This window comes from Geotrypetes seraphini, chromosome 8, assembly GCF_902459505.1.
Source record: "Geotrypetes seraphini chromosome 8, aGeoSer1.1, whole genome shotgun sequence".
In the NCBI taxonomy this organism is placed as follows: domain Eukaryota; kingdom Metazoa; phylum Chordata; class Amphibia; order Gymnophiona; family Dermophiidae; genus Geotrypetes; species Geotrypetes seraphini.
Window position 1 is genome coordinate 128,455,617 of NC_047091.1, and position 108,688 is coordinate 128,564,304.

General features: G+C 45.6%; 1 protein-coding gene across 1 annotated transcript; it reads right to left on the reverse strand.

The window, feature by feature from the left end:
- Positions 1-42,094: 42,094 nt before the first annotated feature.
- SRSF9 (serine and arginine rich splicing factor 9) lies at positions 42,095-94,020 on the reverse strand. Its single transcript, XM_033955432.1, has 4 exons — positions 93,757-94,020; positions 68,028-68,194; positions 55,631-55,803; positions 42,095-42,711 (listed from the first exon to the last, which is right to left on the reverse strand). The coding sequence occupies exons 1-4, from the start codon at positions 93,942-93,944 to the stop codon at positions 42,568-42,570; spliced, it is 672 nt and encodes a 223-aa protein (XP_033811323.1). The 5' UTR covers positions 93,945-94,020; the 3' UTR covers positions 42,095-42,567.
- Positions 94,021-108,688: the final 14,668 nt, after the last annotated feature.

The window sequence follows — 108,688 nt, forward strand, 5'->3', positions numbered from 1 at the left end:
GCTGCCTGCCTTCTGCCACCCTGCTCTCTGCCCTGTCAGCCCCGAATCCCTCCTTTAGCCCCGAACACACCTGCTTCCAGCCCCGAACTCAAACACCCTGCCTTCCCTGCACTGCAAACCCGTGGTTTTAACCCGCGGGTTAAAACCAAGGGCTCCAAAAAGATCCTTGATCAACTATTAAAATATATCTATTAGGCAAAGCGCGTTTCTACAGTTTTATTTACAGCTAAAGCGCAAGACATGAAGAAGAAGGAAAAAAAAAAACAGCAACACAGACGGCCCGGAGGTCCAGCGCATGCTCAGACCATCTACAGATGGTCTGCGCATGCTTGGGGATCGCTATAGAGCGATCCGTGCCTGCAGATAGAGGCGTTTCTCCGATCGCCCTCATCTGCATATTGGGGTTTGCTGAATTCGGCCCTATGTACAGTATTCCCCGCAATTTTCACAACTTTGATTAAAAATAGTTCCTTGGTTATATTAACAAAAAAATTGAAACTTGGCAATCTTATACAACGTTTTACAATTACGATCTATTCAATGGAACCAATGTGTATTTTCATAATTTTGAAAAAGACACATATAAAGCCTCAAAGTGGGCCACAACATGTGCTAAAAAAATTAGGCTTCTGTGGTTCCTTTAATAGAGCTATCCTCATAAAATTATGTCTTATTTTGTGACATGACTTTGTTCTCAAGTTTACAATTTAAACTTACAATTTCACAATTAAAAAAAAGTCAAAAATCAAGTATTTTTAACAAGCTATTACAAGAGTCTAGAAAATTTTTTATACCAACTTATTAGAAAGAGCAGGTTTCAAACCCCATGAAAAAGATGGTTTTGTTTTTTAACACCAGCAAATAATGCCACAAAATAAGGGCCAAAGTTTAACAAGCCACTGTAAGAGTAGAGTGTATCTTTCAACGTATATAAATATAGAATGCTATATATATTTGCTATATTATGTTTGATACAACAGCTAACACAATTTTATAAATTTAGCAAGCAGTGCACAAGTTTAGCTTGTGGCCCCTAGCATCCATGGCTCCATCCCCCGCCATGAGATCAGACATACTTGTGGGCCTCCCAAGGAAGCAGCAGTGGCAGCCAGCTGGCTGAGGCAACACTATGAACAGGCTACTTGCGGCCAGCCCTGTCAGGGCCTTTCCTCTGTCACATCATCTACATACAGGAAGTGATGCAAAAGAGGGAAGGCCCTGGTGGGGCTAGCTGCAAACAGTCTATTTACAGTGCTGCCTCTGGCAGTCGGCTGCTGCCATTGCCGCTTCCTTGGGAAGCCCACAGGAAGGGGGAGACCAGACCCCTGCAGGAGATGAGACACAAGGGAAGAACAGAAGGTTTGCGCATTTTGCACAGCATGTACAAAACTGTGCACAAATTCCTATGCTGCGCAGTTGCACAAATTCTCCCAGGAGTAAACTGAATTGGGTGGCGACAGTGGTTCTTCACTAGCAGCATACATCATTGGAAGAAAAACAAATTTAAGTGTCAAGGCTTATTTTATTGCAAATAAGTTGGGCTCGAATTGATACTCCAATCAGATGACAAATCACTACTTCTTCAGCAGTCGGAAATTAATCTGTTAGATAATCAAATCTGCGCTTGTATCACAAAGCAATGTACTTAAAAAAATATGAGATGATGCAAAAGAAATGGTGTAATCCATTTGGGAAAGCAAAACCATCTTGTTAAAATTTTGAAGGTTGATCTTGAAATAGTCGATAAATTGAATCAATTGACAAAAAGAAACATTAAAACAAGTCAGAAATTTGCCCTAACTGTAAAACTTAATTGCTTCACGGTAGAAACTGCAGTTGCATGGTCTTTATCTTCCAATGACTTTGAAATGGACACTTCTGCCATGATTAACCAAAGCTTATCTGCAATGGGCAAAATCTCCTTTGAAATTTCCAAAAGTGAGAAGTAGAAATAGAGGGTTATACAAAATGAATAATTGAATGGAGTACAAAATGCGATAACACACATACTAACTTCCGCTTCTGGACTAGCAGCTCAGGATATTAGGCAATCTAATCAAACCACATAAATGTGTCTTATGTCAAGACAACACTGACAGGATTGAAAAAGTTAAGAAAAAATTGAACATCTGATAAAAAAAAAATCTAATATTGACTTTGATCCCAAGAAGTTGGTCAATAAAAACCTACAGCATTAGAGTTTAGAGTTTTAGAATATATGGTAAAGATGGTCCAGAAGATCAAGGAAAAACAGTGACTTGTGCCTTGCCTGACCCGAAAGTTGGTAAGCAATTGCCAAAGTCATCGTCAACAGAATATGACAATTTTACGATGACAAATTCAGCAGAATGAGTCCCGGCAAGAAAGATTGCATTTCTGTTCAAGTCGATAGAGTCAAAGTAGAAAAACAAAAGCAGCTGGTGTTGAGCAATATAAAAGATATATGGGGAATATTGGGACAAAATATGAAGCTGAAATCCAATTCTTAAAATGTTGTGAGCTTAGACCAAAGTGGTGTATAACTAAACAAAACCTTGAATTTATAGACTGGGTCATCTTCATATAATAAAGAACTCGGTTTACAGCAAATTAAAAAAAGTTAAAGAAATAAACAGAACTTATAATTTTGAAAATAGCCAGGTTTTTAAGTTTTTTTGCGAAAGGATTGGAGTGAACCCGATTCTCTTAAGCTTAGGGGAATATTGTTCCATATTTCTGTTAGTTTAAATCAGTGTTTCTCAACTCAGTCCTGGAGTACCCCCTTGTCAGACAGGTTTTCAAGATATCCACAATGAATATGCATGAAAGACATTTGCATATAATGGAGGCAGTGTATGCAAATCAAATTTATTCAGATTCAATATGGATATCCTAAAAACCTGACTGGCAAGGGGGTACTCCAGGACCAAGTTGAGAAACACTGGTTTAAATGAAGAGGATTTCCCTAGTTTACCAATAGAAACAGTTCCTAAGGAAAGGAAAAGACAATTTAAGTTTTTGCATAGTCTTGACCAGACCCAGCCTTTGAGAGTTCCAGGACAGAGGTACAAGTAAAGAGCATATGCCAAATAGAATCTTAAAGATTAAACAGGCACATTTAAAGGGTGGCAAGTCAAATGCACGCAAGACATATGCGCGAGGACAAATGCGCGAAGACAAGTGAGCGCAAGACATGTAAGCACAAGACAAGTGAGCATAATATAATTGCGCCAAGGCATAAGCGCGCGGACAAATGGGAGCAGACAAGTTAGCGCAAGACAAGTGAGCGCCAAGACATCTGAGCGCAAGACAATTCAGCGCGAATGATTTCTAGTAAAAAGCATGAGCATGACATTTGAGCGCCAGACATCTGAGCGTTGACAAGTGAGTGCCGGCCACGCCATGCAAATGAAGAAATTTGGAAGTAGTGTCGCTCTCACCAAAGGCGAGTGAAATCCGAATTTGGATGTAGTTTTGCTCTCACCAAAGGCGAGTGAAATCCGTGCAAGATAAATACCTGTTTTAGAGCAAGTTCTAGACCAGACCTATAATGGACACAGTCAGGCAGCGAAAGGAAGGTGGACTGTTCTGAGCAAGTATAAAAGGAGCAAACGTAACCAATCACAAAGATGCTAGCAAAGGGAGGGCAGGCTGTTCTGAGCACGTAAAAAAGGAACATACATAATGAATCACAAAGAGGCTATCGAAATGAAGGTGGGCTGTTCTGAGCACGAGTCTTTGCGCTCATTTGTCTGCTCCCATTCGACTTTGCGCTCACTTGTCTTTGCACTAATTTGCTCCCATTTGCACACTTATGTCTTGGCGCAGTTATCTTGCGCTCACTTGTCTTTGCGCTTAGATGTCTTTCACTCATTTGTCTTGGTGCTCACATGCCTGCGCTTGTTTGTCCGCACGCATTTGACTATGAACCCATTTAAAGTGTATCCTGGAAAATATCAGAAGCCAATGAAGTTTGGCCAGTAACAGAGATACATGCTCAAATTTACCTTTGCTAAAAATTAGCCTAGCCGTGGTGTTCTGAATTAACTGGAGCCTCTGCAGACTATTCTTGGCTAAACTTAGGTAAATTGAGTTACAATAGTCTAACCAAGAAAGGATAGATTGAACAAGGGCATAAAAATGCTGATGATGATAACAGGACCCAACTCTCAACATGTGAAGGCTGAAAGAAAACATTTTTTTTACTAGAGGAGTTAATTTGTTCTTTGAATGAGAGGGATGAATCTACGATGACACCCAAGATCTTAGAGAACTCAATCTGTAGGGATGCTGACAGCAAGGAAACAATAGAAGGGAAATTATACAGTTTTGGGCCAAACTAAAAGTTTAGTTTTGGCTTCATTTAATTTAATTTGAACAAACTTGTAATTTCATTATACACTGAATTATGTTCGCAGAAAGATTAGCGTCCTCCTTGAGGAGGATGAAAATATCATCTGCATAAATGTAAAGGGATTCAAAGGTTGATGTTTTGAGATATTTCAAAGTGGTTATATAAATATTGAAAAGGATAGGAGACAATGGCGATCCCTATAGTACCCCACACAGCGGCTTCCAAGGGGAAGACATTCTGTCTGCTTTTGTATTATACTTCAGAACATTAAGTTCATGTTGAAGGTGCAAATATCAAAGACAACTACAAAGTGCTTATGTAAAAAAACCCTGCAATTTGAACTCCAAAGACTGCATGCTACAAAAATGTCAACACTGACCCAGTGACGAAGAACTGACAATTTGGAAAACACAAAGATTAGGATCAGCAATACTGATCACGAAACACTAGAAGCAAGCAAACATTGGATGATTTTATCAGCAAATTTGGAAGCTGACAAGTCACCACTTCATTTCAAAAGCATAAAAGTGAATACTTGAAATCCTTGAAAGCCAATTTAGAAGAAAGTGAATTTATCATTCTGATGGATTTTGCTGAAAATGACTTTGTTGTATACAATACAGCACAGGGCTTTCCATTGGGAAAATTCACAAGCTACATTACATCCTGTTGTTGCTTATTACAATTGACAAAGCTCATAACTATATTAAATCAAACATCCATTCATGTATTTGAGATTTTGAAGACAAAAACAAAAGTTAACAGAATCAACTATTTTAGTGATGGCTTGGCTGCTCAATACAAGAACTACAAAAATGTCCACCTGTGAAATCATTAAAGTAATTTTCATATTGAAGCGCAATGGAATTTTTGGTACAAGCCATGGAAAATCACCTTGTGATGGAATTGGTAGAATAACGAAAAGATTAGCAGCTAGAGCTAGCCTTCAAAGACCATCAAATTACTAAATATTGGAGACAAGATGGCGACTAGAGTGGACGTGTGAGTCCAAGCTCCCGCTCTAGCAGCGATAACTTTACCTTCGGCAGCGTTTTACTTCTTGTTTCTGATGCCTAAGAGAAGGGGACGGCAGAGGAATATCCCTCTATCTCTTGCCACGACTTCGACTCCGCGTCAAGCTGTAATTACATCATTTACAGTCCCGCTGGCGTTGGGCGGATCCGCAGCTGAGCTCCAGGAAGAGCTCAGCTTGGACGGCGACACATCACTGAACCCTCTGGGACCGGACCCTCCTCCTCCTCCGAGTGGGGCAACGGATTTTGGCCTTCCTGTGGAGGGAGCTCGGCAATGGCTGAATCAGGAGGAAATGCCGTTGCAGGCTACCCCGGAGAGAAGAACAGAAGGAGGAGGAGCACTGCAGGCAAGCGGTGGTGAGTGTGGGGGAGGTGAAACCCGGGAAGGAGAACGGGAACCCGGGTTACCTCAACTCAAGCCGCTTGTGAAACCAGCAGTGGTTACACTGGATTCACTGTGGGGAGCAATTGAAAACCTTCAAACAGTATGTACTGGATTTATTTCTTTAATGGCTGATGTCTCTACTAAAGTTAACAAATTGGAAACTGTTTGTCATGACCAGATGAAACAAGTGGGAGATATTGAAAAAAACTTTAACTGACATTAAATCTTTAAATAATCAGCATACAAAGGATAAAGTTTTCCTTCTTCGTAAAATTGAAAATTTGGAAAATCAAAATAGGAGTTTAAATTTGAGGATTTTAAATTTTCCTATGTCTAAGTTTAAAACTCCCAGGGAATTATTTAAGGATTTCTTGGTTTCTATATTAAATATTACGGAAATAAATATACCACCTTTGCAGAAGATTTATTATCTAAAAAGGACAATAAAAGAGACTGAGACAACCACTGAACAAGATTTAACAACTTTATTGGAATCGTCTAATCTTGAATTGCCTGGACGAGCTACCTTGATAGTATCCCTGGTATTTCATCAGGATAAAGAAATGATTTTGAAATTGTATTATGGTCTAAAACAGGTTTCTTTTTTGGGAGAAAGAAAATATATATACCCGGATGTTTCAAAATGGACTCAGACCAGAAGGAAAGAATTTCTTACATATAGGGAAAAAGTTGTATCATTAGGAGCCTCTTTTCAGTTAAGATTTCCTTGTAAATGTTTTGTTGTATTTCAAAACAATAGATATATTTTTTATGACTCGCATCAATTATGTTTCTTTTTAGAAGGAAAAGGAGTTTCTTTTGCACCATAGTGATTTTCGGTATAACTCAAGTCCATTATTATAGCCATTGGTTTTCACTTAATTTCCTTTTAAATTCTTAATATGTGATCTTTCCTGGAAGAATTTCTTTCTTTGTCTCCTCCTATATTGAGGACTATGTTTAAAAAAAGTATGGGTTTCTTCTTTTTTGTTATATTATTGATCCAATAGGAAAATGGATTTTCTCTGTATTATTTTTTTGATTTATTAAGATTATCACTGATAGAATATATTGGATGTATTCATATCGTATGTTGCCTGTTAAGCACAATTGTTGTTTATTTTAAAAATCTAAATAAAGAATTAAAAAAAAAAAAAATTACTAAATATTGACACCAAAAAACCTATTCAATTTCTGTGCAAAAACATACAAGGAATTAAATACATATTTGTATTGAAGAAATTGATGAAAACAAGACAATTCAAAGAAAGATGGCAAGAAAACAGCACAATAGCTGGAACTAGAGAGAATGACATGGGGGGAAAATTTGTCCCACTAAACACTACACCTAGGGACCAGTGTCAGTATACTCCAATAATTCAACTCAAATCAGAACCTTACACGGAAAAAGATACAGACTCTGCAACACTAAAAGGCCTTAATTGCATACATTCATCATCCACACAACATAGCATACACCAGCAAGAAGAAAAAAAGAAGTGGAGAAAAAGGCCTCAGTTCGGCTTCATCTGGCCAAAAAAACTCCACTCCTTCAAAGACACCACTCCTGCATATAAACCAAAAAATGTATGAAAGAAAGCACTGTGATAGCCTGCAGAGTAATATCAAACAGCACGCCGGGGCACTCACACCCCATATGGTGATATCAGTGGGCTAGTGAGAGCTGTAGCACTACGGTCCAGGATATAGCATAAGACGCAGTTAAACAGGAAAAAAACCACTTAGCTGCTACTGGCATCCAGACAATTCACACTTCAAAACTTCTCCTCCAAAGCCAGGCAGCCAATAAACCCAACGGGGAACCCTCCGTTTCGCTTCGTATCTCTGCATCAGGGGTGTAAACTCCATTGCTGCACATGCATATTTTTCAGACCCACCATGCTTCTCAGGCTCTCATAGCACTTCACCGATCAATACTGGCGCAAGGAGACGCCGCAGCAATGCGCTGAAAAAACTCACAAGCTACAAAAATGTTAATATTAATGCGTGCCACCCCTCTTTGAAATTTGAGATGGTTTCGCCAGACGAAGATTGCCTTTCTAGATGTTACTGTGGAGTTGGTGGATGGTTCTTTGCATACTACAGTGCACACCAAGGAGACTGATCGTAATTCTCTTTTACAGTTTAACAGTAGGCACCCTTATGCGATGAAGACTAGCATTCCTTTTGCCCAATTTTTACACTATAGGCACATCTGCAGTACCAATTTGGAGTTCCGTCAACAATCTGCCATATTACAGGAGAAGTTCATTGATGGGGGATATCCAGTCCCCGTTGTTGCACGGACTAGGAAAAGGGCCTTGTATAATCATAGGGAGGCTTTACTTGAATACCGCAATGATCAAACTACACAGGACATGGTAAAATTTGTTTCCACCTTTAATCAGATGTCTAGAAGTTTGCAGCGGGTTATCCGCCGGCACTTGAATATTTTACAGATATATCCAAGTCTAGAACATCAAGTCTAGAAAAGCAAATCTAATCAAAGACTGGATAATTAAAGAACAACTAAACTGTCTCTTCCTAGCCGAAACCTGGCTAACATCCAACACGGACCCATGCATAACCGAATTCTGCCCCATAGGTTACAAAGTGGAAATGGTATGTCGAGAAAACAAACGAGGGGGTGGCCTAGCGATTCTAGTAAAAAACAATCTCAACATAAAAGTGCTACACAAACAATCGACCCCTCACTTAGACCTCCTTGCATGCCAACTATCCGACAACACACTCACAGGCACCTTGAACTGTCTACTATGCTACATCACTCCAGGAAAATGGAACACCTCAAAACATGATCTTGAAGAATTCATATTCCAGAACTCTCTATCCTCCTCATACAACTTGCTCCTAGGAGACATTAATCTCCACCTCGAAGACCACACATCCAAACAAGCAAACGAAATACTCTCATACCTCGACGCCCTATCCTTCCAGGTCCTCAATCAGGAACCCACGCACAATAAAGGCCACCAACTTGACATTGCAGCATTCACACCTCATAACCTACACTCCCCAAATATTCACATCACCAATGGTACATGGCATCCCTCTCTTTGGTCAGACCACCACAAATACACCTTCACTATCAACTGGCTTCAAAACAACATAAAATCTATGCCCCAAAAAACAACCTTCAAATCTAGACAGAAAATTGAACCAGCCACATTCTGGGACAAAGTGGACCCTGCATTTGACACCATAGACCCTTCAGACTTCACAAAACACTGGCGCACCCTAAGTGAAACAACCTTGAATGAGCTAGCCCCAGAAAAAACCAAACACAGAACCTGCAGACCATCAGACAAGTGGTTCGACTCAGAACTCCACCTACTAAAAAGGCATTACAGACAACTTGAAAGATCTTGGAGAAAAAAGAGAAATGACCAAACCAAATCCGCTTGGAGAACCCAAATCAAACTATATAACAACAAACTTAAGGAAAAGCACAAAACATACTACACTAAACTAATTGGCACAAACAACCCCGATACAAAAACACTCTTCAACTTAGTAAAAAAACTTACAGACACAAACCCATACCTTGCCACTCAAGGCAACAAAACTCCAACAGCTTCCCAACTAGCTGACCATTTCAAACTCAAGATCATCAAAATCAGAACTACCTTCAACAATTCAACCACCATACTCAACGAGTTAATAACTACCCCCACAACAGAAGAAGCCATAACAGCAGACAGAACATGGGCCACCTTCCCAACTCTACAATGGCCTGAACTGAACCGACTATATAAAAAATACAGCCACACCTCATGCGACTTGAACTACTGCCCATCGTATCTACTCACAAATGCCTCCCCTAAATTCAAAACCAGCCTCATGCAGTGGATACAAAGCACTCTCATAGAAGGCCAATTCCCACAAGATCTAGGAGAGATCATAATCACACCCATACTGAAAGACCAAAAAGGTCCAGTAGACACACCTACCAACTATAGACCGATCGCTTCGATCCCACTCTATGTCAAGCTGATTGAAGGACTTGTGGCTCAATACCTCTCTAACTACTTAGCTGACCACAATATACTTCACTCATCCCAATCAGGATTTAGATCTTACCACAGCACGGAAACACTACTAGCAACACTACTGGACATAGCCCGACAACACCTCAGTAAAGGTCACAGGATCCTAATTATCCAACTAGATCTCTCCGCAGCCTTTGATCTAGTTGATCATACCATACTACTCTAGATACTTGATGCAATAGGGATCTCAGGGGTGGTGTACAACTGGTTCCAAGGATACCTTAAAACAAGAACTTACAGAGTTAAGATAAACAATACGAAATCCAACAAATGGTCTAATCCATGTGGAGTCCCTCAGGGATCTCCACTTTCACCCATTCTATTCAACCTCTACATCTCTTCCCTTGGTACCACTCTAGACAACCTAAATGTAACATCCTTCAGTTATGCAGACGACATAACTATCCTCCTCCCCATCGAAACCCAAGACAACTCCGCAACTGGACACTTGGAAACAATACTGGACGAAGTAGAAAAATGGATGACAAACCACAAATTAAAACTAAACTCGGACAAAACCAAATTCTTAATGCTTGAAACGGACAAAATCCCATCCATAACAGACCTGGAAATTAAAACTATCAAATACCCAATCCAGACCTCCCTCAAAATCCTGGGAGTGCTGATAGATAGATGCTGCACTATGCAGACTCAAATCAACAAAACTACCCAAAAAGCATTCTTCACAATGCGCAACTTAAGAAAAATAAGAAAATTCTTCGACAAAGAACACTACAGGATCATTGTTCAATCCCTGGTACTAGGACTTGTGGACTACTGCAATATCCTATATCTACCATGTCCTACAAAAATGATCAAAAAACTACAGACCATTCAGAACACAGCTCTCAGACTAATCTATTCCCTCGAAAAATATGACCACATAACTAACGCCTACCTAGACTCACATTGGCTACCGATTAGAGCCAGAATCCAATTCAAACTATACTGTCTAATCTTCAAAGTACTCAACGGTACAGCACCTGCCTATCTAATCGATCGTCTAAACCGTAACCTTCCACCCAGAATAAGAAGAACACTGACACCATTCTCATACCCACCACTCAACGGCACTCATCGCAAAAAGCTTTATGATAACCTCATAGCAACACATGCAGCAAAACTCGAACCCTCCATAACCAGATTGTTAACCTCAACATCTGACTTCAAAGCATTCTGTAAAGAAATCAAAACACTACTTTTCAAAAAGCATATTCAAAACACCTAATCACTCTCCTCTTCCACGTACACCGACCAGGTTTACCCACTCCCTGGCACCATACCCTCAACCGACCAAAAAAAAAAAAAAAATCATATTACCTACCAACGCCTGGAAAAGATTTGATATGTAATGTAATATAACTACTTTCATCCAATGTTACTAAGACTATACTCATTCTGTTACTATGTCTTACCCTAAATGTCATGTACCCTCCTGGAAATGTCCAGCTTCTTCTTATGTAATCCGCTTTGAACCGCAAGGTACAAGCGGAATAGAAATCACTAATGTAATGTAATGTAATGTAACATCTGAAGATTCTATTCTCATATGGGTGGAATCGGAATCTGAGTGATTTTTTAAGCCCTAATGTTTTGAGATCAGCCTTACCTGATTTGGATTCAGGGACAGTACCTGGCCATCGGAGCTGTGGTCATTGTTCTGTGTGTTCCCTAATGATTGACTTGGGTGAGTTTGTACATCCTAAGATGGGTCATGTATACAAGCTACGGTGTTCCATTTCATGTTCAACAGAAGGGGTGATATATATCATTATGTGCCCCTGTTTAAAAATCTATGTGGGACATACATATCGTCAGTTTAAGACCAGGTTGATTGAACATAGATCTTGTTGGAATACTCGACATCTTGAGGAGCCTTTGGTTTTGCATTGTTTGGAGGCTCATCATGAATTTGGGGCATTGCGATGTATTGTGATCGAGCATGTGGCCTTTCCTATTCGACGTGGGGATTGGAGACGTCTTCTCTGGCAGAAGGAGCAAAGATGGATTTATTTGCTACAATCCGTTCAACCTGATGGATTAAATGCCCGGATTGAATGGGCGGCCTTCTTTGGCTCTTGAGAGACTCCCATTGGTGGATTTCACTAGGGGACGGAGCTTGTTAGTTTTTTCAGCGCTTTGCTGCAGCGTCTCCTTGCGCCAGTATTGATCGGTGAAATGGTATGAGAGCCTGAGAAGCATGGTGGGTCTGGAAAATATGCATGTGCAGCAGTGGAGCCTACACCCCTGATGCAGCGATACGAAGCGAAACAGAGGGTTCCCTGTTGGGTTTATTGGCTGCCTGGCTTTAGAGGAGAAGTTTTGAAGTGTGAAGTGAACTGTCTGGATGCCAGTAGCAGCTAAGTGTTTTTTTTCCTGTATAACTGCCTCTTATGCTATATCCTGGACTGTAGTGCTACAGCTCTCACTAGCCCACTGATATCACCATATGGGACGTGAGTGGGGCTTGCTAGACAATGGGAAGCATATATAGAAAGAGATAAGGCTCTTACCTTGCTAATATCTTTTCTAGTAGATAGGTGTCATTCTGGACAGGTAGGTAATATCCCCATGCTTGTGAGCCTTGCAGAAGGAATCTACTTCAACTTCTGAAGTCCTCCTCCTTCACTAGAGAGCTCTGCTGCCCTCTTCAGTTTGTACCAAAGCAGGCAATTGCCCCATATAGAAACTGAGGACGAATCAGAGGAGAATCAGGAATAAGACCTGCATGAAAATGTAGGCGGAAGATGACGCAAGCATAAGACCTGCATATATTGTAGGAGAAGACACCTGTAAAACTCCAAATAGTTATATTTCTAAGAGACATTGTGCATATGAATTCAACTTCTAAGCAGTCATTTTCCTCTCTGTCAGCAAAAGAGAGAGATTCACCTTTGCTCCAGAAACCAGCAGTCAGATCTCCTGACTTGGCATCCTTGTTTTGGGACATGATATGATGTCCTAAGAAGCACTAGCAAGGACAGTGTAACTCAGGAAGGTGGGGGGGGGGTCTGTTCTTCAGAGTTATTAGCCTTAGTATTGGAAATGCAGGGAAATATTGTTTTGGCACCACGTGACATCACGTTTCAGTATGGCTCCATGATAACTGTATAGACCATAAAGATGACATATATGACAACCAATGAGGTACTCTAGTATACTGATATAATGTATATAAGGGACATGTCGGATGGCATAAGGGGAGGAAGGAGAAGCGAGAGGAGTCAAACCCAAAAGAACATCAGATTGCTATTTCATAGGTATGCTATCCTTTGTAGCCAATATGCTGTACTTTGATATCTTATGCTAGTTGCCTTATGCTTATTACTAATAAACCTATCTCATTGTAATTGTCACGAGATCTTTTATTATGGGCTAATGATAAGATCTCGCAGCCAATCTTATCAAAACATATGTGAAGGAGGGGTTGAGAAACTCTCCGAACTACAATTCTCTTTTGTTCTGAAATCATGTTAAACATTGCCATTGAACAATCAAATCAGCAAAACAAACATGCCAAACAAACCTTTATTGAGCTCAAATACCCCAATGCATTATAGCAGTGTCTCTCAAAACTGTGTGCCATGGCACAGTGGTGTGCTTCAAACAGATTCTGGGTGTGCCGGGTCAGATAGCTCAGCAGAAAGTTCCAGCGGTGGTGCTTAAGGTGCCTAAGACTTCCAAGTCGAAGCACATTTCCATCTCCCTCACCTTCGCGGCAGGGAATTTCTCTAAATGTGCTTCTTTACCAGCAGCCGGAGCATTGAAATCACGTGTGGCTGCCGTAAAGGTCATCTCTGCCGCAACCAGAAGTTGTATCAGAGACGACCTATCCTGCAGCCACACGAGATTTCAACGCTCCAGCTGCTGGTAAAGAAGCACATTTAGAGAAATTCCCTGCTGCGAAGGTAAGGGGCAGGGAGGGAAATGGGGAAGAGAGAGTGGGGAGAAGATGCTGGAAGGGAAGAAGACAGATGCCAGTCTATGGGGAAGTGGAGGGAAGAAGATGGGTGCCAGACCAATTGGGGGGGGGGGGGGAGTGAAGGGAGAGGCACAGTAACAAAGCAAATGGAAGGCGCAGAGAGAAGAGACAGTGAATGGAAGGAATTGAATGAGATGAGGAAAGCAGTAACCAAAGGTAGGAAAAAAAAAATTATATTTCTTTTCTTTTTTGTTTTTGCTTTAGGATAAAGTAGTCTATTAGTTGTGTTGATAAAAATGTATGAACAAAGCCCTGCCAGCTGAACATCTCTTTCTCCAGTTCAGCAGCCAGAACTTTGATTTATAAGGAAGGAATAAGCTAAATATTGCAGTACTGAGGTTTGTATGGATGCTGCGGGGACGGGGATGTGAAGGGGACAGTGGGGACGGCGGGGCAGAGACGAAGTGGTGAAGGGGATGGCGGGGACAGTGGTCCGGTGACAGGGGCAGATTTTTTCCCCATGCCATTCTCTAGTAGAAATCTGGAACGCTCTTCCAGAGGCTGTTATAGGGGAAAGCACCCTCCAGGAATTCAAGAAAGGGTTAGATAAGTTCCTGCTGAACCAGAATATACGCAGGTGAGGCTATACTCAAATAGGACACTAGTCTTTGACCTAAGGGCCACTGCGTGAGCATACTGTTGGGCACAATGGACCACTGGTCTGACCCAGCAGCGGCAATTCTTATATTCATTGCTGTGCCTTGAATTTGCAAATAAAAAAAGAAGAAATTAGGTTATTACCTGCTAATTTTAGTCCCTCCAGACCGGCACAGAAACTGATGGGTAATAGCTCACCACAACCAGCAGGTGGAGACAGACACACAAACTTTTGTCTGTAGTATAAGTGGGCTTTGCAGTCCAAAGTAGAGAATGACACGGTGGCGGTTACCCGCGGCTAGCCGCGTTTAGCTGAGGGTAACCCGCCGGAACGGGGAAAGAAAAATAGCAGTCGCTGCGGGGACGGGGACAAGGCCATTCACCGCCCCGTGGAGCAGTGAATGGTCTTGTCTCTGCAGTGAGGCATCAAGGATCACGCGGTCCCCGCAGCCACCGCCCGTCTGTAGCCAGCTCCCTCCCTCCACCTCACCTTATATTCCGAGTTTGCCAGCTTCCTTTTTCCTGAGCCGCACGCGTTCATAAAGCCATGCACGCGCGGCGAGTCAATCAATCTTCTCCTCTGACGCAACCGGAAACAGGAAGTTGCAGGAGAGGAGAAGTTTGATTGACTCATGCAGCCGTGCGTGCACCGCTTTTTGAATGCGTGCAGCTCGGGAAAAAGACAGCCGGCAAACTTGGAATATAAGGTGAGGTGGAGGGAGGGTGGGGGCTGCTAGTCCTTTCATAGATCTGTAATACATACTGTTTCATTGTGGGTATTCTCCCCTCTTTAGCAGAACTGGTTTATCATTTTAAAATCATGAATCATGTGTGGCACCAATGGCAAGAAAATATAATGATAAAATAGCAACTAATTTTGCCTATTTTTATATATTAAAAAAAGTACTACATTTGAAATGTATATCACCCAGTCCATAAGGTGAATGTCCATATTGCTGTCTGTTGTTCTGCTGAGCACTGGCATTGAAACAGCAAAATGCATTTATTGCATACTTGTCCTCTGTCGGAAACATTATGGTGGTATATTAGTTGTGTTAATAAAAATTTATAAACAAAGCCCTGCCAGCTGAACATCTCTTTCTCTAGTTCAGCAGCAGGAACTTTGATTTATAAGAATGGAATAAGCTAAATATTAGAGTACTAAGACTTGTTATTCAATATCTTTCTGTCTCCTCTTCTTACGCTAGCACATTCTATTGGATTCACGATCTTCGCCTATGCAGATGACATACAACTACTTCACCCAGTCAACACCTCAAACATTTCAGATATAAAAGACATAAACAATAAACTGGACGCTATAAAAGACTGGCTCTACACAAATAAACTTTCTCTCAATATTGATAAATCTTGTGGCCTTTTACTCCCACTCAAAAACAGCGAGTCTCTATCATGAAAAATTTATATCAAATCCACTCCTATACAAATGGAAACAAAAATAAAACTATTAGGAGTCATTATCGATAAAGATCTTACTTTCCATGATCACATTAGTTCGGTTGTAAAAATCTGTTTCTTTAAACTTCGCCTTATTCGTTCACTAACTTCGATTCTAGGGACTGATGCAATCAAAATTCTGGTTCATTCTTTAGTCATTTCCCATCTAGACTACTGTAACTCTCTTTACAATGGTCTTCCCCAAAAAGAAATCCGACGCCTACAATTAATACAAAATACAGCAATAAAACTCATTTACAAAACAGGCAAATACGATCATGTTACCCCGCTCCTGAAAGAGGCACATTGGCTCCCTATCACACATCGTATCACCTACAAAATCATCCTGCTGACCTTCAAAATAAAACTCTTTCACCAGCCTTCATATCTTGATAAACTTCTCATTCCTCAATGTTCTTCACATACTCTGAGGTCAACAGATCAAAAACTCTTGCTAATTCCTTCCATAAAAGATTTCTTTTACACCCGGAAAATAAATTTTGCAGTAGTCGCCCCAACGTTGTGGAATGCTTTGCCACAACAACTCCGAGATGAACAACATCTAGATAAATTCAAGATAAGCCTGAAGACCTTTTTATTTTGTGACGCCTTCACTTGTGCTTAGAATTATCTTCTCTTTTTTTTTTACCTTCTTTTTTCTCTTCTTCTCTTTTCTGTTCCTCTCTTATTCAACCAACCGCTTTAATAAAGCGACCCCACCCAAAATGTTTTACCCCACTCCCACTTTCTCCTTCTCTTCTCAAAATATGTAACTTTTCCCCTCCTATCCCTTTTACCCTCACTTTCAAGTCTGTCCAGTTAATGTCTTTGATGTTCACTCTTATCATTTTTAAATATCTATTTTTTTTTTTTCTCTCTTTTTAAAATTTTACTGTTAACCGGCCAGATACTTGTTGATGGTCGATATATTAAAAAGTTAATAAACTTGAAACTTGCTTATATGGATGCTGCGGGGACGGTGACTGGGATGGCGGTGGCGGTGACGGGGCGGTGACGGGAATGGTGGTGACGGGGCGGTGCAGAGGATGGTAGGCCTGGGACGGGGCGGTGACGGGACAGATTTTTTCCCCGTATCATTCTCTAGTCCCAAGTACAATCAGTCTGACGAATAGCCAAGCAGAACTAAGAAACTAAGAACTGAACTACAACAGCAATAACACTTCCAGGAGAATAGTAACTAAGAGAGAAATACTGTTGGATACTGAATAGAATAAGAACCTTCAAAATCATCCCCACAGTTTGCCAGTTATGACAGATGAACCAAACGCCACTGTTCTTTTAATCTCCCCTAACACATCAAAACAAAGACACCGCAGGAAAAATACTCCGCGCAAAACTCAGAATAAAAAATGACAGAGCAAATTATAGTCAAATTGAAAGTTTTATTAGAAAAGTGGTTCTTAAAGAATTAAGTTATTGTCCAGCAATTGGATTTAGGGAAGGCTATGATAAACGAGAGTGGCAGAGGAAGCATTACTAGATTATATAATGCACAACTGGAGCATCTTCACCCCCCTTTGAAATATAGACGTCTTTGGGAAAAGATTATAGGTAAAACCTATATAGACAAGGAATGGCTTAAAACATTGCATTCTCTTTTATATGGTACTATAGCTAGCAATACGATAGAGAATGGATACAAGATGTTTTATCGTTGGTACTATACACCAGTACGATTGCGAGCCATGTATGGGAATGGATCAGATAAATCCTGGAGAGGATGTATAGAAGTAGGTACTTTTGAACATATTTGGTGGTATTGCACTAAAGCACAAACTTATTGGGATAAAGTGGTATCCTTTATTGAGGCAGTATTAGGTATTACGATCCCTAAGACTATGAAATGCTGTCTTTTGAATAAGGGGCCAGTTGCTCTGCCTTTGAAGCATCAGACATGGATACATTTGATGATGACAGCAGGTCGACTTGTCCTGGCGTCTGTTTGGAAACAATCAGATGTACCAGGGATATGAGTATTATTGGCTAAAGTTCAATATATACAACAGATGTCTAAACTAACTGTTCTTCAGAGAAATCAGATACATAATTATAATGCTATATGGAGTGCATATGAAAATTGGCTTAACTCCCAAAATGATAATTTTATAGAATCCTGATACATAACTTCTGTCTCACATTTTATGAATTTCGTGCACATATCCTACCACCAGGGTTGGGGGGAGGAGAGGATACTGGGTTAGGAAGGGTGAGATACATTTAATATTATAGATAATCTGGAAATTTTCAGTATTTATTATGTAAATCAGATATATAATGAATTAACGTATTGTTTTGTATACGATTTATAAATCAGATGTTTAATTGCATTAATTTTCAATAAAAACAAAAAACAACAGGGCGGGGTCTCTGCCAGCCTGGAGGGACTAAAAGAAAGAAAATTAGCAGGTAAGAACCTAATTTCTCCTTATTGTCCCTCCAGACCGGCACAGAAACTGATAGGATGTACCAAAGCAGAACCCATCGTGGGTGGGACCCTGAAGGGCCGCCACAAGAACACGCTCCCTGAACACTGCGGCCCAATGCGCCTGAATGTCAACACAGTAGTGTTGCACAAAAGAATGGAGAGAAGAACAAACCGCTGCTTTACAGATATCCAGTGGAGGTACAAGAGAAGGCTCCACTCAAGAAGCTGCCTGACCCCGAGTGGAATGAGAAATTCCGAACAGGCTTCTTCTGGAGAAGATACAGAGGCAACAGCATACTTGATCCATCGTGCAATGGTAGCCTTAGAAGCACCATCCCCCTTACGAGGATCCACTAAGAGGACAAAAAAGATTTCTGAAACTCCTGGGGTCACTGAACATAAGAGTGAAGGCTCTGACTGACAACTGACTTGCGTAACTGTCTCTGCTCCAAAGAGCCCTCCAAACTACCCAAGACTGGGAGACCATGAACTGGATGACATGAAAAAGGCGAGACCACCTTCAGCAGAAAAGAAGGAACCAGTTGCAGCACGACCCACTCTCTAGAGAACTCCAGGAAGGGAGGCCTATATGAGAAAGCCTACAACTCGGAAATGCATCTCACAGAAGTAATGGCCACCAAGAAGACTGCCTTAAGAGTAAGGTTCTTCAAAGTGTAAGAGCCCAGAGGCTCAAAAGGAGAGCACACTAGCATGGAAAGTACCAGGTTGAGATCCCAGGCTGCAACTGAAGGCCGCACCAGAGGATGAAGCAATTTAGCCGCCCGCAAAAATGAATCACATCTGGAGAAGAGGCCAAACGCTGACCCTGCAACAAAATGTGATAGGTAGACAAAGCCGCAAGCTGTATCCAGAGGGAGGACCAGTTGTTCAGGCCATCCTGCAAGAACTCCCAAGATGTGAGGCAAACAGGCGCGAAAGGGAACCACGCCACGTGTGGAACACTACTCCTCAAAGATACACCAAACTCGCACATAAGCCCTAGAGGTGGAAAGTCTCCGGGAACCCAAGAGGATGGAGATCACCTTATCTGAATAACCTCTTACTTAGACGTTCCCTTTCAAGAGCCAAGTTTTAAGACAAAAGGGACCCGGATCGAACATTGGAATGTAAGATCAGGTGAGAGGGGCAGCGGAAGAGGATCTGCCACAAGAAGACATACCAGATCTGCATACTGCCTGGGCCAGTCTGGAGCCACCAGGATTATGCGGCTGAGGTGATGAGCAATGCGAAGACTCCGCCCACCAGCCATGGGGAAAAATATATAGGACGTCCATCATCAAAGGCCGCACCAGAGCATCCAGCCCCTTAGCCTGAAAAATCTTTGTGCCAACTGAAGAACTGTGGTGCTTTGGAGTTGACTTGTGGCCATCAGGTCCATGATTGGCTGGCCCCAAGCCTGCATAATCAACTTGAAGGCTGTGGGACAGAAACACCACTCGCTGGGATCCAGCATGTGATGACTGTGGAAGTCCACATGGACATTCTCCACTCCCGTAATGTGGGAAGCCGAGATGTCCAGAAGATGAGACAAGCCATGAATAGAGAAGCCTCCTGCACTACCAGACTACTCTTGGTTCCCCTTCTGATGACTGATGTAAACCACTGCCGTGACATTGTCTGAGAGAACCCGAACCGACTTGCCCGTCAGCAACGTTTGGGACACTAGTAACACAAACTAAATGGCTCTGGTCTGCAGAACGTTGATAGACCATGACGCCTCCTCCTGAGTACAGCTGCTTGAGACACTGCACGCTCCCCAACTGAGAAGACTGGTGTCCGTGGGAAACACTGTCCACAGAGGGTGAGCCAGACTCACTTCCTGCACCAGATTGGAAGACTATATCCACCAGCGGAGGCTGCAAAGAACTAACCCCTGAAGAAGAATGGGAGAGTCCAGATCGTGGATCTGAGGTGACCACCACCAGAGAAGAGCATACTGAAAGGCGCACATGTGAGCTCGAGTCTACCTGACCAGTTCCAGGGAGGCCACCATCGACCAAGACCTGAAGAAAATCCTGCACCCGTGGACACCGACAATTCATTAGAAAGTGAATCTGGGACTGCAACTTGCACACTTGGGCCTCTGGGAGGAATACTCTCCCCAAGCTGGTGTCAACAAGAACCCTGAGGTACTCCAGGCGCTCAGACGAAGTCAACCGGCTTTTGGACAAGTTGATCACCCATCCCAGCAACTGCAGAACTCCACAACCCGAGCCATAATCCGGGAGCTCTCCTGACAGGACTTTGCTCGAATCAACTGATAGTGCTTTCCCAAAATCACAAAGTGAAGAAAACGTTGGTGGGAGGCCCAAATCGGAATATGCAGGTAGGCCTCTATCAAATCAAGAGAAGTCAGAAATTCCCCAGGCTGGACCGCCAGATCTCAGGTTCTCCATGCAAAAATACGAAACCTGGAGCGCCCTGTTGACACCTTTCAGATCCAAAATGGGCCGAAAAGACCCCTCTTGGGCACCACAGAGTAAATGGAATACCTGCTGGGGAGGGGGCACTGGAACCAACGCTTTGAGGTTGAGCAACCTTTGCAGTATCTGACAAAAAGCTCGCTTCTTCCAAGTTGCCTGATAAAGAGAAGAGAGGAAACAATCTGGTAAGGGGCAGGAAAACTCCAGAGCATATCCATCCTGAATCACCTCCAAGAACCACTGATCCATTGTGATCTTGGCCCACCCCTAGTAGAACTCCCGCAACCTGGTGCCCACCAGCACCAGGGAAAGGGCCCCTGGAGGAGTCACAACCCACCTGGTGGGCACCCTAAAGGGACTGCATGTGCTGAAAGAAATGGCCACTGGAAGAAAAGAAACCCCCCCCCAACCAGGGCAAATCTCATGCAAACATCCCCAGGCAACTCCACCCCGCAAAAGCAGGCAAGAACTGTCCTCGGGAAGACAGGGCACCTTGAGAGTCAGTCAAAGCTTGAACCAACTTGTCCAAATCCTCACCAAACAAGAAAAAACCCCGAAAGAGAAATTTAATAAGCTTAACCTTAGATGTTGCAACTGCCAATCAACCCAGGAGCCACAGGGGTAAGCAGTCATTACTAGAGCCATGAACTTGGACGAAGCCTGCAGCAGATCATATATGGCATCTAAGAGACAAGAAGCACCCAGCTCAATCTTTAGCCACCTCCTGATCCACCAAGGACCAGTCATCTGACTCCTGGTCAAAGCCACGCTTGGACCACCGCAAACAAGCCCGGGCCACTAGACCACCACACATTACTGCCTGGACCACCAGGGCAGCCATGTTAAAATTCTGCTTATGAAGGGACTCTAGCCGACGATCCTCAGAGTCCCGCTAGACCAAGCCCCCCCCATAACTGGTACTGTATGCTGACACACTATGGTCGAGACCACTGCATCAACCACAGGAGACTTCAAGGTATCCCTATCCCCATTAGGAATGGGATACAGCGCTAAACTAAAAGGCGTGTCTGGCGCCTTCCATTGTGCAAGCACTATGTCTCAAATATCCTGATGCATAGGAAAAGAACGGGAGGCTGAATGGATCCCCCAAAGCAGGGGGGTCTATCACATGCGTCTGCCTCAAAACGCAAAACCAAAGAAATCTGAAGAATAAGTTCTTGGAGCTCTTCCTGCTGGAAAATGTGCACCACTGACATCCTCGCCAGCCAGCTGATCCGAAAAACATACACCAGCAGCATCTGTCCCCCCAAGAGGATACTGGGGGTCCAACAAGGGGTCCCAGTCCTCATCAGAAGAAAAGGCTTCCCCAAAGAAAAAATCCTTGTTCTACGAGACAGGATAGAGACAGGGGGATGAGTACAGAAGGCAACAGCCCCCTGAAAAACCAGAGACCCCTGGGGAAGAAACAGGACCCCTGGCAGCCTGCATATAAGCTTTGCACAAGGCTAAAACAAATTCTGAGGGAAACCTCCCTGGTGGCAAAGCAGGACTCACAGCAGAAACCTACTCCTGTCTAAGACAGGGGGAAGGGTCACCTGAGACAGGGGAAGGAAACCCCAGACTGCACAAAAGATAGCGGAACTTCCCTCCAAAATTGGCAAAAAAAAAAAAAACCACTGAAAGATTCCCCCGAGGCTTGCAGCAGAAAAGAGGCCTGAACAGACCCAGCTGCTAAAGCAGGCAAACCGATAGCAGCGAAAAGGGAGTCCACTCTTCAGCACTATTGGCTGTAAGGGAAACCTTATTTCCCTAACTGTTGGCAGCTGGGGAAATCCCTGTGTGGGTAGTAGGGGAAGCCCAGGCTTGCCTGCTGCCGGACTCACGGTGCACATGTGAAGGGGAACCCTACTTGCTAGCACCCGAAGCCGGTGAGGATTCCCCTTCATGACGACCGGTGCACTTTGTGCACACATAAGCCACATCAACCTCACATCTGGAGCACAATGAGCACTTTTTCCCCTTTAAAAGTGCTCATTGCGAAAACTGCTACAGGGAAAAAGAAAAGTTCCGGTTAGCAATTAACCTCAATTGAAGGCTTCCTTTCAGACCAGCACTACCTCAGGACTTTTTTTTTTTTTAACAACTTTAATTTATAATTGAACAGACCTCACTGACTCTCAAAGCTATATTCCTTGCTGGTAGCGGTGGCAAGGCTTACAGCTAAGGCATCTCTAAAGATAAAAATTTGGGAAATTGGGATGAGGAACTCAACTAGTCAAGTGGCACCCCTGATGTTGGACAGACCCCAAAAGTGTACCCCAAGCTCAATCTGGCACTACAAACAGGGACAAGATGATCAATTTAAAACAAAATCCAACAGCCCTGCACTAAACCAGGGAAAGACTGCACAGGCCACTTATACTACAGCCAACATTTGTGTCTCAGTCTCCACCTGCTGGTCGTGGTGAGCTATTACTCATCAGTTTCTGTGCCAGTCTGGAAGTATGATTAAAAAAAAAAAAAGCGTTAACACAAAACAGTATTCTTTTAATGCAGTAGAAACAAGGTTAAAAATTTATTGAACCCTACTTGGAGATAAAGCCACATTAGCATTTGTCTAATATATCACTCCCGATACTGCTTCCTGAGGTATACAAAGACTTGATGTCAAAAGTAACCAGATAAGCCCCCTTAGAGATATCATGACATTCCTTAAGAAACTTTATCACACTCATATTGTCTTTCATAAACGAATGGTCCTTAGAAACCTCTTGTTTGAGATGAAAATCAACAAACTCTGAGACTCCAAAACTGAAGTTATACCATACACGATATGGCAGTCCTGGCAGGATCTCAGGTACAAAATAAATGACAGGTATGGTAGGATACTTGCGGTATAGAAACTTGAATTTCTCTTCTGTGATAATTGCAAAGGCAAGTTATGGATGCCCTTGTCAACCATTGGATATAAATTAAAATATGTAGTAACTGATTACCATTTTACATTGGCCACAAATTTGGACTTGGAGGTTGAAATGTACAGCGTCAGCATCTATGAGACAAACGTGGTTATTTTTACTACATAAGACTTTTTAGACCCCCAGTTCGCTTGCAAAAAATAGATAGTTCTAATTCTAATAGATGCTGGCATTGTCATGTTGATATAGGGACTTTAGATCATCTGTTATTTTTTTTGTCCACTGATGCATGGTTTTTGGAAGTCAATTTGGAGACAAATAAATCTTGTTCTAGAATCAGATATTCCCTTAACATATGAAGCCATAATTTGTGGTACTATGTTACACATTAAGCCTTCCCTAGATAAATATAAAAGCCACCTTTTTCTGGTCATGACGGGAATAGCCATTCAACTGATAACACAAAATTGGAAGAGCCATGATAGAATCAACTATAAACTAAACGAAACCTTAAGTTTATATACCGCATCATCTCCACGGATGTTGTGGAGCTCGGCACGATTTACAATAACTTAAAATATAGGACTATACATTTTGGTGGACAAACGTATGTACCACATACAAATACAAAAGAATGAATGTAGAATGTTTGGGATCCAGTGATTCATTTAACAAAGTATGGAGTCCATTGACTTTATTTGCTACCTCGCATTAGTGGTTATATATATTTCTTTTCTACATTTTTCCTTACACATCCAGGGTGGGGGGAGGGAATGGTATTTTGAAAAATTGATATTACTTCTTTATAACAATGTAATCATTAAATGTGTTTATTAGATTAATAGAGAGGGTGGGTGGGTGAAACTGATGTTAGTCTATATGGTTTGTATAAAGATAGTGCGATCTCTGTAGTATTTTATGTTAAATCAAATGTACTGCACTGTTTTAGTATGAAAAAACAATAAAATTTTATTAAAAAAAAGATTTACCATTTTAGAGGTTTTGCAGACAAAGCATGGAGGTGATTTTACTCTACATCTGTGGCATAAAAAAACAATGTTGGATTTATTGTCTCAACATGGTCAACCCGAAGGGGGGCGCTTAATACAGAAATTGAGTAGTAGGCATTTTTGAAATAATTTTCTAAAAATAGTCTTTGTAAATAATTTTATGACTATCATCAAGGATCCATTAAGGGCAGAGGCTCTTCCTCCACCAGCTCAAGCCCTTGCAACCTGATATGACAGTTGTGTGTCACAAAGGAAGCTGCTGTAGCTGTTTTGATTCCCAAGGCCAGTGCTTCGAATTGTCTTAAGAATCATATCATTGCTGTAATCCTACATATCCTTTAATACCATGCCTCACTCACTTGGTAGGGACATGAGTTTGATTACCTGCGCTACTAAAAAAATTTACCTTGGGCTGAGCAAACAGCTGCCTGCCAACACTCCTGTGCCATTGAATACAGTCGAGTCATTGTCTTGGCTTCTTTAAGAGACCTTTCAGAAGTATCCCAGTTCAGTATCTAATACACTGATATCAGGATGCCAGGGAAATGAAGACTGGACTCTCACTCCATTCATTATAGAGCAGAGAGGACCTGCTGGAGTCCATCCAAGCTTAACTCCTGCAGAATTCAGAGATAAGCTCTAACAGAGATGAGGGTCTGAATAGATGATGGACCATGGGGGTCATCCCCTTGATCGAGGGCCACAGTGTATCCTGCGCACTCACACCTGCCTATGACCCTGCCTCTTCTGCCAGGGAGAGCTCTGTGCGACAGTAAAGGCATACAATAAACTTATCATCCTCAGAGTCTCCCTCAGAAAGTTCCACCAGATGCTGGCCAGCCTCCAACACTGAGGCAGATATGTCCTGGGAGCCCCAGCCTCCTGGTGCACTGCCAGATGTCCCTTGGTATCTCTGCCATCCAGATAAGCTCTCCACATCAGATTTATAAATTCTGGACTCCAGCTTGCATCTCTTGGGCTCTGCGGCCTCCATGCCCCTGTGTTCAGGATGACCACAATTCTGGGTTCTGGAAGGGATTTACTCCCAACTGATGGATTCCCCTAACCCAGGTGTAGGCAATTCCGGTCCTTGAGAACCAGAACAAGGGCAGGTTTTTAGGATATCCACAATAAATATGCACGAACTAGATTTGCATCTCAAGGAGGCAGTGCATGCAAATCCATCTCACACAAATTCATTGTGGATATCCTCAAAACCTGACCTGGCTCTGGCTCTCAAGGACCAGAATTGCCTACCCCTGCCATAACCATTCTTCAGCAATAGAAAGCAAAAAGGGAGGCTAAGCCGATTGCACCTGCTCCCCCTTCACATGCTATGTGCTGGTTTGAATTAGGCATAAAGGAGTCTGAGGATTCCATCTCTGTTAGTTTTGAGGCAAAACAAGGTGATTTGAAGGTTCTGTGAAAACTTAAGAGGGCGAAATCCAAGATGGCAACAGTAGCACCATTTCGGCATCAAAAAATAGTGCCAAAACAAAACCCAGCAATTTTGTGATTTTTGAAGAGGGGAAACTTAAGGGAAGGGACAGAAACCTGAAAAAATGGTTTTAAAGACAAACACTCCCCTTCCCCCGATTTTCCTCATAGGCTTTAACAGCCTTACTCACTGACCTGTGCTGGAAAATGTGCTGCAGCCTGCCTCAGCTCCTCATATAACTGGATATGGGAGAAGAAATCACTGCTTCAAATGTACCACTTCTCCAACGCGGAATCCCCATGGACCCAAAAGGGAGGGAAACAAAACACAACAGGCACCCTGAAGAGCCTCCTATAGATACTCGACTGCCTCCACTCAAGCCCCTGTGACACAGTAGGTGAACAATGCTACAAGGGGAACAGATCCCCAAGCTCCAAAAAGGTTTCTGCAGGTTGGCCAACAGGTACCACAGAAAGATTGGCCTCTCAGCTGCAGAACTCAGTCTGCTTCTCTATGCAGGCAGAGCTGAACCCTCGACAAGGGAAGCTCTGAGCACCAAAGGTTGTCAAAAAATTATGTAAAAAAACAAAAAAAAAAGACAAAAAAAGTAAAAGGAATAAACAGAACAGATCAGAAAGACTTCTTCCGATTTGCGTGCAGAAGGAAAAACTTAAGGGACAGCAGAGCCCTCTAGTGAAGGAGGAGGGATTCAAAAGCTAGAGTTGATTCCTTCTGCATGGCTTGCAAGCATGGGGATATTACCCATCTTGTCATTAAGCAGTTTTGGCTATTAAGAAAAAAACAGTAGAATCTCAGTTATCTGGCATCCACGGTTAATTGAGAGTGTGTGTTAGAAACCTTGCACACACTTGGTTCCCTCCCCCACAACTTGAAGTACCAGCACAGCAGCAATCCTGAGTCAAAGCCCCAAAGTGGCAGAAGCAGGCAGCAGTCTGAAGCTGCAAATTCCCTCGCTCCTTCCTTCTCTCTTCCTTACCTGAGCGAAGTCGGTCAGCAGGAGGCAGCCATCCATGGAAGGCCTTTCCTCCGACGCATCACTTCCGATGCATCAGAGGAAAGGCCTTGCCAGGGCTGGCCGTGAGCAGCCTGTATTGAAGCTGCCTCCTGCTTCGGGACAGGAGGATTTGTGGCTCAGGATGCTGCCACTTCGAGGGCCTTTTTTAATCCCCCACTGGTGATTTTTTTTGCCGGTTGTGTGACAGTCCAGGTTAACCGAGACTACTGTACTGTGTTTTGCAAATATTTTCAGAAAGCAAAGTTGCTTACCTGTAAAAAATGTTCTTCGTAGACAGCAGGGAATGCAACCACACTTGTTGAAGTCTCCAACTGAGCCTGGTGTGTCTGTGCTCTCTCTAGCTATAGTATGCTTTAAGCTTACTAAGCATGTGCAGGAGCCCTAGCCCTTGAGCCCTCTCCCCTCCTCTTGTCAGTTTCGTCTCTAGCAATAGAAGAGACGACGAGGGGATGGTGGGCGGGCAAGTGTGGCTGCATTCCCTTGCTTTCTATGGACAACACCTGTTACAGGTAAGCAACTTTGCCTATCCGGAGATAGGCAGGGGATATGCAGGCACACTTGTTAGCGAGTCCCAAGCTGAAAAAACACACAGGAGGTGGAAATAGTCTATAATGCAAAGAGGTTACTGGAAAAGCGTCAAGAGTGGAGTGCCGCAGGGTTCGGTGCTCGGGCCTGTGCTCTTCAACATATTTATAAACGACCTAGAAATTGGCATGACAAGCAAGGTGGTTAAATTTACAGACAATACAAAGTTATGCAGAGCAGTGAGGACACAGAAGGATTGCGAAGACCTACAAAGAGACAAATACGCTCGAGGAATGGGCTGTGAAATGGATAAGTGGAAGGTGATGCATGCTGGTAACAAAAATCATATGCATGATATGCATGAACAGAGGATGTCCGGAGCTATACTCGGGGAGAGCCCCCAGGAAAGAGACTTGGGAGTACTTGTAGACAAGTCAATGAAGCCACGGCGAAAAGGGCAAACAGAATGCTAGGAATGATTAAGAAGGGGGATCACAAACAGATCTGAAAAGGTTATCATGCCGTTATACCGGGCCATGGTACACCCCCACCTGGAATACTGCGTCCAACACTGGTCGCTGTACAAGAAAGGGTCCAGAGAAGAGCGACAAAAATGGTTAAAGGACTGGGGGAGTTGCTGTACAACGAGAAGCTAGAGAAACTGGGCCTCTTCTCCCTTGAGAAGGGAGGACAGAGGAGACATGATTGAAACATTTAAGATATTGAAGGGAATTAAGACTTAGTAGATAAAGAGAGACTGTTCACCCTCTCCAAGGTGAAGAGAACAAGAGGGCACTCGCTAAAGTTAGAAGGGAAAAGATTCCATACAAATATAAGGAAGTTCTTCTTCACCCAGAGAGTGGTAGAAATCTAGAATGCTCTTCCGGAGACTGTTATAGGGGAAAGCACCCTTCAGGGATTCAAGACAAGGTTAGAAAAGTTCCTACTGGAACAGAACATATGCAAGTAAGGCTAGACTCAAATAGGGCACTGGTCTTTGAACTAAGGGCCGCCGCGTGCGTGGACTGCTGGGCACAATGGACCACAGGTCTGACCCAGCAGCGGCAATTCTTATGTTCTTTTGATTGACCGAAGCGTACAGCTTTGATCTAAACAGTAGTGCTTTGTGAAAGTATGTACAGACCAGATAGCTGCTTTGCAAAAGTCCTGGATTGGGATGGACTTCAAATTGGCGATTGAAGCTGCTACAGCTTGTAGTTTATGTGCCCCCACTGAATCAGGGGGCTGCATATGAGCTCTGGTGTAGCAAAAATGTATGTAGCGTGTAATACAAGATGAGATGGCTCTCTTTGTTGCTGGTTTGCCACCAGTAGGTTGGTTATAGGAAATGAACAATTGAGTAGATTTCCTGAGAGAAGTTGCTTTGAGGTATAAAAAAAAAAAAAAAAAGGTAGTGCTCTTCTGCAATCTAAGGAATGAAGGCGTTTTTCTGCCTCCGAGGAGTGTGGAGGTGGAAAAAATGATGGTAACGTGATGGTTTTGAGATGGAAATCCTAAACCAATTTAGGAAGAAACTTTGGATGGATTTGCAAGTGAACCTTATTTGGAAAAAATTGTAAATAACGATAAGCGACTAACGCCTGAAGCTCACAGACTTTTCTAGCTGATGCAAGTGCTACAAGAAAAACTGTTTTCCAGGAAAAGAAAGTAAGGGAAGTAGAACTGAGTGGCTCAAAAGGTTCTGTCATCAGTTTCCAAAACCACATTGAGGTCCCACGATGGAGTAGGTGCTCTTAGTGGAGGTCTGAGATTGGTAGGCCCCTCATAAAGCGTGAAATGAGTGGAGTTTGTGAAAGTGGTTTATCATTTACCAATGAATGGTCAGTTGAGATAGCTGACAAATGAAGTCTGACAGTTTGTCTTGAGTCCCGAGTCAGACAAATATAGAAGATAAGTGAAAATAGAGTCCAGTGGGCACTGAATGGGCTCTTGACCATGAGCATGTGCCCACAAAGAAAAATGTTTCCATTTAGCCTGGTATGACTTTCTTGTAGAAGGCCATCTTACTGCAAGTAGAACTGTCTTCACTAACAGAGAGGAAGATTGGTTAGGAGGGAACTCTCAATTTCCAGACCATGAGACCGAGACTGCGGAGACTGGGATGCAGCAGTTGGCCGTTGTGCTGAGACAAAAGACAGGGATTGTCCCCTAGGGAAATTGGAGGAGCATCCAGAAGCAGAGAGTACCATATCTGTCTGGGCCACTTGGTTGCAATGAGTATGAGTTGTGCTCCGTCATTGAGAACTTTCTGAAGCACCCTGGAAATGAGAGGCAGCGGTGAGAAAGCGTAGAGAAGATTGTGTGTCCATGAAATGGCGAAAGCATCTCTTGCCAGTGCTTGTGGCGCTGGGCGTAGAGAGCAATACAGGTCGCGTTGTGCACTGACTGGAGCAGCGAAGAGATCTACCTTTGGAGTTCCCCAGTGGTGGAAAATGTTGTGAAGGACTGCAGGATTGAGAATCCACTCATGAGGATCAAGTTTCCTGCTGAGGGAGTCTGCCAGGATATTGTGTTCTCCTGTGATATAGACTGCATGAAGATCCACTTGAAGGGAGAGGGCGTAGTTCCACAGACGGTAAGCCTCTCTGCAGAGATCGAAGGAACCTGAAACCTCCCGCTTGTTTATATAAAACATGGTCACTTGATTGTCTGGCTGAATGAGAACGTTCTGCTGGGGAATCCATAGACGGAAGGCTTGGAGCAAATAAAAAACTGCTCTGAGCTCCAAGTGATTGATATGCAATGACCTTTAGCTTGCTGACCATTGGCCTTGAGTTTGGAGGCTATCGAGATGCGCCCCCAACCTTGCTTAGAGGCATCGGTGATTATGGCAAGGGAAGGTGTTGGACAATGGAATGGCCATCCGAGTTGTAGATAGGGAGAATGAATCCACCACCGCAGGAAATCCTTGATGTTTGAAGGTAGAGGAATCCGCTGTGAAAGTGAGTTGAGATGTTGATTCCAGTGGAATTTGAGGTGCTACTGTAATGGTCGCATGTGGAGTCTGGAATGTTGAAGCTGCCATGTGGCCTAATAAGCGCAAAATTGTTTGAGCTGGTAGAGAAGCAAATTGTTTTGCTTGGTTGAACAACTTGATTATGGCTTGATGTCTTTCCTGAGGAAGATAGGCCCTTGCAGAGGTGGTGTCTAACAGAGCTCCTATGAACACGAGAGAAGGAACTGGAATGAACTTTGACTTCTGGAAATTGATGATAAAGTCCAGTGTTTGCTTCTAGAACTTCAGAAAGTTTGCGACTGCTGCACCGCGCATGTGTGAGTGCCTTCCCGCCTAGCACAGGGTGCGTCTATCCTTAGTTCAGATAGCTAGCAGAGAAGCCAATCAGGGGAGGTGGGCGCATTGTGATAACATCTGCCTGCTGTCTCTGGATAACACATGTTACGGTAAATAACTGTGCTTTATCCCAGGACTAGCAGGCAGCATATTCTCACATGTGGGTGACCTCCAAGCTAACCAAAATGGGATAGTGGGAGTGTTGGCAACTTAGGAGAATAAATTTTGTAGAACTGCCTGACTGAAATGGCCATACCATCTGGAAAAAGAATCCAGACAATAATGAGAAGTGAATGTATGAACCAAGGACCAAGTGGCAGCTTTGCAGATTTCCTCAATAGGAGTACGTCTGAGGAAAGCTACTGATGCCATCATGGCTCTGACTTTGTGGGCTGTGACTCAACTCTGTAGATGCAGTTTAGCCTGAGCATAGCAGAAAGAGATGCAAGCAGCTAACCAGTTGGAGATGTTGCGTTTGGAAATTGGAAGTTCCAACTTGTTTGGATCGAAGGAGACAAAAAGTTGAGGTGCAGATCTATGTGGTTGAAGCTTTGGATAAAACACTGGAAGTACAATGGATTGATCGAGATGATATTCTGAAACCGTTTTAGGTAAGAATTTAGGATGAGTATGGCGAACCACCTTGTCATGATGGAATACTGTGAAAGGTGGGTCTGTAACTAAAGCTTGAAGCTCACTGACCCTGCGAGCGGACATGAGAGCAATGAGAAAAACCACTTTCCAAGTGAGATATTTAAGATGTGCCAAATCCACTGGTTCAAAAGGAGGCTTCCTCAATTGAGCAAGAACAACATTGAGATTCCAAACCACTGGAGGCAGTTTGAGAGGTGGTTTGACATTGAAAAGTCCTTTCATAAATCTGGAAACCACAGGGTGAGCTGAGAGGGGTTTCCCTTCGATAGGCTGATGGTAAGCAGCAATTGCACTGAGATGGATTCGAGGCTTGATTGAGACAAATGGAAAAGTAATCCAATGCTGAAGATAAGGAGGTAGATTGAGGCTCCTTGTAAGGAATGGAACACCAAGCAGAAAATCTAGTCCATTTCTGATTGTAGAACTGTCTGGTGGTAGGCTTCCTAGAAGCCTTTAAAACATCCTGTACAGATTGAGAAAACTGTAAAGTGGTAGTTAAGTTGAGAGATACCAAGCTGTCAGGTGTATAGACTGCAGGTTGGAATGAAGTAGAGACCCCTGATTCTGTGTAAGCAGAGAGAGAAAAACTGGTAGAAGCAGTGGCTCCCTGCTGCTGAATTGAAGTAGAAGGGAGTACCAATGTTGCCTGGGCCACCAAAGAGCTATCAGAATCATAGTGGCGTATTCCTGTTTGAGTTTGACAAGTGTCTTGAGAATGAGAGGGAATGCATAGAGAAACTGATTCGTCCATTCCAGTAGAAAAGCATCTACCTCCAATCGGTGAGTATATCCTAGAGCAGAACTGAGGCAGCTTGTTGTGGGGAGACGAAAAGAGATCTATCTGATGAGTCCCCCACTGAGAAAAAAATGTGATGAAGAGGTGAGGAATTGAGTGTCCATTCATGAGGTTGTAGAAGGTGACTCAATTTGTCCACCAGACAATTTTTCTCTCCTTGAATGTAGACAGCTTTCAGGAAGGTGTTGTAAAGGATTGCACAATACCACACCTGTAGAGCTTCCTGGCAAGAGGGAAAGATCCTGTTCCTCCCTGCTTGTTTATATAGTACATGACTTGGTTTTCCATCCAAATGAGGACTACCTGGTCGTGAAGAAGATGCTGAAAAGCTTTGAGAGCATTGAAGATCGCTCTAAGTTCCAACAGATTGATGTGACATTGACGATCCCTGCTGGACCAATGGCCTTGAGTAAGAAGACTATCAAGACAAGCCTCCCAAGCGTAGGTCGAAGAATCTATCGTAAAGACCTTCTGATGAGGAGGTGTTTGAAGCAGTAAACCGCTGGAGAGATTGGAAGAGAACATCCACCAGTGGAGAGAGAGTCTCAATGAAGAAGTCACTCTGATGTGTTGAAAAGTGGGTCCCAAGCCTGTGCCCACTGAGATGCCAGGGTCCACTGAGGAATTCTGAGGTGAAGTCTGGCAAAAGGAGTCATGTTAACCTTAGAGGCCATGTGACCCAGGAAAACCATCATGTGCCTTGATGAAATTGTAGTCAAGGTAGACTTTGTGGCAGAGAGGAATGAGAGCATCCTGACGTTGTTGAGGAAGAAATGCTCTATGTCGGACAGTGTCTAGAACAGCTCCGATGAACTGCAAAGTTTGAGAGGGCTGTAGCTGGGATTTGGGAAAGTTGATTTCACATCCCAAGCTTTGTAGGAACCATGTAGTCCGTTGGGTCGCTACAATAACCCATTGAGATGTTGAATCCTTGATGAGCCAGTTGTCCAGGTACGGGAACACCTGGAGGCCATAGTTCCGCAGAGCTGCTGCCACTACCACTAGGTGAACACTCTTGGAGATGAAGCCAGGCCGAAAGATAGCCCTCTGTACTGAAAATGCAGATTCCCCACCCGAAATCTGAGGAATTGTCAAGAGGCTTGATGAATAGAAATATGAGTGTAAGCCTCTTTGAGATCTAGAGAACATAACCAATCATTCTGATCTAGAAGAGGGTATAGAGATGCCAGGAGACAGCATCTGAAATTTCTGACCAGAGATTTGTTGAGGGCTCCGAAGTCCAAAATAGGTTGCATATCGCCCATCTTCTTCAGAAGAAAAAAGTAATGGGAGTAAAACCCCCTGCTTTGCTGTTCTAGCGGAACCTCCTCGATGGCACGGAGATGAAGCAGAGCTTGAGCTTCCTGAAGAAGGGCAGTCTGGGATGGATTGGAATGATACTCTTTTGGAGGCAGATCTGGAGGAACCTGGATGAAATGAAGAGTTTCCTTCCCTGATGGACAGCACCCAGAAATCTGATGTAATTATCTCAAAGCGGTGGTAAAAATGATGGAGACAACCTCCAATGGGAAGGGGAGAGGACAGAGGCAGAACGATGGAGGTTATGCTCTATATTAGATGGTCCAAAAAGCTGAGAGGTCTGAGGTTTCTTCTGCCTCTGCTGCTGTTGTGGCTGTTTCTTAGAAGGTGCTCTTGTATAAAGAGCTGCTCTCTGTGGAAAACTCCTCTGATAAGATGGAAGAGGTCTGAAGCCTTTAGAAGTGGAAGGCTTAGGCTTAGGACAAGTGATGGAAGCAAACGATTTTTCATGTTCAGACAATCATTTAGTAGCTGCCTCGATGGAGTCAAACATTCATTCCCTTAACAAGGAATGTTGGCTAGACGATCTTGAAGATTAGGGTCCATGTCTATAATGTGGAGCCAGGCAAGCCTGCGCATCACTACTGAAAAGGCAACGACCCTCGAGGAAAGCTCAAATGCATCATAGGAAGATTGAAGGAGATGCATGCGGAGTTGAGTCAGAGTGATGATCGTCTGATGAAACCCTGGAAAACGATGTTGAGGAATATATTTGAAATAGTCAGGCAATATGTCAACCAGATGCTTGAAATAAGAAATGAAAACAAAATTGTAATTCAAAACTCTAGTTGCCATGAGAGAATTTTGATACAACCGTCAACCAAACTTGTCCATGGTCCTGCCCTTTATTCCAGGAGGAACTGCGGCATAAACTTTGGCAGGATTGGTCTTTTTCAGAGAAGACTCCACAAGAACTAACTGATGGGATAACTGAGATGTCTCGAAGCCCTTGCAGTGGACCATCCTGTAACGAGATGCCAGCTTTCCTGGGACAGCAGGAATGGAATAAGGTGTCAAGGTTTCTCTTGAATGTTTGAGAAAGAAGTCTATTAATGGATAATTTGAGAAACTCTGCAGGAGGCCAAGATATACCCATTTCTTCTAAATACTCCTGAGAGTATTTGGAATCAGAATCCAAAGTAATATTGAGTTCCTTACTCATTTGACATAGGAAAGAAGAAAAAGATATCTGCTCCAAGGAAGGCTGGCCTTGAGGAGACGGTTATCTCGAGGTGCCTCGCAAGGCAGAGAACAAAGGTGAAGCTTCTATGAAGTACTGATACCTGAGGCCTGAATATGCAGGTATAAACGACTCACTGAGAGAATGGATAGAATCCTTTGCAGGAGAAGAAGCAGCAGTATCTGGAGGTGGAGTCCTCGACTTTGGAGTCCTGCCTTGAGAAGAGGATCTATGCCTCGATGAATGTCTCAACTGATGTGGAGAACCGTACCTCGAACCAGGCAGGTCTCGAGAAAGTCGAGGAGTCTTTGCCCTATGCCTCAGGAAGAGCAATGCCTTATATAAGGAGGGAGGGCTGGAGATCGAGATACCAAAAGGGATTGAATGCCTGGTGTCAAGGTATCTCGAGGCACTGACAAGGACTCAACTCCTTGAGTAGCATGCTTTTGCTCCAGACGAGACACTCGTAAAAGACAACTCCTTGCATAGAGTGAAGAGGATTAGCTCGAGGTACAGCCAAGGACTCGAGTCCTTGTGATACTGCTAAGTGCTCAGACTGGACTGCAGGCAGCAGAGTTGAGATAGGAGCATGTTTGGAAAGCATATTATCAAACTGACGATCCAAGATGGTCTGGAACATGGCCTCCAATGCGACACCAAGACTTGAGGATCTGGTACATTTGGTGTGGCTATAGTCTCCAAGGAAGAATGACTCTTCGACTTTGAGACATGCTTCTTGGGTATCTTGATAACTACTGCTTGTACCTGACCTGAGTGAGGAAGCAAGGCAAGCGTCTCGTCAGAAGACTTAGCAGATTTATTTGAGGACCCACCGAACGAGAATGGCTGAAAAATTTGCAGCTCTACTCTCTCGAAGAACGTAGGGAAAGAGGAGACATGATCGAGACGTTTAAGTATATCACCGGCCGTATCGAGATGGAAGAGGAGATTCTCTTTCTCAACGGACCCTCGGCCACAAGAGGGCATCCACTCAAACTCAGGGGCGGGAAATTTCATGGCGACACCAGGAAGTATTTCTTCACCGAGAAAGTGGTTGATCCTTGGAATGAGCTCCCGGTGCAGGTAATTGAGGCCAACAGCGTGCCAGATTTTAAGAGCAAATGGGATGCCCATGTGGGATCCCTCAGAGGGTTAAGTTAAGGAGATCAGTCATTAGTAGTGGGATCTCTAGGAAAGTAGACTTGGGGGTGGGTAAGTAGTGTGGGCAGACCTGATGGGCTATGGCCCTTACCTGCCGTCATTTTCTATGTTTCTAAAGTTGAAGCCGAGGTTGAGGCAGAAGGCAGAACTCCTGTAAGCTTGACCGGATTCGAGGTCGAGAATGGGACAAGTGGATCCGTACCTCTCCAAAGCGTTTTTCCACCTGAACTCAACAACGTTTGTGGGCCCAAGGTTGAAGGGTAGCGCAGCAAACACACGACTCCGGACAATGGTCAGGTTCCAAACACTGAATATACTGGTGACAGGACAAAAATGCACGAGACAATCGAGCGCCGACAATAACGAGCATACAATCGCGCGCAGGACATCAGCACGCCAGACTTAAACTTAATTTTAAAGTGCTCCGAGGGGGTCTGTGGGGGGGAACCCTCCCACCCATATGTTAGTACTGTTGCCGCTGCCTTTGGATGGGGTGTGGGGGGGAATCCCCCATTAGAGGAAATTGACATTTTTCCCTTAAAAAAAAAAAAAGGGAAAAACGCCTCTTCCCAAACACCCCCACCCAACGGCAGCACAAACAGTATTAACTGCGGGGGTTCCCTCCCCAAACCCCTCCTCGGAGCACTTTAAAATTAAGTCCTACGCACAATTGTCTGCTTGTTATTGTCGGAGCTCGATTGTCCTGCACGTTTTCGAAAATGAACCAATATACCATTGATGTGGGTCAGTGAGGGAGATTGCACGCTGGCAATGGCTACACTTCTTGAAGCCTGTGACTGGCTGAGTCATATATGGGAAGATAGCCGCAGCTAAGTTGAAACCCGCTGGCTGAGGCCGCAAAGCAGGCCCCACCATCACTGAAAGAAAACTAGTAAGAAATATGCAGCAATCCTGAAAAGAAATAAAACACAAACCTTAGTGAGAGAAGGCATGAAGCAGAACTGAATGTAGCACAGAGCGTCGAAATAGGACTTCTCGGCTCCGTGGAGAACTGAGGAGAGAGATGCCCTGCGCTGGGCGGGTAGGCACTTGCACATGTGCGGTGCGGCAGTAGCAAACTTTCTGAAGTTCTACAAGCAAGTCTGCTTGCGAAGCTGTCCGCATCCGGGCTCCGTGGATAACGTCACCCACATGTGAGAATATGCTGCCTGCTTGTCCTGGGATAAAAATTATTCTGAACTTTTCTCGCTTTAGGTAAGCATTGAGAGGTCTGAGATCAAGGATGGGACAGAGACCTTGTGTTTTCTTGGGAATAAGGAAAAACTGAGTACAAACCCTGATTGATTTCCATAGGTGGCATTGATCTGTAGAAAAAGTGAGATCTCCTCTGCAAGTTGAGGTACGTGTTGTAGAGGAACTGTGGATGGCGGTGGGTTGTGAAAAGGTAGGACAGGGTAAATTTAGTAACATAGTAACATAATAAAGTAGATGATAGCAGATAAAGACCTGAATGGTCCATCCAGTCTATCCAACCTGATTCAATCTAAAAATTTGTTTTTGGGAGGGGGGGGGTCTTCTTCTTAGCTATATCTGGGCAAGAATCCAAAGTTCTGCCCGGTACTGTTCTTAGGTTCCAACTACTGAAGTCTCTATCAAAACTCACTCCAGTCCATCTACACCATCCCAGCCATTGAAGCCCTCCCCAGCCCATCCTCCACTAAACAGCCATATACAGATACAGACCGAGCAAATCTGCCCAGTACTGGTCTTAGTTCATCAATATTTACTATTTTCTGATTCTAGATCCTCTGTGCTCATCCCACACTTTTTTGAACTCTGTCACTGTTTTCATCTCCATCACCTCTCGCGGGAGCATATTCCAGACATCCACCACTATCTCCGTAAAGAAGAATTTCCTTACATTGCTCTTGAGTCTACCACCCCTCAACCTCAAATTATGTCCTCTGGTTTTACCATTTTCCTTTCTCTGGAAAAGATTTTGTTCTACGTTAATACCTTTCAAGTATTTGAGCATCTGAATCGTATCTCCCCTGTCCCTCCTTTCCTCTAAGGCAGGGGTGCCCAATAGGTCGATCGCGATCGACCGGTAGGTCGCCAAGGCAGTGAGTCGATTGCGGAGCCCATTCCGGGCTTCGTGATAAGACTCACTTTGCCTTGGCGACCTACCGAGCTGATCAGCCTTCCTTTCCCCGACGTCAATTCTGCCATTGGAGAAGTTGGGGCCAGCCAATCGCTGCCTAGCTGGGCCGGAACTTCCTCTCAGATGGCAGAATTGACGTCGGGGAGAGGAATGCTGGTCGGCCCGACGCAGGGAAGCAGGGAGAGCTTGGGGCGGCGGCAGCTTTGGGGCCTGTTACCCGATGGTGGCGGCAGCTTGGGGGCTGTTCCCCAATGGTGGCAGCAGTGGCTTGTGGAGGGCAGGGAGAAAGAAAGAAAGGGGGCAGGCAGGGAGAAAGAAGAGAAACAGAAAAAAAGAAAGGGGGCATGAAGAGAGAAAAAAAGAAAGGGAGGCAGGGAGAAAGAAAGGCCAGAGAGAGAGGAAGAAAAAAAGTTGCAGGAGGGAATGAGGAGAGGAAGCATACAGGCTGAAAGAAGGGAAGAAAGATTGGATGCACAGTCAGAAGAAGAAAGTGCAACCAGAGACTCATGAAATCACCAGACAACAGAGGTAGGAAAAATGATTTTATTTTCAATTTAGTGATCAAAATGTGTCTGAATTTATATCTGCTGTCTATATTTTGCACTATTGCCCCCCTTTTACTAAACCACAATAGCAGTTTTTAGCGCAGGGAGTCTATGAGCGTCGAGAGGAGTGCTGGGCATTCAGCGCAGCTCCCTGCGCTAAAAACTGCTATTGTGGTTTAGTAAAAAGGGAGGGGGGTATATTTGTCTATTTTTGTATGGTTGTTACTGAAGTAAGTGCATAGAGTCATCTGCCTTGACCTCTTTGAAAAACCCCCAGAATAGGAATGATAATTAACATTTTCTCAGCGTACAGTGTGCTTTGTGGGTTTTTTAAAATTTTATTGTTGGTAGATCATTTTGACTTGGTCCTTTTAAAAGTAGCTTGCAAGCCCAAAAAGTGTGGGCACCCCTGCTCTAAGGTATACATTTTCAAGGCTTCCAGTCTCTCCTCATACATCTTTTGGCGCAAACCTCCTATCATTTTCGTCATCCTCCTCTGGACCGCTTCAAGTCTTTTTGTGTCCTTCACCATTAAATTTAGTAGATATCCCCGTGACACTGTTGAGGACCCACTGATCTGTAGTGATGTGCTCCCATGCTGAGAAAATTTGGCTAGCCGTACCCCCACTGGTAGCTTGTCAAAAACTAGGTATAGGTCTGAGCGCAGGAAGTTGAGACAGCTGTTTGCGGTCTTTAGAACGCTGTCTTGGCATATACTGAGAAGACTGTGACCGCTGCACCTTGGGTCTGGTGAAAGGAGCAAAACGTCATCTTTGATAGTATTGTTGAAAAAATTGCTGCTGAAATGCTCTACGAAAAGGAAAAGTAGAAGCAGGATGACAATCTTCTTTGAGTTGTGAAACAGTGGCCTGAACCTTTGTGCCAACAGGCTGTCCCCTAAGCAGGGAGCATCATGAAGATCTTCCCTGAGGCCATTAAGATCTTCTGAGGTCTGACGCTCTCAGCCATACGTCTAGCAGCAATAGCAACTGTCACTGTTTTAGACATCATATCATATCATAAACATCATAATTAGTTTTGATTAAATAAGTGGACTCCTGTAAAGCCACCTGGAGATTGGGAATAGCTACCTGGGAGGCCTTCTCTAATTGTTGTATGATCTGATTTTGGAAATGCAAAATTTGAAGCTGATAGGCCATGATTTTTGATGAAAGCATAGAACCTTGGTATACCTTACAGCCAGTAGAATCTAAGATGGCAGTCCTTCCCCGGAGGAGCACTAGTAGGAGTCTTTGATGCTTTGGACTCACGTATGGCTGACTCCGAGACCATAGAATGGTGGGGAAACTGTAGTAGTCATGACTGGGCACTTTTAGGACCTTGTATTTCATTTCAATATGTTTAGAAGCTGTAGAGACTGACAACAGCTTCTGTCAATTGCCAATTAGAGATCCTGGAGCATTTGATGTACTGGTAAGGCAATTAGTTCTCTGACTGGAGTTTTACAGGACTGAAGGATAGACTGAAAATCCTTATTCCCTGTGGGTGTGGTGTCTTAGAGAGAAGACTCAACAAAAAAGAGACACCTTGTGTAAAAATTTTGGATAGTTGTGCTCCTCCGTTATAGCTGGTAGAGGAGAGAGCTGAGGCTGACTAGGTCTTCATTAATGGCAGGTTCCTATCAAGACCAATCCTTTGGAGAAGAAGGATCCTGAGCTGGAGAAGAGCATATGGGAGTACAAGGTTCCCAACTGACATCTTGCTGGATATCAAGCATATGATCTGTGGAAAGTTGTTCTACACAGCCCTGGCACTGTTGAGGTTCTAATATAGGAAGAAAATCAGCAGAAACAGAAGGTTGAAACAAGGTGGCACTATCCTGCATAAACCTCTGGAAAAGAGAGAAAAAAAAATCTGACAGACTGAGGAGCCTGTGGAAGAGCCTCTGGGAAGTAAACAGAAAGAGCCCTACGCTTAGGAGGTACCTGTTCAGGGTCCAGCGCTGGAGAAGCAGCAACTCGTTTTTGTTTTGATTGTATCTTAGCCTGCTTAGCTGTGCTGCCAGATGGAGAAGAATAATCTTGTAGCAGGAGAAGAGAGGACCACAAGGCTGAACCAGGGCCTGCGGGAGCTCTCTCTGAAGCGAGTGTCCTCACCGGAATGGTCCCTGAATCCTTTGAAATGAAACGAGCTGTCACAGACGTTAGCGGTGGAGAGGGAGTATCAGCTCTCTATACCATTGGCTTTTTCTTCTTATGAGCCACTGCCAAAGCTGAGCTATTTTTATCCTGCAGCTGTGGCAGTTTGGCGCTTCCTTCCCCCGCCGGTACCGAGGCAGAGTCCCGTTTCTTGCCTGTTCTGACGCGAAGCATCATCAGAAGGAGTGTTAGTCTCCATTTGAGACGACAGGAGTCTTTACGGTCCTAAAGACCGCTGTGTTCCGTAGAAAAAATTAATCTGACTAATGTCGGCTGAGCCAATGTGAAGAAAAACGGTTGCCTGAAGGAATTCTTCACCTTGTTTCCTTTTCTTTTTTTGGTGACTGAAAGAAAAAATTTTCTGTGAAGAGAAAAAGTTCATTTTCGGGGGGGGGGGGGGGGGGGGGGGGTTTGTTGTTGTTTTTAATATGCTAAAGACAAGAAAGCCCTTCCTAAAACTATTCTTTAAAAGTGAATTATTTTTTTTAAAGAGAAAGGGAGAGCTGTGACTGAACAGGAGCAGCAAACTAAAAAACCGACAGGAGGAGGTTCGAGGGCTAGAGCTCCTGCACATGCTCAGTAAGCTTAAAGCTTACTATAGCTAGAGAGAGCACCGACACACCATGCTCATTCGGAGACTTCACCAACAAGTGTGCCTGCATATCCCCTGCTTGTCTCCGGAGAAATAGCCACTCTAATTGATTTCTATTGTTTTTACTTATTACAGAATGTCGGTGTAGCTCCAGTTTTACACTATGTAATGTGCAGCTACCAGGGATAGTAACATCTGTGTAAAATGGTTGCTCAGCCCCATTATAGATTAGCTAATTTGAGGCATGAACTCACATACCAAGTCACTTCATTAAATGTATTATTTAAACTACTTATTCACCATAACTAGAGGCTCAACCATGCACTATCCTCAAACCATTCTGGCTTTGAATGCCTATAAGGTTTACCCATATTTAATATTCATTATCCATTAGGGAAACTGCTTCCATTTGGGCCATTTCAGGACATGATGTTAAAATATATTACTGTACATGCTGAAGCCTTATCCATACTCTCATGTAGCTAGTTGGCATAGGCATAGAAAGATCCTACAGAATTTCGTTGTCAGTAGTGTTAAGTTCACCAGTTTCTGCAATGCCAGTCTAAATTCAGACCAAAAGTAGTTAGGGTAATATGTCCACAGAAGACTACAAGCAAAGAGGTAAACAAAAACTTTATAGGAATAAAAAAAATGGAGTTGTACTACAAAATGTATCAGTGTTATGACAACCATGACGCTTCCAACATCAGAGGGAGTAACGTGAGAATAAACGGATTCTACTAACTTTTATTTACCCCACTGCAGACGGAGCAGTTATCCAACCATAGAAGTATACAATACCCTATAAAACCTGCCGTATAAGCCCAGAACCTCCCTTCTCATAGCATGTTTTTATTCTGACAAAAACTGCCCATCTCAAATCAGCACTAGAAGTCACAATGGTCCTTCAGGTCCTGTAGAGCAAAGAAACATACCATAGGTTCAAAACAGATTATTCTCAGCATTTCCATGAGTAAAACTAATTAAAAAAAGATTTTATTTTATTGAGAAGGAAAGGTGGGTTCCACTGGTTCTGGAATGTAATTCTGAAGAGGTGTGCTTGTGTCAGAATTAAAAGTTCAGCAGGATCAGTACAACCTGAAGGGAGAAGAATAGCGCGGTGAACTCCTGATTTGGTATGGAGAATCACGCCCTCTTGAACCAGAGCGTGAACGGGAGTAACCATAGCTGGTACTTCTCTCTGGGCAGACACGGATATATGATGTTTCACCCTAAAATTCAAGACAAAACATAATATGCTAGCTTTGCATTCCAACCACACATTAATAAAATATTCATCCACCATCATAGGTGGCATAAGAACCAGAAAGCAGCAGCATATGTAGATAAGATACAAAAATGAAACAGAAGCTTATATATAGTAATCCACAATAAAGAGTGAGTACAAAGACAAGTGCTTGTAATTTTAACATAGCCCCTGCTTATAAATGCATTTAAATTGTGTGAATATTTAAACACTACAGCCACTGCTTATTTTAAAAGGCAGGCACAGCAGGTAAATTCAGAAAGGCAGCAAAAAAAGCCTAATAAATAACAGCAATATTCAGCATCTTTATCCACAACTTAAGCAGCAACATCATTATCCTGAGAGCACAGCAGTTGATTACATTTTCTATACTGCCTGTCTTTGTAAACTATGAACTATGGTATTTAAAGCACTATTCAAAGTTGAGACAAAAATTACTGTCTTATTATCCAGCTAGCAGTCTGAAGGAGAAATTACCATATATACTCGAATATAGGATGAGATTTTTGGGCCATAAAAATGTAAAGATGCATGGGGAAGAGAAGGATCAGATGGAGAAATGCTGGATATGGTGGTGGAGAGGGAACAGAGGGATAGATTGAAGGTGAGGAATGTTGGGCATAGTGATGGAGGAAGAGATGTGGCATGATATTGGAGAGGGGTGATAGAAGGAGAAATGGGCAGTGGTGAAAACTGATCTGGGGGACGAGAGACGAAGAAAAGCTGGACTCATGGAGGGACAGCGAGAGATGTTGGTCAGGGAAGGGAATGAGGTCTAGAAGAGAGGAAGTGTGCAGGAGGCAGCAAGAAAGAAGTGCAACCAGAGACTCATGAAATCACCAGACAACAAAGGTAGGAAAAATGATTTTATTTTCAATTTAGTGATTAAAATGAGTCAGTTTTGAGAATTTATATCTGATCTCTATATTTTGCACTGTATTTGTTTATTTTTCTAAAGTTGTTACTGAGGTGACATTGCATATTTAAAGTCATCTGCCTTTATCTCTGAACAACAAAACAAACACATAAATAATAAATTAACATTTTCTCTACGTATAGTGTGCTTTGTGTTTTTTTAATTTTTTGGTTACCATTATATATTAATAAAATGATATTGTCTGTATATGAAGAAGTTGAGAAACACTGCTCTAACCAATTTAGCCCATGATTCCATCAAGCAGCCTCAGGGCCTTTACTAGACAGAGTCAGAGAACACAAGAACTCATGGGTGGATGGGGAGAGATTATGGTTAGGGGAAGGAATGAGGACCGGAAGCGTGCAGGAGGTAGAGAGAAAAATATTGGACTGCTGGAAAGGAGGAAGAAATGTTGGAGTGGGAGAGAGGCAAGAAAGGAGGAAGGGAGGAGAAATGTTGGACTAATGGGAAGGAAGGGAGAGAAAGAAAATTTTACATGGGGAGGGGGGGAAGAGGAGAGATGCCACGAGAGATGCCAGCCCAGGGAATGGAAGGGAAGGAGGGGAGTCTAGTAGCGCTATAGAAATAATATTAGTAGTAGTGGTGCGAGATGCCAGACTGTAAGAAGGAGAGAGATGTCAGACCAAGGAAATGGGGAGAGAAGGAGAGTGTTTAATGTTTTAATAGTATATGGCCCGAATCAATATGATCATAATTTTTTTTAAAGCCTTGGTTCGACTTGGTCAACGCGATTTGGCGCATCCTTTGTTTGTTTTGGGCGACTTTAATCAGGTTTTAGACAATTTACAGGATAGATCTGGGCCTGGGTCCACACAACGAACTTCCCCTGGTAAAGGCCTCCCTTATTTGTGTGACGCTTTGGAGTTAGTTGACCCTTGGCGGTTATTGCACCCACAGGAGAAGGACTTTACCCATCAATCTCGCGCACACCATACCTATTCTCGAATAGATTACATTTTAGTTTCCACGTCTTCCTTTTCTTTGATTGAATCTTTGGAAATTGGTCCCATTTCTGTTTCAGATCATTGCCCGGTGTGGATTGACATCCTCTTGGGGGACTCCCCCTTATTGGGGGGTTGGCGTTTCCCTGCCTATCTGACAGATAATCCTGATTTTGTTAAATATATTACTGCTAAATGGGAAGATTATCTCCGATTTAATGCGCAACATCGGGAGACGCCGCTATTGTTTTGGGAGGCGGCTAAATCTGTCATCCGGGGGGATGTCATCTCATATGTGGTGGCTTATAGGAAGAAATTAGCACAGGGAATCATACGGATGGAGCGAGAATGCTTGGCGCTTAAGAGACAACACTTAACTCGTCCCACGTCTCAGTCTGGCGAGCAGTTGGCTTCCGCACAGACTGCTCTAAATACATTACTTCGGCACCTTTAGCACCACTGGTGGAACAGTAGGGGTCGATACCTGCTCCGAGGAGACAGATGAAGGCACCGGCGCCGAAGTCGGGGCCGAAACCGGCGTGAACGATGCCGGCTTCAGGAGGCCCGAAGCAGCCGGGGAGGTAGAGGGCTTCGCCGAAGGAGTCGAAGCACCCGTCGATGTCGATGTCGAAGCTGCAGGATCCGATGAAGCTTCCATCTTGAACATGGACTCCCACAGCAGACAGTGACGCTTAAACGCTCTCGCCGTCAGAGTGGAGCAAGGCCGGCACGATTTCGGGAAGTGATCCGGTCCCAGACACTGTAAGCAGCGTCGATGAGGGTCCGTGAGCGAAATTGCGCGCTGGCACTTGCTACACTTTTTAAAACCGGTAATCGGCCGGGACATAGGCTGGAAAAGCTCCGCTGCAAGGTCGAAGGCGCGGGGCCCCAGCCACGCGGCCAACCCGGTATTGGAAGGAAAATTTTTTTTTTTTTTTTTTTGAAAAAAGAAATCAAAGAAAGAAATAAATGCACAGGAGAGCCAAAAGAACTCAACCCGCGGCAAAAAAAAAGAGATTCAATGGGCGCAAATTGAAGATAGACTTCTCAGCTCCGCAGAAGAAAAAGAACTGAGGAGACACGCCCGGAGCATCGGGCGGGAAGGCACTGGCGCATGCGCGGTGCGGGCATCTCGAAACTTCTGAGTTTCTTGAAGCAAGACATGCTTGCAAGATGTCCGTATCGGGGCTCTGTCGGATGACATCACCCACTAGTGAGAATACCTGCCTGCTTGTCCTGGGATAACAACTATACTACTCCAAATATCATTATTACAAACATGGGAATAAGCCTGGCAGGTTATTGGCCACCCTAACGAAGCCCAAACGGTCCAACCGCTATATCCCTTGTTTACATTTACTTGATGGTACGAAGGTGAGCAGAACTCGGGATATAGCTGATTGTTTCTTTCGCCACTATAAGAACTTTTATTTCTCTGTGGAGGGGGATGGGGGGCCTGATGCTCATGACTATTTAGAGGATGCAGGCATGCCCAGACTATCTTCTCCAATGCGTTTTGCTTTGAATAGGCCGATCCAGGGGAAAGAATTACAATCTGCTGTTAAACAGTTGAAGAATCGCTCGGCCCCGGGCCCTGATGGGTTCTCTCCAGAGTTTTATAAACTATTGTTCCCGCATCTTTGTGGACCTCTGGAGGCATATTATACCAGGGCGTTGTCGGATGGCACTTTTCCGGAGGGTTCTAATCATGCCTACATCACCTTAATTCCGAAACCCGGGAAACCGGACACTGACTTAGAATCCTACTGCCCGATCTCCCTTATAAATGTTGACATAAAAATTTTGGGTAAAGTGTTAGCTAACAGGTTGGCTGCGTTACTTCCCCAACTTATGCCAGAACAAGTGGGATTTGTACAACAGCGCCACTCGGTATTAAATGTCCGTAGGCTGTTCACAGCTATCCATAGAGCCCAAGCTACTCATACTGCTGGCATCCTTGTTAGCCTTGATGCCGCCAAGGCTTTTGATCAGGTCAATTGGCATTATCTTTTTACGGTTCTTACTTACTTGGGAATCACGGGATGGTTTCAAAACATGATCAGATTGTTGTATTCGGCTCCGACTGCATGTGTTTTAGTTAATGGCACGAGGACTGAGGCTTTTCCAATATCGAGGGGCACGAGGCAGGGCGGTCCCCTCTCCCCTTTGTTGTTTTTGCTTTACCTGGATCCTTTTTTGCGCACTCTGCTACGGGATGACGACTTGCTCGGTCTTCCGGAAGGGGATTCCCAATTGCGTGTTCTGGCATTTGCAGATGACATGCTGTTGACTTTGTCTGATCCACAGCAGTCCTTGACCAGGGCATTGGCTATTTTAGATGAGTTTAGTTTATACTCGTGATTGGTTCTCAACTTTCAAAAATCGACTGTATTGCCCTTGTCCCGGGAGGTCCCTGGCCAATGGAGGGGAGAATTCCCGTTACGCTGGGTGTCTGATTATTTGACATATTTGGGGATTAGGATACCTATGGATCTCACTCGATTGTACTCCTTGAATGTCTTGCCACTCCTGACTCTTACTCAACAAAAGCTGCAAATTTGGATGGATTTTCCATTGTCCCTGATGGGTAGAATAGCATTGTATAACATGGTGTTGGTGCCTCAATGGCTTTATGTTTTTCAAATGCTTCCTATCTTGTTGTCTGCTAAACACGACAAAGTGGTTGGGAAATGCTTGACATCCTTCTTGTGGAATGGGAAACGGGCAAGAATTGCTTTGTCTGCTTTAATGCTTCCCAGGGACAAGGGGGGGCTGGGACTGCATAGTCTATGACTGTTTTCACAGGCCTGTCAAATGCGACATTTAAATGACTGGTTCCGGGGCACCCGCCACTTCTCTGCGACTGCCTCGGAGCTCATTCTTTGTGACCCATATCATTTTAGTTATTTGTTACACACACAGCATTTCCCGAGTGGACCCGTTGGAGGTATATTTTTTAAACCTCTCCGCCAGGTTATGTAAGTTTCTGCATATTCCTCATACAGCCACGGCTTACCTGCCACTATTGGACAACAAGGACTTTCCGCCTGGGACTTCTCAGTTTCCATCATCGGTGTGGAGAACCACTAATCTTCAATATATTTTTCAGGTGGTTACCTCACAGGGCGATATGCCTTCCTTTACAGTGATGCAAACGGATTATAAGTGGACGCCTGGGGATTGGCTGGCGTATTATCAGATGGCCTCATACGTGAGGTCTCTTCCGAAGGAAGGCTTTACTAATCGAAGTCAAGAGGCCCTCTCTGAAGCCTTATGTTTATCAGCTCAGACTCAGATTCCTTTGAAATTTCATCTTCGTTTTCTCCGAGAGAGCCTGGGGACCATTTCTTATGATCTTTATGCTGCCCAATGGTCTAGGTACTTATCTTGTGCGGTTACTGGCTACAAATTCAGAATGGACTTAAGAGAATTTTTGTCATTACACCTCAAGTGACTTTGATTGAAATGAACTATAAATTTCTTCTTCGACTCCATAGGTCCCCAGCTTATCTCCATCGAGCTAAAATTAGCCCCACAGACACTTGTCTTAAATGTAATCAACCCTCGGCCACATTGGGACATCAATTTTGGGCTTGTCCCATGGTTCAGGGCTTTTGGACTCAGCTGCAACAACACATTACCTCTATGTGGCATCATGGTTATACGCATGGTCCCGAGATGCTTTTTACCTTGGAACATCTTCCTCGGGTGTCCCCGAGGGGTTTCCGGGGATTCTTGGAAAGAGCCCTCTTGCTGGGAAAAAAACTATTCTTCATTGTTGGATTGTACCGGACTCGCCAACCTTGTCCCATTGGCGTACCCTTATACTTCCATCAGGCTTCTATGGAGCGTCTTTCTTTGTCATCGTTGGATACGCCTAGGGGACGTATATATTGTTCCATTTGGGAGTCCTTTTGGCTCACTTTAACTCATAAAGCTCGTAATAATTTGTTGAACCCATGACTTTTCAATTCTCTGGAAGATGGATTTCATCCTCACTGTGGATTTGGGTGGGGGGCGGGGTGCACTTGTTATGCTCTTATGTACATGTTCTTGAGATGTCAGTTTATTTTGGAAATTTTCAATAAAAACATTTAAATATAAGTAAGAATTTAGGATGAGTACGAAGGACCACCTTGTCATGATGGAAAACTGTGAAAGGTGGATCAGCAACTAAAGCTTGCAGCTCACTAACTCTTCGAGCAGATGCGAGGGCAATGAGAAACACTACTTTCCAAGTGAGATATTTCAGATGAGCCGAAGCCATTGGTTCAAAAGGACGCTTCATCAATTGAGCAAGAACAACATTGAGATCCCAAACCACTGGAGGCGGTTTGACATTGAAAAGTCCTTTCATAAATTTGGAAATCAACGGATGAGCGGAGAGGAGTTTCCCTTCAATAGGATGATGGAAAGCAGCAATTTCACTGAGATGGACTCGAATGGATGCAGACTTGAGGCCAGAGGCAGATAAGTGATAAAGATAGTCCAAAACGAAGGACAAGGAGGCATCTTGAGGCTCCTTGTTATGAGAGATGCACCACGTAGAAAATCTAGTCCATTTTTGATGGTAGCATTGTCTAAAATGTCTCATACAGGTTGAGAAAATTGAACAGGAGTTATGTTGAAAGGTACCAAGCTGTCAGGTGTAGAGACTGCACATTGGGATGAAATAGAGATCCTTGACTGTGTAAGCAGAGACAGAAAAACTGGTAAAATGTTTGGCTCCCTGTTGCTGAGTTGAAGTAGAAGGGAGTACCAAGGTTGCCTGGGCTATCATAATCATGGTGGTATGATCGTTCTTCAGCTTGATGAGAGTCTTGAGGATCAGAGGGAATGAGGAAATGCATATTGGAAGAGATTCATCCGTTCCAACAGAAAAGCATCTGCCTCGAGGTGATGAGGAGATTATATCCTGGAGCAGAATTGAGGCAGTTTGTGGTTTTGGAGAGATGCAAAGAGATCTGAGGAGTTCCCCACTGATAAAAAATGTGATGAAGAGGTGAGGAATTGAGTGTCCATTCGCGAGGTTGCAGAAGGCGACTCAATTTGTCCGCCAAACAGTTTTGCGCCGCTTGGATGTAGACAGCTGTTTATTGACATAGTACATGGCGACTTGGTTGTCCGTCCGAATGAGGACTACCTGGTCGTGAAGATGATGTTGAAAAGTTTTGAGAGCATTGAAGATTGCTCTGAGTTCCAACAAATTTATATGACACTGATGATCCGTGCTGAGTACGTAGACTGTTGAGGTGTGCCCCCAAGCGTAGGTTAAGGAATCTGTCGTGAGGACCTTCTGATGAGGGGGCGTCCAAAACAGTAAACCTCTGGAGAGAGTGGAAGAGAGCATCCACCAGTGGAGAGAATGCCTCAACAAAGGAATGACTAATGTGTTGAGAGAGTGGTTCACTAGCCTGTGTCCACTGAGATGCCAGGGTCCACTGAGGAATTCTGAGGTGAAGTCTGGCAAAAGGAGTCACGTGAACGGTCGAAGCCATGTGACCGAGTAGTACCATCATGTGTCTTGCTGAGAGTGAAGACACTGACACTGACATCCAGATGCTACTGAGGAAGGAATGCTCTGAGCTGGACAATGTCCAGGATAGCTCCGATGAACTGTAGATTCTGAGAGGGGTGAAGGTGGGATTTGAAGAAGCTGATCTTGAATCCCAAACTTTGTAGGAACCATGTAGTCCATAGGGTCAGTACAATATCCCCGAGATGTTGAATCTTTAATGAGCCAGTCGTCCAGGTAGGGGAATACCTGAAGACCATGGTTCCACAGAGCTGCTGCTACCACTACTAGGCATTCGGTGAACACTCTTGGAGATGATGTGAGGCCGAAAGGTAGCACTCTGTATTGAAAATGCAGATTTCCCACCCGAAATCTGAGGTACTGACGGGAGGCTGGATGAATGGGAATGTGAGTGTAAGCCTCCTTGAGTTCCAGAAAGTATAACCAATCGTTCTAATCTAGAACGGGCTAAAGGAATGCCAGGGACAACATGCAAAATTTTTCTTTGACCAAAAATTTGTTGAGAGCCCCGAGATCATAGAAACATAGAAGATGACGGCAGAAAAGGGCTACAGCCCATCAAGTCTGCCCACTCTGCTTACCCACCCCTGTCTATGCCCTAATGACCCAATTTCCTTATCTTGACCCTCGTAGGGATCCCACATGGGTATCCCATTTATTCTTAAAGTCTGGCACGCTGTCTGCCTCGATCACCTGCACTGGAAGCTTGTTCCAATGATCAAACACTCTCTCTGTGAAGAAATACTTTCTGGTGTCGCCATGAAATTTTCCGCCCCTGAGTTTGAGCGGGTGCCCTCTTGTGGCCGAGGGTCCCTTGAGAAAGAAAATATCATCTTCCACTTCGACACGTCCCGTGAGGTACTTAAATGTTTCGATCATGTCTCCCCTCTCCCGTTCCTCGAGAGTGTAGAGCTGCAATTTGTTCAGTCTCTCTTCGTACGAGAGACCCTTGAGCCCCGAGATCATCCTGGTGGCCGTCCGCTGAACCGATTCAATTCTGCGCACATCTTTACTGTAATGTGGCCTCCAGAATTGCACACAGTACTCCAGATGAGGTCTCACCATGGCCCTGTACAACGGCATTATGACTTCAGGCTTTCGGCTGATGAAACTTCTATTGATACAACCCAATATCTGCCTTACCTTAGATGAAGCCTTCTCCACTTGATTGGCAGTTTGGATCGCAGATCGCCTGTCTTCTTCGGAACGAGGAAGTAATGGGAGTAAAAACCCCTTCTCTGCTGTTTCAGGGGAGCTTCCTGAAGAAGAAGGGTGATCTGGGATGGATTGAAAGGATACTCTCTTGGAGGAAGCTCTGGTGGAAATCTGAGTGAAATGAAGAGAGCATCCTTCCCTGATTATTGACAGCACCAGAGGTCGGTTGTAATGGACTTCAATCGATGGTAAAAATGATGGAGATGACCTCCTATGGGGAGAGAGGAGGACAGAGGCAGAACGATGGAGGTTATGCTCTGTTTGAGACAGTCATACTCTGAGACAGTCAAAAAGGCTGAGCAGCCTTAGGTGCAGCAGAAGGTTGAGGTTTCTGCTGCTTCTGCTGTTTCTGCTGCTTCTGCTGTTTCTTGGAAGGTGCTTGAGTGTAAGGAGCTGCCCTGGGAGGATAACGCCTCTGATAGGATGGAAGAGGCCGAGAAAGTTTTGCAGGAGCCACCTTAAGCTTTGATCTGATGATAGAAGCATTTCTTGGTGGCAGCCTCTATGGATTAATCAAAGAGGTCATTGCCCTCACAAGGTATATTAGCCAGACGGTCCTGAATATTGGGATCCATATAAATAGTGTGCAGTCAGGCCAGGCGGCGCATCGCTACCGAGAATGCAGTGACACTGGAGGAAAGTTCAAAGGCATCATAAGATGCCTGAAGAAGATGCAACCTGAGTTGCGCCAAGGTAGCAGAGACTTGCTGAAACTCCAAATGTCTATGCTGACCAAAGTCTTTAGTAAAACCTGGAAGTATATCAATCAGGTACTTAAAATAAGTAGTGAAAATAAAATTATAGTTTAGGACTCTGGAAGCTATCATTGAATTTTGATAAAGGCGATGGCCAAACTTGTCCATGGTCCTACCCTCTCTTCCAGGAGGTACGGTGGCATAAACCCTGAAAGGATGGGTCCTCTTCAATGAAGATTCAACGAGAAGGGATTGGTGAGATAGTTGTGAATTCTCAAAGCCCTTGCAATGTAGAGTTCTATGCCTCGATTCCAACTTGCCTGGAACTGCAGGAATAGCATAAGGAGTCTTGAGGTTTCATTTGAAAGTTTGAGACAGAAGTCTGTTAAGAGGAAGCTTGAGAGACTCTGCAGGAGGCCGATGCATACTCATTTCCTCTAAATACTCCTTAGAGTATTTAGAACCAGCATCGAGTTCGAGATCCAAATCCTCAGCCATTTGTCTGAGGAAAGAGGAAAAAGAGAGTTGATCCGCCAAAGCATGGCCTTGAGAGGGATTGGAAGACCTTGAGGTGCCTTGAGTGGAAAAAGATGGCAAAGCCTCTCTAGAGCAGTGATTCCCAACCCTGTCCTGGAGGAACACCAGGCCAATCGGATTTTCAGGCTAGCCCTAATGAATATGCATGAGAGAGATTTGCATATGAAAGAAGTGATAGGCATGCAAATTTGCTTCATGCATATTCATTAGGGCTAGCCTGAAAACCCAATTGGCCTGGTGTTCCTCCAGGACAGGGTTGGGAACCACTGCTCTAGAGTATTGGTATCTCAGTGAATAGACAGACTGGGACGAGGCATTGGAATCAGCTGAGTCCTCGGGTTCTGCTATTGAAACATAGAAGATGACGGCAGAAAAGGGCTACAGCCCATCAAGTCTGCCCACTCTGCTTACCCACCCCCTGTCTATGCCCTAATGACCCAATTTCCTTGATCGAGGGATTGGAGGCCTCGAAGAGCTGGAAGGCTTCTCCCTGGAAGAGGACCTGCGCCTCAATAAATGCCTCGATGAGGGCCTCAACTGGCAATGAGAGTGCTGTCTGGAAGGAGGTCTCGTGCAAGGTCGAGGTTCACCCTGTGCCTTGAAACGGGCAATGCCTTTGGTGAGGATATAGGGCTGGAAGCTGTAGATCGAAACTCCATAGACTCAGTGGTTAGGATTGAGGAATCTCGAAGCACTCGCAAAGACTCGGCTCCTTGCATGGAGTGTGAGGATTCCAGTCGAGGCACTCGCAAAGACTCGGCTCCTTGCATGGAGTGTGAGGATTCCAGTCGAGGCACTCGCAAAGACTCGGCTCCTTGCATGGAGTGTGAGGATTCCAGTCGAGGCACTCGCAAAGACTCGGCTCCTTGCATGAAGTGTAAGGATTCCAGTCGAGGCACTCGCAAAGACTCGGCTCCTTGCACAGAGTGTGTAGATTCAGCTCAAGGCACAGGCAAGGACTCGACCTCTTGCGAGACTGCCGAGTGCCCAGGCTGGAGTGCCCAGGCTGGACTGCAGGAAGCAGAGTTAAGGCATGACTGTATTTGCTCAGTAACTAAACAAATTCCCGCTCTAAAATGGTCTGGATAGTAGCCTGCAATTGTGGATCCGAGTCTGAAACTGGACCACTTGCTAAGGCTAAAGGCTCCGAGGTGGCAGAAGAAGCATGTTTCAGCTTGGAGTGCTTGGACAGCTTGAGCACCACCGCTGGAACCGTCTGCTTAGGTATCTGACCTGAGAGAAGCTCAGGAGAAAACTTGGCAGACTTACTTGAGGTCAGAGTTGTGGAGGCAGGAGGACACCCCGCAGAAGGATCTGAGGTCGAGGGTGTAGCAGAAGAGTCCATCCTGAAAATCTTCTCCACTTGAACCCGACAACGTTTGAGGGCTTGAGGCTGAAGAGTAGCACAGTGAACGCACGACTCCAGGCAATGGTCAGGCCCCAGACACTGAAGGCCCCAGCGGTGTGGGTCAGCGAGGGAGATTGCACGCTGGCACTGATGGCACTGGCTACACTTCTTGAAGCCTGTGACCGGCCGGGACATAGAAGGGAAGATAGCCGCCGCAAAGTCGAAGCCCACAGGCTGCAGGCGTGTGGCACGCCCCACCAGTCAGTTGATAAAAAATTATTATTTTTTTTTTTTTTTACAAAAACGAAAAGAAAAGCACAGCAATCCAGTAATAAAGAAAATAAAACACGAACCGCGGTGAAGAGAAGGCACAAATCGAACTAAGTTCACAGTAAACTGAGAACTGAGGAGACGTGACCTGTGCTGGGCGGGAAGGCACTCGCGCATGCGCGGTGCGGCAGACTCGAAACTTCTAAGTTTCTACAAACAAGTCTGCTTGCGAGGCTGTCCACATCTGGGCTCCATGGATGACGTCACCCACATGTGAGAATAGGCTGCCTGTATGTCCTGGGATAATGACCTGGGGAGCTACACTGGGGGAGTAAAAATTAGCAATTGTAGAGGTGGGGGAACCTATAACCACAGAACCTAAAACAATAAATAAATAAATTTTAAAGACCTCCCCACCCCAGTTTTCTTTTCCAGCTATCAATTACTCACTGTGCTATGCTGTGTGCTGGGAACTGCATGTGTGCAAGTTGCCCCCAAAAGCCTGAAATCCGGACTGCTTGTGTCTTTTGACTGCCCCTCAGGCCCAATGAACTGGCCAGAGACCTTAACCTCCACCGGATCCCGCCACGTAAACAGGGGGGGGGGGGAAGCAGTTGGCTCAGATCCTGGAATAACTGCCAGAGCCACTCAGCCTGCATTCAAGCCCACTGCAGACAAACCTGGGGTGAGCCTTGCTCCCAAATGAATGATTGCTGAGCCCCCAAACTGTAGTGCAGAATGTCCAAGTGGGTACACTGCAAAGCAATCTGCCCCTTGGGAGCAGACACTTGACCACAGAGTCTGTGCTCTCCCAGATAAAGCGATCCTATGCAGCACCGAAAAGCTTTGCAAATGGTTAGCAAAAGACAGAATGTAAATGAAAAGAAACACACGCAAAAGAAACATGCTTGTACCAGTATTGCTTGCAGAGAGACAACTGAGGAATTGGAGGACAGTCCAGATGGATGGGAGAGACAGAGCAAAAGAATGCTAACAAAGCTCCCTAAAGTTCTCGTGAGAAGAGGTTCGACTACCCATATGTTCAGGATTGGAGTGTGTCATATTGGAAACAAGTTGTACTATTGTAGACAAATTTAGTCATTTGTATCAACATGAATTTTAACCCAAGAAAATTTACTTCTTGGTGTGATGCACCAGAAGCACCCCAAAATAGACTGAGCACGTTCTGATACTGTGCTCACAAAGACGTTTCAGCACTTTTTAAGGGTAAGAGTCAAAAGGAAGAACAGAAATCAAAGAAGGATATTTCAAAAGAAAAAAAAATGTATCTTAGAAAATAAAGGGGAAAAAAAAAGCAGCCTTTCCAAGACAAACGCTGTAATCCAATATACAGTAAACCTAGCAATCTCAAAACTTTTTTCACAAAGCAGGCAGTAGAACTGACCTCATGGGATCGAAATTTGGTGTCATCTAATTTACGCAAGGCATAGTCCATATCTTCCTTGCGAAGAAACTCCACCACTCCCATTCCATCCTTCTGCACATCTGCATAGCAGACATCACCAGCTTCACGCATATGGTCCTTCAAATCCTGCCAGCTCCCTGAAGGAGGAAGCCCTGAGAAAAGATAACATCACAAAAAGGGGAAAAAAACATGAGAAGCCAGAAAGAAAGAAAGACAAGAAACTCTAGAGAGTAAGGATGGCCTAATGTCAAAATGTAAGCTTGCACATTCAAGACCTTCTGCTATTAAGTGCACCTTTGCCCAAATCTCATTCACTGAGTTTACCCAACTGTATAGTCTTCTGCTCCCCAGACTAATCAAGGCTAGGAATGCCATAGAGGTACATAGCACTACTCAGAGCCTTATCTGTTTAAAACCATTTTCACCTTTACAAAAATCTTGGCATTTACACATTCATGTGTTTAAATTGGTTTTCTTTCAACTGTTGGTCATTTAAAAGTTACATGTTTCTTGAAACTCTCACAGCTGACTCCTACCCTCTTTGGCAGTTTTAGGTGAGAGAGAAAAATGAAGCTGGGCATGTAGCACTATTATGCTGTCTACCCTCTTCTCCACATGATTAAGTTTGAGCTATGCAGCACTCATAATTGTTCGAGACAGATAGGAGTACCAGCACCTCACAATACAAACAGAGCAGCTAGGTGCTATCAGGAGAGTCAGACTGGAAGACAGCAAAGAACGAGGACCGAGGCTAATAGGGAAATAGAAGAATAAGCAAAGTCAACTTAGTGCACACATTTTTAAAAACTATTCTGGTAGTTCACCACCACACACTGATTAATCAAGAGGAGCAACTTTTTCATTAACAAATTTTCTCCAATTTTTTTAAACACCGAGATTAATAGGAAAATTTTTTTAAATGAAGGTCCCTAAACTATACAGAACAGGTCCATCAAGCTGAAATTTTACATTTAGTAGTATAGTATTTAAGTGCTGATCAAACTATGTAGGAAGTTTTGAAGATATGGAAACAAGTTTAAATTGGTTTTAATCACTTTACATATGTGAAACACTGGCACTTAAAGAGAAACATTTTACCTGCTAATTTGCTTTCCTTTAATCCCTCTAGACCAGCACAGATGGGTATTGCACAATCCTACCAGCAGATGGAGAGAGAACCACTGAGCTTTGACTTATAGAACCTATAAGTGGGCTGTGAAGTCCCCTGGAAGCCAGTCACTGAATAACTAAGCAGATGTCCCTTCAAGGAAAAGGAAAGAACAGCTGAACACCTCTCAAATTCAAGTCACATGAGCTGCTGCTGCTTGACCTGGTCACTTCCAGAATAGTCTGGACAACCCTCCATAGGGCATCCCCGACTACATAAGTGACCACTGATGTGCTCTATACAGAAGTACTTTACAAAAATTACACCTTTGGTGAATATACCAAAGAGCAGCATTGTAACTCATACAGAAAAATCATCATTCAACCTCCGTTTTGCTTTTTTTGGGGTTTTTTGTTTGTTGGTGGTTGGGAGGGGAGGTTAACTCTGGCCTAGCAGCTAACCCTCCACAGTTCAGACGAGAAACAAGTAGTAGAAACAAAACAGGTGGGCTTTTTGCCGGTTTAGAGGGACTACTGGAAAGCAAATTAGCAGCTTACATAGCTTCCCTCTAGATCAGCACTCCTGCAAATCTGCCTCTAAAACCCAAGTCCCAAAAGGTGGCATCTTGACAGGCGTAATGACGAGCGAAGGAATGAAGCAAAGACCAAACTGCCCCCTTACAGATGTCCTGAGGTGAAACCAAGGAGTGCTTGACCCTAAAAAGCTGCCTGAGCTCTTGTAGAGCGAGCCCTTAAAAACAAAGGAACCACCTTGCCCCTTAACAAATAAGCTAACGCCACCGTCTCCTTAATCCACTAAGCAATAGTAACCCTGGATGCTGCCTCACCTTTTAAAGGAACCCTCTACCTTTTCTCACACATTCCTCACCTAGTTAGTCGTGGAGGTGGTGTTGGGTTGCTACACTCACCATCTTGTAGGTATCAACCCCTTCTCCCACCTTAAACTCACTGTTTTCCCTCCTTTGAAGTCCACTCCATCCATCTATTCGCTTCTCTACCTCTCTGGGTAGCAGTCATCTACCAACTTCTGGGTAGCAGTCATCTACCAACTTCCTGCTAAGTCATCCTCTCCCTTCCTCACTGACTCCTGGATCTCCTTTCTTGAATCCTCATCCTTTGTGACCAACATCCATACTGATGATCCCTCTGACTCCTACACTTACAGGATTTCTCACTAACATCCTTATGCAATCTCCAGCTGTGCGCCACCACCTTACACACCAGAATGGCCACTGTCTTGACAATGTTTTCTCCTCCACCAATTTCTGCACCTCAATTCTTCCCCTCTCTGACCATCTAACGTTCACAATTCATAACCTTTCCTGCAAGACTAAGCCAATCACTACCAATAAGTTTAAAAACCTGTCTCTTTGCTACACTAAACTCTCTACTCAAAGTGCCCTCACTAATCTCTGAAATACAGTACCATATAACAAACCGCATCGTCGGCAGCACAGGCCCCATCGTGGCTTTCCCATGCCCAGGCAAAGGAACGCCCGGGCGTGAGAAATCTACAATGGGGCCTGTGCTGACGATGATGTAGTTTGTTATAAGGTATTGTATTTTGGTCTCGCGGTCGGGGGTTCAGATGGGTGGGAGAAATGAAAGGGTCAGCAGGGAGAAGGGGGGGTGCACAGCGGTGGGAAGATGGGAGGAATTAAAAAATGCTCCATGGGGGTCTGGGAAGGGAGGAATATAGGCTGCAAGAGTTCTGATGCACAGGGGGATGGGAGGGATGGGGGAGGGATAGAAAGATACTGCACAAGGGGATGGGTGAGAGGGGAGGAAAGATGCTGAACATATGGGGGAGAGAAAGGAAATAGGAAGAATTGGGGTGGAGGACAGGAAGGGAGAGATAATCATTGTACATGTAAAAAAATAAGACCTCCCCAAAAATAAGACCTAGTGCCCTTTTTGGGCCCAAAATCAATGACAATGTCTTATTTTCGGGGAAACATGGTAGGACTCGGGGACATGCAATAAAGCTACCAGAGGAGATATTTCTTTCCTCAATGTATAATTAAATTCTGGAATCAGTTGTCAGAGAATGTGGTGAAAGCAGGTAGCTTAGCAAAGTGTAAAAAAATGGATAATTTATTTTCTTAAAAGACCATAAGTCATTATAAGATGGCCTTGGGAATGTCACTGCTTATTTCTAGGATAAGCATCTTAAAGAACTTGTAGACGAGCATATGATTCCTTACAGATGATTAAGCACCTCAACTTGCGAGTTGGTCGCAGAAAACAATCATTTTCCAAGTTTATTTCATATTTGATATACCATGTTGGCAAATGCATCTATGCGGTTTACAATAAAAAAATAGCCAAAACGACAAATTAAAAAGTGATAAATTGCCTGGACCGGACTAGAAAGTTGCGCGGGGACAGAAATCCCACCCGTCCCCGCGAGGAATCCCCTCCGTCCCTATAAACTACAGAAATAGGGATTTCATTTAATTATGCTACTGAATTAAAGGCTCTGGTAGAAACCCATTTACACATAAGCAAAAAGACTTTATTAATTTGGAAATATTAATTGGGAAGAATACATACTTTGTAAACGGGTTTCTACCAGAGCCTCTAATGTTTATAAATCATCAACACAACTAATATACTACTTTATCCTAAAGCAAAAAAAAAATAAATAAAAGAAATATAATTTTTTTCCTACCTTTGTTGCCTAGTTTCTGCTTTCCTCATGTTCTCATTCAATTCCTTCCATCCACTATCTCTCTTCTCTCTGCGTCTTCCATTTGCTCTGTTACTGTGCCTCTCCCTTTCTTCCCCCTTCCAAATTGGTCTGGCACCCATCTTCTTCCCTCCGCTCCCCCCATAGTCTGGCATCTCTGTCTTCTTCCCTGCCAGCGTCTTCTCCCCACTCTCTCTTCCCCATTCCTTTCAGCGTCCTTCTCCCCCATGTCCAGTCAGCGTCCTTCTCCCCCATGTGCTTTCAGTGTCCTTCTCCCCCCTCTGTCTTCCCCATATCCTTTCAGCTTCCTTCTCCCCCGTCTTCCCCATGTCCTTTCAGCATCCTCCCCCTCTGTCTTCCCCATGTCCTTTCAGCATCCTTCTCCCCCTCCGTCTTCCCCATGTCCTTTCAGTGTCCTTCTCCCCCCGTCATCCCCATGTCCTTTCAGCATCCTCCCCCTCTGTCTTCCCCATGTCCTTTCAGCATCCTTCTCCCCCTCCGTCTTCCCCATGTCCTTTCAGCGTCCTTCTCCACCCCTTTGTCTTCCCCATGTGCTTTCAGCATCCTTCTCCCCCCTCTGTCTTCCCCATGTCCTTTCAGCGTCCTTCTCCCCCCCCCATCTTCCCCATGTCCTTTCAGCGTCCTTCTCCCCCCTCAGTTTTACCTTAAGCGTCTTTTCCTCTCCACTCCACCTTTCCTCCCTCTCTCCCTCCCTGCCCCTTTGTGGCACTTCCCCGCCTGACTGACAACAGAACAGGCCCGATCTGACAAACCTCCCGGCCCTGTAGCCGCGAATCTAAATTACCTTCTTACAGCAGTTGGAGTATTGAAGCTGCTCTAAGAAAGTAATTTAGATTCGCGGATACAGGGCAGGGAGGTTTGTTGGACCTGACCTGTTGTCGGTCGGTCGGAGGAAGCGCCACAAAGGTAAGGGGACCTGGCCGGCTGTGCACCCCTCCTATAGCTGCACCTGGGGCAGACCGCCCTCCCCGCCCCCCCCCTTGGTACGCCATTGCTGATCGCAGCACACAGCCGATCGGAAAGGAAGTCTTCCCGATGTCAGCGCTGACGTCTGAGGGAGGGAGGGCTTTGCCGATCAGCTGTGTGCTGTGGCAGGGCAAGCAGGGAGAAGACGAGCCTCGCATCCAACCCCGCAGGAACCCCACGACCCTCGGAGGCGTCCTCACGGGATCCCCGTGACCCTAGGGGGCGTCCCCATGGGATCCCCACGACCCACAGGGGGCACCCACGGGATCCCCGTGGGTCCCACGGGATTCCCGTCGTCCCCGTTCAGCTCTCTAGACCAGACGGTATACATCCCAGGGTACTAAAAGAACTCAAACATGAAATTGCTGACCTGCTGTTAGTAATCTGTAACCTGTCGCTAAAATAGTCTGTAGTACCTGAAGATTGGAGGAGGATGGCCAATGTTATGCTGATTTTTAAAAAAGGGTTCCAGAGGAGATCTGGGAAATTAGAAACCTGTAAGCCTGACTTCAGTGCAGGGCAAAATGGTGGAAACAATTATAAAAAATAAAATTGTGGAACACCGACAAACACGATTTAATAAGTTGGAGTTAGCATGGGTTCAGCTGAGGGAGATCTTGCCTCACCAATTTGCTTGACTTCCTTGAAGGTGTGAACAAACATGTGGATAAAGGTGAGCCAGTTGATGTAATGTATTTAGATTTTCAGAAAGCTTTTGACATCTTCCCTGGTATCCTGAGGACCTGTTCTGACCGCTTACAATTTAGAAAGATGTTGAAGACAACTGTTTGTAGAGGCTATTTTTTTTTTTTTTTAATTTAAATTACCTGGTAGATTTTAAGAATTCTAAGCTTTGGTTATTGCACTTTATTTAATGTGATGGCTAATCTGTAAATTCTCTGAGCTCTTGACATTATTTTTAGGGGATGAGATTGCTATGTAATTGCAATGTAATTTGAATGCATTTTGTAAATGTATTGTGTATGAATGTTTTCTTTTTTTTTTTTTTGTAAATTCTGTTAATAAACATTAATAGGAACAGAAACAAACAAGCGTTTAAGGGAATATACATACCATAAGCACTATGTAACAAGCTTTACATGAAGTGCCGTGACTCTTCAGCACTAGCCATACACACCCAGATAGAACACAATGAAAATCCCCCACCCCAAACTATGAATGTTTTCAATTGTTAACCACTTAGTTTTAGGCAGTCTAGAAATAGTAGAAATAAATAATAAAATTCCTCATGACAGGCTCCTGAGAAAATTAAAGAATCATAGGATAGGTGGCAAAGTTCAGTTGTGGATTAGGAATTGGTTTATCAGATAGAAAACAGAGGATAGGGTTAAATGGTCATTTTTCTCAATGGAGGAGAGTGGAGTGCCGCAGGGGTCTGTACTGGGACCAGTGCTATTTAACTCATTTATAAATTTTGGAAATTGGAATGACGAGCAAGGTGATTAATTTTACAGATGACACTTAACTGTTCAAAGTTGTTAAAACGCATGTGGATTGTGAAAAATTTAAGGCGGACCTTAGGAAATTGGAAGACTGGGCGTCCAAGTGGCAAATGAAATTTAATGTGGACAAGTGAAAAGTGATGCACATTGGAAAGAATAACTCGAATCAGAGTTACCGGATGCTAGTGTCCATCTTGGGGGTTAGCGCCCAAGAAAAGGATTTGGATGTCATCGTAGACAATACGATGAAACCTTAAGAACGTAAGAATTGCCGCTGCTGGGTCGGACCAGTGGTCCATTGTACCCAGCAGTCCGCTCACACGGCGTCAAAGACCAGTGCTCTAAATGAGCCCAGCCTCACCTGCATACTTTCCAGTTGAGCATGAACTTGTCTAACTTTCTCTTGAATCCCTGGAGGGATTTGTTTTCCCCTACGACAGACTCCGTAAGAGCATTCCAGTTTTCTACCACTCTCTGGGTGAAGAATAACTTCCTTACATTCATACGGAACCTATCCCCTTTCAACTTTAGAGAGTGCCCTCTCGTTCTCCCTTCCTTGGAGAGGGAGAACAACCTGTCTTTATCTACTAAGTCTATTCCCTTCAGTATCTTGACTGTTTCGATCATGTCCCCTCTCAATCTCCTCTTTTTGAGGAAGAACAGAGAAACTGAGCCTCATCTCTTGCTGTACGGCAATTCCTTCAGCCCCTTAACCATTTTAGTCGCTCTTCTCTGGACCCTTTTCAGTAGTATCATGTCCTTCATGTACGGCGACCAGTGCTGGATGCAGTACTCCAGGTGAGGGCACAACATGGCCCGGTACAGCGGCATAATAACCTTCTCCGATCTGTTCGTGATCCCCTTTTTTATCATTCCTAGCATTCTGTTTGCCCTTTTCGCCGCCATCACACATTGCATGGACGGCTTCTTCGACTTGTCAATCAGAACTCCCAAGTCTCTTTCCTGGGAGGTGTCTCCAAGTACCGCCCCGGACATCCTGTATTCGTGCATGATATTTTTGTTACTGACATGCATCACTTTACACTTATCCATGTTGAACATCATCTGCCATATCGATGCCCATTTCTCGAGCCTGATTATGTCATGTTGCAGATTATCACAATCCCCCTGTGTCTTCACTACTCTGAATAACTTCGTATCGTCCGCAAATTTAATCACCTCACTCGTCGTACCAATGTCCAAATTGTTTTTAAATGTGTTGAAGAGAAGGGTTAAGCACTGAACCCTGCGGCATCCTACTGGTGACGCTCTTCCAGTCCGAGTATTGTCCATTTACCCCCCACTTTCTGTTTCTTATGCTCCAGCCAGTTTTTAATCTACGTGGGTATTTCACCCTCGATTCTATGGCTTGCAATTTTCCGAAGTAGCCGTTCATATTGAATGCCTTCTGAAAATTCATATTTACAATGTCGACCGGGTCGCTCTTGTCTATCTGCCTGTTTACTCCCTCGAAAAAGTGCAGCAAGTTCATCAAAAAAGATCTGCCTTTGTTGAAACCGTGCTGGCTGGTCCTCATCAGCCCGTGTCCGTCAAGGTGATCAATGATGCTGTCCTTTATCAGCGCCTCTACCATATTTCCTGGTACCGAGGTCACTCGCTGGTCTATAGTTTCCCAGATCCCCCTCAAACCTTTTTTGAATATCGGCGTAACATTCGCCACCTTCCAGTCCTCCGGAATCTTTCCCGATTTGATCGACAGGTTGGATACTAGTTGAAGCAGTTCAGCTATAGTCCCTTTCAGTTCCTTTATGACCATCGGATGAATGCCATCTGGTCCCGGGGATTTATCGCTCTTAAGCCAATCTATCTGCCTGCATACCTCTTCTAGACTGACCGTCAACCCTGTCAGTTTCCCCTCTTCGTTTCCAGCATATAGCCTGATGTGTTCCAGTATGCTGTGTATATCCTCTTCGGTAAATACAGGTGCAAAAAATGTGTTCAGTTGTCGGCGATTGCTTTGTTCTCCTTTAGCACGCCCTTCATTCCAATGGTCCCACCGCTTCCTTCGCGGGTCGTTTCCCCTTAATATATCAAAATAACGGCTTGAAGATTTTGCCTCCTTGGCTATTTTTTCCTTGTAGTCTCTTTTGGCCCCTTTTACCGCCTTATGGCACCTGCGTTGATGTTTGTGCTTATTACAGTTTTCATCTGTTTTTTACCTTTTCCATTCCTTAAATGAAGTTTTGTCTCTGATCGCTTCCTTAACCTCTACAGTGAGCCACACCAGTTCTTTGTTCTTTTTCTTCTTGGATCCCTTGCCGATATGCGTTATATATAAATTTTGTGCCTCGATGACTGTGTCCTTAAAAAGGGACCAAGCTTGCTCTAACATTTTTACAGTGCTTATCCTCTTCTTAATCTTCTTCCCCACCATGCATCCCATCTCTTCGTAATTCCCTTTTCGGAAGTTCAGTGCCGTGGCAGTCATTCTGGACTAGAGAGCTGCACGGGAACGGGGATGACGGGAATCCCGCGGGACCCGCGGGGATCCCGCGGGTTCCCCCTTTGGGTCACGGGGATCCCGTGGGGACGCCCCCTAGGGTCGCGGGGATCCCGTGGGGACGCCTCCGAGGGTCGCGGGGTTGGATCGCAGCGGGGTTGGTCGAGCCGCGAGGGTAGTCTCCTTCTCCTTACCTGCCCTGTCGCAGCACACATCCGACCGGAAATCTTCCCGATGTCAGCGCTGACGTCGGAGGGAGGGCTTAAGCAAAGCCCTCCCTTCCTCCGACGTCAGCGCTGACATCAGGAAGACTTCCGGTCGGCTGTGTGCGGCAGGGCAGGTAGGAAGAAGGCAATGGCGTACGAAAGAGGGGGGAGGGGGCGGTCCGCCCCGGAGAATGCGCACAGCCGGTCAGGTCCCCCGATCGACCGACAACAGGCCCGGCCGACAAATCTCCCTGCCCTGTAGCCGCGAATCTAAATTACCTCTTACAGCAGCTTCACTACTCCAGCTGCTGTAAGAAGGTAATTTAGATTCGCGGCTACAGGACAGGGAGATTTGTCCGACCGGGCCTGTTCTGTTGTCGGTCGGGTGCAAAAGCGCCACAAAGGTGGAGGCAGGGAGGGAGGAAAGGTGGAGTGGAGAAGAAAAGACGCTTAAGGGGGGAGAAGGCCGCTGAAAGTACTGGGGAAGACAAAGGGGTGGAAAAGAACGCTGAAAGGACATGGGGTAAACGGGAGGAAGGGGGGGGGGAAGGACCCTGAAAGCACTGGGGAAGACAAAGGGGTGGAGAATGCCACTGAAAGGACATGGGGAAGACAGAGGGGGGAGAAGGCCGCTGAAAGGACATGGGGAAGGCAGAGAGGGGAGAAGGATGCTGCCTGACAGGACATGGGAAAGATGGTGGGGGAGAAGGACACTGAAAGGAAATGGGGAAGAGGGAATGGGAAGAAGACGCTGGCAGGGAAGAAGACAGAGGTGCCAGACTATGGGGGGAGCGGAGGGAAAAAGATGGGTGCCAGACCAATTTGGGAGGGGGGAGAAAGGGAGAGGCACAGTAACAGAGCAAATGGAAGACACAGAGAGAAGAGAGGCAGTGGATGGAAGGAATTGAATGAGAACATGAAGAAAGCAGAAACCAGGCAATAAAGGTAGGAAAAAAATTATTATTACTTTTTTTTTTTTTTGCTTAAGGATAAAGTAGTATATTAGTTGTGTTGATAAAAATTTATAAACATTAGAGGCTCTGGTAGAAACCCGTTTACAAAGTATGTATTCTTCCCAATTAATATTTCCAAATTAATAAAGTCTTTTTGCTTATTTTTAAATGGGTTTCTACCAGAGCCTTTAATTCAGTAGCATAATTAAATTAAATAACTATTTCTGTAGTTTATAGGGACAGGCGGGGACGTAGGGGATTCCTCGCGGGGACGGGTGGGGACGGAGGGATTCCTCGCGGGGACGGGTGGGGACGGGTGGGAGTCCTCACGGGGACGGGTGGGGACGGGTGGGACTTTGGCGGGGACGGGTGGGATTTCTGTCCCCGCGCAACTCTCTATTCTGGACTGATGTTTCGCCTCTGCGTCCAGGTCGAAGCAGATCATACTGTGATTGCAGTTTCCCAACGTCCCTTCTACTTCTACACCTTGTGCCGGTCCTCGCGGTCCATTTAGAATTGCACTTCCTCTTGTATTTTCCTTGTGTGGCAGCGGTGGCCAAAAAGATAAACAGGATGCTAGGAATTATTAAAAAAGGGATGGTTAACAAGACTAAGAATATTATAATGTCCCTGTATTGCTTCATGGTGTGACCTCATCTGGAGTACTGCACTCAATTCTGGTCTCCTTATCTCAAGAAAGATATAGTGGTGCTAGAAAAGGTTCAAAGAAGAGCGACCAAGATGATAAAAGAGGATGGAACTCCTCTGGTATGAGGAAAGGTTAGGGCTCTTCAGCTTGGAAAAGAGGTGGCTGAGGGGAGATATGATTGAAGTCTACAAAATCCTGAGTGGAGTAGAACGTGTACAAGTGGATCAATTTTTCACTCGTAAGAACATAAGAATTGCCGCTGCTGGGTCAGACCGATGGTCCATTGTGCCCAGCAGTCCGCTCACGTGGTGGCCCTCTGGTCAAAGACCAGTGCCCTAACAGACTAGCCCTACCTGCATAAGTTCTGATTCAGCACAAACTTGTCTAACTTTGTCTTGAATCCAAGGAGGATGTTCTTACCTATTACACACTCCAGAAGAGCGTTCCAGTTTTCTACCACTCTCTGGGTGAAAAGGAACTTCCTTATGTTCAAACAGAATCTATCCCCTTTCAATTTTAGAGTGCACCCTCTCATTCTCCCTACCTTGGAGAGATTGAACAACCTGTCCTTATCTACCCAAGTCTATGACTATGCATGAGAGAGATTTGCATATAATGGAAGTGACAGGCATGAAAATCTGCTCCATGTATATTCATTAGGGCTATCCTGAAAACTCTATTGGCCTAGTGGTCCTCCAGGACAGGGTTGGGAACCACTGGTATAGAAGGAAGCACAGCTATTAGTACCATGTTTCTTCGAAAATAAGACAGTGTCTTATCGTAATTTTGGGCCCAAAAAACACACTAGGTCTTATTTTTAGGATATGTACATGATCATCTCTCCCTTCCTCTCCTTCACCCCAATTCTTCCTCTCTCATTTCTCTCCCACACATGTGCAGCATCTTTCCTCCTCTCCCCTTGCAGCAGAACCCTTGCCCAGCTTCTATCCTTCCCTCCCTCCCATCCCTTGTGCAGCAGAACCCTTGAGCACACATCCCACCCAACCCCGCCGCACAGCCAAACCCCCGCTGACCTTCCATCATTCCCTCTCATCCGAACCCCACCGACCAGCAGCAAGCCCTACATACCGGTACCTCCCTCCAAATCAGCATTGAGCCTGCAGCACTCTAAACAGGCTGCTTCAGCCTTGTCTGCCAAATGAATTACCTCTGCCGCATCACTAATGATGTGATCAATAACACGGCAAAGAAAATTCACCGGTGGACAAAGGCCGAAGCAGCCTGTTTAGAGTGCTGCCAGCTGATTTGGAGGGAGGTACCAGCATGTAGTGCTCGCTCGCGGTTGGCGGTTCGGATTGGAGGGAAGGATGGAGGAATGGCAGGGGGCCGGGGAAAGCACTGCCGGCGAAACCCAACTAGGGCTTATTTTTGGAGTAGGGCTTATATTAAGACCTACCATGAAAATCATGCTAGGGCTTATTTCCAGGGTAGGTCTTATTTTAAGGGAAACACGGTTTTACAACCAAAAGTTTGGTCTCAGTCTCCACCTGCTGGTCATGGTGAGCTATTACCCACCAGTGAACTGTACCGGTCTGAAGAGATGCTAAAAAAAAAATAATAATAATAATAATTTAATTTAAATACACACATGAGAAGAAAAGACTGACTTACACCATTTTCGGTTGTAGAGTGACAACTGAGGAATTGAAGGACAGCCCAGAGGGATGGGAGGTGCATCAAAAATACTAATGAGGCTCCCTAAAATAATTCTCGTGAGAAGGGATGGACTACCCATTGGTTCGGGAATAGAGTGTGTCACACTATGATCTAATATAATATTAGAGAACAGTTGCTGCGTAAGTTAAGAGTAGCATCATACCTGAGACAAGCACTCTGAATTCAGATCGACGTGAAGGGGGTCCATTTCTCCCACGGGGTCCTCCAAACCCTCCTCCACGACCACGGGTCGATCGTGAAAACTCAACACGCAGACGGCTGTGACCATAATCATAGCCATTTCTCCCACAAACTGCATCCTCTGCATCTCTGCATGCAAAATACAAAAAAATGCACACACGGGAATAATAATTTGAATCCTTTATACACATTTTGTGCTAAAAATGTTTTATTTGCATTTCCTTCTTCTAGAGTTTTCTAGACCTCTAGATTCAAGCCAAGAAGAGGACATGCTTAAAGTTGTACTATATACAACTATTCGATTGCTACCGAGATGACAGAGGCCAATGTTAAACACCCTGCCACAATACTACTCTCCCATTTCTTAGGTTCAGGATCTTTACTAGTTCCTGCAATAAAAAAAGGTCATAAGGGTACAAGTTGCATACTTTCTGGATACCCAGACGTTTCAATCTGTCCTCCTTATTTCCATTGCTTTCAATGGAAGCAAGACCCAGATGTCTTAATCCGTCTTCCTTTTTCTGGAGCCATATGGATAACCTTATTTCTGGGGTACAACAAAAGGGCTCTGAAAAGCTAAAACATGACCAGAACACTATCAATTCAAAAATAAATTGGATATGAATACAAGTTTGAAAAAAAAAAAACCTTCAGTTAATTTTGTGGAAAGTACAGTGGGAGGACAGCAATGTTACTTACCGTAACATTTGTTATCCAGGGACAGCAGGCAGCTATTCTCACTAGTGGGTGACATCATCCAACGGAGCCCCGATGCGGACATCTCACAAGCATACTTGCTTGTAGAAACTTTTAGCAGTTTCGAGTTGCCCACACCGCGCATGCGCGAGTGCCTTCCCGCCCGATGCACCGGGCATGTCTCCTCAGTTCAGATAGCTAGCAGAGAAGCCAACCTAGAGGAGGTGGGTGGGACGTGAGAATAGCTGCCTGCTGTCCCTGGATAACAACTGTTACGGTAAGTAACATTGCTTTATCCCAGGACAAGCAGGCAGGTATTCTCACTAGTGGGTGACCTCCAAGCTAACCACAATGGGATGGTGGGAGAGTTGGCAACTTAGGAGAACAAATTTTGTAACACTGTTTGGCCAAACTGTCCATCCCGTCTGGAGAAGGTATCCAGACAATAGTGTGAGGTGAAGGTATGAACCAAGGACCAAGTGGCAGCCTTACAAATCTCCTCAATCGGTGTCGATCTGAGGAAAGCTACATAGGCTGCCATTGCTCTGACCTTATGGGCTGTGACTTTACTGTGAAGGGGTAATCCAGCCTGGGCATAGCAGAAAGAGATATAAGCCGCCATCCAGTTGGAGATGGTGCGCTTAGAGATAGGGTGTCCCAACTTGTTCGGATCGAAGGAGATGAAAAGTTGAGGAGCAGTTCTGTGAGGCTTGGTGCGTTCCAGGTAGAAAGTCAAAGCATGTTTACAGTCCAGAGTGTGAAGAGCCGATTCTCCAGGATGAGAATGCAGCTTCGGAAAACACACAGGAAGAACAATGGATTGATTCAGATGAAATTCCGAGACCACCTTGGGGAGGAATTTTGGATGATCTGCGACCATTGAGAAGCTAGGGTCCACTGAGGAATCCGCAGGTGAAGTCTGGCAAAAGGAGTCACGTGAACCATAGAGGCCATGTGGCCCAGGAGCACCATCATGTTTCTCGCCGAGATGGACGGGCGAGAAGAGACCGAGTGACAAAGATGAAGAAGAGCCGCCAGGCGCTGAGGAGGAAGGAACGCTCTGAGTTGAATAGTATCCAGAACAGCTCCGATGAAGGGGAGAGTCTGTGAAGGTTGAAGATGGGATTTGGGAAAGTTGATCTCGAATCCCAGACTCTGTAGAAACCAGATTGTCCTCTGAGTGGCCCGGACGGCCCCCTGAGACGTGGAATCCTTGATGAGCCAGTCGTCGAGGTAGGGAAACACCTGCAGACCATGGTTCCCGAGTGCTGCGGCCACCACAACCAGGCACTTGGTGAAGACTCTGGGGGACGAAGCTAGGCCAAAAGGAAGCACTCTGTACTGAAGATGAAGGTGTCCCACCTGAAATCTGAGGTATTGATGGGAAGCCGGATGGATGGGAATATGAGTGTAGGCCTCCTTGAGATCCAGGGAGTATAACCAGTCGTTCTGCTCGAGGAGGGGATAGAGAGAAGCCAGGGTCAACATGCGAAACTTCTCCATGACCAGGAACTTGTTGAGCACCCTGAGGTCCAAAATAGGACGCAGGTCGCCCGTCTTCTTAGGAACAAGGAAGTACCGGGAGTAAAAACCCTTGTTCTGTTGGTCCACAGGGACCGGCTCGATGGCACAAAGCCGGAGCAAAGCCTGAGCTTCCTGAAGAAGAAGGGCGGTCTGGGTTAAGTTGGAAGGATACTCTCTTGGAGGATGTTCCGGAGGAACTTGATGGAACTGAAGAGAGTATCCCCTCTTACGATGGAAAGGACCCAGAGGTCGGTAGTAATAGTCGCCCATCGATGGTAAAAATGATGGAGACGACCTCCGATGGAAAAAAGCAGGGAGTGCAGAATGATGGAAGTTATGCTCCCTACGAGACAGTCAAAAAGGCTGGGGAGCCTTGGGGACAGCAGAAGGTTGAGGCTTTTGTTGGGACTTCTGCTGGTGCTGCCTCTTCACAGGCGGGCGGATGGTGGGGGCCTGCTTCGGCAGATAGCACCTCTGATAAATCATGGGCGGACGAGACGGACGAGAGATAGCAGGGTTGGGCTTCTGGCAGAGAATAGACTGAAAAGATTTTTCATGTTTGGACAGCTTCTCCATCGCCGCCTCGATGGACTCGTCAAAAAGGTCTGCTCCCGCACAGGGAACATTCGCCAGCCGGTCCTGGAGATTCGGGTCCATATCAATGGTGCAAAGCCACGCCAAGCGCCTCATGGCCACCGAACAAGCCGCCGCTCTGGCCGAGAGCTCAAAGGCGTCGTACGACGACTGCATCATCTACAGGTGGAGTTGGGACAATGATGCCAGCACCTCCGAGTACTCGAAGCGAGCCTGAGAGTCCAGATACGGCAAAAACATTTGAAGAATGGATAGAAAAAACTCAAAGTATGTTGCAAAATGAAAGCTGTAATTCAGGACTCGAGAAGCCATCATCGAGTTCTGGTAGATACACCTGCCAAACCTGTCCATGGTTTTGCCCTCCCAGCCAGGTAGAGTGGGAGCATAGATCTGGGAGGGATGAGACCGCTTCAGAGAGGATTCAACCAAGAGGGACTGGTGCGAGAGCTGTGCCCCATCGAAGCCCTTATGGTGCACCGTGCGGTATCGAGCATCCAACTTCCCCGGGAACGCCGGGATGGAGTATGGGGTCTCGAAGCATCTCATGAAAGTCTGGTCCAGAAGCTTATGTAGAGGCAGGCGTAGAGACTCGGCAGGAGGTTGAGGAAGATGCATCGTCTCCAGATACTCCTTCGAGAACTTGGAACCCGAATCCAGGGTGATATCCAGATCCCCATCGCCATCTGCCTCAGGAAGGACGAGAATGACAACTGGTCCGCCAGAGCCGGGCCTCGAGGCGGGCTCGAAGAAGATGAGGCGGCCTGGTCAGCATGGACCAGCATGGAGAGAACAAACCCCCGCAGTCCTCGAGGAGGAGGGGGCGAGTAGTCCAGAGAAAACTCCCGGAAAGGTTGCTTCCGACGAGGCGAGGCGTGTCTCAATGAATGCCTCGATGAGTGCCTCGATGAATGCCTCGATTGACGACCCGATTGACGACCGGAGCTGTGTCGAGAAGCAGGCCTCGAGCGACGAGGCGAGCGACGCCCAGACGAGGCAGCCACCGAGTAGATGGGACTGGAGGCCATGGATCGAAGCATCAGAGGCTGAGACGAGGCCTCCTGAGGCGCTCCCCATGGTTCGAGGCCCAGCATCGCGGAGAAAGGATCCGGACCAGGCAAGCCATGGATCGAGGGTATCGGTTCCAAAGGTGGCATGGGCAAAGACTCTGCTCCTTGCGAGACATGCCCCGAAGCCAGACCAGACACTCGCCGACACTCTGCTCCCAGCAGTGAGAGAGTGCGCTGAGGAGGCACCGGAGGCGGCTCGACCTCATGGGAGGCTTTCGAGTACCCAGGCTGGATCTGGGAGAAAAGTGTCGGCCCAATTTTGGTAAAGAGCTCGACAAATCGCTTCTCCATCAGGGTGTGGAACAATGGCGGCAAAGAGGGATCCGCATCAGCAATGGAACTTCCCGCATGGACATCGGCCACTCGGCCGCCAGGGGGCTTGGATTTTGAGGCCTTGGGCACCTTAAGCACCACTGGGGGGATAGGAGGCTGCGCTACCTGACCTGAAGAGACATCGGAAGGCACCGCAGCATGCGTCGAGGTCGAAGCCGGCACGAACGAGGCAGGCTTGAGCAGATTCGAGGCCGAAGATGTAGAATCTGAAGTCGAAGGCGTGGCGCTCTGCGAAGAGGGCAGCACCGGGGACGCCTCCATGCCAAACAGCGACTCCCACAAAATACAGCGACGCTTAAACGCACGTGCTGTGAGCGTGGAGCAAGGCCGGCACGATTTCGGAAAGTGTTGAGGTCTGACACTGAAGACAGCGTCGATGCGGGTCCGTCAACAAAATCGCGCGCTGGCACTTGATACACTTTTTAAAACAGGTAACAGGCCGGGACATAGGCCGAAAAAGCTCCGCCGCAAGGTCGAAGCCGCGGGGCCACGGCCACGCGACCTGCCCGGTCGAACGATCGAACAAAATTTTTTTTTTTTTTTTTTTTAAACAACAAAAACGTAACGTGAGCCAGCAGGAATGAGCACTAAAACCCCAAACCCGCGGGCACAGAAGGCACAAAAAGGAACTTCGTGCAGAGAGTTTCAAAGGCAAACTTCTTAGCTCCATGGAAGAGAAAGAACTAAGGAGACACGCCCGGTGCATCAGGCGGTAGGGCACTCGCGCATGCGCGGTGTGGGCAACTCAAAACTTCTAAAAGTTTCTACAAGCAAGTATGCTTGTGAGATGTCCGCATCGGAGCTCCGTTGGATGACATCACCCACTAGTGAGAATACTTGCCTGCTTGTCCTGGGATAAATCCGGTTTATTAAAAACTCATGTCTAAAAGTTAACGTGCAGACTAAGTCACACTGAATATAGTAGAGGTTGTGTGTAATCGTAGCTTAAAGGGTAAAGAAGTCAAAGAATTACTGTATAACTGGATGAGACTTCTCAGTATACAAATAAGCAAAATATGTAACTGACTTATAAAATAAGTAAAGTGTTCACATACACTCAGAATTGTGAAATTTGACCATATGAATGAAGCAGTGAAGCAAAATTACGTTATGTATATGATTACAAGGTGTTTTGTCCGTATCATCCCTTGGCATTTTGAGCAGTTTATATCACCCTCTGGTTCCCTTGAGAAAGAATTTTGAAACATGGTCCATGGCGGGACCTGCTGACACAGTTGAAAGCTAAGTGGGAACCTCTTTTGCCATTGAAAATTAGTTGAGCACTTGAACAGTATGTCCTTTTCAAGCTCTTTTTCAAAATAAGTCATACACAGTGATGGGGCAGTGGGTTTGGCTATAGGAGCTAATGCTCTTGGTCAAATTTCACAATTCTGAGTGCATGTGAACACTTTACTTATTTTATAAGTCAGATATATATTTTGCTTATTTGCATACTGAGAAGTCTTATCCAGTTATAAAAGTTAACGTGAACATTTTTAAACTACTTGTATTAATTAATAATATTAATAATTTATTTTCTTATATACCGTCCAACCAGGAGTTCCAGGCAGTTCACAACAAAAGAACTGAGACATATCAGTGAAGATACAAAACTCAGGATACAATACAAAATCATCGTATACATTTACCAAACAAATGTATATTGAAGTCAATTTTGCATGCACCAAGCCTAAGGCACGCTAATAAACACACATGCACAATAATCAAAGAACAGGAATTCAGCTATTTCAAATTAATTGACACACTTGGAGCCAGGAAATAATTTGCTTCAAGAGCAATATGTTTTCACCCCCCCCAGAATATGTCACCCAAGTTTGGACTTGATGGATTTTTCATCAAGTTGAAGTTCTCCAGCTTTTTGATCTTTTTCTTGGACTCTTCTTGAAGAAATTCCCAACACCAATCCTTATCCCTGGGGCCCATGTATACCTGAAGCTCCTCTTATTTTCCTCCTCATCTCCCACCCCAAACAAGCCTTGTGCTCTCCTCATTCCTCTTCATAAAGAGTTCTCCTTCTCTTACTTTCCGTTCTATCCCCTTCATCCCATTATACTAACCCACTGCATCCCAAGTCAACTGAATAAGCTAATACAGTCTGATTCATCCACCTCAGATAAATTACTTGCACGCCTCCCTCAACCAGAAAACTAGCTCTCTTCACCCATCCCCCACATCTCCCTCTCTTTTCATATACTATTTCTCCCCATCAGAGTACTTTCAGCAAAGGCCAAAATTGCCATCCAGTATGCCCAGTTGAAATTCTTCTTTATTTTCCATTTTATTTTTATTATAACTTTTTCACAAGTATAACTAGTTAAAATTTTTCAACCACAAGTAGATGGGCTGGATGCAACAGTTTACTCAGGGGTATCCAACCTTTTGGCTTCACTGGGCCGCATTGGTCGAAAAAAAATGTTTCTGGGGCTGCACAAACATGCAAACTCTGCAGCAAGACAGAGGAGGGAGCCGGCAAGACGGTAAACATCAGGGGGCAGCAGAGGAAAACACTGCATCGTCCTCGACCGGGGCCGCACAAAATACTTCACTGGGCCACAGGTTGGAGCCCCTGGTTTACATGTTTAACACCAGCTCTCTTCCACCCCCTTATCTTCTATGTGGCTCTCAACCCTTTTTCTAATCACTTCTCTTATTTTTGTCTTTTGCAGGTCCCCAAATCTGTTCAAATGCTAGACCATCACTTCCACTGGCAAGTTTATTTCATGCCTTCCTATCTTCAACTGATTCTTTCAAGATTAGTAATCCAACAGCAAGGATCCCAGCCATGCCATATTACCAAAATCAATGAGGATCCCAGCCATGCCATATTGTCCAAAATATCTGGCCTCCCTATAACTCCTGTACTTAAGCGACTTCACTGGCTGCCAATGGAACAACGTATTCATTTTAAGGTTTTGTCTTTAGTGCACCAGTCTGTGTACTATTATGTGCCTAATTGATTTCAGGATCTTTGGGAGGTCTACAGACCATCCTGAACTTTGAGATCAGATGGTAGCATGCGACTGATATCTCAATCGGCTACGAAAATAAGGTATGTGGCCATACAACTAAAAATGTTTTCATGCATGGGCATTTCTCTATGGAATAAATTACAGGATCAATTAAGGCTATGTTTGGACCGTCTCAGCTTTAAGAGGTTACTTAAAACAAAGCTTTTTCTTGATGCATATCTGTGAATTCCTCCTCAGGATTTTGTATTATTGTGCTCTAAGATTTCTTAAAACTGAGCTTTTTGTCATTGCATATCTGTGAATTGTTCCCTAGGATTTTGATCCTCATCTAGCTGTAATGATAGTGAAGGATGATATCAAGGAGTTTTAGGTTTCACTTCTTGAGTTGATTTGAATTATTGTATAATATTATTTGTTTATGTATGTTATTTTGGAAACCGCTGAGACTCCAGAAGGTTTATAAATTTTTTTAAATAAATATTCATTGAAGCTTGAGTTAACTGTAGCTTGTCCATTCTGATTATACTAGTTCTCCCTGGACAGGGATCTTACAGCCACACAAGAAGGTGACGTCCCCGTGACGGAGCCGACCCGGCAGTCTAAAAGCTGCAAAGCTAAAGAGCTTTGCGCATGTGCCAGCCCTCCCGCCCTAAAGTATCCCACCTGGCCCCTATATAAGCACACCCCCAACCGGCAAACCCAGTTTTAAAAGTTTCCGCGATCTATCCGACTCGGTAGTCTTAATGGGGTCACCCCGTTTCCTTATCGCTTCATCTTTTATTACAACATTTCTCTTCTACACGATTTTGATTTAGCAGCGCTCTGGTTTAGCATGCCTGAAAAAGCCAAACCTGGTTTTAAACACTGCTCCACGTGCGACCTCAAGATGTCGGCGATTGACCCGCACGTCTCCTGTATCCGTTGCCTGGGTCCCCTCCACCGGACATCTTCCTGCGCTCACTGCGCTAAATTAAACAAGCGCTCGCTCAAAATTCGAGCGCTTAAACTAAAAGAATTTGAGCTCCCGAACGCAGCCTCCGCTCTCTCCTCCGCCTGCCAGCAAGGAGCATCGGAGCCGCAGGGATCGCCTCCCAAGGTGCCGAAGCTGGTGCTTCGCAAACCAGCTCAGGCACCAGCGTCTCCTGCGTGTGGCACGTCGGGGCCGATGACGTCACACGCAGGGACACTGCCTATTGGCTCCCTTGCTCCTCCACTACCTATTGGCTCAGTGACTGCTCCCACTGGCCAATCCCGGCAGGATCGCTCTCTCTCGGTCCCGCCCTCGGCACCGACTAACTCCAGCCGTCGGCACCGTGCTCCTTCTCACACAGAGCCTACAGCCCAGCGTTCTGCCTCCCCAGACCGGCATCTGCACTCTGCTTCAGCCAGCCCACCCAGGAAACTGAAGAGGAAAGCTAAACATCTTATCTCCTCTAGTTCCTCCTCCTCCTCGGGCTCTCCTCCTACACTGTCTGCTGCTGCTGCTCCAACCCAACCCAGGATCCTCCCCAGCTCTCTCACCAGTCTCAGCCTCTGATGCAGCCTGCACTTTTTCAACTTTTCCAGCAGTTCCAGCTCTTTCAGCAACAACAACTGCTTTCTGCATCTCCTCCGCTCCTCTCCGCTCAGCCTATTGAACAGGGCACTCTGCTTACACCCGCACCTCATCTGGTCCAGCATGATGCCCATCTCTCCGACTCTGTCTCCACTACCTCTTCTATGGCGGCGGAACTGGAATCTTACTATGCTTCCTCCTCGCGCTCTCCCTCGTCTGATCTACAGATGGATCCCCTGCTCTCTTCTCTGGCTCAGGAGGATACTCCGTCTGAGCGGGATAGGGCATCACACCCGGAAGACACCTCCTACCCATGCTTCCTGTCCAAGATGGCGTCTTCTTTACAATTGACTACCACGGCCCAGCCGGACCCCCGGGAACAGAGGCTTCAGGTGCTTAAGTATCTTTATATTCCAAAAGAAGTGGTCTCTTTGCCCCTTCATGCTACTCTGGCTGATTCTCAGAAAGCAATATGGAACACCCCCTACTCGTCCTGGGTCACGAAACGCAGTTTGGAACACAAATACAAGGTTCAGGATGTAGCGGGGTTTGGCAAAACTCAACTCCCTCACCAATCCCTGGTTGTCCACTCTGCCTTGTGGAAATCCAAGTCCTCCAGTCCACGAGCATACCAAAATTCCATGCTGTCTGGGCGAATTGCCATCCATCAGTTCTTCTACACCCAATACCTCTATTCCAACATGGAGGATATGAGGAAACTGGTCGAGACCTTACCAGTGCCCACGCAGGAGGCTTTTAATGCCGTCCTCTCCAACTTCGAAGAATGCTCCAAGAACCTTATCCGGGCGGCTGACGATGCCTTTGATACCGCCATGCGGGGAGCGGCTACAGGTATTTCCACCCGCAGACTGGCATGGTTGCAATGCTCTAAACTGGGGGTGGACATCCATGCAAAGGTGGCAGATGCTCCTTGTCTCAGAGACAGCTTGTTTGGAGACAAGGTTAAGGATCTTATTGAGGGGCTTAAAGAGGATTGCACCACACTGGATGCTCTGGAGGAGGATACCGCACATCACTCAAAACAGCCCTTTAAGAAGCAGCTACCTTCTCAACGGCAGTTCCAGACCAGGAAGTCGTTTTCTTCTGCCAGACATTTTGCTCCATATCCGCAGAAGCAGTTTCGGCCCTATCGACAGCAATCCTCCAACAGAGCCCCCAGAGACCGTCGCTCTCCTAAACCCGCTCAACCTGCGGGCCAGAAGTCCCAACCCTCTTTTTGACAACCCTCCCCTTCCCGCTGTCCCGGTGGGAGGTCGGTTGAAGTTTTTTCTCCAGTCCTGGCGGGATATAACCACAGACACCTGGGTCTTGCGCATCATTCAACATGGATACCGCCTTCGCTTCCTGGCTCCTCCTCCTTGGTGCCCCCCCGTCCCACCAACCATCTCACCTGCTTCCTTTGCAACAGGAGTTGTCTCAGTTGCTGGACATTCAGGCCGTAGAGCCGGTCCCCGAACACCAGTGGGGCCAGGGGTTCTATTCCCGATACTTCCTCATTCCGAAGAAGATGGGGGCGTTCGCCCGATTTTGGACCTACGGAACCTAAACAAATTCATATTAAAGGAAAGGTTCCACATGCTCTCGATCTCCGCCATTGCTCCTCTGCTCCAAGTCGACGCTTGGCTCACGTCCATAGACCTTCAGGATGCCTATCTGCATATTCCCATACATCCCTCTCACAGGCAGTATCTCCATTTTGTGTTTCAGAACCTTCACTACCAATACACTGTTCTCCCCTTTGGCCTCTCGTCAGCACCAAGGGTCTTTTCCAAATGTGTCATCCCGAGAGGAAGTAACGTCATCGCCGCGGATGGAAGCTTGAAGTGAGAGCTCCGTTTGGGCCGGCGAAATAACTATCGTTTTGGTGCGTAAACGGCGCAAATTTCTTGTCCCCGGGGGCTGGTGAGGTGTGTGAAGCTACAGTGCACACCATGGCAACGCGGAAAAAGTTGCCTGGCGACAAACCTGGCCAGCGCACGCTGGAACAAGCGCTGGGCCGGGCTGCACGTGGCAGCATGGGCCTCGAGTCAAGCAGCGGGGAGGCGTGAAATCGAGCGGAGCCCTAGCGGCTGTGGTGGACATGGTCGTTGACCCGGTGCCGGAGAGCGCATCGCTGGACCCACTTACTAAAGCGGACATGCAGCGCTGGATTGCAGAGGTAAAATCTGAAATCTCTGCGGTGGCTGTGCAGGTTCGGGAGGCGGTGCAGGAGCTACGCACTGACCTGGTGGAGGTGGGCACGAGGGTCGAGGTGGTGGAGATGCGCTTGGATAGTTGTGAGGACAGTGTAACTGGAATGCAGAGGTCACTGGAGACGGTGTCTGCGGATTACCAAACTCTTCTGGATAAGGTCGAGGACCTGGAGAACCGCACTCGGCGTAATAATTTGAGGGTGCGGGGCCTACCGGACCTGCCTGAGTTTAAAGATGTTCGTGCTACTACAATCAAGCTGATCAGGTGGCTCCTGCAGGATGACACTCTGGAGCCGGGATTGGAGAGGGCTCATCGTGCTCTGGAACCCCGGACATTGGATCAACCTAAAGATATAGTGTTGTGCCTTCAGAGCTTTGTTCTTAAAGAGCGGATCTTCTGCAGAGCCCGGGAGATGGGCACGGTCACTTGGGAGGGTCACCGGCTGGAGTTTTATCAGGATCTAGCTGCTGGTACGCTCCAGAAACGTCGTGCGTTCAAAGAAGTGACTAAGGCTTTGCAGCGCAGTAATATCCGCTATCGCTGGACTTACCCTTTTGGGGTTGTTATTTCCATCAATGGAGTCCACACCAGAGTTGCCACTGTTCGAGAGGCTCGTGGGCTGTTGCAACAAGCGGGAATTGAGATTCCTGAGGAGGCGGCTCCGGCGGGGGGGTGTACCGCCTAATCAAGTGGGGCGCCCTGCCCCCTCCCGCTGGCAGCGAGTGGAGAACAGATCCCGGAGCGGGAGGGGTGGCCGAGGGGGCGGACCCTCTCTTCAGGCCGCCGCTTCTTCTTCAAGTGCTCCCCCCTGAGAACTGATTGACTATACTTGCTTCTTCCCTATCTCCACTGTCATTTTATGCCCCGGTGGGGGTCTTTGGGCTTCCCTCCCTGGGAATGGACTGTTGGATTTTGCTCCTTGGGAGGGTGTTTTGTGGGGGTAACACACTGTCCGGTTTGGGATGAGGTGGGAGGGGGAAGTTGACAGCTTGAGTGTGTATGTTCTATTGGGGGTAGTGTAGTATGGGGGAGGGGTGATTGTGACTTGTGGTGTGGGAGTTGGGGGGTTGGTGGGTAGGGTGAGGGGGATGTCTGTATGCATTGTACTCGATAGTTGATGTTTGATTGTGGGATGTGTGTAAGAGGCCATGGGGATGGTTCACTTCTTGGTATGTTGGTGGGAGATCTGAGGACTCTCACTTTGGGGGAGGGGGGGCGGAGGGGAGGGATGGGGGGGAGTGGGAGGGATGGGGGGGAGTGGGGGGGATGTGGGGACATGTTTGCTAGGGTTGGGTCTGTGTGGTTCTTGTTTAATTTGGAATATGGGGGCGTTTAGATTGGTCTCCTATAATATCAGGGGTCTCAATTCCCCCAATAAGAGGAGGGCTTTTTATAGGGAATTGCTCCGTTTGAGCGCTGATGTCTGCTTTGTTCAGGAAACACATCTACTCCAGTCCCATGAATCCTTGGTCGGGGATCATAGGTTCCCGCAGGCCTTTTGGGCTTTCCGGGTGGGCACTTCTAAGAGGGGTGGGGTGGGAATCCTTATCCGTAAGGGGATTCGTTGTGAGGTACGTAGGGTGGTGCGGGATCCTCAGGGCAGATACATCATGTTGGAGGCTCTGATTGAGGGGGTCTTGTACTCCCTGGTAAATGTATATGCCCCTAATGAGGGTCAGAGGACCTTCTTTCGTGAGTTGGTCCCTCGGATCCTTAAATTTAAGGGGGGAGCCCTGGTTTTTGGTGGGGATTTTAATCTTACAGTGACCCCTCATTTGGATAATTCAGGGAGGGCAGATCAGTATGGAAGAAGGGATCGTAAACTGTTGCTTGAGGCATTGACTACTCTAAACGTGGTTGACTGCTGGAGGTGGCTACATCCTTCGGTCAAGGACTATACTTACTTTTCAGGAATACATTCCTCCTATTCTAGAATTGATTATGTCTTTGTGGAGCGGGGACTACTCCGGAGGGTGGAGTCCGCGGGGATTGAGTCCCTCACGTGGTCGGATCATGCCCCGGTGTGGTTGCGGATCCAGGGGGGCAGGTGGAGGCTCGGGACAGAAATTCTGGCGTTTCAATGAAAGTCTACTAGATGATCCGGAGGTGGGGGCACAGATTGAAGGGTGGATACAAGAATATTTGGATGTGAATGTGGAGTGTGGAGCCTCGTTGGAAGCGGTCTGGGAGGGGTTGAAGGCTACCCTTAGGGGCAGATTGATTGCCCTGTCGTCAGCCCGGCAGCGTAAACGACGGGAGGATGCGGCGGTCCTGTTGGGTGTGATTGGTAGGTTGGAGTCTATGCATAAGAGTCGTCCTTGGGATGCGGAGCTGCGGGAGCGTTTGTCTCAGGCGTGTCGGGATCTCCAGGCTTTAGACTTGGACAGATTGCACCATAACTTACAGCTTCTCCAACAGAGATATTTTGAGTTTTCTAACAAAGCTAGTCGATTGGTTGCCCATCGTCTTAAGGTGCGACAGACACGTAACCAGATTCTTGCGCTTCGGGCAGCCTCTGGGGAATTATTGCAGACTGAGGAAGCTATCCGTGCCCGTTTTGTGGAATACTATTCCCAACTCTATACTCCGGAGGCCTCTGGGCCCTCACGGGACCAGGACGCTTATTTAGATTCTGCAGAGTTGCCCCAGATTGCACAGGCAGATGTAGCACGGTTGGACCGCCCTCTTACGTTGATTGAGGCTCGGGGTGCGCTGCGTTCTATGAAGCTGGGTAGGTCGCCTGGGTTGGATGGTTTTACCGTTCGGTACTACAAACGTTTTCAGGACCTGCTGCTGCCTCCTCTGTTACGTTTTCTTAACTCTTTACAAGGGAATAGTGCCCTTCCCTACTTCATGCGCTTGGCGGGTGTGACAGTGTTGGCTAAGGAGGGGAAGGATCCCCTTCAATGTGCCTCCTACCGGCCGATATCCTTGTTGGGGGTGGATACTAAGATTTTTACGCAGATTCTGGCGGACAGATTGATGAGCTGGATTCCCCGGCTGATCCACCCAGATCAGTCGGGGTTTGTGGTGGGTAGACAGGTAGGCGACAATACTCGTCGGGTCTATGATTTATATGATCGGGCCAGGGGGGGGTGCGGGAAATGGTATTTTTATCTGTCGATGCTGAAAAGGCGTTCGACAGGGTGTCTTGGCCTTTCTTATTTCGGGTCCTAGAGTCTGTGGGTTTGGGTCCACGTATGCGGGATTGGATTCGGGTTCTATACACTGGACCTCTTAGTTGTATCAAGGTGAATGGGGGTTATTCGGAGACTTTCTCTCTGGCACGGGGAACACGCCAGGGGTGTCCCCTTTACCCGCTCCTTTTCGCTCTAACGGTGGAACCCCTGGCACAGCGAGTGCGAATGAATCAGGATATTAAGGGGGTTACGGTGCCGGGAGGGGATTATAAGTTGGCTCTGTTTGCGGATGATATTCTGTTTACGGTGGAAGACCCTGCTACTTCCCTACCGGCTATATTGCGGTGAGGTGTCAGGATTCCGGGTCAATGTTGGCAAATCAGAGCTTCTTAATATTAATTTGCCTGCTGATCGGGTATCCTATCTCCGAGACCGGTATCCATTTCGGTGGGTTCAGCGTTCTCTGCGATATCTTGGAGTTTATTTTGAACCGCCGGGAGTGGATATATATGACCTTAATTTTCCTCCGCTTTTTCATCGTATTCACCAGGATTTGCTTAAGTGGAAAGATCTGTATTTTTCTTGGTTGGGTCGGGTGGCCATTGTGAAGATGATGATCCTGCCTCGTTTGCTGTTCTTATTCCAAGTGTTGCCTCTTTGGGTGGGAAGGAGAACGTTGGAGGGGGTTCAAAGGCATATCTTTAATTTTATTTGGGCTGGTCGACGGCCCAGAGTAAGTAGAAAGGTCCTATGTATGGGGAGAGGGGATGGGGGGTTGGGGGTCCCGGATGTGGTAAAATATTATCAGGCAGCTCAGCTGCGCGCTCTTTTAGAGTGGCAGACGCAGATGCCGAAACAGTGGGTGGAAATTGAGCAAAGCTTAAGTGCTGGGGTGCCTTTGTTACATCGGCCGTGGGTGCCTGATAGGGTGCGACTGGTGGGGGAGATACCTTCGGTTGCGACTTCTCTGAGGGTGTGGAATCAGACCCGTGCTAGTTTATTGGGGCGTAGGCGGCATTCCTGGTATACACCATTGAGACACAACACTGACTTTCCACCGGGAAGGGATAGAGGAGTGTTTACAGACTGGGAGTCTCGGGGCTTAGTCTGTGTGGGACAGTTGTGGGATCCGGTTCTGGGTAGGATTAAACCCTTCGCAGAACTCAGGGGTAAGTTTGAGTTTGGGGTACAGGATTTGTTTCCCTACCTACAAGTTCTCCATTATATCAGGACCTCGGGCCTTCTGGGGGACTTAAGGGGTGGTAAGACGCCCTTTGAGCTGCTATTGGGTCCCGTGCTCCAGAAGGGAGTTCTCTCTGCATTATACAGGTGTCTTAATTGTCAGGGGGCTCCCCTTCCCTACATGAGGGCCTGGGAGGGTGATGGTGGCTCTATTTCCTGGGACACTTGGGGTGACATCTGGTCGGAGATCTCCTCGGCAGGTATAGCTGCTTTGCTGATTGAGAATGGATACAAGGTTCTCTTCCGTTGGTATTATACCCCTCAGGTTGTGGCTCGCTGGCAGGGCGGTGCGAGTGTTCTCTGTTGGAGGGGCTGTGGAGAAGTGGGTACCTACTTTCATATGTGGTGGCAGTGTGGGCGGGTGTGTGGATTCTGGACTGAGGTCTTTGTTCGGGTGTCCCGGATCCTGGATGTCCAGATACCGGCTGATTGGCGACACGCCTTGTTGTTTTGGCATCCATTGGACCTGGCTTGGGGTGACTCTTTGTTCTGTAAGTTGGCATTCACTGCTGCTCGATTAGCCATTGCCTCTCTGTGGAATCAGGCGCTCCCTCCCACGTGGGCCCTGGTGGAGCAACGTTTGCTTACTTGGCAGAACCTATATCACTTAACGGCCTTGAGACATGGTAAATTACATGGCTATGCTCATGTGTGGCGTAATTTTCGGGCCTCTGTGGGAGTTAGTGGTAGGGGTGGTCAGGGGCTTTGAGTTGGCCTTGGAGTCGGAATGGGTGGGCGATGCTTGGGGGGATCCCATAACCATATTCCTTTCCAATTTTTGGTTTATGTTTGGAATTGACTGTTCTCAACCTTATTGAGAGCTGTGGGTATTGTGTTTTGTCCCTGGGGGGTGAGAGGGGGGGTATTGGCTGTGTTTGGGTGGGTATTAAAGATTGTTCTTCTTAGTTTGTAGGACTTGCACATGTCTATATTGTTGATTGCACTAATGTGCGCTATTTTGGAGTGTGATATTTTGCTCTCTGTATTTTTGTTCTTGCATTTCATGTGCAATTGTTATGTACTGTTTGGTGTGTTTTTCAATAAAAGCTTTTCAATTGAAAAAAACAAATGTGTCATCCCCATAGTAGCACATCTGCGCAAACAGGGCCTGTCCATCTTCCCCTACCTGGACAACTGGCTCATTTCGGCTATGACGCCCTGCCTCGCCCGCCACACTTTGAGCCAAACCGTCAACCTCCTTCTACAGTTGGGATTTCTCCTCAATTTTCCAAAGTCCCATCTCCTCCCATCTCAATCGCTGCAATTCATCGGGGCAACTTTTCAGACTCAGCAGGCTCTGGTTTTCCTCCCGTCACTGCGAGCACAAGTCATCCAACAACTGATGACCCCCTGGTACCCAGGGCTCTGGGTCACAGCCAGGGACGTTCTCACCTTGCTAGGACACATGGCGGCCACAGTGCAAGTGCTGCAGTTTGCTCGCCTAAAGATGAGGCCTATCAAATGGTTTCTCAAAAACCATTGGAACCAGTTCCTTCAGCCTCTTTCCACGCATCTACAATTAACGCCCCAAGTGCTTCAGGACTTGCAATGGTGGTTTCACGTGGATCCCCTCTCTCACGGGCTTCCATTTCATCCTCCTCAGCCTACTGTCACCATCACAATGGATGCCTCCAAGAAAGGCTGGGGCGCTCATCTCCTCTCTTGGTCCACGCAGGGCACCTGGTCCCCCGCATTAGCTCGCTGCAGCATCAACTTCCTGGAACTGCATGCCATCCATCTTGCTCTGCAGGTGTTCCTACACCACTTGCACAGTCAGATCATCCGAATCCGCACCGACAACCAGGTTGCCATGTTCTATGTGAACAAACAGGGGGGGGATGAGCTCCTCTCGCCTATCCCGCGAAGCAGTCTCCATTTGGAACCTCGCTCTCCAGCTCCACTCCACCCTGCAGGCGGTCTACCTTCCGGGCACGGACAACCAGCTCGCAGACAGACTCAGCAGGCAACTCAGTCCTCACGAATGGTCGCTTCAGAGCACAGTTACGCAAAAACTTTTTGCAAAATGGGGCACTCCTCACGTCGACCTCTTTGCATCCCAGACGAACGCCAAATGTCCCAGATTTTGCTCCAGGTACGGAGAACCACCCTGTCTGGCAGATGATGCGTTCCTCCTCCACTGGTCTCAGCATCTCCTCTATGCGTTTCCTCCGATTCCTCTGATTGGAAAAGTCCTTCAAAAGGCCATCGCAGACAATGCCTCCCTGATCCTCATCACACCGTATTGGCCGCGACAAGCCTGGTTCCCCGTACTCCTCAACCGGGCTTCTCAGGCTCCTTGGATTCTCCCGCAGTTCCCGGATCTTCTCACACAACACGACGGTCAGTTGCTTCACCCCAATCTTCCGTCTCTCAAATTGACAGCCTGGCTCCTGCTCCCACGCTGACTGGGGACTCTGCCTTCCCTCCGGAGGTCCTGCATATCCTTCTTGCCTCCAGAGCTCCTGCGACTCAAAGCTCCTACGCCGCCAAGTGGGCCCGTTTCCAGCGCTGGTGCTCCACCCGTCTTGTTCACCCCAGCACCTCGCCCTTGGCTCAGGTCCTCCGCTACCTTACCTCCCTGCAGGTCTGCGGATTATCCTACAACTCCATTCGCCTTCATCTGGTGGCCATCTCAGTGTACCACGACCCCATGGACGCGGTCTCCCTGGCACGCCATCCTGTGGTCAAGCGCTTCTTCAAAGGACTTCTTCGGCTACATCCCCCCCTCCGACCTCCGGTGCCGGTCTGGGATCTCAACCTCGTGCTGCAGGCTCTCATGGCTCCCCCATTTGAACCTCTCTCTGTTGTACCACTCAAATTCCTTACCTGGAAGACTCTATTCCTGGTAGCTATTACCTCAGCTCGCCGAATTGGAGAACTCCATGCCTTGGTATCCTATAGTCCCTATACCCAATTTCTTCATGACAAAGTGCTGTTACGGACTCATCCTAAATTCCTGCCCAAAGTAGTCTCGGCCTTCCATTTGAACCAATCCATTGTGCTGCCTACTTTTCATCCGCCCCCTCACCCTTTGCCAGAGGCCGAACGACTCCACACACTGGACTGTGCCAGAGCTCTCCGCCTCTATTTAGAAAGAACTGCGACTCCTCAGCGCCCGTCTCAGTTGTTCCTCTCCATCCGTCCGACTTCCTCTCCTAGACCAGTTTCGAAGTTGACATTATCCTCTTGGATTACCCAGCTCATTGCGTACTGTTACGCCTCCGCCCCCGGGCCTGCTCTTCAGGAGATCCCTCCGCATGTCACGGCTCATGACCTCCGAGCTATGGCTACCACCTGGGCTAACCTTCGCCTCGCGCCTCTCCAAGAGATCTGTCGAGCGGCTACCTGGTCCAGGATTCATACCTTTGCCAAGCACTACTGCCTTGATGTGGAATCCGGCGCAGATGCATCACTGGGTTCTACGGTCCTGCAAGCGGCTTTATGAGGCGTCAACTTCCCTCCTCCTCTCCGTCTCAGGTAACAGATCTTTATTATTATTATAATAGCATGTTGTTATTCTGTTACCTTCAGCTCGGGAGGCACCTTCTTGTGTGGCTGTAAGATCCCTGTCCAGGGAGAAATAGAAGTTGCTTACCTGTAACGGTAGTTCTCCTTGGACAGATGGATCTTACAGCCACACAATCCCGCCCAGCCTCCCCTATTGTTGCTGCCAGCTTTGTACCTAACTGGGTTTGCCGGTTGGGGGTGTGCTTATATAGGGGCCAGGTGGGATACTTTAGGGCGGGAGGGCTGGCACATGCGCAAAGCTCTTTAGCTTTGCAGCTTTTAGACTGCCGGGTCGGCTCCGTCACGGGGACGTCACCTTCTTGTGTGGCTGTAAGATCCATCTGTCCAAGGAGAACTACCGTTACAGGTAAGCAACTTCTATTTCTCTTAGAAACCCCAATACAGCGATGCCATGCAGGATATCCTAGTGCTTTTTTACATAACCTCATGCCTAATGCAACACAAGCTCACAGGAAACTGGAACTGGAGACTAGAGAATGACACAGGGACCGTTTACCATGGTAAACCATGGTCACCGCAGTAAATCCACAGGAATGGGAGGACAAGTCCTTTCACCGCCCCGCGGGAACGAGGACAAGACCTTTTACCGCCCTGTGGGAGTGGTGTAATGTCTTGCTCCTGTGGTTTAAAAAAATTGCACTCGTGTCAGACTCAGTATCTCCTCCCCAGCTCCTCTTGCACCTATTTTACCTTCAGGAGCCAGCTATGCCACGATGAAGACAGAAGGAACTCAAAACCAAATCCTGAGACCAATGTGATTAGAAGAATAAAGTTACCAGATAACAAAAGGTAGAAAAAAAATAATTTATTTTATATTTTGCGATTAGAATATTTCAGATTTGAAATATGTATCCTGCTAGAGCTGGTATTAGACATAACTGGGGACTACAAAGCCCAGGCTGTGCTTTTTTAGCTTCCAGCCGGCTTAGGGCTCTCTCTCTGATCAGGGGGAAGTTGCCCTAGTTGCACTCCCCTAACACTATTCCTGCCATGTGTGACTGAAGTATTCTGTTAGCTTGATTTTTCTATGCAACATTCTGTAGTAATTTGGTTTGTTCAGTTTTCACAATAGTGGAGGGGATATTTGTGAAAGGGAGGGGAGACAGGGGTTTTGTTAATCCTTGTTCTGTATTATTTGGGTTTATAAAATTACAATTACAGTATACAGACTATTGTCTCTTTTTATACTTTAATAAAATAAGTTCAGTATAAAATCATAACTATTAGAGGCTTGTGCGGATGTGATCTGACAGTTTGCAAAGCGGGGACAGGGACTGAGCTTGTGGGGACGGGGACTGAGACGAGCTCACAGGGACGGGGCAGAAACGGTGATAATTTTTTCCCCATGTCATTCTCTAAGGGAGACCCACTAGCAATATCCACCAACCTGTTGACTGACCCACTTGGTTTCTGTGGAGCTGTAGCTTGCTGGTACAAAGTCTTGATACCAATTTTGCTACCTTAGAGACTGCAGTATTGCTAGTTTAACAAGCAATACAAAATCACCTCTCCTCCTGCTTATGCTCAGGGTAGTGAAGGGTAGTTTGCAATTCCTTGATCTCTCAAGACCATAGAATAGGAAAGCAGATCAAGATTAGTCTGCCAACATAACTCCCTACCAAGCTGAATTTTCTAGGGGGCAGTGGGTAACCTGGGTCATTTATGACAGAACAGGCATCAAGTTTTATTAATAATAAACACTTATTCAGACTCCAGAGGCAGAGCAGCAGGAGTGATCTGCTCCAATCTCTTCCTTCCAGGCCACAAAGGGAGAAAAGGAGATGCAAGCCTGGAGTAGCCCTTCTGTTTTACAGGAAACATGAGAGTGTACGAGCATGAAGTGGACATAGCAAAACAGACACCAACTCTGTGGACATTTGAGCACACCCAATATTTTCTCTTTCACTCTCTTGCTTCAAGAGATGAACTTTCATGCTGCAGAGTCAGAAGATAAGGTAGGAAATTGAGTCCTCTCTGTTACTTCTCCTGCCTCCCTATGCAGCCTATTTAGCTTGCCAATGAAATACTGTACTGGAGAACAGCATTATAATTCCTAGAGAAAAAGGGGGCACATGATATAAGGGTAGGGTGCTGGCAAAGGAGCTCAAAAGAGGAAGATGGTTGTAAAAGGCAAGTACTGGCTAGGAACTACAACTGCTTGAGGGTGTGGGAGAGGAGCTAAAAGGAAGAATCGTGGTTATGAGGAAAGAATAGAGAATAAGAATGGAGAGAGGGGCTGACAGAAGGCTATAGATCAGATATGGGTTTGAGGGAATGAGGCAAGCTGCAAGAGTGAAATAAAATGAGAAGTGTTAATAGAAGCTTAAAGAAGAGGAGCCATAGGCTGTGAAGAGATGTGGGTGAGAGGTTAAGCTAAGGAGATATAAACAAAAATTTGGGATGTAGGCTAGTTGAGACAGGGAAGAGTTGATGTGGGTGACAAAACTGAAAAAAAGGTTATGGGAAGAGGGAAATCATAACAAAGGCTTGAAGAGATAATTAAAGGGATGGCAGTGGCAGGGAACAGTGAGTGAAGATATGGAGAAAAAGCCTGAATGCAAACAGAAATGACCGCATACACCAGCAACCCCAAGCTGCCAGGGCTCAGGCTAGTAAGGTAGAGGAGAATGTGAACTGTGTAGGCGTAGGGACTATCACTAGCATTGAATTCAAGAATACATAAATCCTGTAAAAATTGAGGGGCAGATGCAAGATGTCCCAGAAAATATAGATACACATGGACTCAGGAAGGACAAATCAACCCTCCCAATCATACCACATATACACTAACACCATACGTACCATACTATCCACAACAACCACACCACTTTCTTTTCTGTACTTGCAGTCTCGGTTTACAGTTTGAGTTGTATTTTCTCTATTTGGACTGTGTGTCCTAGTACTGTTGGATTTCTGTACTTTCTGTGTTGCATCTGTTAATAAACATTATTTCAAAAAAAAAAAAAAAGGAAGGACAAATCAGTAGGATGGGGAATCAAATTGAGATGTGGACAGCCACCAACCAGTGTAGGAAAGTCTCGAATAGAAGAGCCAAATTTGCAGAGAAGTCCTCTAGGAAAAGTGAGGGAAAATCTGTTGGGTGTCAACTGTAAGCAGAACAGGTTAAAAGGGGATGTAGAGAGTAGAACAGGTAGAAAACTCAAAAACAATGCACCTTTAAAAACATGTACAATGCCCATGCAGGAGGGAAAGAATTTAACAAGTTCAAAGAGAGTAAGAAGAAAGAGGAAAAGATAGGGGCAAGCTTGTGGGGGGAGGGGGAAAAATGGTGTGAAAAGGATTGAGGGTGGGGGGGAATGTGTCAGACAACAGTGGGTGAGGGAGAAAGATGGCAAGTACATCCTGGGGATGGGTAAAAGAACCCCTGGTGGACCTTAGCTTTTGCTCCACTGTTAATATTTAGATGTAGTATGGCTGGTCATACCAACTACTACCTGTTTTGCTTATAATATTTACCTATACACATACAACCTTGGATTGGGGTGTAAGAAGTTGATGCCTTAAGTCAAATTCAGCCCATAATAATTTTTCAAAAGTTGGCATCTATGAATAGCAATGTAATCAATGGTGTTTTCAAAACTAGTCTCGATTGACATTATTGCTCACAAGCTTCAAGATTGTATTAACCTGTTTCCAAGGCCTATAATTTTTGGCAACCCAGAACAAAATTCCACTTTTTTTTTTCTGAAACTTATTAGTCTATAGACTAACACCTGTAACTTTAGATTTAGGTCCTCTTTTAGATGGCTTAAATAGAAGAATGGTTGAATGAACATAAATTGGTTCTAAATATGTCCAAGACGCATGTTGTATCTCAGGAGATAAAGCAACACCACAATTACGGTAGATTTTTCTTTAAATAATTATAGTATAAAGCTGGTAAATAGTTTCAGGTGCTTGAAGATTATAATCGATTGTCATCTAAACTTTGAAGAGCAGGTTTCAACCATGGTTGCTAAAGGTTTTGGGGCATTAAGACAGCTTAGAGCCATTTGAGATTTTTGGGATGAGAAATCATTGCACATGTTAATTCAAGCATTTGTATTGTCAAAGTTAGATTATGGTAATTTAGTATATGCAGGTATTGGGTCAGGACATCTGAAGCACTTACAAACAGTGCAAAATGCTGCAATTAGATTTTTAGGCCGTGCATATATTCGTGATCATGTGACACTGTTGTATTTAAAATTCCACTGGTTATCAATGGAATTTAGGATCAAATTTAAGATCCTGATGTTGGCACAGAGCATTATTTCAGCTACAGCCTTCATATCTTTCTAACTTGGTGTTATTTTATGCCCCAAGGCGTTTATTACAATCTTTGAATGACAATAGGGTTCCTCATATTGCGAAGGCACATCTTGCTTCAACTAGAAATTGTGCATCCTTTTATTTAGTTCCACAGCTATGGGATAACTTGCCCATAGACTTGAGAAAAGAAGAATCATACATAAATAAAAGCACATTTTTTTCAATTGGCTTTCTCAAATTGAAGAATTGAGTCTGGGCCTGTAATCTGTATTTATGCAAGGATTAATTTATGTTATGAAAAGTTTTAGCTTTATGTATTAGTTATGGTTTATTGAGATTTGATTGTTTACTATTAGAATTTTCATTTATTAGAATTGTTATTATTGAGATGGTGATTGTTATAGTATTTTATGAAAAAAAATTAACTTTTGTTTTTATTCTTTCCTTTCCTATTTTTAAATGGAGTTCTTTTCTTAATAAATGTGAACTAAACATTGTAAACCGCTTGGATCCTTTTTAGGCTGTTATGCAGTATATAAAGTTTCTAATAAACAAATTAGTTCTGGCTTCCCTGTGAAAATAAAGTAGAACTGCTGGCAGGCAAAGATCACTTCTAGCTTATCAGCCCCTAGCCTAGGGCCAGGAGTGTTAGACAGCACAACCACATGGATTTGATTCGTGCATAGTTTCTGCACATAACTGAAGAGACCAGGACAAGTCACTCACTACTGCTGTGTCAGCTTTCTGGCACCACTACTTTTGCTGCAGGTGACTACACAAAGGGGATGTGAAGGGATTGGAGGGAGAGCATGAAGACTGAGGGGACAAAATGGGCTTCAGGTTATATTCTACAGAAAGGTGAAAAGGGAAGGAATCAAAGATCAAAGTGAGGGGCAGGTGCAAGTGAAAATCAAAAGAGGGGATAGAACAGACAGATGAGAGATAGAAGAAATTTTCATGTGTAAGTGAAGGGGAAGGGGTAAAACACGGACCTCGCGGAACTAAACCCGCACATCCTTAAAAATCTGAGGTCCGTGCTGCTTGTAGTTAGTTTCTGGCTCCGACAGACTTCGGTGACAATTTAGTGCTGACGGATCTGTCTCAGCATAGGGAGGGAAAAGTATTAGGATCCGTCAGCGCTAAAATGTCACCGAGGTCGTCAGAGCCAGAGACTAGTGCAGCTCTAAAACGAATACTTTAAACTGGTTTCCTGCAGCCCCAGTAAATTGGCTCTGAAAGACCTCGATGACATTGTAGCACTGACAGATCCTAATACTTTTCCCTCCCTATGTTGAGATGGATCCGTCAGCGCTAAACTGTCACCGAAGTTTGTCAGAGCCAGAAACTAACTACAAGCGTCACAGACCTCAGATTTTTAAGGACGTGCGGGTTTAGATCTGCGAGGTCTGTCAGGTCCTTGTTTTACCCTTACCTAGGTGAAGGAAAAGGAGGGTGAAAATATGAAGTGCAGTTTCCCACTACTCAAATTTAAAAAAAGCAATCTATATACTTTGACTACAGGATCCCCACCATCAAGAGGCAGCCATTTACAGTAGACAAAGTCTGCCACCCCCCCAAAAAAAAAAAAAAAAAATCTATCAAGGCAACCTCATTGGATTTGAGTTTAGAGAAGCTGCCTCAAGAGGGAATTGATCATGGGGAGAGCTGAAGAGGACCAACATAGATTAGAAAGATCAAGACTAAGGGCCCTAGGACTACTGGGGGCTGGAGAATCAAGATCACAATGGTACAGAGGCAAAAAAAAAAAAAAAAAGAGGGGGCAGTAAAGGAGGCCCCATTCTTACTGTCCTCCTCACATCAAGGATCCTCCATCCACAGACCCCTGGCCTTAGAATTTTTGGCCACAAGGTCTGTCCCCCACCAGCACAAAGCCATCTCTGCCACCACACCTCAGCCATCTCTGCCACACAACTCTTTGTTAATAGGGATTCTCTCCCCATTTTTCTTCAGAGATTTTTCTTTTAACTTTTTTTGTCTCCATCACATTCACTGGCAGGGAATGCATACATCTACCAGTAACCTTTCCCTCTTCCCCCACATCAGAAAATGTTCTCTATCATCCCCCTCATCTCCCTTTTCAGGTGGAATTTGCCTCCTCACCACCATTCCCTTTCAGTATTGCAGGCCTACTTCCTCCATCTCTGGTTTTCCACAGTAAAATAATCCCCCCGCGAACACACAGAGGTTTCCTCAGGATATGCCCCTTCCTCTGTCTCTTATCCCCTTTTTCCTTCCTCATCATCCCAGATAGGAAATATCCCTTTCAGGAAATGCCACCTTCTTCAAGTATTACTACCTTGCGTCCTCATTGTTCCCTACATAAATATCCCCTCTCAGTAAATGCCCCATCCTGTCTCTCCCGTTTTCCCTCTCCCCCTCCATCTCTCGTCTTCCCTCAAGAAGTGTCCTCTCGCAACCTCGTTGGCGCCTTGGCGCCCCCACCCCCAATGAAATATCCTCTTCCTCCTCCGCAGGAGGCGCCTTTTCTTCCCTTGCCCCTCCCCCACCCTCAGACCTGGGGTCCTCGAAGCACACGAAGGCAAAGGGCACGAGTCCCTGCCGGTTCTTGAGCTCGATGTCGCGGATACGGCCAAACTTATAGAATAGCTCCTCTAGGTCCTTCTCACGCACGTCGGCTGGCAGATTTCCAACATATATGCGCCCCTCAGTCGAATTCTCCCTACCCCAAGCGGGTCTAGACATGGCTCCGTCCGTCTAGTACAGGCCACAACCAACAGCGCGCCGCTCTCCACCCGCACCTGCGCAGTGTCGGAGGGTAAAAAGAGGCAGTCTTAAAGGAGCAGTTCGGAACGTGCGCGCCCCTGTTGCCTCGGGCATGCGCTGGCTTCCGTTTCCGCCATTTTACTAGGAGAGTGAAGGCAGCAAAGTTGTTTGCACTGCTCCTTTTCTCTTCCGTGTATTCAAAAACAGTATTTGATCCAGCTCTAGGCTTAATTTCCCCTAAATAGGATTGTTTACCCTATATTATAGTCCACACCCCCATCAAGGACATTAATTAGAATGCTAATGCCAGACTCTACTGTAGATATCCTGCAAACAACGGGATGGTTAGATAGACTGGAGAGTACAGTTACTTACCGTAACAACTGTTACGGTAAGTAACTGTGCTTTATCCCAGGACAAGCAGGCAGGTATTCTCACAAGTGGGTGACCTCCAAGCTAACCAAAGTGGGATGGTGGGAGAGTTGGCAACTTAGGAAAATAAATTTTACAATACTGTTTGGCCAAACTGTCCATCCCGTCTGGAGAAAGTATCCAGATAATAGTGAGAAGTGAAGATATGAACCGAGGACCAAGTAGCAGCTCTACAAATTTCCTCAATAGGTGTAGATCTGAGGAAAGCTACAGAAGCTGCCATTGCTCTGACCTTATGGGCTGTGATTTTACTGTGAAGGGGTAATCCAGCCTGGGCATAGCAGAAAGAGATACAAGCCGTCATCCAGTGACCTGGATGTGTCGAGTCAGAGGGTCAGAAACCTGCGTCCATTGAGATGCCAGGGTCCACTGAGGTATTCTGAGGTGAAGTCTGGCAAAATAAGTCACGTGTACTGTGGAAGCCATGTGACCCAGAAGAACCATCATGTGTCTCGCCGAGATGGATGGGCGAGAGGACACTGAATGACAAAGATAGAGAAGAGCTTCCAGATGTTGTTGAGAAAGGAATGTTCTGAGTTGGACTGTGTCCAGAACAGCTCCGATGAATTGAAGAGTCTGAGAAGGCTGTAGATGGGATTTTGGAAAGTTGATTTCAAAGCCCAGACTTTGCAGGAACCAGATAGTCCACTGGGTCGCTACCATTACTCCCTGAGACATGGAATCTTTGATGAGCCAGTCTTCAAGGTATGGAAATACTTGAAGACCATGGTTCCTGAGAGTTGCGGCCACCACTACCAGGCACTTGGTGAATACTCTGGAAGACGAGGCCAGGCCGAAAGGGAGTACTCTGTATTGATAATGCAGATTTCCCACCCAAAATCTGAGGTACTGACGGGAGGCCGGATGAATGGGAATGTGTGTGTAGGCCTCCTTGAGATCCAAAGAGCATAACCAGTCGTTCTGCTCGAGGAGGGGATAAAGAGATGCTAAGGTCAACATGCAAAATTTTTCTCTGACTAGAAATTTGTTGAGCACCCTGAGATCCAAAATAGGTCACAGATTGCCCGTCTTCTTCAGAAAAAGGAAGTAACGGGAGTAAAATCCCTTGTTCTGCTGAGCTAGAGGAACTGGCTCGATAGCTCGAAGCTGAAGTAGAGCTTGAACTTCCTGAAGAAGAAGGGCGGTCTGGGAGGGATTGGAAGGATACTCTCTTGGTGGATGTTCCGGAGGAACTTGATGGAATTGAAGAGAGTATCCCTCCGTGATGATGGAAAGGACCCAGAGGTTGGTAGTAACCGTCGTCCATCGGTGATAAAAATGATGGAGATGACCTCCGATAGGGGGAAAAACGGGAAATGGCAGAATGACTGAGGTTCTGCTCCTTTCTAGACAGTCAAAAAGGCTGAGGAGCCTTAGGTACAGCAGGTGGCTGAGGCTTTTGCTGCTTCTGGGGATGCTGCCTCTTGACAGGCTGACAAGTAGAAGGAGCCTGCTTTGGAGGAAAACACCTCTGATAGATTTGAGGAGGGTGTGTAGGACGAGGAGGAGTCGGCTTCGGCTTCGGTCTGAGAATGGATGCAAAAGACTTCTCATGGTCCGAGAGTTTCTTGGTGGCTGCCTCTATAGACTCATCAAAGAGGTCATTGCCCACGCAAGGAACATTAGCCAGCCGGTCCTGCAGGTTAGGATCTATGTCGATAGTACGGAGCCAAGCAAGACATCGCATGGCCACAGAGCAAGCAGTAGCTCGAGCAGACAGCTCGAAAGCATCATAGGATGACTGAAGAAGTTGCAGCCGGAGTTGTGACAAGGATGCAAGGACTTCTTGGAACTCAAAGTGCTTACGAGAATCCAGATAAGGCATAAAATTTGGAAGAATGGAAAGAAAGAACTCAAAATAGGTGATGAAATGAAAATTATAGTTGAGAACTCTGGAGGTCATCATCGAATTCTGGTAGATGCAATGACCAAATGTGTCCATCGTTTTACTTTCCCTTCCCGGAGGGACAGTAGCATACACCTGGGAAGGGTGAGATCTTTTCAAAGAAGATTCAACCAGAAGGAATTGGTGAGACAATTGAGTGTTGTCAAATCCCTTATGATGTACTGTCCTGTATCTAGAGTCCAATTTGCCTGGAACAGCTGGAATGGAATAAGGAGTTTCCAGACAGCGGACAAAGGTTTGATCCAAAAGCTTATGGAGAGGAAGCTTGAGAGATTCAGCCGGAGGTTGAGGGAGATGCATGGTCTTGAGATATTCCTTGGAGAACTTTGAGCCAGTATCTAGTTGAATATCCAAGTCAACCACCATCTGACGAAGGAAAGATGAAAAGGACAGCTGATCTGCTAAAGCCTGGCCTCGAGAAGGACTCAAGGACGTTGAGGCAGCTTAGTCCAGCGAAGAAAGAGACCTGGATGAAGAAATGGAAACCACCGGGTCCTCGAGGTCTGGAAGCGGAAGGGTCAATGTAGGCGGTGGAGAAAACTTAAAAAAAGGCTGCTTGCGGTGAGGCGAGGCATGTCTGGATGAATGCTTCGAAGAATGCCTCGATCTGTGATGCAAGCTGTGCCTCGAAGCAGGCCTCGAGGATCGAGGAGGACATGCTCCAGTCGAAGCCCCCAGAAAGTGGATAGGGCTGTAGGCTGTGGAACGAAGCAGTGGAGGCTGAGAAGAGGAACCTCAATGCACTCGCAAAGACTGCTCTTTGCTTTGAGTGTGAGGGTTCCAACGGAGGCACTGCAAAGAATCTGCTCCTTGCTGTCCGTGCCCAGATGCCAGACCAGACACTCGCAGAGACTCTGCTCCCTGCAAAGAGTGTGCATGATACTGAGACACAGGAGGCGGCTCGACCTCGCGGGAGACCGCTGAATGCCCAGGCTGGATTTGTGAGAGAAGCTTCGGCCCCATGGTAGTAAAGAGCTGAATGAACTGCTTCTCCAACAAGGTCTGGAACGAAGCCGGCAAGGATGGATCTGCGTCTCCAACGGGACCACCTGCACGGGCCTTGTGTTCCCTTGAGGCAGTGTGAGAGTGCTTGGACTTAGAAGCCTTAGGCACTTTAAGCACCACCGTGGGAATGGGCTGCTGCCCTATCTGACCTGAAGAGACAGAGGAAGGCATCGCAGCAGGCGTCGAAGACAGAGCTGGTACAAACGAGGCAGGTTTGATGAGGCTCGGAGTAGAAGCTGTGGAAGACGGAAGAGCTTCAGAGGAGGTCAAGGGTGAAGCACCCTTCGACGTCGAGGGCTCCATTGAAGACTCCATGGTGAAGAGCTGTTCCCACAGGATACAACGATGCTTAAAAGCACGAGACTTAAGTGTTGAGCAAGGCCGGCACGATTTCGGCAGATGTTGAGGCCCAAGACACCGAAGACAGCTTCGATGAGGGTCCATGAGGGAAATCGCGCACTTGCACTTGGAACACTTTTTAAAACCGGTTGCAGGCCGGGACATAGGCTGAAAAAGAGCCGCCGCAAGATCGAAGCCGCAGGGCTTTGGCCACGAGGCCTGCCCGGTCGAACGAACAGAAGAAATTTTTTTTTTTTTTTTTTAAATAACAACAAAGAGAAAAAACAGCGATTCGTGACAAAAAGAACACAAAACCGCGATCGAAAGAAGGCACAAGTGAAAATACTTCACACAGAGAGTCAAAGAACTGAGGAGACGCGCCCTGCGCTGGGTAGGAAGGCACTCGCGCATGCATGGTGCGGGCGACTCAAAACTTCGAGTTTCTTCAAGCAAGTCTGCTTGTGAGGTGTCCGCATCGAGGCTCCATCGGATGACGTCACCCACTTGTGAGAATACCTGCCTGCTTGTCCTGGGATAATGAGCTTAGATGGCAACTTCTACAGTTACTACTACTTCTTATCACTTATATAGCACTGAAAGATGTGCGCAGCGCTGTACATTTTGACATTTATAGACTGTCCTTGCTTGGAAGTCCTTACAATCTAACTTGGACAGACAGACATGAATAGAGGGTAGAGGATGCAGAACCCAAGGTGAAAGGAGTTAGGAGTCAAAAGCTTTTAAATGGGCCTTGAACACTTCTAGAGATGGAGCCCACCATAGGAATTCAGACTGCTTGTTCCAAGCATAAGGTGCAGCAAGGCAGAAGGGACAGAGTCGAGTTGGCAATTGAAGAGAAGGGCACAGATAGGAGGTACTTACCAGCTGTGTGGAGTTCGGGGGGGGGGGAAGGGATCATAGGGGGAGATAAGTGAGGGGCAGCTGAGTGAGTGCATTTTTTTGTAGGTCAGTAAGTGGAGTTTGAATTGTATTTGGAAATGGATAGGAAGCCAATGAAGTAACTTTAGGAGAGGAGTAATGTGAGTAAAGCAGCTCTCCTAGCATATGAGTCGTACAGCCCAATTCTGGACAGATTGGAGGGGAGCGAGATGGCTAAGTGGAAGGCCTGAGAGTAGCGAGTTTCAGTTGGAACCTAGGACAGTGCCAGGTGGACTTTAGTCTATGGCCCAGAAATATCAAAGAAGAGGCAAGTTAATTTAATCATGTATTTTTAATGAGAATAACTAGTGGGTAGACTGGATAGACTGTTCAGGTCTTTATCTGCTGTCATTTACTATGTTACTATTACACACATTGGGGGTCTTTTACAGTGCACCGAAGCCCATTCAGTTCCTAGGGGCTTCGGTTCATTTAGCGGCCTTGTAAAAGGGGCCCATTATTTGTCACTACAAATCATCAATAGATGGAAATGGAGATCCACATATGTAATTTAACCATCAAAAATTACCTCTTTAATTAGTTCAAGACTAATGCTAACACTGGAGAAAAAAAGATCTCAGAAACCCAGCAAACAATCCAATCAGGATGAATTCAAGTCTGCTTACAATCGGGTTCCAGTTTCTATCATAGACCAAAAAACTCTCCAGCTCTTTAAATCTAAACTCTTTTTGTTATTGTTTTATGTTTTTAACTTCTTAATATATGTTTTTATTTTCTAAAACTGGTGCACAATTCATAAGCCAAATACTTAAAGACTTATCTTAAGCACTGTCTCCCCAACGGGAGGGGTGAAATGGGTCCTGTTGGGGAGACAGTGAACATTGAAATAATCTTCCAAGCAGCAGGAGCCATTCATTGGTGTTGCCCATTATTTGTCCCATACAATGCATAATGTGCATACTGAACCACTGGAATCGACTGCCCCTGCAAATCAGATCCCTTGAAGGACTCCTGAACTTTAGGAAAAAAATAAAAACATACCTCTTCACCTAACTCCCCTATGCTTATCCGATGGATTACAAAGAAGTATATATTGCTACTAGATCCTTGGTACGTGTCACATTAGGATAAAAATCTTGTACTGTAAACATGGCAAATTGTAAACTGTAAGCTATATATTATATATATTGGTATTTGATCCCTAGTATGTGCCAAGTTAGGATAAAAACTTTACTGTAACTATTGCAAATTGTAACCCATTAATCTGTAACCCGTTCTCAGATCACTGGGGAGAATGGGATAGAAAATAAATAAATGCTGAACTATAGAGTTGTCCATGCCTGCTCAGAGCATTCTGCAGAAGATGTCAATTACAGTTTTTCAGTTCCTCCTCCTCCCCTGTCTCTGCTACCCTCTTCAGTTTTTCCTTTTGCAGACAAGCATGAAGATGTCTTTATTTTTGTGGTGATTTTTACAGTGTGTTTTGTATGTTTGTGGTTTTTATGCAGCTCCAGGACCAGCTATGCATGCTTGAAGAGGAGCAGACTGTCTGCAGTTGGCAGGTGCATCCTTCTGTGACCTGTTCAGCCAGGCCTGCTGAATATTTGTGGAGCTCAGGGTTCTGGGACCCCTCAGTATTTGCTCACTTCCTTGAGCGCAAGCTATTAGGCGTTAATAGCGTCCTTCATAGTGCCGGCTGCGGTTTTGCCCCACCTTTCTCTAATGCGGTCATTGCAGCCTGAGAGGCTAGAAGTTCAGTCCAACTGGCAGCCCAAAGATCTCTGCATGACAGCTGACCAGTGGATTGAGGCAGAAAATCCCTCCAGATCCAGCTATTTTCTCAAGGAGCTGAGTTGGGCTGCAGCACCCTTTTCCCTGCACATGGTTTGTGAGTACAGGTTGTAACAACATATGAGGAAAATTGGGAAGAGGGGGATCTGAAACACTATGATTTGACTGCTTTTACAGGTAGAGTCTTGTTCCCCCTTCTCTAAAATCCCATTTTGAGTTCATTTTGATCGGCCCTGATGCATTTAAGGCTGTTTTTATGTGCAAAAATGCTGTCGCCATAGCCATCATGGATTTTCCAATTTTTTTTCCTTAAGTTCTCAAACTTTCTTAAAACACCTTGTTTTGTCTCAAAATTCATAGGGATGGAGTCCTTAGATCCTAATACCCCCAAATCAAACCTTATTTGTGCTGGATGGTTGGTTGAAGAGCGCTCATGAAGAGCGCCTATGCGCATAATGTCCAACCACGTGGCACAGGAAGGAGGGGCAGAAGCTTTGGGCTTAGCCCTTACATAGGCCTCTAGAGCTGATAAAAAGCAGATGGGCCCTTATGGGTGACACAGCCTCCCATTCAGAGGACCAAGAGTTATCAGCTATGGATTAGGGAGATTAATTCTCTGTCTGCTGACTTTTTAGATCCTCGGCCCTAATGGAGATCACGATCATTACTGAGTCCCTCCAAGAACTGAAAATAGACCCTCCATAAACCTCATCTTCACAGTGTTCTCTACTCAGCAGGGTTTGGGCTCAGCCCATGTCTTTTCCGTGGCACCAGTATATGAGGGTCTTAATCATGGGAGACCCCTGAAGGCACCCTGAGAGTGGCTAAAATCATGACTAAACTGTATCTCATGGAGCAGGAATTCCAGAAAATGTTTGCTATACCCAAAGTGGACTCCTTGGTAGCCCAGGTAACTAAACATTTCTCTACCCAGTGGGGGAGGAGTGGTTTCAAAAGGTCCACAGGGCCGCAGAGTGGATATGGCCCTTGAGGGATGAGACTTTTACCTTAGGTGTTAAGGCTGCAGCTGTGACCTCTTTAGCATGCACCTTACTTTCTAGACTAAGAAGCCATAGCCTTATGGACTCTAAGCCCTTGCCTCAGCTTGTGCTGGCATGAATATACCACATAGCGGATGCCCTCTATGTAATTTTTAGAGTCATGGGGAAAGTATCAGCCTTTTCGATTGCCGCCTGTTATATGCTCTGGATCAGACAATGAGCAGGTTATTTGACCTCTAAAGGAATGCTGAACAGTTGCCCTTTTAGAGGACAGATGTTGTTTGGCAAGGGTCTAGATCAGGGGTGTCAAAGTCCCTCCTTGAGGGCCGCAATCCAGTCGGGTTTTCAGGATGATTTCACCAATGAATATGCATGAGATCTATTTGCATGCACTGCTTTCATTGTATGCTAATAGATCTCATGCATATTCATTGGGGAAATCATCCTGAAAAACCCGACTGGATTGTGGCCCTCAAGGAGGGACTTTGACACCCCTGGTCTAGATGATCTCATGGCCAATGTACAGGATTGCTGGCTCAAATCTTTACCAGATAGCAGACCATGAGCACCTAGAGGCCAGAGCCAGGGGTCCTTTTGCGGCTTGCAGCACTCTCATCAATATTCTACAGCAGCCTCAACTCAGAGAGCCTTTCCAGGTTCCAGACAGAGATTTTCTGAGTTCAGGATGAACCAAGGTTCAAGTTTCCGCTCTGCAGTACCTGCCAATAAGCCACAATGATAACAACTCTCACAACACTCCTCTGATGATTGGAGTTTGGATCTCAGATTTTCTGGAGGCTTGGGAGCACATGTCTGACCGCTAGATCAAGGATATTATCAAAGTGGTTTAGAACTAGTGGATGTTTGGCGTCTACAGCATCTCACTCAGGAGGATTTAACTTTTTATTCTCATGCAAAACAGACTTATATATGGATTGATTTGTTTTGGTGTTTGCAGCAATATTGGGGTAATATTAAGGAAACCCACATAGAACCTATTCTGATTTCTGATCATTCATCTATCTGGGTGGAGATGGAATTGAAACATAGAAAATGATGGCAGATAAAGGCCAAATGACTCATCTAGTCTGCCCATCCGCAGTAACCATTATCTCTTTCTCTCTCTCTCTGAGAGATCCCATGTGCCTGTCCCAGGCCCTCTTGAATTCAGACACAGTCTTCCTACTTCATTGCACTTTTGGAAATTAAATGATTATCTTTTGGGGGACCAAAAAGTATGTACTGGTCTTAAAGAGTTTATCCAAACAGCACTCAGTTTTTATATATGAATGTTATTGTGAGGATCACAAATCAAACTCTCACCAATATATATCAAACTCAATATATATCTCAAACTCCTCACCTCTAATGTATAATCCCTAGCTCTTAATAGGTTATACAGAGATATCTGGAGGATAATGATTCTGGAAAGTTATCTGATAGTTGTCTCTGGGATGCTTTGAAAGCTGTTTTAAGGGGGCACATTATTAAATGGGGGGCTTGGAAGAAACGTGAAAGGGCACAGAGACATTTGGATCTGCTAGAGGGCTTGGTATTTTTGGTACAACAACATAAACGTAGACCTTCAGCTGAGTTGTGGCAGCAATTGCAGCAAACTCGGGCAGACCTGAATGCCTTGCACATTGATAAGTTGGAATCTCAATGTCAGCAATTGAAACAGCATTTTTTAAAATACAGTAATAAGTCAGGATCTATGTTAGCAAGATTTTTAAGGGGGAAACGTGCTGCACATCTTGTCCAGAAAATCAAAGGGCCTGATAATGTCCTGTATTATACAGATGCTGAAACTAGAGAGGAATTCTGATCTTTTTATAAGGCTTTGTATGCTAACTTGAGCATGAGGGGGCAGGATTTATCATCTGCTTATCTGGATCAGGTACACTTAACTATTCTAGTACGGGTAGGTAATGGATTGCTGGCGGGCAACTCGTTGCCGCCCTGTATAAGGGAAGCCTAGATTTCAGTATTGCTTAAACCTGGGAAGTATCCTGCTTCTTGCACTTCCTATAGGCCCGTTTCCATTTTAAACATTGATATGAAGGTGGCAAAAGTTTTGGCCGACCATCTGACCTCAGTTTTACCTTCTTTAGTGTCAAACAATTTTTTATTAATGATAATTCAAAAGTAGAAATCTGCCAACCTAAGTACAGAGAACAATACTTCAGCAATACATTACAGCAAAGAACTCATATCAAATTTCATAACTGTAAAGATTCAACTATCCCCCCCACCCGAAAGGTATTTAATATATAACGAGTGTTGTATTGACGATAAGGCAACACAAAATATTGCAAAATTTAAACCTGATGTGCATCATCGATAATATAATGATACAACCCAATTATACCCACAACCCCCCTCTCCCACCCACCCATCCAACCAACCAGTCCACATCAAAGAAAGAGAGAAAGGAAAAAAGAAAATGGAAAAGAAGAGAAAAAGGAAAGGAAGAGAAAATAAAGGGGGAGGGGGAGAAAGAGGGTGACATCCAGAGATCTAGTATTATTCATCACTTAGTGTGTCCTTCTCTGAAGGGCCAGAGCATCACATATCTGAAAACAACATTCAGGACTTACAGAGAATTAGGTTTTACCTTCTTTAATTCATATTGATCAATCTGTATTTGTCCCTAAGCATCAAATGGGAGATAATATTAACTGAACTGTAAATGTACTTTAGGGTGCTTGTCGGACCTAGTCACCACTTTTATTGTTGTCTATAGATGCGGAGAAGGCGTTTGACCAGGTCAGATGGAATTTTTTTGTGGCAAATTCTGCAAAGGGTGGGATTGGGAAATAGGTTTTATATCTGGATTTGGAAACTTTACGAAGCACCCTTAGCTCAAGTGAAAGTGAATGGAGGTTATTCCCCTGTTTTTTTTTCCATTCAGAGGGGGACTAGACAAGGTTGTCCCCTTTCCCCATTTCTTTTTGCCTTTTCCGCTCAGAAGATCTGGGATAATCTGGATATTCTGGGTTTATGGGTAGGGGCTCAACATCATAAGTTGGTTTTATTTGCAGTTGACATATTGTTTTATGTGGACTCCCCTATGCAGTCCTTGCTCATGCTTATGACAGAATTAAAATCTTATAGTCATGTGGCAGGGTTTAATGTTATGATAAATTTGAAATTTTGGGAATTACTCTTGACCATCTGAGGAGGAGGATCTTAAATCAGCCTACCTATTTAAATGAGCCCCACCCAAATTAAATATCTTGGGGTACAAATTACTAGTGACCCTATTCTCAGTATTATGATGTTTTATTGGGTCAGATTTAGTCTGACTTAACTAAATGGCAACTATTTGTAGTTATCTTGGTGGGGGAGAATTGCTGTCCTTAAAATTAATGTTCTACCTCGTTTGTTATTTTTCTTTTAGTCTCTTTATATATTAGTCCCTAAGGGTGTTCATGAGACCCTAAAATGAGATTTTCACCGGTTTGTTTTGGGGGCATAATTCCCCAAGGTTGGCTAAATCCATTTTGTGGCAGGGTACAGAATGGGGAGACAGAGGGCTGCCCAATTTGGTGTGGTATTACTGGGCTGCCCAACTCAAGCAATTTTTTTTTACTGTGAGTTTTCCTCTTTAAAACCTAGTGTTTAGTTACAACAATTATGTTCCCCGGCTACTCCATTGTAACACCTGATTTGGGTGTCCCACACTGGGAAACTTCTGAAGGGCGGTGTTCTTAATAACCCCTATGTTCATCACTTGTTGGGAATTTGGCACAAAGTGAAAAAGAAGTACAGAGGGCCATTAGGTATTTAATCTTTATCCTCTGATCTGAGCCTACTGTTCAGGCAGATAGAGAAGGGGTAGTATTTTTGCACTGGGAAAAACAGGGTTTACTTAGGTTTCGTAATTTTTTAGATGTAGATGAAATGGTTCCTTCTGGGGAGTTACAAGATTTGTATCAGCTACTTTCTGGTGATGTTTCCCTATTTACAAATTAAACATTGTGAGGCTCATAATCCAAACTTAAATACATCTGAAAACCCGCCCAAGTCGGTACTTGAATGATTTAAAGACAGGTCGTCCAAGTGCCAATAATCAAAATGGCTTTATTAGATGTATCCAGGAACATTTTAGGCCTCTAAATCCCGCTATGCCCCCAGAGCTGAAAGGGGCATTTCTGAAGGAGTGATTAGGAAGGGATGGGGGGAGGTTGTCCGGTCAAGACTGCTGCCACTGGAGGGAGGGGGCAGCAGTTTTAAGTGGACAAACCCCACCCATCCCTCCCTCCTGCCCCTGAAGTAGCAACAGCAACGGTCCTGACCCACCAACTCCCCTCCCTCCCTATTTACCCAAAAGCAGCAACAGCAGTCCTGACCCACCAAACCCCCTCCCTCCAGCCCCAAAGCAGCAGTTGGCAGCAGTCCTGACCTGCCAAACACCCCTCCCTCCCCTACCTGAAGCTGCAGTGGCAGCCAGTTAGCAGAGGCAGCGCTGCAAACAGGCTGCCTATGGCCAGTCCTGGCAGGGCCTTTCCTCAACCACATCACCTCCAGTGCAGCCGGGGCTGGTCACAAGCAGCCTGTCCATCCCGCCCTCCAGCCCCTGAAGCAGCAACGGTAGTAGTCCTGCCCACCAGTCCCCCTCCCTCCCTATTTACCTAAAAGCAGCAGCAGCAGTCTTGACCCACCAAACCCTTCCCTCCAGCCTCCTCCCTCAATACTAGAGAATGACATGGGGAAAAAATCTGTCCCCGTCACCGGACTACCGACCCCTTCACCGCCCCGTCCCCGCAATCCCCTTCACCGCCCCATCTCCGCCGTCCCCTTCACCGCGCTGTCCCTGTCTCTGCAGCATCCACCCTTCCATCTTGCCACCTCACTGCCCTTTGGCACCCCTCGTGCGGTCTGTGCATCTCCCTCCCTCCCCCTTACCTTCTCGGCGCATTTTAAGGTTTCAGAGTACTTGTTGAAAGCCACCGGAGCCTACGTGCATTGCGTGTGTGTGTGGGTGGAAGCTTCTCCTCTGACACAACTGGAACATAAACAAACGAATCCTAGGGAAATCAGCAGTAGAAAAATCAAGGCCTAGGGAGACTGCAAATGCTGTTAAGTATACCTTTCTGTTGTCTGGTAATTCCCATGTGCTATCAATCCCTATCGTGTAGTCCAGTGTTGAATCTGTTGCATGTGCTTTGCTTGAGTAATGCATTATCAGTGTCGTACCAAGGGGGGGGCGGTCCGGCCTGGGTGCACGCCCCAAAGGGGTGCACAGCCGGCCACCCTCCCTATTCTGCCACTGCTCTGTCTAACCACCACATCCCAGCACCGGCTCTCCCACAGAGTCACTCCTTAACCCAGCCGGCAACTGTGTGGTAGGTGGAGGCAAAAGGTGAGGCGGGCTGGTGGGCAGGGAAAAAGTGCAGGGCCAACAAGACTTCACCTCCGGCATCAATTCTAACATCGGAGAAGAAGTTCTGGGCCAGCCAATCGCTGTCTGGCTGGCCTGGAACTTCCTCCCCGTTAGAACTGACGCTGGAGGTGAAGTCTTGTGGACCTGGCACTTGTACATGCCAGGCCTGGCTCAGGGAAGGAGCAGGGAGAAAACGGCTGCTGGCTTGGGGGTGGGGGTAGGGAAAGAATCGGGGAAGTGGAGAAATCGGCATGATGGCTTTGTGGGGGGAGAAAGAAAGAAAGGCAGAAATAAAGAGGGGGGCCAGAGGGAGAGAGAAAGAAAGGCAAAAATAAAGAGGGGGGCCAGGGGGAGAGAGAGAGAAAGAAAGGCAGAAATAAAGAGGGGGCCAGGGGGAGAGAGAAAGAAAGGCAGAAATAAAGAGGGGGGACCAGGGGGAGAGAGAAAGAAAGGCAGAAATAAAGAGGCAGGCCAGGGGGATAGAGAAAGAAGGGCAAAAATAAAGAGGGGGGCCAGGGGGAGAGAGAAAGAAAGGCAGAAATAAAGAGGGAGGCCAGGGGGAGAGAGAAAGAAAGACAGAAATAAAGAGGTGGGCCAGGGGGAGAGAGAAAGAAAGAGGGGGGGGGCAGGAGGACAATGAAAGGCAGAAAGAAAGAAATATTGGCTTTACAGAAGAAGGACCAGAGACTCAAGGCTGCCCTATGAACTTCTAAAAGCTAAGTTGCTCAGCATTTCATATTCTGCTCTTTTCACTGTTTTTCAGCATTATATCTGCTTAATTTCTCTTCTCCTTCTCCCTGTTTTTTACTTTAAAAAAACAAAAAACACACAAAAAAATAAACCCTTCATTTTCCTCTGTTAAATATTATTTCCTCTTCCTTTTCATAGGAATAAGGGTAAGACTTATATTAACTCTAATTAAATCCTGGCACAGGGTGACTAAAGTAGGGAAAATCCTGTTATAAATCCTGTGTTTTAGGGTAGCCACTGATTTGGTATAGAGCCTGCATTTCTGTTTAAAATCCTGTGTTTTGGGGTAGCCACTGATTTGGTATAGAGCCTGCATTTTTGTTTAAAATTCTGTGTTTTAGGGTAGCCACTGATTTGGTATAGAGCCTGTATTTCTGACTTACTAGTTTTCAGCCATTGTTTTCTGCTGAATAGGTGTAGAAGGGAGGGGCTCTGATTTATTACTAAGGTTAATTGCATTATCTTTGGGACAGTGCTGTGAACAAGGCTGCTCTGTGAACTTCTAAAAGCTAAGTTACTAGCATTTCATATTCTGCTCTTTTCACTGTTTTCAGCATTATATCTGCTTAATTTCTCTTCTCCTTCTCCCTGTTTCTTACTTAAAAAAAAAACAAAAAACACACAAAAAAATAAACCCTTCTCTTTCCTCTGTTAAATCTTATTTCATCTTTCCCTTCATAGGAATAAGGGTAAGACTTATAGTCCCACCCACCCCAGGGACCACTTTTCATATATAGAGACCCAAATAATCAAGACTACTAAAATCAAGTCACTTCACTACCAATCAAAATGACCTTTATTCTATGCAATCACTGTGGTGCTTTAATTCCAAGACACACTATTTGGAGGCTTAAGGCTTGCCCCATCTGTCTTCAACTTGCTAGTATTAAGGAGGAGCTCTGCAAACAATTAAATACAATTAAAGCAGCTTCCATTGCTCCACAAAATCATACCAACTTATCACCTCTACCTCAAAGAATAAAACAGCCCAGGAATAAATGGCTCACAGTAGGCTCAGGAAGACTGCGACATGTAACACAGAAACATCCACCTTCACTAATATTACCTCTACAGAATTCCTTCGCTCCAATAGTACACTGCGATACTCAAGAAAACAGAAGGGAGGTGGGCCTGGAACCAATGAAGATAACTCAAGAGAACAAGCGCACCCTAAGCACAAATAAAAAACCCAAAAACAGAAAACTATTACTGT

Excerpts from the sequence above, each read along its gene's own strand:
- SRSF9 (XM_033955432.1), bottom strand. The coding sequence starts at position 93,944 with ATGTCTAGACCCGCTTGGGGTAGGGAGAATTCGACTGAGGGGCGCATA. Across the intron at positions 68,195-93,756 it reads GTGTGCTTCGAGGACCCCAG|AGATGCAGAGGATGCAGTTT; the intron begins GTCTGAGGGTGG and ends TTTTGCATGCAG. Across the intron at positions 55,804-68,027 it reads ATTCAGAGTGCTTGTCTCAG|GGCTTCCTCCTTCAGGGAGC; the intron begins GTATGATGCTAC and ends ATCTTTTCTCAG.